This window comes from Schistocerca piceifrons, chromosome 1, assembly GCF_021461385.2.
Source record: "Schistocerca piceifrons isolate TAMUIC-IGC-003096 chromosome 1, iqSchPice1.1, whole genome shotgun sequence".
NCBI lineage: Eukaryota > Metazoa > Arthropoda > Insecta > Orthoptera > Acrididae > Schistocerca > Schistocerca piceifrons.
In genome coordinates this window covers 580,995,479-581,139,657 of record NC_060138.1, presented here as the reverse complement: position 1 = coordinate 581,139,657, position 144,179 = coordinate 580,995,479, and the positions used below count along the sequence as shown (strand labels likewise).

The following is a 144,179-nucleotide window of genomic DNA, read 5'->3' as shown; positions in this document are numbered from 1 at the left end:
GGGCAAGTGCTCTACCATCTGAGCTACCGAAGCACGACTCACGCCCGGTACTCACAGCTTTACTTCTGCTAGTATCTCGTCTCCTACCTTCCAAACTTTACAGAAGCTCTCCTGCGAACCTTGCAGAACTAGCACTCCTGAAAGAAAGGATATTGCGGAGACATGGCTTAGCCACAGCCTGGGGGATGTTTCCAGAATGAGATTTTCACTCTGCAGCGGAGTGTGCGCTGATATGAAACTTCCTGGCAGATTAAAACTGTGCGCCCGACCGAGACTCGAACTCGGGACCTTCGCCTTTCACGGGCAAGTGCTCTACCATCTGAGCTACCGAAGCACGACTCACGCCCGGTACTCACAGCTTTACTTCTGCCAGTATCTCGTCTCCTACCTTCCAAACTTTACAGAAGCTCTCCTGCGAACCTTGCAGAACTAGCACTCCTGAAAGAAAAGATATAGCGGAGACATGGCTTAGCCACAGCCTGGGGGATGTTTCCAGAATGAGATTTTCACTCTGCAGCGGAGTGTGCGCTGATATGAAACTTCCTGGCGGATTAAAACTGTGTGCCCGACCGGATTCGAACCTGCGACAGTAGCGGTCGCGCGGTTCCAGACTGAAGCGCCTAGAACGACTCGTCCACCGCGGCTGGTAAGGATGACTCAACAATATATATATATACATGAAATATCAGAAAAACTTGGTGACTAGCACTGCTCAAATATATATATATATATATATATATATATATATATGTGTGTGTGTGTGTGTTGAACATAAGTGAAAAAAAGTTCAAATGTGTGTGAAATCTTATGGGACTTAACTGCTAAGGTCACCAGTCCCTAAGCTTACACACTACTTAACCTAAATTATCCTAAGGAGAAACACACACACCCATGCCCGAGGGAGGACTCGAACCTCCGCCGGGACCAGCCGCACAGTCCATGATTGCAGCGCCTCAGACCGCTCGGCTAATCCCGCGCGACGACATAAGTGATCAGGAAGAAATAAATGAGATGTAAAATAATATATAGTTATGAATAAAAGTACTGTAACCAGTACTCACCAAGGGATTTCACCGACTTTAAAACCAAAAGAAATGACATCCATGCAATTAAAATTTTCAAAACAAGAATATCAGTCATACGAATCGTGTAGATGTCAAGCCGCATTATTAATTGACCAATGAGGAGGCCACACAACATGCTAGTAATTAAATCGTAAGTAATTGTAATATGTCTGTCTAATATAAAACTGTGGACTAGTTCCTGTTTATAAGTGATCTAATCTCTTTTGGTTCTTTATCAGCTAAAACACACACACACACACACACACACACACACACACACACACACACAGCAAATTCTGCTTTTTTCTGGCTCACTTTGCATTCTACACTCCTCGCATGTTCTTTGAAATGTTGCCTACTACTTCTTTTTTCTCTCTACTTTCTTCTCATTTAATTGGTGATTTGATAACATGCAATCAGAAAGAATAATTTCACTTATTAAAAAAACATACAGTGGAAGACAGTATTCGCCGAAGAACATATTTGATACATAGCCCCGGAAAACCATACAAGTGCTGAGCGTCAAGCCACTGAAAAATTTGAGAGTTCTGTTCTTTTGTCACCTTACTGATAACTTACCTGTTGTTCGTCTGGGAGCTCAAACTGAACAGATGTAAGTTACATAACCTCATAACTGTTTGCTAGATAAATATTACTTATATATATTGTCGAGTCCATCGTTAACCTGAGCCAACCAATGTCTCCTTAGCACTTATTCAATTTAGTTTGTTATTTATACGTATATGTTTCGCGGAAAACAGGTGAGGTTGGTGACGCATAGTACGGAGACGAACGGCCGGATACCGTTGCTGTTCTTTCGTTAACTGCTTTTCGATTAAGAGTCACAACCCCCTTAATATACTTTATCCGATCATTTTCCTTGCCGTATGCAACATTTTGGAGTGAGAATTACTTGTTGCTGATCGGTTTCCAGCCTACTCCTTGGCCTGATACATCACAAACTATTGCAAAAAATAAATAAATAAATAAAATAAAATAAAAAAACGGACGGATTACAATAAGGTAATCTTTTAATTAAAACCATAGAAACTTCTATGAGGTGCCCTGTGTCGTGCTAATTATTCACAAAATTATCCATCCTCGATGTGGGATGCCTCCCTGTCGCAGCGGTTGTGCTTTACAGAGTTACATAAATTGCAAATCGCTAAAGTAAATTCGCACCTCTGAGAAACCTGTACAGTTATCCCCACATTGCGAGACACGAGGTAGCGCCACATCGAGCTTCGTCATTGTTTCTTCCATCTGCGTAAAGTGTGGAGAGGCCCTTGGCTGCTCCCGCCTGTCACTGCTGCACGCAGTCCAGGTTGAGGTCTCGTCCAGACGGCCTTGAGCGACTGAGGCGGCTTTCCGAGTTCAGTGTCGCGCAGCTGTCCCAGAACCGCCATCGGGGAAAGAACAATCGAGGCCAATGGCAGCCGTCCCCAGAAAGGCAAGACATCCTGACAGCTTGCGGCGCGAGCAATGTCAAAGCGCCGACTCGTACGCTCACCGCAGTAAGCCGACCGCATCAAAACCTGCTCATTACGGCAACTGCTGGCTTGCGCTCCGTCTTATATGACTCATACTGCCAGGGAACTTATTCTACGTGTCTTAGACAACACTGTACTGCACGCTAAAAAACAATAAACGAGTGTACAAGTAAAATGAGTGGCTCATTTTCAATATACAGTATTAAACTGTTGTGCTTTTAGTATCCGATCTGACGTATCATAAATATGTTATAGATCTATGAAACAATATTTTTCGAATATGATGACTTCTTCAGGATGAACCTCCTCTCTAGGAATCAATTGAGTTCAGCAAGCGCCGATCGCGTGAAACCCCGTTCTCCCTGCACGTTCAAGAAATCTAGAAATCGGTAGATAGAGGACCTGATATAGATGCTGTGGTCTTCGTCTTTCAAAAAATCTTAGGAATATTCGAACACATAGGCCATTGGACTGAGGGTTTCCTATTAGACATAACTCAGTCCACGTTCTAAATGAGAAGTCGTCGCAAAAAGCGAAAGACATATTTGGCGTACTTCAACACAACTACCTACGATGTACAAGGTAAAATTTAGCGATTACCGACCGCTGTACATGCCTTTGTCCTTGCCATTTTGACGAGAGACAGCGTTGCGAATAGAACAACTGGTATTCCTCGTGAAACCTCCGCTACTTTACTTAATCCTTTCCCCAAGCCTGAATAGACAGTAGCGGTACATTTCAGCCGACAGTTCGTACCAAGATGCGACACCCCAACTGTTACTGTCCTGGAACCAAGCTTGGAGTGTACGCAGTACAACTTACAGAAATTTGGTATCTTATCGGATGCTTTAAGGTAAAACTGCGAACGCCAAACACATTGTAGTCTCAGTACAAATTTGGACACTACTGCGGACACTTTCCACTAGAAGGGTCTACTGGAGAAACAGGGCTCTTAGTGTCAAGAGGATGACGTAGATATACACATTGTAGTAAGACCTATGATCAGTTATGCGTTGCCTGCGAAGGAGCTCCAGAAGTTGCAGAGTTTGACCTACCTAGCCATAACGGGTGAAATTAGCAGCTGGGCTGAAGATCACACTCAACGCGCTTTCCTCGCATCTTTGGGTTACAATGGAGGCAGGGACATACAGATTAAAAACTGTAGATCTTTTGATTTTCCAGAATCCCACACTAATGTAATAATTGTGATAAATATAGAGATACCCAGGGAATTGCTGAATGACTATGCAATAAATTACAGCTACTTCAGCAAACTTTTCTACGTAACGATAGGAAGCAGTGAGCAGTGGGAGAATGCAGTTTTGCGACTGGGGTCAGCACGGCTCTTCCAGGCGTCACCATCGTCAACGGCCGAAGCCGTTCATATTTTAAATAAATGACTGCGCTGTCAGGTCTGTTTTTACCACTTTTAGTGGAAGAAAGAACCACAACACCTCTGACGTGACGCTGTCTGTTTTACGGACTGGTAGAAAGTGGATGGATTTGCTCAGGGCGGAGTGTACAGGGTACAGCCTAGGCTAAAGAGCACCATCTCTCTACGAAACTGGCCACGGTATTCCAGGCGGACAGATTCGCTATCAGACAATATGCGGGAGAGAATATATGTAGATGCTAGGATGTAGCATCTGAATTCATTCAGACTGCCGAGCGGCTCTGGAATCTCTATCAAACCCTGCAGAATGCCACGAAACCGTGGTGATGCTAGAGGAAAGCGACGGCCTAAACCTCCTGTGGGCCCTTGGTCACTCAGGTATTAATCCTTATGAACAAGCTATCAGACAATATGCGGGAGAGAATATACGTAGATGTTAGAAGGATCTAGCATCTGCATTCATTCAGACTGCCGAGCGGCTCTGGAATCTCTATCAAACCCTGCAGAATGCCACGAAACCGTGGTGATGCTAGAGGAAAGCAACGGCCTAAACCTCCTGTGGGCCCTTGGTCACTCAGGTATTAATCCTTATGAACAAGCTATGAGACAATATGCGGGAGAGAATATACGTAGATGTTAGAAGAATCTAGCATCTGCATTCATTCAGACTGCCGAGCGGCTCTGGAATCTCTATCAACCCCTGCAGAATGCCACGAAACCGTGGTGATGCTAGAGGAAAGTAACGGCCTCAACCTCCTGTGTGCCCTTGGTCACTCAGCTATTAATCCTAACGAACAAGCTGATAGGCTAGGCAGGGCGTGGGCCACAACTCCATTTGTGGGGACGCAACCTTTCATAACTACCATTCAGACCACGGTAAAATGTAGACCACGTAGCTGGATCCAGAGGTAGCACGTAGGACATTGGACAAAAACACAAAGAAAAACAAAAACATGGCAAGCTAATGTTGCTACAACGAATTTTAAAGACAAGTTTCAACATTGAATCGCCAAAGAAACTGGTGTAGGCATGCGAATTCAAATACAAAGATATGTAAACAGCAGAATACGGCGCTGCAGTTGGCAACGCTTGTAAAAGACAGCAAGTGTCTGGCGCAGTTGTTAGACCGGTTACTGCTGCTACAATGGCAGGTTATCAAGATTTAAGTGAGTTTGAACGGTGGTGTTATAGTAGGCGCAAGAGCGATGGGACACAGAGTCTCCCAGGTAGCGTTGAAGTGGGGATTTACCCGCACGACGATTTCACGAGTGCACCATGAGTATCAGAAATCCGGTAAAACATCATCGCTCCGGCCGGAAAAAGGTCCTACAAGAACGGTACCAACGACGACTGAAGAGAATCGTCCAACGTGGTAGAAGCGCAACCCTTCTGCAAATTGCTTCAGATTTCAATACTGCACCGTCAGCAAGAGTCAGTGTGCGAACCATCCAACGAAAGATCATCGATATCGACTTTCGGAGCCGAAGACACACTCGTGGACACTTGATGACAGCACGACACAAATCTTTAGGCATCGCTTGGGTCCGTCAACACAGACATTTGACTGTTGATGACTGGAACATATGTTGCCTGATCGGGCGAGTCTCGTTTCAAATTTTATCGAGTGGATGGACGTGTACGGTATGAAGACAATCTCAGGAATCCATGGACCCTCCATGTCAGCAGGGGACCGGTCATGCTGATGGATACTCTGTAATGGTGTGGGGCGTGTGCAATTGGAGTGATACGGGACCCCTGATACACTACGTGATCAAAAGTATCCGGAGACCGCCAAAAACATAATTTTCTCATATTAGGTGTGCATTGTGCTGTCACCTACAGCCAGTTACTCCATATCAGCGACCTCAGTAGTCATTAGACATTATGAGAGATCAGAATAGGGCACTACACAGAACTCATGGACTTCTAACGTGGTCATTTGACTGGGTGTCACTTGTGTCATACGTCAACACGCGAGATATCCACACTCCTAAACATCCCTAGGTCCACTGCTTCCGATGTGATAGTCAAGTGGAAACATGAAGGGACTCGTACAGCACTAAACCGTACAGGCCGACCTCGTCTGTTGACTGACAGAGACCGCCGACACTAAGAAGGGTCGTAATGTGTAATAGGCAGACATCTATCCAGACCATCACACAGGAATTCCTAACTGCATCAGGATCCACTGTAAGTACTATGACAGTTAGGCGGGAGATGAGAAAACTTGGATTTCATGGTCGAGCGGCTGCTCATAAGCCACACAACACGCTGGTAAATGCCAAACGACGCCTCGCATGGTGTGTAGAGCGTAAACGATTGAGCAGTGGAAAAACGTTGTGTGGAGTGATGAATCACGGTACACAATGTGGCGATCCGATGGTAGAGTGTGGGTATGGCGAATGAGCGCTGAACGTCATCTTCCAGCGTTTGTAGTGCCAACAGTAAAATTCGGAGGCGGTGGTGTTATGGTGTGGTCGTGTTTTACATGGGGGGGGGGGGGGGGGCTTGCAGCCCTTGTTGTTTTGCGTGGCACTATCACAGCACAGACCTACATTGATGTTTTACTTTCTTCCCACTGTTGTAGAGCAATTCGGGGATGGCGACTGCATCTTTTAACGCGATCGAGCACCTATTCATAATGCACGGCCTGTGGCGGAGTGGTTACACGACAATAACATCGCTGTAATGAACTGTCGTGCACAGCGTCCTGACCTGAATCCTACAGAACACCTTTGGGATGTTTTGAAACGCCGATTTCGCGCCAGGCCTTAGCGATCGACATCGATACCTCTCCTCATTGCAGCACTCCGTGAAGAATGGGCTGATATTCTCCAAGAAACTTTCCAGCACCTGATTGAACGTATGCTTGCGAGAGTAGAAGCTGTCATCAAGGCTTAGTGTTTGCCAACATCATACTGAATTCCAGCATTACCGATGGAGGGCGCCACGAACTTGTAAGTCATTTTCAGCCAGGTGTCCGGATACTTTTGATCACATAGTGTACGTCTAGATACGACGCTGACAGGTGACACGTACGTAAGCATACCGTCTGATCACCTGCATCCATTCATGCCCATTATGCCTTCCGACGGACTTAGCAATTCCAGCAGGACAATGCGACGCCCTACAAGTCCAGAATTGCTACAGAGTAGCTCCAGGAACACTTCCGCTGACCACCAAATTGCCCAGACATGAACTTTGTTGAGCATATCCAGGACATCTTGCTACGTGCTTTTCAGGAGAGGCCTCCATCCCTCGTAGTCTTACGGACTTATGGACAGCCATGAAAGATTCATAGTGTCATTTCCCTCCAAAAATACTTGAGATATCAGTCGAGTCCATGCCACGTCGTTTGCGACATTTTTGTGAGCTCGCGCAGGTCCTACAAGATACTAGAGTGATGTAGCAGTTTCTTTGGCTCTTCTGCGTATAATAATGGACTTGAAAAGCAGGTAGATTTTAAGTTTAATGAATGGCCGTGTGAATTCCGAGGAGGAGCTATACACGAAGAATGCAGAGAAAGAATCTCCCAAGTGCAGGTCACGTGATTCGGGGGACGAAACCGCACCGCATTCCATCTTCCAGTGCGAAGCATTTGAAGCGAAATGACACATATTTGGATCACTAATTTCTGAAGAAATTGTGGGTAACAGAGACCTACTAAAGGGAATTCTACTTCTCTTTTAGGGTACTGGTTGGGTTCAATATAAAGCACAGAATGATACCGGACAGTAAACTAAGTTTGGCCTCTTCTGTTAAATCAAATAAAATCAGCAGTGGACGAAGAGGTAACATTTCTATGTGGATGGTTTCTTATGAGTTACTGTGGTAAACTGTAGTTCCTTCGTGAGATCTGAAACGTTACAAATGGAAATAACTAATGGTATGCGAAAGCCGCACCACGCTCTTTAAATCCCAAAAATAGCAACAATCGCTTCACGTGCTCCGAAGGGGTGACTGGACTCATGTGCTGCCGAGGTCAGGAGTTACTTGTCCCCACTGACGGTAGCGTTCATATAAAAAGTAACGGGAAACGTCCGTAAAGGAAGGCGGGACGTGGGCGCTGGCCCAACCTGTGGCTCGGCAGCTCGTGTTAGCGGGACAGGCGTGGGAGCTGGCCGCGGTAGGCAGCGAGGAGAGAGAGCCAGGGGCAGCGCGGCCAGGCTGGGCTGGGCTCCCCTGCCCGCTCTCTCGCGGCTACCTGCCAATCGTCGCCGAGGCCGGGCACATCGCCGGCGGCCGTCATCTCATCAAAAAATGGCTCTGAGCACTATGGGACTTGACATCTGAGGCCATCAGTCCCTCTAGAACTTAGAACTACTTAAACCTAACTAACCTAAGGACATCACACACATCCTTGCCCGAGTCAGGATTCGGACCTGCGACCGTAACAGTCGCGCGATTCCGGACTGAAGCGCCTAGAACCGCTCGGCCACCGCGGCCGGCCGTTATCTCATCACTTCCTGATCCTCCACTGTTGCTAATAAATGTGGCTAAGCATGATAACGCGTCTCGTAAATTTAGGAGAATCGTAATGTTGCAGAGTGTTAAAAAAAGTGTATTTACAACAGTTTTAACCCTATTAAATAATTTGGAATTTCTTGCTTAAAATGGTGCAAAATTCATTATTGAAATACGTAACTGCTATTTGACTGTATGGTATGATTTTACTGCACGATGTAGAGTTCAGCCTTAACCATTTTCAAGTATTACAGCTGGAATAAATGAATACACAATAAAAGTACAAACAAGCAAATATATATATATATATATATATATATATATATATATATATATATATATACTTAAGATTTTCGTGATTTCTCCAAATCGCCCCAGGCAAATGCCGGGGTGGTTCCTGTTCCACTCACAAATGCAATGAGAGAGAAACGACTGTCTCTCTGCCTCTGTACAAGCCAAAATATCATTGTGGTTCTTACACGAAAATAGAGTCGTTCTGCGGTCAGTTTCAAACGCCGATTGTCAAGAACATGCCTCGTGAAGAACGTCGCCTTCTCTCCAGTGATTCCCATTTGAGTTCACGAAGCGTCTCCGTTAACACTTGCGTGTTGACCGAACCTGCCAGTAACAAATTTGGCAGCCGACCTCTGAACTCCTTCGATGTTTACCTTTAATCCGACGTGGTGGGGATCCCTAACATAGCCGCGCGGTTCTAGGCGCTTCAGTCTGGAACCGTGCGACTGCTACGGTTGCAGGTTCGAATCCTGCCTCGGGCATGGATGTGTGTGATGTCCTTAGTTAGGTTTAAGTAGTTCTAAGTTCTAGGGGACTGATGACCTCAGACGTTAAGTCCCATAGTGCTCAGAGCCATTTGAACCATTTTTTTTAGGATCCCTAACACTCGATTAGTATCCGAGAATGGGTCACACTAGTTTTCTATATGCAGCTTCCTTTGCAGATGAACCACACTTTCCTAAGATTCACGTCAGGACTCTGTGCAGGCCAGGCCATTGCAGGGACGTCATTGTCGTGTAACCACTCCGCCACAGGCCGTCCATTATCGACAGGTGCTCAATCGTGTTGAAAGATGCAATCGCCATCCCCGAATTGCTCTTTAACGGTGGGGAGCAAGAAGGTGCTTAAAACATCAATGTAGGCCTGTGCTGTGATACTGCCACGGAAAGCAACAATGGCTGCAAGACCCCTCTATGAAAAACACGACCACACCATAGCAACATCGCCTCCGAATTTTACTGTTGGCACTACACACGCTGGCAGATGACGTTCAGCGCTCATTCGCCATACCCACACCGTACCATACGATCGCCACATTGTTTACCGTGATTCGTAACTCCACACAACGTTCAATCGTCCAATGTTTACGCTCCTTACACCAAGCGAGGCGTCGTTTGGCATTTACCGGCGTGATGTGTGGCTAATGAGCATCCGCTCGACCATGAAATCCAAGTTTTCTCACCTCCCGCCTAACTGTCATAGTACTTGCAGTGGATCCTGGTGCAGTTTGGAATTCCTGTGTGATGGTCTGGATAGATGTCTGCCTATTACACGTTACGACCCTCTTCAACGGTCGGCGGTCTCTGTCAGTCAGCATACGAAGTCAGCCTGTACGCTTTTGTGCCGTACGTGTCCCTTCACGTTTCCACTTCACTATCACATCGGAAACAGTGGACCTAGGGATGTTTAGGAGTGTGGAAATCTCGCGTACAGACGTATGTCACAAGTGACACCCAATCATCTGATCACGTTCCAAGTTCACGGAGCGCCCCATTCTGCTATCTCACTACGTCTAATGACTACTGAGGTCGCTGATACGGAGTACCTGGCAGCAGGTGACAGCAATGTTCACCTAATATGAAAAACGCATGTTTCTGGGGGTGTCCTGATACTTTTGATCACATAGTGTATGTACCTAGATTTAACAAAGAACTTGCCCACAATTACGTATTTTCGTAGGTCGGCCAATATGTTGAAGACAGTTATTCCTTAATTTTTGTCAGATTCTACAGAGGCATGCGCAAATGATGCCGAGTACGGACCCCTCCACATAACGCAAGCAGAATCCAGGCCTCGTGAGGGAAACCGCAGTCGATTGTGATGCCTTGCCCCCTCAACCGATCCATCATGTCTCCGTCCCGAGTGCCTATCACTCACCTGCCTACGCAACGACAGCTTAATGGATAAAATGGGAACCATGGATTCTTATGTACCGAACGTAAAAATGATGAACGCCGTTACGAGATCGTGGAGCAAAAGTTGACACGTAAAAGCTCGCTATACGGTGAATTAGACATGAGGGTTCTAAAATTGCATAAACAGTTACAAATGAAGCACAGAATGTTCGAAAAATAGTTTTCTTTAATTGGTAATATATCATTATTCTTCTAGAAATGACATTTCTCTCACGGACTGCTATTAAACGCGTTTATTGATGTCCGCGTTTTCGGCATTTAATGCCATTCTTTGACAGCTCTAAACTGAGTCAACGTATAATCCTTCGTTTTAAGAGCACACTGTGTCCTGTTAACTGCGTTGCCAAAAACGCGATTGTGGATAAATAACAGTGCAGGGCTGTGGGTGCAAATACAGAAAATAATCATTATCTCAACTTTTTTTACATTTAACTAGATAATGTTACTAGACAAAGAAAGATTGCTGTAATCCTATAACTAAATTTTAAGAGAAAAATTGTCTTCATTTAGGTGCCTTTGATCTGAAATTGAAAAAATAATTCAGATATCTGTTCTACTTTCATCTAGGACTCTGAGTGTTGTGGTCACCATTCCAAAAACAGGTCTGAATCATCCCTCCACGCTAGAGTATCCCGTGTAAGGCTCTTCATCTCTGCACAGCTACTGAAACCCGAGCCTGTTTGAATCTGCTTGCCGTAGTGAAGTCTTGGTTACCCTCTACAATTTTTACCCACCACACTTTCCTTCGTTACCAAGTCGTTGATTTTTGGTGCCTCAGGATATATCAACCAATCACTTCTTTTTCTACAAATTTATGTTACCCCAAATTCAATTCATTACCTCCTGTTTGATTAACACCTCTGATCTCAAACATTCTTCTGCAGCACAACATTTCAAAAGCTTGTCTTCTTGTTTGAACTTTTTATCGCTCATCTCTCATTTACGTACAAAGCTAAACTCAACTTCAGGTGAGACAGTCTCGATGTTTGTGGCGGGGCTCTTCCACCTGGAATAGATGTTATATTTCGTGTTAACAGTAAAAGAAAATCTGCGGATCTTGCCTTTCCTATCTTTCTATTATTTTCTTCTAAATCACTAAAATTTATCATTCTAAACATTCCGTTTCCTCCAACTAATCTTATTTTCTTTGTAACTCATTGTTAATGCTCTGTCTTTTGCTGCTCATGTAAAATTACAAAATGTACGACAGCCATACCATATTACGTATACAGTGTTTAAATATATAGAGAAAAAATTTGCTGTGAACTACATAAAAAAGTGACAAAATAAGTAGCGCAAGTGCGTAATGTTATTCAACACCTACGTCAGTGTACCAGGGATGAAAAAAAGTGAGCAATTGTCATATTAAAAAAAAGTGCATCACCGATGCAAAAAAACAATTCACATCCCGTATAGTCTGTGGTGTCAATCATAATAAACAAGAAGGCACAGTGCCAGAATAGCAGAAGACAATACTGGACATTAATTTCTGGCCAACCAGCTCCACTTTCCTCCAAATACTCCAACAGCACCCCATAGTAAACAAAAAGTTCTATGTTAATTTAGTTTAAGACAATTTATTTTAAGTAATGATTTCCTGTCGACAGGCCATGCTGGAAACGTGATGCAATACACTACATTAAACATAAAACAAATAAAAGTGACTGGTAGGAGAAAATACAAGCAAATAAATATTCCACAAAGTCACGGTTCCCAATCAGAGGCAGCATGGCAACAATCAATTTTTTTCTTACTTTGTTCAGTACTACCTCCTCGTAAAATACGGAAAGCAAAGAGCTTGCAGCAGAAGAGATTTACTTTACAGTATCGAAGATGAAGAAGTACTCATAGATCTTAAGGTGTGGGTTAAAGCGCACGTTTGCTAGACGTTTTTGCTACGAATCATCGTTACTGTAATATCCCTGAATAATCAACCGGGACACCCTGTATACTGTAACTGTGACGTTGCTGCGAACGCTGCTTATTTTGTAGGCCATAGCCGTAAATCCAGGTTCCTTCACAGCTAACGACATTTGAAAGAAAGTACGGATGGTCTTGGAGCACTTAAGTTTCCCTGCAGACTTCCACACAATATTGTTTCTCATAGCATTGAAACAGTCATTTACAAACTTCGCGAAAATATTTCTCATGTACAATTCTACTGACAGAATACACTTACATATGTTTGAAAACTGCTACAGTGGTCTTGGAAGGCCTGTTTACAACCTTGCAGAATCAGATCATTCATTATCTAAGCATTTTCAGTTGGATGCCTGTCGGTGACCAACCGGGACGGTCATCATGCCAATGTTCGCTCGTTTTTGAAACCCTTACACCTGTTTCTGACCTAAAGCACTGCCTCCAAAAGTTTGCTTAGACTGTTCGTGCATTTCTGCAGTGGTTTTCCACATTAAAAGTACGGTAAGTAATGACGTCACGATTATCAAAACTTTCAAGGCCATCAATACTCTCAATACCTCCACAACGAGCAATAGCCACGGTAAGCCACTCAGAATCATGACTAAATTTATCATCCTTTGCAAGCGAAAAATTCGAAATATCATCTGCAAAAACGCCAGGTCCATCAAGTAGAGCATGCGAAGCAATGCCTTTGACCATCAATTAATTTTTGTGCTTGGTCTCATCAGTGATTTCAATATTATCAATAGCTTTATAAACAAATTAAAAAGAAACGTTATACAGATGCGCTGCTTTTTCAGGACTCAAATCGCAGAGCCGGCAAGTCAAGGAAACACGAAAATGCAAATATGCCCACCCACAACCAATCGAATCATTCGGCTAGCAGGTACAGGCCACACAGATTCAAGAAGGCTGCATCGGCGACTTCTAGCAGTTTTCTAGTATACTCGAAAGCATTTACTCGTAAAATTAAAATTTCGGTAACTTTTGGATACTATCTCGTAGCTCTCGAAAGGGAGGAAGGAAGGAAGGAAAGAAGAGTAGAGATTAACGTTCCGGCGACATCGAGGTCATTAGAGACGGACTCGGGAAAGGGGAAGTTAACCAGTGTATCGATAGCGGGGAAGAAACGCGTGACGTTAATCTCTTACAAGCCCCGTTGTGGGCCAGCAACAACAGAACGACGCGAGTGTCTGGCTGGGGTTAGTGTCGCCTTTTTACGTAGCCGTTAGCGGGTGACCGTGTGTGGCTGGACCCCGCACTCTGCTCGGTTATCGCCTGCCGGAGGATAAGCGGCCCACCCACCCTCCCACCTGCCTACCAGCTCTGCAGCCAGGGCAGTAAAGACCGGCGTAAGCCCGGGAGGAGCGGAGGTCACGTGACTGCGCCGCTTTACGGCTCTCGATATCTGAACAGCGTTCCACCGTGTCGCCCAATGGCGCGCTGGCTGCCCGTAATTACGAGGACACGCGCTTAAATCCATCTTTATTATCAATGAGGCGCGCCCTCTTGCGTGGGCGCCGTCGTAAAATCCGTGACGACACTCCCAGCCTTGACCCGATAGTGAAGGGTGTGACGTACAGACAGCAGAAACAATTTCTCACTTTGATGGCTAATTTTTAACATCTGTCATGATACAGATGCTCTGAATATGTACGCCCTTATCGCTATCGTCATTGTGTTGTAAAATTACGACACAAATACAAAATATTTGGATCACATTTTGTGAGTCTCCGCAACAGCGTGTGATGCCCTGGGAACTACAACAGACTTTATTACACTGTTACTGACTGATCTGCACGGATACGCATTCGGTGCACGCGCAACATATGACAGTTTGGGAAGCTGTATTCGAAATTTACGATGGCCATGTCGCCGTGGAACATTCACGCCCTGAAGACGAACATTGAAATCCGAAACACATGGTGGTCACCTTTAAATACCAGATGCACTCGTATTCCTTACCAGCTGTATAGATACAAAGGAATATCCAGGTGGGACTAATGTTTTCAACTTTTTTAAACATAAAATACACATAAAATAATTAGATGTGATTCGCCAGGTATTATGTGGTAATTAATCGTTTCTCAACGTAATATAGGAATAGGCCTGACTCTCCAGTGATTTATAGCTTACATAGCAAATCCTATAAACTCATAATTCACTTGCAGAATCTCAAATACGTTAATCAACTGTAAGCAAAATCTCAAATACGTTAATCAACTGTACGCAGAGACTCAAATACGTTAATCAACTGTAACCACAACTTCTCTATTCCACCTTCGCACACCTTTTCACTGTAAGTCATAGAATCGTTGAAATCCATACTTTCATATATTCTATGTTCAGAAAAACGTACGCCAGATCTTCCTCCCCCCCCTTTCTCTTTTTCTCTCTCTCTCTCTCTCTCTCTCTCTCTCTCTCACACACACACACACACACACACACACTCTATTTCTACTTCTTGACCTTCTTCAACTGACCGTTCATCTGGAGTCACGCAGATATTAATCTCTCTGAGCTGGCTACACGTACAACAGAAAATATTCATGTACAACGTTTACATAAGACAATTTTACATATTTTAAGTAGCCTAGATAATATTATCTACTGCGAGGCCACAATATAACTGCTTCGCGATGTTAGTACGCAGATTATGATGCGGATTTACTACATTGCATTAATGCAACGGTGAGACACATACTGTGCGAAAACAGGAAGCAAGAGAACTGAAGTGTTCAGTATGTGGTGCTGTAGAAGGATGTTGAAAAGTAGTTAGACTGATTCTTCGGAGAATTTTCGAAGAAAGGAACATATGTGAACTATTGACGAAAAGAAGGGAAAAGATATAAGGCATTAATAAGATAGCAGGGGATGACTTGATACTACAGGGAGTTGCAGAGTGTAAAAACTACAGGGGAAGACAGAAGATGGAATATATAGAGCAAATAACTGAGATGTAGGGTGCAATTGCTAATCTGAGATGAGGAGGATGGCACAAAAAAAGGATTCGTGGTGGGCCTCATCAAACGATTCAAAAGTTTGATTGGAAAAATAACATAACAAATGTTCAAATGTATGTGATTTCCTAAGGGACCAAACTGCTGAGGTCATCGGTCCCTGGACTTACACACTACTTAAACTAACTCATGCTAAGAACGACACACACACCCATGTCCGAGGGAGGACTCGAACCTCCGGCGGGAGGGGCCGTGCAATCCTTTCAAAATGGTTCAAATGGCTCTGAGCTCTATGGGAATTAACATCTGAGGTCATCAGTCCCCTAGAACTTAGAACTACTTAAACCTAACTAACCTAAGGACATCACACACATCTGTGCCCGAGGCAGGATTCGAACATGCGACCGTAGCAGTCGCGCAAACCGTGACATCCCGCCTTAAACCGCGCGGCCTCACCGCGCGGCAACGGATAACAAACTGGAGCAAGGTGCAAAGGTGAAAACTGGATGGTAAAAGCGGGTGTACACGAAGCAAAATGTCGATATTATGAGATTAAGAATGCCGGCCCGACAAGGAGAAACGTCAAATAAGGTTCAAACAACGTAATAGTGATGTAAAAGTTCGTCGGTGGTAGTAACGGACGCTACGAATGAGCAGCAATCGTTAGTAAGCATCGGACAACTCAAATGTATTACATTTAGAAGAAGAAGATTGGTTCCTGTCAAATTTAGAGGAAACCTGAAGGGTGCAATGGGGTTATCTTAGCCCACAGCAACGATATTCTTGTGAAAACTAGTCACCAGCCCAACCTTAGTAGTAATTAACTCCTAATATTGTTAGTTTTGTATCTTATAACATATGTAGCGTTCACATTTTAAATCGTGGATCAATCATTAGTAATGAGGATTGGACTGCTTCCCAAGGGTTGCCTGTGTGAGATAATGGTTCAAATGGCTCCAAGCACTATGGAACTTAACACCAGAGGTCATCAGTCCCCTAGATTTAGAACCACTTAAAACTAACTAACCTAAGGACATCAAGCACATCCATGCCCGAGACAGGATTCGAACCTGCGACCGTAGCGGTCACGCGGTTCCAGACTGAAGCACCTAGAACCGCTCGGCCACACCGGCCGGCGTGAGATAATGTATCAGTGAATATTATGTTATGGCTCACCGGCCATTTGACCATCTTCCTCTGTGCAGATGCACAAACAGTGCCCGAACTCCTACGGGAATCGGCAGTAAAGCCGCGCGTAATGAGTATAATGGGCAGAGGCACTATGAATACAGTGCGGGACAATAAATTGCGAATGTGGGTCTCACGGGAGCCGTGCCAGAGATAAGTCCCTGCAGTCGCACTATCCTCTGTGCCCTCGGTGGCTAAGATGGATGCCGGCATGGTAGCTCAGCGTGTTCGGTCAGAGAGGCTCTAGCCCTCTGTAATAAAAAAAACACAACGAACGATACAAAAAAAGAAGATGAATAGAGCGTCTGCCATGTAAGCAGAAGATCCCGGGTTCGAGTCCCAGCTGGGGCACACATTTTCAACTGTCCCCGTTAACTTATATCAACGCCTGGAAACTACTAACGTTATTCATTTCATTCTAATATTATGTTCTGTCAAATATCGTTATATACAAACTTTCTAACATTTATGCACGATAGCTTTTAGGTTTTGCTATGATAGGTGCTCGAATATTTGGTATCTACATTTGTGTCATTCGTGGCAAGACAGAACAGTATTTGGTAGGTCATGGGCAGTCGAGCTCTGAGAATGTGTTAAGCGCCAGGGTAATTACGAGCATTAAACAATTACAAGCATAATGGAGGGCCTTTGTGGTAGACAAGGAATAAACTGATGAGCCATAACGTTATGACCACTGCACACCGTAACGTTGGTTGCTTCCTGGTGGCGTTGCGGACGAAAGCATGTAAATGGAGCAGACACGGATGGCTGGCCACCCAGGGGTTTGAAATGGGGAAATCCATTGAAATAAATGACTTTCACAAAGGCAGATTATTATTACTCATAACCTGTGAACGAGTATTTCGAAAACGACGAAACTGTTCGAATATTCACGTCCTACTGTCGTGAGCATCTACCCGTGCTGATACACAATATTGCATGACCTAAAATCCCCCCATCGATGAACTCCACTATTATATCGTGGATGGTTGTCAATGCAATCGAAAATGGTCTGAGAGTTTGGAAGGTATACGGATATGGATGAAAATCCTAGAGAACCTATCGGGAGCGATAAAAGAGTCCGCAAATGGTGATCCATTATTTACAGGAATTACAAAAAAAAAAAAAAAATGTTTCAAATGGTTCTGAGCACTATGGGACTTAACATCTGAGGTCATCAGTCCCCTAGACTTAGAACTACTTAAGCCTAACTAACCTAAGGACATCCCACACATCCATGATTGAGGCAGGATTCGAACCTGCGACCGTAGCGGTCGCGCGGTTCCAGACTGAAGCGCCTAGGACCGCTCTGCCACACCGGCCGTTACCTGACATGTACAAGTTGTTTGACTACTATTAAATACACTCCTGGAAATGGAAAAAAGAACACATTGACACCGGTGTGTCAGACCCACCATACTTGCTCCGGACACTGCGAGAGGGCTGTACAAGCAATGATCACACGCACGGCACAGCGGACACACCAGGAACCGCGGTGTTGGCCGTCGAATGGCGCTAGCTGCACAGCATTTGTGCACCACCGCCGTCAGTGTCAGCCAGTTTGCCGTGGCATACGGAGCTCCATCGCAGTCTTTAACACTGGTAGCATGCCGCGACAGCGTGGACGTGAACCGTATGTGCAGTTGACGGACTTTGAGCGAGGGCGTATAGTGGGCATGCGGGAGGCCGGGTGGACGTACCGCCGAATTGCTCAACACGTGGGGCGTGAGGTCTCCACAGTACATCGATGTTGTCGCCAGTGGTCGGCGGAAGGTGCACGTGCCCGTCGACCTGGGACCGGACCGCAGCGACGCACGGATGCACGCCAAGACCGTAGGATCCTACGCAGTGCCGTAGGGGACCGCACCGCCACTTCCCAGCAAATTAGGGACACTGTTGCTCCTGGGGTATCGGCGAGGACCATTCGCAACCGTCTCCATGAAGCTGGGCTACGGTCCCGCACACCGTTAGGCCGTCTTCCGCTCACGCCCCAACATCGTGCAGCCCGCCTCCAGTGGTGTCGCGACAGGCGTGAATGGAGGGACGAATGGAGACGTGTCGTCTTCAGCGATGAGAGTCGCTTCTGCCTTGGTGCCAATGATGGTCATCTGCGTGTTTGGCGCCGTGCAGCTGAGCGCCACAATCAGGACTGCATACGACCGAGGCACACAGGGCCAACACCCGGCATCATGGTGTGGGGAGCGATCTCCTACACTGGCCGTACACCACTGGTGATCGTCGAGGGGACACTGAATAGTGCACGGTACATCCAAACCGTCATCGAACCCATCGTTCTACCATTCCTAGACCGGCAAGGGAACTTGCTGTTCCAACAGGACAATGCACGTCCGCATGTATCCCGTGCCACCCAACGTGCTCTAGAAGGTGTAAGTCAACTACCCTGGCCAGCAAGATCTCCGGATCTGTCCCCCATTGAGCATGTTTGGGACTGGATGAAGCGTCGTCTCACGCGGTCTGCATGTCCAGCACGAACGCTGGTCCAACTGAGGCGCCAGGTGGAAATGGCATGGCAAGCCGTTCCACAGGACTACATCCAGCATCTCTACGATCGTCTCCATGGGAGAATAGCAGCCTGCATTGCTGCGAAAGGTGGATATACACTGTACTAGTGCCGACATTGTGCATGCTCTGTTGCCTGTGTCTATGTGCCTGTGGTTCTGTCAGTGTGATCATGTGACATGTGATGTATCTGACCCCAGGAATGTGTCAATAAAGTTTCCCCTTCCTGGGACAATGAATTCACGGTGTTCTTATTTCAATTTCCAGGAGTGTACAAAGGAAAGGGCGAGTAGAACACCATGAAACAAGACAGTAATCCAAATAAATATAGGTCTGGAAACCAAAGGTTTCCTTAAAACGTCGTATTCGATCAGAGTACATGAACACGTTATAACAGAGGCCCTGAGGATCCAAACAGCTGATATGCAGTTGAGGACCAAACCATAACAAAAGTTCCACGTTGCCGCCGTTCATGTGAAATCACGCTTCAGTACCTCTTCTCATCTATGCCTGTATACGTTCCAAAGTCTCAGACCATTTTCGAATGCACTGACAACCATCCATGATGCGATCATGGAGTTCATCGACGGGTGGATTTTACGTCAAGCAATGCTGCGTATCAAATGTAGTTAAAACAAGGAAATTGTTTTTAAGTTTGGAAGTTTTCTCCGATGAGGCGACAACAGGCTATTGTCGTTTGTCATATCGCTCCAGTGGGAACACGAGTGTCGCACGATTAGCCGTTGGGACGTTCAACCATTAATACAACGTGTCATATCGTATATCACATCGCCTCGGTTAGAATCTCGCCTAATAATGAAACACATCTTTGTATGTGTAATAATGTGGAGTAATGACATGTTTTTCCTTGTTATATAGAACTTCACGATGGTATTATATTGCCTAGATACATGTTGTATTAAGTACACTGAAGCGCCAAAGAAACTGAAATAGGCATGCGTATTCAAATACAGAGATTTGTAAACAGGCAGAATACGGCGCTGCTGTCGGCAACGGCTATATAAGACAACATGTGTCTGGTGCAGTTATTAGATCGATTATTGCTGCTACAATGGCAGGTTATCAAGAGTTAAGCGAGTTTGAACGCGGTACTATAATCGGCGCACGAGCGATGGGACACAGCTTCTCCGAGGTAAAGATGAAGTGGGGATTTTCTCGTACACCATTTCACGAGTGTTCAAAAAATGGTTCACATAGCTCTGAGCGCTACGGGACTTAACTTCAGAGGTCATCAATCCCCTAGAACTTAGAACTACTTAAACCTAACTAACCTAAGGACATCACACACATCATTCCCGAGGCAGGATTCGAACCTGCGACCGTAGCGGTCGCGCGGTTCCAGACTATAGCGTCTAGAACCGATTGGCCACCGCGGCTGGTTCACGAGTGTACCGTGAATGTCAGGAAGCCGGTGAAACTTCAAATCTCCGACATCGCCGTGGCAGGAAAAGTATCCTGCAGGAACGGGACCAACGAGGACTGAAGAGAATCGTTCAACGTGACAGAAGTGCAACCCTTCCGAAAATTGCTGCAAATGATTCAAATGGCTCTAAGTACTATGGGACTTAACATCTGAGGTCATCAGTCACCTAGACTTAGAACTGCTTAAACCTAACTAAGCTAAGGACATCACACACATCCATGCCCGAGGCAGGATTCGAACCTGCGACCGTAGCAGCAGCGCGGTTCCGGACTGAAGCGCCTAGAACCGCTCGCCCACAGCGGCCGGTAAAATTGCTGCAGATTTCAATGTTGGACTTCCAGCAACTGTCAGCATGCAACCAATCAACGAAACATTATCGATATGGGCTTTTGGAGTTGAAGGGCTACTTGTGTACCCTTGATGACTGCACGACACGAAGCTTTATGCTTCGCCTGGGCCCGACAAATTTCAAATTGTATCGAGCGAATGGAGTGTACGAGCATGGAGACAACGTCATGCATCCATGGACACCGCATGTTAGCAAGGGACTGTTCAAACCTTTGGAGGCTCTATAATGGTGTGGGCGTTTGCAGTTGGAGTGATATGTGACCCCTGATACGGTTAGATACTACTCTGACAGGTGACACGCAAATGGTTTAAATGGCTCTGAGCACTATGGGACTCAATTGCTGAGGTCATTAGTCCCCTAGAACTTAGAACTAGTTAAACCTAACTAACCTAAGGACATCACAAACATCCATGCCCGAGGCAGGATTCGAACCTGCGACCGTAGCAGCAGCGCGGTTCCGGACTGAAGCGCCTAGAACCGCTCGCCCACAGCGGCCGGTAAAATTGCTGCAGATTTCAATGTTGGACTTCCAGCAACTGTCAGCATGCAACCAATCAACGAAACATTATCGATATGGGCTTTTGGAGTTGAAGGGCTACTTGTGTACCCTTGATGACTGCACGACACGAAGCTTTATGCTTCGCCTGGGCCCGACAAATTTCAAATTGTATCGAGCGAATGGAGTGTACGAGCATGGAGACAACGTCATGCATCCATGGACACCGCATGTTAGCAAGGGACTGTTCAAACCTTTGGAGGCTCTATAATGGTGTGGGCGTTTGCAGTTGGAGTGATATGTGACCCCTGATACGGTTAGATACTACTCTGACAGGTGACACGCAAATGGTTTAAATGGCTCTGAGCACTATGGGACTCAATTGCTGAGGTCATTAGTCCCCTAGAACTTAGAACTAGTTAAACCTAACTAACCTAAGGACATCACAAACATCCATGCCCGAGGCAGGATTCGAACCTGCGACCGTAGCAGCAGCGCGGTTCCGGACTGAAGCGCCTAGAACCGCTCGCCCACAGCGGCCGGTAAAATTGCTGCAGATTTCAATGTTGGACTTCCAGCAACTGTCAGCATGCAACCAATCAACGAAACATTATCGATATGGGCTTTTGGAGTTGAAGGGCTACTTGTGTACCCTTGATGACTGCACGACACGAAGCTTTATGCTTCGCCTGGGCCCGACAAATTTCAAATTGTATCGAGCGAATGGAGTGTACGAGCATGGAGACAACGTCATGCATCCATGGACACTGCATGTTAGCAAGGGACTGTTCAAACCTTTGGAGGCTCTATAATGGTGTGGGGCGTTTGCAGTTGGAGTGATATGTGACCCCTGATACGGTTAGATACTACTCTGACAGGTGACACGCAAATGGTTTAAATGGCTCTGAGCACTATGGGACTCAACTGCTGAGGTCATTAGTCCCCTAGAACTTAGAACTAGTTAAACCTAACTAACCTAAGGACATCACAAACATCCATGCCCGAGGCAGGATTCGAACCTGCGACCGTAGCGGTCTTGCGGTTCCAGACTGCAGCGCCTTTAACCGCACGGCCACTTCGGCCGGCGGTGACACGCATGTAAGCATCCAGTCTGATCACTTACATGCATTCATGTCCATTGTGTATTCCGACGGACTTGGGCAATTCCAGGAGGACAATGCGACGCCCCACATGTCCAGAATTGCTAAAGAGTGGCTCTAGGAACACTCTACTGATTTAAACACTTCCAATGACCAACAAACTCCCAGATATGAACATACTGAACATATCTGGGATGTCTTGCAACGTGCTCTTCAGAAGAGCTCGTATTCTTACGGATTTATGGATAGCCGTGCAGAATTCAAGGTGTCAATTCCCTCAGTATTACTTCGGCCATTAGTCGAATCCATGCAGTGTCGTGTTGCGGCACTTCTGAGTGCTCACCCGGGCTTACACGATATTAGGTAGGTGTACTAGATGCTTTGGCTCTTCAGTGTAAATCAGAGATTTGGACAACTGGTGCGTCATAATGATCGACGCGATAGCTAATATCAAGGACTAAAGGATTCAATACTTATAAATAAACACCGCTGGAAAGTTACTTCACTATCCGGACTACTTCACCGTCCGCCATGTGGTCACAGGTTCCAAATAATTTACCTCTGTCAGTGCCAACACGCACCACAATTAGACACATGCCAGTTTATGTATTAACAGATGTACTCCCGAGACTTTACGGTATAACCTGCCAGCGCCCAACGAGACTACCAGCTGGAGGACGCCAGAAGAGAGTGTTGTGGTGTGGTGTTTTAGAGGAAAGAGGTTGCGGTGAAAGTGAGCGACCCCAGTGGCAGCGCCACGGCCGGCCTGCTGAAGTGGCCCACGGGGCGGCATTGCGCCACGCAGCGTGGGCGGAGCGGCGACGCAGCTGAGAGCGCCACTCTGCTGTCTGCAGCCGGCCCAGCCTCAGCCTCGAGCCTCCAGCGTACGCCCGGCTGATGGCGCCGGGCTTAATAATGCAGGCCGCCTGCGGCCGCGCCGGCCGGCACCTGTTACCTGTTACCGCCAGCGCCACTCTCCGGAAGCGGCTCGCCTCCAATTAACTTACGGCTCGCCTTACATTACCCAACCTGCGGCGGTTCGCCGCATCGTCAGCTGCACGCTAGGTACCTAGCGACACGGAAGAAGTACCGGTACTCCTTGACGTCTCAGTACTTTCATCTCGTTTACCTATCTTTAATACTTCGTATTTTTCAACTGATATTTTTACTCACATCACTGCTTTATAGCGGGTATCGTATAGAGCGAACCTCGCAGCAGTTAAGCAGCAGAAAAATACTCCAATCGGAGCACAAAAATTAGAAAATGTTCCTGTTTATTTAAAATATTCTTACTTAAGAGTGGGGCACAGGTGCCTTATTCTACCTTCCTCAGCACCTTAAAAAATTTCCCAACAATTTTGGCATGCGAACATATTCACTTTTTTCTTTTTTTTTTAATATGCAACTCACCTCAAAACCCGTCATCGGGGTAGCCGTGCGGTCTAGGGCGCCTTGCACGGTTCGCGCGGCTTCCCACCTCGGAGGTTCGAGTCCTCCCTCGGGCCATGGGTGTTGTCGTCCTTGGGTAAGTTAATTTAAGTTAGTGTGTAAACCTAGGGACCGATGACCTCAGCAGTTTGGTCCCAAGGGAACTTAAAAAAAAAAAAAGCCCGCCGAAGTGGCCGAGCGGTTCTAGGCGCTACAGTCTGGAACTGCGCGACCGCTAAGGTCGCAGGTTCGAATCCTGCCTCGGGCTTGGATGTGTGTGATGTCCTTAAGTTAGTTAGGTAGAAGTAGTTCTAAGTTCTAGGGGACTGATGACCTCAGAAGTTAAGTCGCATAGTGCTCAGAGCCACCTGAACCATTAAAAAAAAAAAAAAGTACCTCGAACTTCCAAACGCTTCTCTGTCTGTAACTCACTCACACTCTGGCCCATCGCTGTAAGTCGCTCCTACCAATCCACTCCCAGTCGCCCTTGCTCATTCACTCATTCAGCCTAGTTCATTGTCGTCAGCTCTTTGTGTCTGTCTGTCACTGTCTCTTCTGTGTCGTAGCCACAGCACCCGTCGTTCTGTCCTTGTCATGTACTTTGTGTCTCATTATCACTGGCTCTCAACCCTACCACTTTCTCCTTTTCCTTATTCCTCTCCTACTGCCACTGTCTCCTTCACTCTCCTCCTAGCATTGTTCTGTCACTGTCACCCAACTGCGTCCACTTCTTTCTCTCACACAGCCATTATCTCTTTAGTTTTTGCTATAACAAAACCACTGCCTACTCTTTTCCAGTACATATTACTTTTCCGTCTCCTTGCCACTTCATTGTCTTCTTGTCTCTCAGCGCGAATAAGTTCCCAGGCCAAACTTCCTGGTAAAATTTTTAAAGGTGCTGAGGAAGCTAGTAACCCACTTCTCAGTCAGAATTTTTTAAATAGACAGCAACATATTTGCGTTTTTTGTGCTCCCATAGGAGAATTTTTCCTGTGGTTCCATTATTTTCCCTGTTGCATCAGAGCGTATAACTCATACGTAAAGAAATGTAGTGGTCAGTAAACTTTAGATATGTGAAACTGAAATAACGCAAAATGAATTTTACACGTCATTCCGGATATTATGTGCAGAAACGTTTTGCTTGTGTTTCAGTACTACAATATGGGGTTCCCAGATAATAACGAAGAGCCTTTACAGCCTGTCTCCGTTCTACGTCACTTTGTAAACCATGTTTTCGCCCCATACTGGATTTTACGTGAGTATTTTCTTCTCTTTAAATGATAATATGAGTTTAGAAGTCTACATTGGAGGACGTGCTAGAAGTAACGCCTCCGAATTGTTTGTCTAAAAACTCTTAAAAGATTTTACCTAAAACAAACGTTATCAACATTCTACATCTTTATTCTTCATTTCTACATATTTTCAACTCTGTGCCTCTAGAACGCTCCGAATTGTAACATGAAAAATGGAGGTTGGTGACTATACTATGTCGGTGCGTGAGAAACAGCGTACTGTAACTGAGTTTCTAATTCGAAGAGTTCGTCCACACCTGAAGAGCGTCTGTCCTTCAACATGACAATGCCGCAACACACACGAGCGCTGTAATCTCTGCCTCGGGCTCCCTGTCATCATCCATCCTCCACACAGTCCCGACCTGGCCCCATCAGATTTTCATCTGTTTGTTCACATTTCGTGCTAAGAACATACCGTTAATATTACACGTATGTGTACTATAATCACACATCGTTTTATTAGCATCAACAGTAGTCAATGATTGTTGCTGCCACTGATGCAAAACGTAGCTCATCAAGGGAGGTAAAGGTCTAAATATAGCTATTATATTAGTAAGAGGTACTTTAGGTGTTAGAAAACGTCGAGAGACAGTATAATATAGAGTTAATAGCGTAGGGCTCATCATGTAATTGAAAAAATGCTAGACAGATTGGATACTTTAGGAGTAGTCAGTCTTTTGAATGTATTCACATTGGGGAAAATGTTCATCTGCAGATATGATTTGTATACGACAGCCTCAGTAATTTCTTCCCCACTGTTCAAACTTACAAACCATTGAGCTTATTTTAAGGTCGCAACACAAAGCTATACTGCAAGGAGAACGAGTACGTGCGATTAATAGTCAGCATTTTATTTTTCAGGCGACTTCCAACATGTCTTTTAGAAAATGCATGACACAGAGCTGTATTAATCTTTCTGTATTATTATAAAAGTAAACAAAGACTTTCTAAATTAACATTGCAGTTTCCTGAAGGATGAATGGAGCTTAAAGACATAGAACCAGAAGGTAAAAGTGGAAGACATTTGACACTAAAATTATTTCAAAGTGTGCTCAAAACACTTAACTGTGTATAGCGAGAAAGTAGGAGGTGTGTGTGTGTGTGTGTGTGTGTGTGTGTGTGTGTGTGTGTGTGTTTGTGCGTGTGGGTGTGTGTGTTCGCGGATGTAGGAGTTAACGGGCTTTGTTGCACATATAGTCAGCTCTCTGAATTTTTTTGTATGATATTTATTTTGTACATGAAAAATGGCAAATAATAAGGTACGTTAAAATGTAAAATATTACTTTGAGTGTGTCTTTTTTAAAGAAACAAAGATGGTAAAAATCGATAAAAATAATGAGAGGTGTATATTGCTAATTTACAAAATCGCATAGTGCCAAATCCCATTTATTTCGTAATATTTTCACTTTGGCGTACTAGTAAACCATCTCGCAATACTGCCCCAGTAGATTTTATTAGAACAGAGAGCGAAGAAAGATGATCAAGTGCAAAAGAAAATCAAATAGCGGTGGCTATTCTTTCTTTTTCCATAAAATAGTGACTGCTGAGCTGTGAGACTTGTTGTAAACAGCCGAAATGTCTCAGTACAATAGTCATCTAAGCTGGAAGTCAGGTATATTCCACATAATGGGGCAAATTGTTAACAGGATGCGTATAAGATCCATACACAAAATCCATAGTACTTTTGAATTGGATCCGTCGATATCAGTGATGTAATGACATTCAAAAAATGCTCAGCCCTTACAGGCAAACCTCTAGCCGTATCAAGGTCACTTGCCCCGCGAGGTAAAGCATGGTGACGATAAAATTATCGTTTTGCGTGTCTAAACTCTCCATAGGTATTCGTACTGTATGTAATCCACATTCGTAAATGACTTCTTCTTATTTATTATTAGATTCTAGCACACGTACGTTTTACGCACAACAACTAAAAAGAATTTATCAGTATCTAAAAGCAACAATGACCACCTTCAGACACACATTTTTGGGCACACATTCTTAAATTTGTTGTCAGGTTGAGATTGTTATCGATATATGCTACGACGTTTTTAACATTGGATGCTTAGTCCCTGCAAAATTGTAGTGACCCCTTCCCCAGTAATCAGAGCTTACGTCGCAATCAGCGATGCCAATAGTTATCATTATTTCTGACAGTATAATTGTATTTCTGCAGTAACTTCAAACAGATGCCAATTTTAAGAAAGTGTGGCCTAGAATATATGTATGGCGATGATCACAAGTCACTTTGCTACATTTATAAAAGTTTTTAAAATGAGGTGGTTAAAAATTGTGCATGCAGAAGTCAATAACTTGGAATAATACTTCATATTAACCGTAATATGAAGCATAATTATGAAAATATGAGTCTGCCTTGAGAAAATGTAGATTATGTTTGTTTAACACCCAAACATGTTTAGGGAAGTTTCACAATCATATACTAAACGGTCGCGTCAAAACTATCCATTTCAAACATCCTGTAAATGCCAACAAATATACTTTTTCCGTAAATGTATTGCTATGTTTGGTTTATGGTGAGTCATCGGTGTTGTATTTTGATAAGTTGTATTAAATTCGGCACATAATGATTGCGGTTATTCTTTTGGCGATTTTTTCTGTTGTTTGGATCGGCATTCCGAAGACAATTGGAGCAATTCTCGACGCTTGTCTATCTTGTACAAGGCTATTTCTCTCTGCATAACTACTGCAGCCTACATCACTTGTAGCTGCTGACTGTAATCAGCCCACTACAATTTTTATCCCCCATGTTTCAATTAACAAAGTGAAGATTCCTTGACGACTAGGAAAGTGTCTTGTCAAATAATTCCTTCTTTTACTCAGGTAGTGGCTCATAATTACTTATTCGAACTACCCATATAATATTCAGCGTACTTCTTTAACACCACATTCCAAAGGCTATTTTCTTTCTGTCTGAACTGCTTATCGTCCAAGTGTCACTTCTGTAGAAAAGATTTGCTAACACTTATGTTTATTTTCAGTGTTAACAAATTCCTCTTTTTCTGAAAACCTTTTCTTGTTATTGCCAGCCTGAATTTTCCTTAATTTGCGAAAATCAGAGAACTTGCGAAATGTCAAAATCGGTATGCTGAGTACAATTAAACCAATCACAAAAGATGTAATTGATGTTAAAAATAACTCGTATAGGATGACGTTCCACGAAATAGGTACAAGCAAATTTCTCGGGGATTTGCCGCTTGATCGGTCGCTACGAATCGTTCGCTCTGTTTTCTGCTCCCAGCGTGTGCTAAAAAAAATCCTCTATGTAAATGCACCGTGCGGAAAGCGACGAAACCATCTCACGTTTACATGCAAACAACTTCGTTGTCAGAGCATTTAGGATTTTTTCCCGTATACCTGAAAATAACAGACATTGGCCGGCGTAGAGTTCCTTTCAGAAGAGCTAACTTTTGTGCAGCGCTCAGCTCGGCTTTCGAAAACATGGCCGCGTCAAGTACAGACCCGCCTCCCCTAGCTCGCAGTTTCGCAGCCTGCAGACAGCGGCCCACCCCAAACATTTCGTGTTTGTCAGTTATCTGCATGCTCCACGTTGGATACACTGCAAATGCCCAATAGCGTAACCAAACGAAACATTGTGTTGGAAAACAATTGAGTATTGTTTTTATAGTACGTTTCTTGGGAAAGAATCCTGCATTACACCTGCAATAACAGTGAGAACTAGCAAATGGAGTCCAGCTTAGTAGCTATGATTCTATTTACTGTTGTCTTTTGCTGTGGCTTCGTGCAAATGTGAAATTCTTGAAGTTCATTTTATGTTTTTATAGCAGTATTGTCTGAAATGGTAAGAAACCAAACTGCTGTCATCTGTCCCTAGACTTACACACTACTTAAGCTAACGTAAACTAACTTACGCTAAGACCGACACACACACACACACACACACACACACACACACATGTCCGAGGGAGGACTCGAACCGCCGGCGGGAGGGACAGCGCAATCCGTTACATGGTGCCGTGAAAATAGCTGACGGTCGATGTTTTGTGTCATATTCGTATAAATGCGGCAGCTAATAAAATAATTGAATGATAAATTATCAAACAAAGTGACTTTGTTTGAAGAAATGTATTTTCACCCTAACGAGGAAGAATAAATAAATGTGAATACTGTAGTTTTAATGGCTTGGGTCCTCATGGTCGTAAACTGTTGATTAAACTAATCAAAAGAATTGAAAGAAACGTTGAAGAGCTACTAGACCAAGGTCAGCGTGTCTACGGGAAAGATAAAGGTACCAAGGAAACAACTATAACGTTGCACTTGCTAATGAAAGGAGAATTAAAGAAAAGTCAGAGGTTTAGAACAAGTCTTCGATTGTTTAAGGTGGAAAATGGTGTTAGAAATGACGCTGAAGCTGATAGACAGACGAGTAATTGGTAATATCTACGGAAATCAAGTCAAAATAAGAAAAAAGAGCAAGGAAGTCGCATTCTTGTTCGATAGGGTAAGCAGCTTGTTACAAAAGCATGCCGAAAAGGAAAGAATGTCACAGCGGCGGTTAACATTACAAGGCACAATGTGCGAAATAAAGAGAGAAGAAAGTAAATATGTTCTTTGCCTCATCTATAAATGCACTCTGTCGAAATTTTAACAACAAACAAACGGTGTGATGCGTAATGCCTCTCTTGTAGCGTCTGCCTTTGGAGTTTGCTGTGCATCCCCGGGATGCTTTCACGCCTATTAAAGAAACCTGTGACGAAACGCGCCGCTTCTCTTTGGATCTTCCCTACTTCCTCTATCAATCCTATCTGGTGAGGCTCCCAGGCTGATGAGTAACGCTACATGGGCAGCTGTACCTGTACACGCCATCCAAGCTCTGTTTGACTCAATGCCCAGGCGTATCAAGGCCCTTATTACGGCCAGAGGTTGTTATTCTAGGTATTGATTTCTCAGGATTTATGCACCCAAATTCCGTGAAAATGTAATCACATGTCAGTTCTAGTATAATATATTTGTCCATTGAATACCCGTTTATCATCTGCATTTTTTTCTTGGTGTAGCAATTTTAATGGCCAGTAGTGTATCTCCTCCGAATTCGACTATATTTTGTTGACTCCTACTACAGTGGGAGAAACGAGCATCGTAACACAATAAGAGAAATCAGAACTCACACGGCAGGGGTTAGGTGCTCTTTGTTTCCACACGCTATTCGAGAGACGAACGGTTGAGGCCCCAAAGTGTTTTTGTGAACCTTGTGCCAAGCACTCGGATGAATTGCAGAGTAGTGACTGGGGTTTATACTACGGTTGAACAAAAATATGGTAACATCGAGGGAATTTCAAGCTTGAATATCAAAGCAGATGTTAGCCAAGCCTCTATGAGGCGCTGTTGTATTTTACCACGAACGGAATCCTGAGCAACGTTCTCAGTGCCTTGGAAAGCGTCAGTCGTGTCCAGGGCAACGTTCTGTAGTTTTGAGTGCTTGATGTGGGAGCTAAGAGATTCGATCGTGGGGCAGTTGTTGGTGCTTACATTGCGAGTGCTTTCGTAACCAAGGTAGACGAAGTCTTTACAGGAGGCACCGCATCGAAGATGTACACCGCGTACAGGCAAAGCGAGAAGACATCATCCGCTAAGTCACAAAGCGGGCGACTGTGTATGTTCAATGATTGTGACGGACGGTCACTGAAGACGGCTTTGACGAAAAATAGGATGACGATAGCTCCAAAAGTCACTCCAGAACCGAATGTCGCTCTCTCGAACCCTGTCAGCGCCAAAACAGCACCAAGCCAGCTCCAGAAGAGAATTGCAGGGGGAGCTGGAATTTCAGAACCACTCATCAGTGATACAAATGCCCGTTAACAGGAAAAAGGTGAGCCGAAGCCATGAAACTTGGACTGTGGAGCAATAGGAGAAAGTCGTTTGGTCGCATGAGTGTTATTGCACACTGTTCCCAACTTCTGGTCAAGTTTACGACCAAGAGTGAAACATGGCAGGGTTTCGGTGATCATTTGGGCAGCCACGTCGTGGTATTCCATAAGCCTCAGTGTTACTCTGCCAGGTCGCATTTCTGCAAGGATCATATGACTATTTTGCCCTATAAGGTTCGTTTCATGCTATAATATTTGTTCCCCAATGGTGATGCTTTGTTCCGATACGACAGTGCCCCTGTCCACACAGCTCGCATCGTACAGGACTGGTTTTAAGAGCAAAAGGATGAACTGTCGCATCGCCTATGACCACCACAATCACCAGACGTCAATATTATTGAGATTTTTGGTCTACTTTGGAGGGAAGTGTGCTTGATCACTAGCCACCTCCATCTCTGTTACCTGAACTTGCCGCTATTTTTCAGTGCATATGGGTAAGATCCCCTTCAGAGCCATACAGGACCTGTATACAGCGTGGTCCATTGATAGTGACCGGGCCAAATATCTCACGAAATAATCATCAAACGAAAAAATTACAAAGAACGAAACTCGTCTAGCTTGAAGGCGGAAACCACATGGCTTACGATTTTAGACGAACAGTTGGTAACAGGTAGGTATTTTAAATTAAAATATAGAACGTAGGTACGTTTGATATTTTATTTCGGTTGTTCCAATGTGACACAGAGTGTTTCAAAAATGACCGGTATATTTGAAACGGCAATAAAAACTAAACGAGCAGCGATAGAAATACACCGTTTGTTGCAATATGCTTGGGACAACAGTACATTTTCAGGCGGACAAACTTTCGAAATTACAGTAGTTACAATTTTCAACAGCAGATGGCGCTGCAAGTGATGTGAAAGATATAGAAGACAACGCAGTCTGTGGGTGCGCCATTCTGTACGTCGTCTTTCTGCTGTAAGCGTGTGCTGTTCACAACGTGCAAGTGTGCTGTAGACAACATGGTTTATTCCTTAGAACAGAGGATTTTTCTGGTGTTGGAATTCCACCGCCTAGAACACAGTGTTGTTGCAACAAGACGAAGTTTTCAATGGAGGTTTAATGTAACCAAAGGACCGAAAAGCGATACAATAAAGGATCTGTTTGAAAAATTTCAACGGACTGGGAACGTGACGGATGAACGTGCTGGAAAGGTAGGGCGACCGCTTACGGCAACCACAGAGGGCAACGCGCAGCTAGTGCAGCAGGTGATCCAACAGCGGCCTCAGGTTTCCGTTCGCCGTGTTGCAGCTGCGGTCCAAATGACGCCAACGTCCACGTATCGTCTCATGCGCCAGAGTTTACACCTCTATCCATACAAAATTCAAACGCGGCAACCCCTCAGCGCCGCTACCAATGCTGCACGAGAGACATTCGCTAAGAATATAGTGCACAGGATTTATGACGGCGATATGCATGTGGGCAGCATTTGGTTTACTGACGAAGCTTATTTTTACCTGGACGGCTTCGTCAATAAACAGAACTGGCGCATATGGGGAACCGAAAAGCCCCATGTTGCAGTCCCATCGTCCCTGCATCCTCAAAAAGTACTGGTCTGGGCCGCCATTTCTTCCAAAGGAATCATTGGCCCATTTTTCAGATCCGAAACGATTACTGCATCACGCTATCTGGACATTCTTCGGGAATTTGTGGCGGTACAAACTGCCTTAGACGACACTGCGAACACCTCGTGGTTTATGCAAGATGATGCCTGGCCACATCGCACGGGCGACCTCTTTAATTTCTTGAATGAATATTTCGATGATCGTGTGATTGCTTTGGGCTATCCGAAACATACAGGAGGCGGCGTGGATTGGCCTCCCTATTCGCCAGACATGAACCCCTGTGACTTCTTTCTGTGGGGACACTTGAAAGACCAGGTGTACCGCCAGAATCCAGAAACAATTGAACAGCTGAAGCAGTACATCTCATCTGCATGTGAAGCCATTCCGCCAGACACGTTGTCAAAGGTTTCGGGTAGTTTCATTCAGAGACTACGCCATATTATTGCTACGCATGGTGGATATGTGGAAAATATCGTACTATAGAGTTTCGCAGACCGCAGTGCCATCTGTTGTTGAAAATTGTAACTACTGTAATTTCGAAAGTTTGTCTGCCTGAAAATGTACTGTTGTCCCAAGCATATTGCAACAAACGGTGTATTTCTATCGCTGCTCGTTTAGTTTTTATTGCCGTTTCAAATATACCGGTCATTTTTGAAACACCCTGTACATGTCCCTTTGTGAACTTATCATTTCTGGGAAAGCGTGCTGTTACAGTGTGATTACCTGTAAATACCATATTAATGCAATAAATGCTCAAAATGATGTCCGTCAACCTCAATGCATTTGGCAATACGTGTAACGACATTCCTCTCAACAGCGAGTAGTTTGCCTTACGTAATGTTCGCACATGCATTGACAATGCACTGACGCATGTTGTCAGGCGTTGTCGGTGGATCACGATGGCAAATATCCTTCAACTTTCCCCACAGAAAGAAATCCGGGGACGTCAGATCCGGTGAACGTGCGGGTCGTGGTATGGTGCTTCGACGATCAATCCACCTCTTATGAAATATGCTATTCAATACCGCTTCAACCGCACGCGAGCTATGTGCCGGACATCCATCATGTTCGAAGTACATCGCGATTCTGTCATGCAGTGAAACATCTTGTGGTAACATCGGTAGAACATTAAGTAGGAAATCAGCATACCTTGCACCATTTAGATTGCCATCGATAAAATGGGGCCAATTATCCTTCCTCCCATAATGCCGCACCATACATTAACCCGCCAAGGTCGCTGATGTTCCACTTGTCACAGCCGTCGTGGATTTTCCGTTGCCCAATAGTGCATATAATGGCGGTTTACTTTACCACTGTTGGTGAATGACGCTTCGTCGCTAAATAGAACGCGTGCAAAAATCTGTCATCGTCCCGTAACTTTTCTTGTGGCCAGTGGCAGAACTGTACACGACGTTCAAAGTAGTCGCCATGCAATTCCTGGTTCATAGAAATATGGCACGGGTGCAATCGGTGTTGATGTAGCATTCTCAACACCGGCGTTTTTGAGATTCACGACTCTCGCGAAATTTGTCTGCTACTGATGTGCGAATTAGCCGCGACAGCAGCTAAAACACCTACTTGGGCATCATCATTTGTTGCAGGTCGTGGTTGACGTTTCACATGTGGCTGAACACTTCCTGTTTCCTTAAATAACGTAACTATACGGCGAACGGTCCGGACACTTGGATGATGTCCAGGATACCGAGCAGCATACGTAGCACACGCCCGTTGGACATTTTGATCACAATAGCCATACATCAAGACGATATCGACCTTTTCCGCAATTGATAAACGGTCCATTTTAACACGGGTAAAGTAGGGCCTATCACGAAGCAAATACCGTCCGCACTGACTGAATGTTACGTGATACCACGTACTTATACGTTTCTGACTATTACAGCGCCATCTATCACAAAGCGGAAAAAGTGGTCCAACTAAAACATTCATATTTCTTTACGTACTACAAGAATATGTAATAAAAATAAGGGTTCCTATTTAAAAAAAAAACACATTTGATATCCGTTTGACCTGTGGCAGCGCCATCTAGCGGACCAACCATAGCGCCATCTGTTTCCCCCTTCAAGCTAGACAAGTTTCGTTCTTTGTAGTTTTTTCGTTTGACGCTTATCTCTTGAGATATTTGGCCCGGTCACGATCAATGGACCACTCTGTATATCCATTTCGAGACGACTATAAGCTGCTTTGAATGCCAACTGCAACGTATCAGTCACAATAATGTGTTGTGTTTCCATATTTTTGTCCGCCCCTGTCGATAAGCTAAGGCAAAGTGAGAATTCTGAGTTAGTCCTTTCTTCGTGTTGGTTCAGTTGCGCTGGTGTTCTGCCCGTAAGAGGGGGTGATGTCCTGTTAGATTCTCTTTAGATCCGTAAGTACTGAAATTATCGACAGGGAAAAGACGAGAAACTGCAACACGTGAAGTTGGAGCACTGAAGTGGAATGAGTGTGACGGCGCTAGCACAGGAGCGGCAGAGGCGGCAGCGGTGTGCAGAGGGCATCGGCGTGGGAGCAGGAAGGACGCCGTGCAGCCAGCTCCGGCGGACACGCCCACACACCCGGTGCGCCAAGGACGGCCGCACACCTGCCGTCACACGACACCTCTGCCGCGGCCTCCAGGCGGGCCGGCTTCTCTCGCGATTCCTGCTCTTCTCAGTGAGCGGAATAGCCTGAGACTACACACAGAGCGTGCCCGTCATAGTGCTTAATACGCCGCAGGAGTAGCCGAGCGGTTCTAGGCGCTACAGTCTGGAACCGCGCGACCGCTACGGTCGCAGGTTCGAATCCTGCCTCGGGCATGGATGTGTGTGATGTCCTTAGGTTACTTAGGTTTAAGTAGTTCTAAGTTCTAGGGGACTGATCACCTAAGAAGTTAAGTCCTATAGCGCTCAGAGCCATTTGAAAATAGTGCTTAATACACTGCTCTGCACCATATGTCACGTAGCTCCTTTCGGAGTATGCTGATGCATTAGGTCCATACTTAACAATCATATACAACCGTTCGCTCGACGAAAGATCCGTACCCAAAGACTGGAAAGTTGCACAGGTCACACCAATTTTCAAGAAAGGTAGTATGATTAATCCACTAAATTACAGGGCCATATCGTTAACGTCGATATGTAGCAGGATTTTGGAACATATATTGTGTTCGAACATTATGAATTACCTCGAAGAAATCTGTCTATTGACACACAGTCAGCATGGGTTTAGAAAACATCATTCCTGTGAAACACAACTAGCTCTTTATTCACGTGAAGTGTTGAGTGCTATTGACAAGGAATTTCAGATCGATTCCGTATTTCTGGATTTCCGGAAGGCTTTTGACACTGTACCACACAAGTGGCTCGTATTGATATTGCGTGCTTATGGAATATCGTCTCAGTTATGTGACTGGATTTGTGATTTTCTGTCAGAGAGGTCGCAGTTCGTAGTAACTGACGGAAAGTCATCGTCAAAACAGAAGTGATTTCTGGCGTTCCCCAAGGTAGTGTTATAAGCCTTTTGCTGTTCCTTATCTATATAAACGATTTGGGAGACAATCTGAGCAGCCGTCTTCGGTTGTTTGCAGATGACAGTGTCGTTTATCGACTAATAAAGTCATCAGAAGAGCGAAACAAACTGCAAAACCATAAAAAAATATCGGACTGGTGCGAAAAGTGTCAGTTGACCCTGAATAACGAAATGTGTCGGGTCATCCACATGAGTGCTCAAAGGAACTCATTAAACCTCGGTTACATGATAAATCAGTCTAATCTTCTTCTTCTCCTTCTTCAGTAGCTCTACAGCCCTTGGTGAGCCTTGGCTTCTTCAACAATCTTCCTCCACACTTCTCGGTTATTTGCTGCTCTTTTCCACCCCCGGACTCCCATATTGGTGATATCCATTATTACCTCATCGACCCATCTTCTTCTAGGTCTCCCTTTTCGCCTAACTGAATGGATCATACCTTTCATCATTTTCTTTGGAATTCTATCCTCTGCCATTCTCTCCAAGTGTCCTAGCCATCGTATTCGCTGTGATTTCACAAATTTTACTATGTCCCTGCCTTGTATTAACTCTTGTAATTCGGCATTGTAGCGTATTCTCCAGCCTTCTTCCTCCCTTATTGGCCCATAGATTTTGCGTAGTATTTTCCGCTCAGTGCTTCTTAGAGCATTTTTATCGTGTTCTGTCAATGTCCATACCTCTGAGCCGTATGTGATAACTGGGCGGACTAGGGAATTATATATTAGCAGTTTAGTTTTTCTTGTAACAAGGCTATTTTTGAAAAGCTGCATATTTGCAAAGTAAGCTCTGTTTCCTGCCTGTATTCTTTCTCTTATAGCCTTTCCAATACTGTTATCATTTGTTATTAGGGCTCCCAAGTAATTAAAAGAGGACACTCCATTGAAGCATTTCCCATTGATGTTTAGGTTTTTAGGGGTTCTTCTGGCCTCAGATTGTGACATTACCATATATTTTGTTTTGTTTTCATTTACTATGAGGCCAATTTTTAAGGCTTCTGTTTCCATTGCCCGGTATGTTTCTAGGAGTGTATTGGTATTTCTTCCTACTATAGCAATGTCATCAGCGTATGCACATATCTGGCTAGTTTTCATAAATATGGTGCCTCTTTTGTTGATTTTATTTACTGCACTATGCAGGGCTATGTTGAATAGGACAGTGGAGATAAATCAGTCTAATCTGAAAGCATTAAATTCAACTAAATACCTAGGTATTACAATTACAAACAACTTAAACTGGAAGGAACACATAGAAAATGTTATGGGGAAGGCTAACCAAAGACTGCGTTTCATTTGCAGGACACTTAGAAAATGTAACAGATCTACTAAGAAGACTGCCTACACTACGCTTGTCCGTCCTCTTTTAGAATACTACTGCGCCGTGTGGTATCCTTATCAGATAGGACTGACGGAGTACATCGAAAAAGTTCAAAGAAGGGCAACACGTTTTGTATTATCGCGAAATATGGGAGAAAGTGTCACAGAAATGATACAGGATTTGGGCCGGAAATCATTAAAAGAAAGGCGTTTTTCGTTGCGACGGAATCTTCTCACGAAATTCGTATCACCAACTTTCTCCTCCGAATGCGGAAATATTTTGTTGACACCGACCTACATAGGGAGGAACGATCACCACGAAAAAGTAAGGGAAATAAGAGCTCGTACGGAAAGATATAGGTGTTCATTCTTTCCGCGCGCTATACGAGATTGGAATAATAGAGAATTGTGAAGGTGCTTCGATGAACCCTCTGCCAGGCACTTAAATGTGATTTGCAGAGTATGCATGTAGATATAGATGTAGAAACTTGGACAATGAAAGAACTGCTTCAGTGTAGTACAGTAGCCAACAGAAACAAACGCGCAGTGAGAAGAACAAAAATTAGACTTTTATTCAAAGACGATAATGACACTGAAGTCACCCGCAATTCGCGATGGTCCCCTCCACATTAAAAAAAAAGGGCAGGACATGGTTCTTGCTAGGGTACGTGATCACCATCGATGGCAGTACATACTATGCAGCGTGTCCTCATGCTGGACACAAGGTCGGTAACGAGGTCTTGTAGTAGGCCGTTGTATTCTTCCAGCAGCGTGTTTGGCAACTGCTGGATGGTCGTTCGTGCATGTGGACGGGCTGCAGGGTACCTCTCTGTAGCATCCCACACGTGCTTGCTGGAATCTAAGTCGGAGAACCGGGGAGCCCTCTACATTTGCCGAACATTCTTTCGTTTCAAACGAAAATTCTCTAGTTTCAAGAGCTCTTCCAGCTGCTCTCTTAAATGAAATAAAATGTAAATGTCGTGTGACCAGGGCCTCCCGTCGGGTAGTCCATTCGCCGGGTACAAGTCTTTCGATTTGACGCCACTTCGGCGACTTGCGCGTCGATGGGGATGAAATGATGATGATAGGACAACAGAACACCCAGTCCCTAAGCGGAGAAAATCTCCGACCCCGTCGGGAATCGAACCCGGGCCCTTAGGACTGACATTCTGTCGTGCTGACCACTCAGCTACCGGTGGCGGACTCTTAGATGAGGTCATTCATAAAAATGAAGTCAGGGCTGAATATAATCCTGAAGAGACGGACTTGGGGAAGTGGTACAGTGTCACAATGACGTCGGGCGGTGAAAGTACGTACCCTCATATGGTCGGAGGTGGAAAGACTCAATGTACCCAGGAACGTAGTCGGACATGATCGTTTTCATGGTCCAAATGTTATGTTATGACGAGGCAATATGTTGCCTGGGCTTAATGACTTCCAAATCTTTGAATACGATACACTTACGGGCCAACTTTACTATAGCATTGTACTCAGTCTTCATGTGCGACTTTGCAGGGGCCCATTAGACCCTTAACATTTTAAGAATGACACTGTGCGACCGCATCGAACAGCGTAGCCGGAGGTGCTCTTGGAAAGAGAGGATGTTCGGCGAATGGATTGGCCTGCCTGTTCTCCCCGACTTCAATCCCATCGTCAGTGTCAATGAAATTCTCCAACAGCCGTATAACTTAAGATTTCATTTTACTTTATTTTGAAGGCTACCAGTTTCAGCATTTCACTGTACTCAACGACGAACCTGGGTGCACGAAGGGCAAAACGTCATTTTTTCGGATGAATACAGGTTCTGTTTACAGCATCATGATGGTCGCATCCGTGTTTGGCGACATCGCGGTGAATGCACATTGGAAGCGTGTATTCGTCATCGCCATACTGGCGTATCACCCGGCGTGATGGTATCCGGTGCCATTGGTTACACGTCTCGGTCACCCCTTGTTCGCATTGACGGCACTTTGAACAGTGGACGTTACATTTCAGATGTGTTACGACCCGTGGCTCTACCCTTCATTCGATCCCTGCGAAAACCTACATTTCAGCAGGATAATGCACGACCTCATGTTGCAGGTCCTGTATGGGCCTTTCTGAATACAGAAAATGTTAGACTGCTGCCCTGGCCAGCACATTCTCCAGATCTCTCACCAACTGAAAACGTCTGGTCAATGGTGGCCGAGCAACTGGCTCGTCACAATACGCCAGTCACTACTCTTGATAAATTGTGATATCGTGTTGAAGCTGCATAGGCAGATGTACCTGTACACGCCATCCAAGCTCTGTTATGCCCAGGCGTATCAAGGCCGTTATTACGGCCAGAGGTGATTGTTCCGGGTACTGATTTCTCAGCATCTATGCACCCAAATTGGGTGAAAATGTAATCACATGTCAGTTCTCGTATAATATATTTGTCGAATGAATACCCGTTTATCATCTGTATTTCTTCTTGATCTAGCAATTTTAATGGTCAGTAGTGTAATGGCACGAAATTACTGCTCCAATTTAAAGCCTATTCGAACAATTGCTTCTCTGAACACTCGTCCATGCAAACCTAGAAATTATCTGTCACAACGTCGATTCTGTATCAGGACAAATGTTTCACCACCTACACCGGGAAACGTAGAGGGCGAAATAGGACACCGTTATCTTGTAGTATTTTGCTGAGACAGAAAGATGAGGTTATCGTTCTACTGATAGCAGCTGGAGAAACTGCTCGCTCGTGCAGAACGTAGGACGGTCGTAAACCTCGGCCGGTAACGACCGGACGAGTGTGTGGTCTGACAACGCAGCGGCCGCCGTGGGGCACACAGCCTTGGGCGGGAATTACGATCCATTGACGCCTGCCAGCGATATCGGTGTGACGCGGCCGTCACAGCGCCTCCTCAAGTACAGTACAAACACCGTGCACTGCACTGCACGGCGCTGCGCTAGCTGTCGTAGCGAGAGGGGAGCAACTGCGCACTAGACGCTTCTGAGCTCCTGTCGGCCCACCACGACTTCGGGGGGCTTCATTAGGTTTACAATTCTGGACCCGCACAATTACTAAATTCACGTTTTAGAGAAGGAATTAAACAGAGTGGCCATAAATCACGGGAATTCACTGTGGTACGTGCCGGTCGTTGATTACTAAAGCTTTTGCCGTGTACTTGTCTCCATAAAGTACCAGCAGATCAACGGCAGTGTGGCTCACAAAGCAAACGTCACCAATTTGACCTCATATTTTAAAAGAGAGAGAAGCATACTTCCAAGTTATAAGCCCCAACAATAAATCCCGAGCACGCAGGATGACCTTTTGAAAACACAGCTTTAAAACGTTGATGCAAATCGATTTTTCGTAACTCGCTTCGCCCCACTCCAGCCGCCTAGTGACCGTGCGTGAAGTGCTACACAGAGGTGTGCCAGCCAGTGCCTTCCTATTCGCGGGATGTTGAGTCGAGGAACTAGGAGCGGGCGAAGTGGACGTATGTGCCCAACGTTTTTTCAAATCGAAAAATAGTAAAACGAGTGCGTAATATGTCAATCTCAAGCACATACATAGTCCAGTCACATTAACGTGGTCCCCATCTATATCCTATCCGATGTCAGTGCGCAATAACCACCCACAGACGGTAGGTGGCAGCACTAGCAGTGGAGGGTATATACAGCATATACATACGAAGATGCTATCTGTTCTTTCGGACATGTCCGAAAGAACATATACCATCAGTTAAGGCTCACCGGCCATCTGACCATCTTCTACTTCTGTGCAGATGCACAAACAGTGCACGAACTCTTGCGGGAATCGGCAACGCGCCGCGAGTAATGAGTATAATGGGCGGGGGCACTACAAATGTAGTGCGGGACAATACGTTGAGAATGTGGGTCTCGCGGGAGGCGTGCCAGAGATAAGTCCCTGCAGTCGCACTATCCTCTGTATCCTCTGTGTGCTCGGTGACTCAGATGGATAGAGCATCTGGCATGTATCCAGGAGATCCCGTGTTCGAGTCTCGGTCGGGGCACACATTTTCATCTGTCCCCGTTGACGTATGTGAACGCCTGTAACTAGCTAAGGGGTTTCATTTCATTGTAATTTATACAAAGCATGTCGGGCGAACGCGGACAACAGTGCAGTCATTGTCGTAATCCAAAAACTGAGCGATTTATCTAACGTCCAAAAGGTCACAACCATCGGCCTTCGGGCCAAGAGTGGAAGCATTTCCGAGCCGGCCAAATTTGTTAACTGTTCATACCCCAACATGACTGAAGTATACTGTGCATGGCTAAGCAGCATTATACAAAACTGGCGCTGAGGCATCTGTGATGCGCAGTTGTTGAGTAGCTGAGCGACCAGATGAACCGAGGGGCTACCAACATTATCTCCACGAAGACCGTTCAGCTAACGTTTCTACGAATAGGTCTACGCAGCTCATTCGTGCACCCTGTTGACGGCTGTTCATTGGCAATGAAGGCTGGAAACTGCACGCCATTACCGCAACTAAACGTCCACCGAGGTGGCCTTTTCAGGTGAATCACGTTTTATGCTCCATCGTGTTGGCGTGCACGCCGTGAAACAAATGAAAGCAAACACCCTGCGACCAACAGGGAGCGTTAAGCTCTGGGGAATCTTTTCGTGGCATTCCCTGCATGAATTCTTCATTTTACGCAAGGAATCAGTACAAGTATGCATCTGTGCTAGGGGACAATGTCCACTCCCCATGCAGTTTATTTTTCCTCGGTACGATGGTATTTGCCAGCAGGACAATGCAACGTGTCACACAGCTCACAGTGTACACCCGTGGTTCGAAAGACACCAGAATGAGTTTCCCGTACTCCCCTGGTCCGCATTTAAACCCAATCGAGGATCTGTCGGGCCACCTGGATCGGTCTTTTAGAGCCATGGATCCTCAACCGAGGAAGCTAGCGGAGTTGTCCAAGGCACTAGAGCCGGCATGGCTCCACATCCCTGTCGGCACCTTCCAGAACCTCACTGACTCTCTTCCTGTGCGCCTTGCAGCGGTCCGCGCTGCAAAAGGTGGTTATTCAGGCATTTGGCACATGGTCACATTAATGTGATTGGACGTTGTATACGTTCAGTATTCCAGACTAAGATTTTCACTCTGCAGCGGAGTGTGCGCTGATATGAAACTTCCTGGCAGATTAAAACTGTGACCGAGCCTCGAACTCGGGAACTTTCGTGGGCAAGTGCTCTATCATCTGAGCTATCCAAACACGACTCAGGCCCCGTCCCTACAGATTTCGTTCTGCCAGTATCTCGTCTCCTATCTTCCAAACTTTACAGAAGCTCTCCTGCGAGCCTCGAAAGCTTCTGTTAAGTTTGGAAGGTAGGTGACGACGTACTGGCAGGAGTAAAGCTGTGAGGACGGGGTGTACGTCGTACTTTGGTAGCTCAGATGGTAGAGCACTTGCCCGCGAAAGGCAAAGGTCCCGAGTTCGAGTCTCGGTCCGGCACACAGTTTTAATCTGCCCGGAAGTTTCACGTTCAATATTGATTTAACAGTATTGTAGCACAGTTGTTTGCAGCTTTATATACGCCTCAAAATCAAAATTGATAAACCTAAGAAACTGAAAAACTGTTTTAAAATGAAATTCATGGCTTTCGATTTGCAATTTAATCATTCCAATCAGGACGAAGAATAGCGCATCACCTGCAAATATAATTCACCTTAATAGTCCCAGCTTTAAATCCAAAGAAAACAGCGCACAACAGCGATGTTAGTAATTAAACAGCACCATGCTACTTCTTTAACGATACATTCATTCATTTCACTCGTTTACCCGGCATTTGAGAGGCGCAATATAAAAATTTTCAAAGCAAAGAAATTTCTGGCACCAGCTACAAGTTAGAAATGGCGCGCTCCGACACACTGAACAAAGCATATTGCCAAAGTCAAAATAGTATTTCTCAAACATCTTACTCACTCTAGTGTACAGTATTCCCGCTCGGTCATTAACTGGCTGGAGGGGACGTACGGAGTGACAACCGGTACACGTGTAACAGGCTGTTTAGGTTTTCACGTTGGTAACACTACGTAGCGGTCTGTATTAAAATCGCTGACTGCGCTGTGAGCAGTCTGTGGCAGGTTGGACTCAGTGCTGGAAGTGTAGTGTAGTGCTGGCAGTTGGATTTGAACAGTCCGTAGGGTTGGGAAATTGGAGGTGAGCCGCCAGCAGTGGTGGATGTGGGGAGAGAGATGCCAGAGTTGTGAGATGTTAATATGAGCGGACGATCTGGACGTGTGTCCGTCAGAAAAAGGAAATCTGTTAAACTGGATGTCAAGTTAACTATGCCTATCAGTAGTTAGTGCCTTCAGTAGTTAGAATCTTTTATTTAGCTGCAGCATTGGCGCTCGCTGTATTGCAGTACTTCAAGTAACGAAGATTTTTTGAAGTTATTCATGAAGGGCATAGATTATTGTTAGTCAGGGCTATTCTTTTGTAGGGATTATTGAAAGTCAGATTGCGCTGCGCTAAAATATTGTGTCAGTTCAGAAATGATCAGAATAAGTAACGAGGAAACAGTCTCAGTACGTTCAGTTTTACTCTGGAGTTTAAAAGTCAAGTAACATAGAAGTTTTACCAGCACAGTCATTCTGTACATTCAAAGGGGAAGTTTCACACGAGCACGTTGAAAAGCTGTACGTTCAGTAGGTCATAACTGCGTACTGTCAGCTTTATGGGCCGAATTCTCGCGCGAGGTCGATTGCTGGGGTTCATATCTAGCAAGAGTGCTTTTTCTGCTTAAAATATGTGGTCAAGTTCGCAATGTTCTCTTGTCAGTAGACTGTCGATTGACCCATATGGCTCATTGGAGGAGACACGACGTACCTTCGGCAAATATGAGTGGTCATCCAGTGCAGCATTTTACGGATGTGGAACTTCGTCTCTGTGATGCCAAAGATTCACCCCAGAAACTACTGATCTATGAAACTCAAATTCTTGTGTAATCGTGGATATGTTATGAGGTACATTCCTCGCACTTTTCTTACTCCGAAAACATGAACTTCATTGTCCATCGTCGGTAAGTTCTGGTCGCTCTTTAGACAGAGCAAAAATGCACTGAGAAACGGGTGAGTTGCACAACGGAAAAGAAACTGCCGTTTCATTCTGAAACGAATTTGTTCTGCCCCCAGTACGACAACCTGGTGTAAAATTTCCGTGCTGTCCTTGAAACAGTTTTCGAGGATTGTAGCACTGTCCCTCTAATTTTGTCACTACGAATGTATTCGTCATGTTTCAATGTATTCGTCATGTTTCCGATCACTGCTGTCGCTTCGTCTGTAATTATTTGCTAGTCAGCTCGAAGTTAAACACGGACGGTCACAGTTGAAACATCACTCGATTTTGTTTACAGTTACTAATTTTCTGTTGGCACAGATACTATGCAGGATGGAAGCCATAGCAACGTGTCGTAACGCCTAGAGGAAAGACAGTTCTAATGTGAGAGACTACTGCAGACACCTGCAGTGCATTTAAATCTTGATTGATAAAGATGAAAGACTACTTCGAGTACGTAATAAATTGAAACATACCACTATCTTAAATGTTCGGTGGTACAAGTGTTATCACCAATAGGACGGCATTAAAAATGCCTAAGTTTTACATAACAATTAATGAATAGTGGCCGGTCGCCATTAGTTACACGAAGAGATTGTGCCATCTTAAATTAATACCGGGAACCAAGAGCCGAAAGTACGAGCCAGCAGGCCGAGAACACGAGTCATTGAGCAGCGCCTGAATTAATCAGAGCGAGAAGGGGCGACACAGCACCAGTCACGGCTCACTGCCACACAGCGGCCTCATTATCACTGAAATATGGCACAGTGCACACTAACAAAAAAATACTCCACTCGAGGAGATGAAAGCAAATGAAAAAAAAACCGACGTCTGAATAGACAGGGCGAGGTCACGATGCGACAGATGACGCAGTATTCCGAGAGGATATATGGCCACTATTTATCCAAACACGAGTGGGAAATTATTCTGGTAACAAAGAACACAGTGGAGCTCAGCTCACGGAACAATAGTCAGTGACCTCCCCTAGTAATAACGGATGTTTACAACTAGAAGCTAGACCAGGACTCGATGCCGAGACCCAGCAGTTGGTGAGCAGTGCTCTTACCGACCGAGCTATCAAGCCACAATCCGCGACCTGCTCTCACAGACTTACTTCTCTTTGCTTTCCAGACTTCACTCACACCTGCTAAGGAAAGGCACCGGGTTCGAGTCCTTGTCCTGCGGTTTAATCTGCCGGGAAGTTTCAAAACTGCAGCAAATTCTGCTTCAGAATGAAAAACTCACTATGGGAATTACTAACAATAATAAATGTCGTATTACAATTCGACGCCGTCTTCCAACACGACACAGCGTCAGTGATACGAGTGTTATCACGCGTTTCTGTACTCCTTTCAGAGAAGAGTGCTTGCTTTTGTGACCGTTGTAATTGATGGTGAAATTTTTCGAGTTACTACGCCACGTCACATTCTTTCGATTTCTGCGATGCTGCGATGCTGCTATTCCCCCACCCCACACTAGGAACGTCGCAGAGACCGATCACTGTACTCAAAACGTAGAGGCCGTTATATCTAGGAACGGACAGCACTAATGAAATGGTAATGGGCTGGGCATGTGGTCAGAAGCCAGGTCTAGCGATGGATAAGAAACCGCTGAAGACACAGGAGAAGACCACGAGACTGATGGGACAAAGATATACAGAAACAAGCAGGAATCAACTGTCAGAGATCACCGAAAGATCGGGCTTGCTGAAGACAACGGCCGAAAGTGTGCCCCGATGTCTGACTTGACGAGAACTTACAGTATAGCTACAGAAATGGCTGATAATGATAAGCTAAAAGAATTTTAAAAGTTGTTCACAGTCGTTCTGAAATTAGGTGTCATAAATACTATTTTTCAGAACAACATAAATAAAAAATAATGTAACCTAGGACTTTATTAATTACACACATCAAAAAAAGTTTTGCATCAACCCGATTCCGAGAACTGAAGATAGACGTTGACTGTCGATATGTGCCACAGACACAATTCCACACTGATAAGAGACGTCACTAAACCCGCAATATGTAAACAACCATGCATGAACAACCATGCATGAGCAGCGCCTATTAAACGGAGGGGGGGAGGGGGGGGCGGTCCGACAGTCGATCAGTTATTCCACCAGGAAGGAGGTACACGGCTCGTGTTGTCTGTAGTTCAATCATGCCTAGACGGTCATACAGCGGTTCGATCGCGTCCGCATTGTTACTTTGTGCCAGAAGGGCTCTCAACAAGGGAAGTGTCCAAGCGTCTCGGAGTGAACCAAAGCAATGTTGTTAGGACATGGAGGAGATACAGAGAGACAGGAACTATCTATGGCATGCCTCGCTCAGGTCGCTCTACAGGTACTACTGCAGTGGATGACGGCTACCTACGGATTATGGCTCGGAAGAAACCTGACAGCAACGCCACCATGTTGAATAATACTTTTCGTGCAGCCACAGGACGTCGTGTCACGACTCAGACTGTGCACAATAGGCTGCATGATGTGCAACTTCAGTCCCGACGTCCATGGCGAGGTCCATCTTTGCAACCACAACACCATGCAGCGCGGTACTGATGGGCCCAACAACATGCCGAATGGACAGCTCAGGATTGGCATCACGTTCTCTTCACTGATGAGCATCGCATATGCCTTCAACCAGTCTATCGTCGGAAACGTGTTTGGAGGCAATCCGGTCAGGCTGAACGCCTTAGACACACGGTTCAGCGAGTGCAACAAGATGGAGTTTCCCTGCCGTTTTGGGGTGGCATTATGTGGGGCCGACGTACGCCGCTGGTGGTCATGGATCGCGCCGTAACGGCTGTACGATACGCCAATGTCGTCCTCTGACCTACAGTGCAACCATATCGGTGGCATATTGGCGAGGCATTCGTCTTCATGGACGGCAATTTGCACCACCATCGTGCACATCTTGTGAATGACTTCCTCCAGGATAAATGGTTCAAATGGCTCTGAGCACTATGGGACTTAACATCTGTGGTCATCAGTCCCTTAGAACTTAGAACTACTTAAATCTAACTAACCTAAGGACATCACACACATCCATGCCCGAGGCAGGATTCGAACCTGCGACTATAGCAGTCGCGCGACTCCGGACTGAGCGCCTAGAACCGCTAGACCACCGCGGCCGGCCCTCCAGGATAACGACAGCGCTCGACTAGAGTGGCCAGCATGTTCTCCAGATATGCACCCTATCGAACATGCCTGGGATAGATTGAAAAGAGCTGTTTATGGATCACGTGACCCACCAACCACTCTGAGGGATCTACGCCGAATCGCCGTTAAGGAGTGGGACAATCTGGACCAACAGTGCCTTGATGAACTTGTGGATAGTATGCCACGATGAATACATTCATGCATGAATGCAAGAGGACCTGCTACTGGTTATTAGATGTACTGATGTGTACAGCAATCTCGACCACCACATCTGAAGGTCTTGCTGTCTGGCGGTACAACATGCAATGAGTGGTTTCCGCGAACAATAAAAAGGGCGGAAATGATGTTTATGTTGATCTGTATTCCAATTTTCTGTACATGTTCCGGAACTCTCGGAACCGAGGTGATAGAGAACTTTTTTGATGTGTTTAAATCTGACATCGATCGTGGATCAAGCTTTATTTTGAAGTATGTACATTTTAAATACGGATCGCTAGGCGTTTCGAGCTTCATCGCATCTTCAGGTGATCATTCGGAGTAAATGTAACGTTAAGGTGCTAACCTTAACTCAAGACAGGATGTTGAAGTATTGACGGAGATTTAGAAGAAGTTTATTTAACTGCCCGAACAGCGGATCTGTTTCTCTCCGTTTCAGACGTAGCTTTTACTGTCGTTCGTCGCCACAGTGACGACGGACGACTGTCAGTAAGTAAACTTCAAGGCGTGAAGATGAACTGCATTGCAAACTCCTAAGGCTGAATAAATGTATGTATTTAGTAACATGCTGACTTTTACATCATTGAAAGATTCAAATAAATGTTAAAAGTCTGCTTTCTTATCGCGATAACATAAATGCCGTTCCGTTAATAGCCTTTCAGTGGAACCCGTACTTTACACGCTTTTCCTTCGTAAAGAGTTGAAATTTTCCTGTGGAAGTCTACTAAGACCTGAGCGCTTGTAAAACGAAATATCTTAGTAGTGGCATCCAGCGCATTAAAGTGACGATATGGTGCGGATATTGTTGGAGTTTGCTTTACTCAAAATTCCTGAAACGTAAAAGTATGTTACTGCCACCGAATAGAATGAGCTACAGTGCTATCAATAACATCTTTATCTCTTGATTATCAGAGGTTTAAAAACGGAAAAATCTATAATTCTATTAGTCGCGACCTCGAAGAAAATCTGTATGGTGTTCCTATCTTCAACAAAATTACTACATGTTCGTATTCATAACGATATTTCCGAATACTGTAATATCTTTGAGAATTGTAAATATCGTTGCAGCTCCTGTATAATTCAAACGGAAATCAACATGGGTGGACTTTAAATCAAATACACGCGCTTCCTTTACGACATCGGTCATGGACGTTTTGAAAGGTAAGAAGGTCTTGCAGGAGAACAGCAAACATCCCCAGACACGGTGATGTATGGTAAACTACAACCTTGAAATCGCCGTCTGTTCTAGTATATTGCCCTAAACGTAGCAGTATAGACTTGCACAATTCACATTTTTTTTTTAAAAAAAAAGGACCCTACCTCACGCCACATTCGAATACAAAATAACTGCGAACAGAAAAAAGAAAGGAAAAAAAAAATGATTTTTAGAGGTAGAATATTGGGCGCAGCTTTGTTGATAAAACCATATGACATTGTGCAAAATGCCTGCCAAATTCAAAAAGAGGTATCCTGATAGGAATTTCATCCTCAAATACGACCAGAGCGTTTCGTTCAAAATACGTGCTTCGGATGCAATGTTATGCTATACGCTAAATAAGTTAGTCCAAATTTTGGAGCAACGCATGGTCATACTGTCTCCAGTAGGACAATGCCTATTGAAGCAATGTGTTAGTCAGATCTTCTGACTAAAGCTTTATCCTTCTCGAAAATTCAGAATATGTTTCGGACGTAAATTGTAGACTTGGTATGCGAATAAATAGTGCGACGACCCTGTCAACCTCTGCGAAAAACTTCCACTACTGTTCATGTGTAGGTGATGCAGAACGACAAGCAAGAAGTGACAGTACGTGCTGCCCAGAAGTCTACGATTAGAAGAATAAATACGAGACCACCGCGTTGTTCACAGAAGCCTATCACTGATCTGTGACGCATTTAAAGGATCTGTTGTAGACTGATGACCCATAGTATGCGGTACACGTATCGGAAGAACGTGAGATGATCCACTGAATGATTAGCCACCGTAGTTTACCTGAGACTGTTGAGGTGGTAGTGGAATTTTCTGGATTTTGCTCCGACCACGAGTTTCGGTTGATCACAAGTCAGTTTGTAATCAGTTCTTCTCTCTGTCGGTACAGTAATGCGTCTGACGTCAAAATTTAATCTGAAGAACATCAGCTAGATTTGCTAAACCCGTCAAAGCCCTCATCGATATCCCAGCAATTTTTTTTTTTTTTTTCGGATGAAATAGTGCTTCATTTGTGTGTAGTGGTCATCATATAGAATTCACGAAAAATATTAATCATACTCCAGGCTTAATGTAAACAATATTACCTACAGTACACCAGAACACAGCGGACATTACTCGTGACTATTAGCCACTGCGGTAACAGCAAAACGAAGCTTGTCACTATATTACTTGCATAGATGGAGTCTTTGGAACAAACCGCAGTGGACTTCTAGAGAATACTGGGTACGCAGCACATTACTAAGCACAGTACTCTACGTCATTTCTACAGACAAATCTCTTGTCAAGTTAAGAGAAATGATCGCTTGTGCCCCATAAACAAACAGTGGTGAATGAGTCTATAATCCTTGACTTGTTTGTCTATAGAGCGTTGCTACTGTACACTCGAGCAGTGTAGTTAATTATACAGCTAGAAGCAGGAAGGCTGATGCAAGCAAATTGCAGCTAAAAAGTAATGCTAGACGCTGACGCAAACTGCTCGCCAGAGCGGCGCGCGACGTTGCCAAATGTACTACAGGTAGCCGCGATTGTTCGGCGCGGTGCCAGCCGATATGCAAATACGATTGTGCACATACACACCGCCAGGGGAGTTCGCTTGGACATAACATATTCAGTCTATAAGGATGGGGACGTAAAACTGGAATTTCGGAAGAATATGATCCACTCAACTCAAAGACAGTAAGGGCAGATAAATTCCAGAACTATCGCACACTGAGCTCGACAAATCGTGCGTCGGGTTGTCAGGTGCACGGCTTTAGGCTGCGGTCACAGTGGCTCCGATATTTCTGGATTCCGCCGACGCCCGACATCGGCCGGAGAAGGACGATCTTTTCAGATCACTACGGCACTACGTGCGCGGTCACTCTATACCCGATCTTGTCTCCCGAACGTACAGATTCGGACGATAATCGGTGAAATTCAGATCAGTTTGTTTTCTTCGGTCAAATAGACCGACGTTCTCGGACACGAAATATGGGTCGCGAAAAACTGATAAGTTTAATCCAAGAAACAGTGAGTTTGTGGCATCCTGAGGATGAAAACACCGTAATCGGGATATGGTTCGGAATATACGGACTGAAATCAGAGGTTTATTCGAAACCTCAAATAGGAAAAATCTTTATTGGAATTTTTAGGCGTAGATCATAACAATATGGCATTTCAGTCTTTGATCGCAATTTTTTATATTCAATGACCGGTTTCAGGCTAGCCCCCATTAACAGGAGAGATATAGTTACTGATAGAACTATCTTAGTTTACAAAAAGAAATTTTGAAATGTATTAAATGCCAACATACTTTATATTGCAGTTGCAGAATAACCTGTCAGTACAGAACTATTGATTCCCTGTCTAACTAAAGTAATTTTAAATCTGTTAAAATTTTATATCACAGTTTGGAGAAACCTGACTGGTAAAAGTAAAAAGTGCCCTCTATCTGTAAGAACTGTGCATATGTACTGAGATGTTATAGACAGAGAACACTTTTTACTTTTACCAATCAGGTTTCTCCAAACTTTGATGTAAGGTTTTAACAGATAAAAAATTATCTAGTTATGACAGCGAACCAATAGTTTTGTACTGACAGATTACTCTGTAACTGCAATATATGGTATGCTGGCATTTAATACATTTCAAAATTTCTTTTTGTAAACTAAGGTAGTTCTATCAGTAACTATATCTCTCTTGTTAATTATATTTTTAACTTTATCTAACGGATCTGAAGATGGACAGCTAGCCTGAAACCGGTCATTGAAAATAAAAAATAGCGATCAAAGACTGAAATGCCATATTTTTATTCAAAGAACGTTCGCGGCAATCCCAATAATACAATCATGTCTAGTTTTGATATAACATCAAAATTAATTTGTTCAAGTGAAAAGGATGGCGTATCTTGACATGGTTATAACTACTGTACTGGATCTTTTTTTTGCTAGGTTGTTATTAGTTCTCTACAAATTATTATTACTACTTACTGACGTTTTATGCCACTAGGGTAGTGATTCTGTTAATATGAAGTGGTTTGCAAATATGGTGTACGGTATGTATTTCCACTTTTAAGGAACTTAGGTTACCAGAGTATCTCGTGCCACACTTTATAACTATCTTTTCCTCGTGTACTAAATGACAGACATTGAAGGTTAATTGATGTACGTCTACACAACTTTAAATAAATGCAGCAAAACAGAGTGTCTATGTAACTTGATTTTCAAGGTCACCACGAATTATCTCAAGTATATAACAGAACTTTTCTCCCGTCATCTCATGTATTCGTAAAACTTTTCTGGGTATTCCAATAACCGAGAACAGAGCGTATACTGGCTGCACTCTTTGCGAGACAGGAAAGCTAAATTACATGCATTCGGCCTCTCTTTAATAGCAGAGCCCGCATGCAGTACTCGTATCTAAGCACAGAGGCGTCGTGGTATCCACCCCATCCCAAGAGGTTAATTCAGGACGTAGGGTGCAAATGTTGCTCTGAAATGATTAGGTTGGCAGGAGAGGAATCCGCATAAACTCTGATCTACTTCATACATAGTACAGATTCTAACCTAACCTACCCTCCTTGACTCGGCTGATGTTATCGGGCGACCTCTGGGGACGGTGTCTGACGACCGTTGTCGCTGCCACTGTGAACACAGAACCGGACAAGTTCACCTTTTTACAGTCATGTCCGCTCAAGTATAAACAAGGCCGGCTGTACGGCTTCTTTAGACTTTTTAGCAACGAAGTAGAGAACACACAATAAGGGCCGTTCGAGGCTAATGACGTCAATGCGAGAAAGAAGTACAAAGCGGGATAAGGAGAGAGACCACAACGGTATACAGATATACCAACGAATACTATTATTATGTCTGTGTCGTTACGTTTTTCTTTTTAGGCCAAACGAACCTAATCCACAATATCTCAAAGAGCGAACGAGTCAAAGAAGAATTTACTGATCAAATGTGGTGTAAGAATTGTGGCTGAACATCAACAATACGCTCATAATTGCCAAAGACAAAACTCTGGACATATGAATTTAGCACCCAATTAAAGCACTTTTAGTGGGTGATAGTAACTAGTGTTCCATGCTGGGAACAAGAAGCAGAAGCTACAGATATTTTGCAAATACTCTTCTCGGGTTTCCCGCTGGATCGTATAGTGTGGATCGCACAATACGCGACTTGCAGCAGTAACAGCAGCAACTACCACCATCTGAAGATGTCGAGCAGCTACATCGGTGAAATATTGTGCGATTTACACAATACGAATCCGGCGTAAACCCGAGAAGTGTATCTGAAGCAGATCCGTCGGGAAAGCCTGAAACAAAAAAATTGAAGTTGGATGACAGTAAATTCTTTGATCAGCGGCAAAATTTCACCAATTTCAACTCACAGTATAATGAAGAATTTTACTCCGAATTAACGAAATCGGCAGAAGATTGATTTTGCAATTCCAGGTTATAATGCCAAAGTCGAAAGGATGCTGTCTTTCATAAACGCCTAAGGGATAATTCAACGCAATAAACTGCAAGCCGACACAAACACTAAGATTATGTTATTGTAGTTCTACAATTTAAAATTATCTTGTCAAGAATTCCACGAAAAGGTTTCCAAGGAAAATAACGTTCTCAATAAAGTGGATTTAAATGAGAAAGATTAATACGAAAACTTAACTACAGATTGTCATTTCATCATAGATCTGTTGGAATGACCAAAGTTACTGAATATCTTTTCGATTTCGTCCCAGAAGAATAGATATTCGTGTATTTTGTTTAGTGAATTAGTTTATTTTGACATAAAATTAACTTAGGAAGAAGACTAAGTATTTAAGAAGACTGTGCACTTGGTCGCTGCCACAATTGCCAATTTATAAGACCCTTCACTGGTTGTATTTTTAGTTTAAGCACGTTTAAGTTTCATACTTAACAGGCTCTATTTCTCTTTAACATAGGCAATCCAGCTATTAGATCAAAATGGCTGGCAAAATAGATCACCGAGTCCGGCTTTCCTGTTTGGGACCTAGCATCCCTATTTATGCATCCATGTTGCTGACCAGAAGAGTAATAGGTACACAGAATTTTGGAAAATAAATTCAGGATCTTTGAGATGACGAGTCGTTAATGTATATGAAAGGTAAAGGCCACAGAGTGGCAGGTCAATCAAAAATGTAAAGTTGTGCAAAATGTTTTAAAAATCCCCACAAAATGAGAATACGCTGTATCAAAAGACATACAGTACATACAAGAACGAAGAAGGAAGAATAAAAATGGAAGACCAAGACAGAAGCCCTCACACTAAAACAGCGTAGGGCAAGATGCAATTTCTCTTGTATAATGTGTTCAACCTGTATATGGAAGAGGGAGTGGGACTAATATTCGAAGTGAAAGAATGTCAATGGTAAGTTTCGCTTTTGACACCTGTATCCCCAGCGGAAATGAGGAATTACAGGAAGTGTCAACTGAGCACAGAATAAGGATTAACAGTAAACGAAAGAAACACGAAAGTAGTGAGGAGCAACGAGATTAACGACAGACAATATCTAAATTGGTGACCCCGTCATAAACGAAATGGAAAAAAAATCTGCTACGTTGGAAGTTTAAAAAAAAACCATGGCGGACTACCCAAGGAGTACATAATAGGAAGATCGCTAATAGCAAAAAGAGTATTCCTACGCCAAAAGAAGTCTCGTAGTCTTAGGCGTTCTCTGAAAAAGAAATGTATGGGAGTTTAAATTTGGAACACACTATGCCACGGAAGTGTACCAAGGCGCGTAGGAAAATCGGAAAAGAAGAAAACTGGAGCAATCAAGATGTGGTGTTACACAAGGAAGTTGAAAATTAAGGGGACTGATAAGAAACTAAAGAGGTTCTCCGCAGAGTCGACGACAAAAGGGATGTGTGGCGAGCTAAAAAGAGTGCAGGGCGAAAGGACATGAGGTAAAACATCAAGTCTAATGGTCTAGCCGATATTAGGTGTAGCCCCTAAAGGGTAAGAGAGACTGCAATACGCGCAACAAACAACTGAGGACGTTCAGTGTTAGAGCAACTCTGAGATAGACAGATCGGCGCAAGAGAGGTAATGACGGTGGTATATATTAAACCATTAGAAGATCGATGACACAAAAACAAAGAAGGATAGTTTGGACGCACTTCAAGAGGATCGGCAAGGTTTGCGCGTCACTTACTCGGAATTAAACAACAACACTGTTGACTCGGAGACTCTTTGCGTTGTCACAGTCCAGAAGAAGGGATGACCAATACCTCACTAACGGAAACGCTAGTGGCAGCTTACCTGCAACAATAGAAAAAAATAGTAAAATTTCACGTCTGATTTATTTTTATTCCATATACATGAAACACTTTTAGAATTTAACTATTGGTGTATGCTCTCAGAATAAGACCAGAAGAGGATATCTACGAGGGTAATCGCAAAAGTAAGGTCTCCAATTTTTTTAAGTACATAGACCTGTTTATTTCTACAATAGTTTACATCAGTTTACAGCTTGAACATTTAGCTATTTTTCGACATAATCACCATTTCTGTCGATGCATTTTTGTAGACGCTGTGGCACTTTTTGTATGTCCATGTCATACCAACTCAACGCCATGCTGTTCAGAAAGCTATGAACCTCTTCTTTCACCTCGTCATCGGAGCAGGAATGGTGATTATGTTGAAAAATAGCTAAATGTTCAGGCTCTGACGAAAACCATTGTAGAAATAAACAGGTCTATGTAGTTACAAGATAATAGGAGACCTTACTTTTGGGATTACCCTCGTATTACTGAGCTCTTTCGTGGTACATTTTGAACCATAGGAAAGTACGAAGGGCTACACCGTACTCTTTATAACACAACTGTATTTCCGAACATCATTTTTCGCAAATTTCTAGTGTCGTTCCCACTCAACTGTACAGGGGTCAGCATAGCAAGCCTTGTAATATACTCTTCACGTTTGCTATCGTTTACCATTGTTCACCGTGAAAGGTTTCGAAAATTTGTCCAATTACATTCAGATGAACTCTCCGTACTTCGTTTTCGTCTCACATTTTCGGAATAATCAAAATGAGTTAAACATCGCTATATCCAAATTCCCGTACCATTTAGAAGACCACCCTCTCCTTTCCACTGTTTTAGTGAGTATATCACTTCGGTTGGTTAGTGTCGTTGATTTTCTGTAACCAATTACCGCACTCTGTTTTCCGATGCTGAATTGTTTGTTATACCGTAGGCAATGCAGTATTACATTTCGTGAAGAGTAAGAGTTAGCATGCTTAGACAATAAATCATTCGCAAAACGATCTTATTCTTTCAAATCTGTCTCTTTTGGTGGACAACGTGATTCTTCAGAATAACTCTCTATCATCAAATGGTGGAGACAGGTTAACATTCAAAGAAGTGAAGGAGAAACCGATGAAAGGAGAAACTAAACTCAGATCGTAAAAATTGGGAAAATTAATAACGCGATAAAGAGAATGCCGCCAGCATTACACGTAGGAAAAGTGCTTGTGATATGTCAGATGCTTTTTAAGCTCCACCCACGATGATCAGTTTGGGTTCTGCTAAATGTAGGAACATGTGAGGCAATACTGACCCTAAGACATGAAAGGCATACCTATGTCTATAGCATTTGTAGATGCTACTGTACTTTGGACCTTTGAGGGTAGCAAGGATAAAATATAGAAAGCGAAAGATTATTTGCAATTTGTACAGAAACCAGAAAGTTGCCTATAGTTATAAGAAGAAAAGGACACGAAAGGGAAGCGGTAGTTCAGAAGTGACTGAGACAAAGTTGTAGCCCATCAACAATCTTACTCAGTCTGTGCACTGAACAAGCAACAATGGGAACTAAGAAGAAATTTGTAACAAAAAATAAATTACAGGGAGAAGAAATGAAAAAGTTAAGGTTTATCGAAGACATTACGGACGTAGAAAAGTAGTTGAACGTAATGGATAGCGTCTTGAAGAGAGATTATAAGGTCAACATCAACAAAAATATATAAAGTGTAATGGACCGTAAGCGAATTAAATCAGGCGATGCTGAGATGATTGGATTAACAAATGAGACACTAAAAGTCATAGAAGAGTATTTGCTACTTGGACAGCAAAATAATGGATGGTTGCTGAAGTAGAGGGGATACGAAATGCAGACTGGCAATAGCAAAAAAAGTAGTTTTGAAAAAGAGGAATTCATTAAAGTCCGAAGAGAATAAAAGCTTTAGAAATATGGTGATACAGAAAAATGCTGAAAATTAGGCAGCTAGATCGAAAAGCTGACTAGGAGGTACCGAATCGAACTGGCGAAAAAGAAATTTATGGTACAATCTGACTAAAAGAAGGGATCGGTTGATTGGATGCATGCTGATGTATCCATAAATATTCCCGACAAGCGACCGTGCCGATGTGAAGTATTTACACAGAGTTTCCGTTAACCCCCTCTAGTTGCGGAATGCCAGGCTCAGTTTGACGTTCTGCGCCGCATCACATTGAAAACAGAAAGTCCTGAATTACAAGCAGCGAGGAATAAAAGAGGTTGGCTGAGTCATGGAAAGCTGCATTCACTGAGGCTCTAGCAAAGCAGAATGAGTCTGTTTTAGACATTCCGACATGGCATTGTAGGAGATAAAGAACGCCGGTAGCGGTGGGCAATAAAAATCCAGCTGCATCATGCATCATATCTTGAAGAAAGATTCTTTTAGCGGAAGTTGCGCAAGCAATATACAAATGTTAGTTTGTTCATCCTTCGAGTTCTTTTTTTGAAACATTATGTTTTATAGGACTTCCATCTGTACACATTTAACAATTATAATCAAACAAAAAATAATTATAGAACCATGGATCCTATCGCCTTAGAAATTTTTTTGTGAATAATTAGATGCAGTGCCCGAAGAGGAATAATTCAGGTTTTTATGGCACTTACAAGTTTCCTTTCATACAAGGTCGCAAGTTCGTTGTGGCTCCTCGCGTTCTTAATGTTTTAAAGGAAATGGAGCATTTTACTTCAGTGGTAACGCACTTACTTGCGGATTTGCGATGGTGTCATTCTGTAATACCACTAATGTCCGACGACGAGAGCGTGAAACTACTATATAAACCAGATGAGTACACTATGCAATAGGCGATTCCACGTGTAAAAGGCACATCACTGTCTCAGCAACGCCTTAACAATTCTTATAGCATTTGTTTGTTGTTCATCTCTATCATCATTGTTATAATAATACCAATGATCGCTTTTCCTATTTTCTACAAGAACGCAAAATTTCAAAGCAGTGGTAATCTTAAGATTAAAAATTACTCTTTTTTTAAGTGTTGTTTAAAAACAAAAAATCTTACCATTTTCTGCTATGGCTAACTTTATTTCGGTTTCTCTACTCGGTTATTAGCAGAAAGAAAAAATACACCTATTATAACCGAGACCAAACACACGCCAAAAATACCGGTTATTCAGAACTAAAACACCGGTATCGTTTTTAATCGGTCGGTTTCTGCCATCCCTGCTTCGGTGCCTCTCAGCCACTCATGCCGTTCTACTTTACGTAAGGTACAGTCAATTTTATAATGGAGACAAGTGTTAGGGGGCCGGGAGGAGGCGGAATTTTAAAGGAGGGTCGAGACATGAATACAATTAGCAGGTTCAAATGAGTATAGGTTCCTATAGTTTATTCAGAAACAAAGAGTCTTGCTGAGTAAAGTGTCGAGGGCTGCTGAAACCAGTCTTCGGGCTGAAGGCAGGAACTACAACACAACGATAGCAATCTTACGAACTTGTTATTTTATACCACAGCTAAGCAATCAACATGCCTACGTCTCAAAACGTCTACAGACGTTTACTGCAAATTTTATATCAATATATTGCGCCAAAGTGCGATCCCAAGAACGGCACAATATTACTGCGCAGTATTTGTGCTCGGGATGCCCCAGTAAGTATTTTGCCTTCCTAGCGAAGACATCGGCAATCGCCACGGGCTGAGAAAAGAACACAGGAGGAAGTGGTGATATGTGAAAAGTGACTTGGAAGGCGTTCCACACACGATTAAACGCACATTCTGAAAAACCGTGCAGCAGAACCAGATGACTATCGGAATTTTGTTAATGATGAACGAGGAATCTTTAAGTTAATTTAGGAACCTCGTTACATTATACGTTTCATATATGTGCTGTCCATATACATGTCGGATTTCCGTTTTCAAAATGCTAAACCTGAAAAGAGTCAGATACATTGCTGTACATGATCGGTAGATAGTGTCGTTATGTATTTCTGCAATAAATAATTCAGGCTTCTGAGATGAACAAATAACTGTTGCGGCGTTATTGTCCTACACTTGAACACTTTTGTCGAATCTTCCTATAGTTGATTACTGGATAAATATTAAATCTGTTCTCAAAATACTCCACCGGCCGCTGTGGCCGAGCGGTTCTAGGCGCTTTAGTCCGGAACCACGCTGCTGCTACGGTCGCAGGTTCGAATCCTGCCTCGGGCATGGATGTGTATGATGTCCTTAGGTTAGTTAGGTTTAAGAAGTTCTAAGTATAGGGGACTTATGACCTCAGATGTTAAGTCCCATAGTGTTTAGAGCCATTTGAACGATTTTTTTTTTCAGTATACTCCTCTGAATGCACTTGCCCAGATGATTTGTTTTCATTCTGTTCAAAAATGGTTCAAATGGCTCTGAGCACTATGGGACTCAACTTCTCAGGTCATTAGTCCCCTAGAACTTAGAACTAGTTAAACCTAAGTAACCTAAGGACATCACAAACATCCATGCCCGAGGCAGGATTCGAACCTGCGACCGTAAGGAATGTAGAAACATTTATCTCATTGTTGGCAACCGTTAGTGAGTTGTTTCAGTCGTTTTCTAATCTTGAAAAGAGTTAGTTTTCTGTATTGTTCAGTGAAAGAACATAATAGCAGCAGTGTATTTAAGTGGCCGGCCGGTGTGGCCGTGCGGTTATAGGCGCGTCAGTCTGGAACAGCGTGACCGCTACGGTCGCAGGTTCGAATCCTGCCTCGGGCATGGATGTGTGTGATGTCCTTAGGTTAGTTAGGTTTAAGTAGTTCTAAGTTCTAGGGGACTGATGACCACAGATGTTGAGTCCCATAGTGCTCAGAGCCATGTATTTAAGTGAAACCACATAGTAACTGTTGAAGTTTGTAGATTATTTATGAAATAGGGATGCCTTTCTAATTTACGACAGAGGAATACGCCGATATGGTGTTTATTTATGGCAAATGTGATGGTAATGCAACGCCTGCAGTTAACGAATATCGCGTACGTCATCCATCTCGGAGGATTCCGAATACACGAACCATTACCGGAGTACTTCGAAAGTTACGGCAGACGGTTCTCATACACCTGCAGCTAAATGCATTGAGCTCGGTGGAGACATTTTTGAAAATTTATTGTGAATGTATTATGAAAAGATATGTACACTGTACAACATCCTTAACACTGACCTTTTTTTTGTTTTTTGTTTTTTATTTTTTTTGTTTAACATGAATTCACGTGTGCTATGGTACTAATAAAAGCAGATTATCTGACACATTCATACAGTTTCAGTTAATGTTATTACCATCATTTTTCCAAAATTAAATTCTGTTGAAAACTTGGTGTAACTGTCTAGAATTTAAAAAACAAATTGGGGCAAGTAGTTAATAAATTAAAAATTTTACGAATGATGTCTTTGCTTCTCTGGATGTTCTAGACAACTACAGCACATACACGTCTGAGACATGTTTTATTACATTCACCAGATCAGTAACAACAAAATGAATGGAAACCGTGCTTTAATTTAACTCGTAACGTTTTGCGATGTCTTCATATTAGCGAGGTTGATAAATTTAACGCAAAATCTTTTATTAGCCGTAACTCCGTTGGGGAGCAAAATAACTGATGATGGACGAAGCAGAGAAACTATAAAATGTAGAGTGGAAATGGCAAGGAAAGCATATCTGAAGGAGAGAAATTTGTTGGCATCGAGTATAGATTTAACTGTCGGGAAGTCGTTTCTGAAAGTTTTTGTGTGGAGTGTAGCCATGTATGGAAGTGAAACGTGGACGATAAATAGTTTAGACCAGAAGAGAATAGAAGCTTTCGCAATGCGGTGCTACAGAAGAATGCTGAAGATTAGATGGTTCAAATGGCTCTGAGCACTATGGGACTTAACATCTATGGTCATCAGTCCCCTAGAACGTAGAACTACTTAAACCTAACTAACCTAAGGACATCACACAACACCCAGTCATCACGAGGCAGAGAAAATCTCTGACCCCACCGGGAATCGAGCCCGGGAACCCGGGCGTGGGAAGCGAGAACGCTACCGCACGACCACGAGCTGCGGACCGAAGATTAGATGGGTAGATCACATAACTACAGAGGAGGTATTGAACAGAATTGGGGAGAAGAGAAATTTGTGGCAAATCTTGACTAGAAGAAGGGATTGCTTGGTAGGACATATTCTGAGGCATCAAGGGATCACCAATTTAGTATTGGAGGGCAACGTGGAGGGTAAAAATCGTAGAGGGAGACCAAGAGATGAATAGACTAAACAGATTCGGAAGGATGTAGGTTGCAGTAGGTATTGGGAGATGAAGAAGCTTGCACAGGATAGAGTAGCATGGAGAGCTGCATCAAACCAGTCTTCAGACTGAAGACCAGAACAACAACAACTCCGCAACTAAACATTTCCGGACGTATGTTTATATGAACTTTTTTCTATAGTCTTACTTGTTGAATAACATATTAAAATATTTGCATATCTTGGTGAATCCCCTTGTATTGAGGAACCGTAAATAATTTTAAAGTTCCGCAGTTCCCTTCAATACACTGCGTATATGGTCAACATCGCTCTCAGGTGATCAATATTATTGCGCAATACTCAGTACTGCGCAGCACTCAGTATTACGCCATGAATAATGACCGTGTGAGGGTGACCCGCCAGGTTAGCCGAGAGCGCTAATGCGCTGCTTCCTGGACTCGGGTAGGCGCGCCGGCCCCGAATCGAATCCGCCCGGCGGCTTAACGACGGAGGCCGGTGTTCTGGCCAGCCTGGATGTGGCTTTTAGGCGGTTTTCCACATCGCTCTAAGGTGAATACCGGGCTGGTCCCCACGTTCCGCCTCTGTTCCACGGCTCGCAGACATCTGACCACATTCGCACTATTCCGTGGATTACACAAGACACAGTTGGAGTACACTAATTCCGTCCCGGGGGGGGGGGGGGGGGGGGGGGGCTACGGGGTGTCGGCAGGAAGGGCATCCGGCCACCCCTTAAGGGGACCCGGAACGTCCTATACTTCCAATGTTAAATGTAAGGAACATTTTCTTATGAACTATTAACACCAGAATGATGAAACTTTTGCAGTATAATATTACATATATTTAATATCATGTTTTTTGGGAAGATATTAACTATTTTGTTACTGAAAATAACTGACACATTTTTAGCATAGTATCTTTGAAATAAAATCTGTTATCAATTATGTATCACAAAAAGGCTACGATACAAGGTGTATATTGGCACTGTTCACATTCCTTGAAAATTTTAAGTCTTTATCTCTAATAGTTTAGCAGAAAATGTTCCCTATATGGCAAAAAAGTGAACTTTTGGAAAACGAGTTTCAAAGTTTCACTAATATTTTAGTGGCGTCCAGCACCATAAGAGGGGTTTTCACTGTCACTAGACATCTCCCCATCTAGCCTTATTTTCACACCTTTCATTCTTTGTCTGGCTTGCCTCTCACACTCCTTTTCTTTCCTTTCTTCATCCCGTTTCCTCTCATTGTCTATCGACATCATTGCACTCATCATGTACTTTCTGGGCATCACATCCAACTTCTGCAGCACATTGCACTTTATAATGTTACCTTTGTTGTACGTAGCAATGGCATCATATACTCCAAAATGAAGAGTATGAGTTTCCACAAACACATTTTTTGGGATTCTGGTCCAAATTACATTATTCACACTCTCATTTTGATTTTGTGTACCTCAATGGACACATTTCTTCAAAAGTTCAGTTGCAGAAAGATCTCTGAAAATTGGTTTTATAGCCTTCATGGCAGTTTCTGGTAGACTGTGATGATGCTTGTATACACGTTCAGATCCCTGATATTTGTTGTACTTGCACCAGGAATTGGGTCGCTGTGGGCATAGTCCATGTAGTGGTTCCTCGTCAGTCGATAAGGTGTGGTAGTAAAGTGCCATTACAGATTTTTCCATTGCATCAACACTGTGAGTATTTTGTCTTATTGCCAGTTCATAGTCTCTCTGCAAACTGTTGATTACCTCATCTGTCAATCTTTTAGCTCCACCCAAAGGTTTTCCATCACTGAGTACTTGGCCTTTCATTGTGGTCTTCAGTCGACGCAGCCTTGTTCCCATACGTTTCTGAACGTGACCTATGCACTCCTGTTTAATAATGGTAACATCATTTCCACAAGGTTTCAGCTCAGATACAGCAGCAAAAGACTTCGAATCACCATCACCCAGGAACTGCAGGTATCTGACCTTGTACCACAGAAGAGAGCGACTGAAAATGTCTTTCACACCGGAAACTTCCATGGCCCCACTAGACCCACTGTAATTCCTTCGACAGTTTTCTGCATGCTCATCCTTCACCCTTTTAGGACACCTACAGTGCTTGGATTTAATTACAACATCTATAACTTTTGTAGTATCAGCACTTGTTGCCGTTATTACCCCATTATGTGAAGTGTGCCCGCGCTTCTGCCACGTACCATCTAGTGCGACAGTCAGGTCCCGAGGATTCTGAACATCTGGAATTTCTTCATTCACCGCCACAGCCTTCTCCACTGCTTCTTTCATGGATTCTTGGGCAATATCTTCAACACAGGATCCAGCAACCGAGTTATATTTTAGAATTTCGTTGGTGGTGGTGGTAGATTCATTACACCACAAAACATTTGACCAGCAGAGTATCCCTTAGCGATTGACTTTAGAGCATAAACACATCTAATATTTACACCATAGTACTTGCTTTTCTCACTATCAGTTTCACGTTGGCCTATTTCGACATATTATGCGTTCCAAAATGAAACACTGTAATGACAACTAGTACAATGGAGACAGATTTCTGCTGCAAGTCCTATGTGTCGCTTGACATTTACTGACATACTCAATTTGCAACATTCGTTACACAGTACTGAACTCTCAATCACCTTTGAGAGCTATGAAATGTTAATTATTTCGTTCACATTATCCTCACTACACTTCTTAAAAAACTGCAGTATTTTTCAGTTGATCCATGCAACTTCTTGCTTGTGCTAGAGACAGGAGTAGATTTCACTTCATGAGTAACCTCACTATTTTCAGAATAATTTCCCAAGGTCGGAGAAATTCTCACAGTTCCAATAGTGTACCTCGGAGAAGGCTTCTTTCTCTTGTAAACTCTGTTACTAAATCGAGGCATATTTGATAAGTTCCAGTTACGCAACAGAAATACAACACAAATCGTGCAATAACCACCAAATGCTCAATGTAAACAACAGTATCCAAAGACTACAATACGCAGACAAAACAATTGCCTATCAAATCGTGTTGCCAACATAATATAAAGTCTTTGGAAAGACCGGAAGTTTTGAAAAACGATGTTTTCAATGAACATGTATCCATGGATATTCAATGTCGCGACATGCCCTCTACAGCACATTATTGAAAATAATATTTTCAATACTTGGAGTTGAGCTACAGGTAAGATTAATATGTCATTTTAAAGAGGAAGATCTGTAGTATTTTATTTCACAATAAACTGAAAACCCAAAATTTTAGCTTCCGGGTTCCCTTAAATTAACGTTGCCAATTCCGATTAACCATGCCGACCCTGCGTCATTGCGGGAAAAAGGCACAAGCACAAGAATGAGCGTGTGAGGGCCCCTTTACGACCACGTCGGCGCTGAACTGTTATGGCAGTCAGCCGAACTCGAGGCATGGCACGTTTCGACCACTGTGCCAGTCCACAGAAAAACGGAGAGGGGCTGGCTTGGGAAGTGTGTGGCAGACGGTACCTAATAGCGTTTTTTAAGGAAACAATACGGACAGAAATATCTGTGGCGGAAGAGCTGAGTGTTTCTGTAAATGGGAGTGAAAGGGACGTGCGGTGAGGCGTCCCCTGCAGCTGGCAGTAATTAGGCGGCTCGGCTCTGCACTGCACGGCACGGCACGGCACGGCACTCTGTCCCGGACAGAAACAACAGCCGGGACAGCGACAGCACGCAGCCGCCATTGTCCGCGCGTGTCCCGCGCCGCACGCGACTGACCGACCGTGGCCTGCGCGGCAGCGGCAGCGGCCGCTCCACGTCACGTCACGTCATGCCACGCGCTCATTTCCGGCGTCCGCCGTGCGCTCCACTCCATCACGGCGCCGCGCCGGTTTCCTCGTCCCTGCAAGATTTGCATTGAAATAGAAACGCCGTCATCTGTTCCCGACAGCCGGGCCGGCCCCGGTCTCTCTTCCGCTCCTTCTTTTCCGCCAGACTCGTCAGAATCACGCACACTCCACTGCCACGTGGCGTCCTGTTATTTCGTTTCAGTTCCTCGGCGTGTAATTGCGCTCTGTTTAATTAACCAAATCACGCACCTTCACACGTAGGGGAGTGTGCAGTGCTCGATTAGCTAGTGGACAGGCAGAATTCTGATGGCGGAAGAAATGTCCACCGCCGGAATTTCACAAGAACCAGAGAAAGATACCGACTGGTTCGCTTGTTATGTTTCATTTGAATGAAACTTTCCAACCCGTAACCCTGGTCATTTTCAGATCCACGTAACCACTACTGCGAAGGCAGCTTGTCATCACCAGCCGTCTTACGTTGTTTGCAGATGATACTGTCCGCTATCTCTAGTAAGGTCATCAAAACCAATTACATAATGAATTAGGTAAGATATCTGTATGATGTGATAATTGACAATTGACCCTAAATAATGAAAACTTGAGGTCATCGGCATCGCCGGCCGGAGTGGACGAGCGGTTCTAGGCGCTACGGTCTGGAACCGCGCGACCGATACGGTCCCAGGTTCGAATCCTGCCTCGGGCATGGGTGTGTGTGATGTCCTTAGGTTGGTTAGGTTTAAGTAGTTCTAAGTTCTAGGAGACTGATGACCTTAGAAGTTAAGTCCTGTAGCGCTCAGAGCCATTTGTCATCGGCATGAGGGCTAAAAGGAATCCCTTAAACTTAGGTTACACGTTAAATCAATCGAATCTAAAGACCGTCAGTTCCACCAATACCTAGCATTTACGAGGGTGAGTCAAATGAAAATCTTAAAATTTTTTTTGAATATTATTTACTGTGCAGAAGTGGTACAAAGCTGTATCACTTTTCAACATAATCTCCCCCACGCTCAATGCAATTACTCCAGCGCTTACAAAGTGCATAAATTCCATTAGAAAAAGTACTTTTGGTAGTCCGCGCAACCACTCATGCACCGCGTGGCGTACCTCTTCATCAGAACGTAACTTCTTTCCTCCTATTGCGTCTTTGAGTAGTCCAAACATATGGAAATAACTTGGGGCAAGGTCTGGTGAGTATGGTGGATGAGGAAGACACTCAAAATGCAGGTCTGTGATTGTTGCAACTGTTGCGGGGCCTTGCATTGTCATGTTGCAAAAGGACACCTGCTGACAGCAATCCACGTCGCTTTGATTTGTTTGCAAGTTGCAGATGATTTTTTAGGAGACCTGTGTATGATGCACTGGTGACAGTGGTCCCTCTAGGCATGTTATGCTCCAAAATGACGCATTTTTCGTCCCAAAAGAGAGTCAGCATAACCTTCCCTGCTGATGGTACTGCTCTAAACTTCTTTGGTTTTGGTGATGAGGAATGGCGCCATTCCTTACTCGCTCTCTTCGTTTCCGGTTGGTGGAAGTGGATCCACGTTTCGTCCCCAGTAAAGATTCTTGCATGGAAGCCATCACCTTCTCGTTCAAAGCGCCGAAGAAGTTCTTCACAAGCATCAACACGTCGTTCTCTCATTTCAGGAGTCAGCTGGCGTGGCACCCATCTTGCAGACACTTTGTGGAACTGCAGCACATCATGCACAATGTGGTGTGCTGACCCATGACTAATCTGTAAACATGCTGCAATGTCATTCAGTGTCACTCGGCGGTTTTCCTTCACTATGGCTTCAATAGCTGCAATGTTCTGTGGAGTCAAACTCGCTGTGCCTGACCTGGACGAGGAGCATCTTCCACTGAAGTCACACCATTTGCGAACTTCCTACTCCATTCGTAGTCTTGCAGCTGTGAAAAATATGCATCACCGTACTGAACCTTCATTCGTCGATGAATGTAAATAGGTTTCACACCTTCACTACGCAAAAACCGAATAACAAATCGCTGTTCTTCCCTGGTGCAAGTAGCGAGTGGGGCGGTCATCTTTATACTGATACTGCGACGGTATGTGTGCATCTGCACTACGCTGCCACCTACAGGCCATTCTGTACGGTGTTTGTAGCACGCTTACCAACTTACAGGATAATGGCGTGAAATTTCGATTTGTTATTACAAATTTAAGGTTTTTCATTTGACTCACCCTCGTACAATTACGAAATATTGTGGGGAAGGCGAACCAAAAGCTACGTTTTATTGGCAGAACACTTTTACGAGATACAACATATCTATTAAAGGCTCTGCCTACACTACGCTTGTCCGTCCTCTTTTAGAGTACTGCCACGCGGTGCGGGATCCTTACAGGACAGGATTAACGGAGTACATCGAGAAAGTTAAAAAAGGGTAACACTTTCGCATTATCTACAAATACGGGATTGTGTCACGGACATGATAAAGAATTTGGGGAGGACATCATTAAAGCAAAGGCGTTTCTCGCCGTGACGGAATCTTCTCACGAAATTTCAATCCACTACTTTCTCCTCCAAATGCGAAAATATTTTGGTGATCCCAACTACAAAGGGAGAAACGATCGTTAAAATAAGGGAAATCAGAGCTCACACCGAAAGGTATGGTGTTCGTTTATTGGATGCGCTGTTCGAGAGTGGGATAATAGGGAATTACTGTGCATGGTTCGATGAGCCCTCAGCCAGGCACTTAAGTGTGGTTTGCAGAGTAGTCATGTAGATTCAGATGCAGATGTACGACTAATATTTCTCTGAACATTGACAATCTTTACTTAGCAGTGATAGTTACGTGGATCTGAATACACCATGTATTCCGTTGTCCAAATAAGACGTAGCAAGTAACTCACACAGTATAGTGATTGGACAAAAATATGGGAACACCAAAAATCACAACACACTTCCGTGCCCAGTAAGGTATAGGAAACGCGTTTATATTCAAACCAGATTCCCGTCGGAACAGGTAAGTACAGGTTCTGTATGACTTTCAAGAGAATCTTACACCATTCGTCCTGCAAAATAGTGACAAGTTAACGTAGCGATGATGAGGGTGTATAGTGATCAAGCACACTTTTCTGCAATGGCTCAGTAATACGGGGATCTGGAGACTATGGTGACCAGAGGAGCTGCGACAGTTTATCCTCGTGCCCACTAACTAGGCTTGGATGATGGGAATTCCTTGAACTGGGGCTCTTGTCGTCTTGAAATACGTCATCGTGATTGGGGGACAAACGCTGTACCACGGGATGGGTCTGATCAGCCAAAATCGTCACATAGTCTGCGGCAGTAACGTAACCTTGCTCAGTAATCATGGGGCAAACGGAACATGTCTGCCCAAGTCAACAACGAAACACCCCCGCCCCTGCCATGTGTCACTCTTGGGATGTAAACTCAGTGAAAAGTTGGAAATAGTGTGAAAGAAGATTCATTCGATCAACTGAATTTCTTCCATTGTTCCATAGTCCAAGTGTTATGCCTTCGGTTCCAAGTTTTCCTGTTAAGGGCACTTGCATCACTGATGAGAGATTTCGGGTTTCCGGTCCTCCCTACAATTCTCTGCTTCCGGAGCTGCCTTCGTGTTGTTTTGGTGGTGCTAGGGATCGTGAAAGCAAAGTTCAGTTCTGCAGTGACTTTTGCAGCTGCCGTCCTCGTATTTCTAGCCAGAATCCGCTCCTATGACAGTCTGTCACATTCACTCAACACACATTTTCGCCAGTGTTGTGACTTAATAGATCATGTTTGTCCACTTTCCGTGAAAGTGGTATAAAACTTCTGTATGACGCCTCGTGAAACAGTAAATATTAGGCTATGGAAGCATCCACCATACGAGCACCAACAATTTGCCCAGGTTCTAATTCACATAGCTCCGACATAATACACTCACAACTATGCAGAACATGGGCGTAACATTTTTTAAATTAATAATATAGTCAAGATCGCCATAACCAATTTAAAGATGACCGGTTTTGGCCTTTATGCAGGCCATCTTCAGTTCTAAGGTACTGTAAAGATAAAAAAAGTGCCAAGTTACTCAAGGAAGTCAGAAAACGTCATAATATGCGAAAACGGAGGGATCAACAAGAGTTAAAATAACGGAGAATTTAATAAATAAAATAAATGTGTGTGAAATCTTATGGAACTTAACTACTAAAGTTATCAGTCCCTAAGCTTACACATTACTTAACCTAAATTATCCTAAGGACAAACACACACACCCATGCCCGAGGGAGGACTGGAACCTCCGCCGGGATCAGCTGCACAGTCCATGACTGCAGTGCCTTCAGACCACTCGGCTAATCCCGCGCAGCACGGAGCATTTACTCATATGGCTGCAGCCGGCGGCGCACTAAGAGTTGCGTGAAATCACGGTCGTTTACTGCTGCTGATTGCTAATGGCTCTGAGCACTATGGGACTTAACATCTATGGACATCAGTCCCCTAGAACTTAGAACTACTTAAACCTAACTAACCTAAGGACATCACACAATACCCAGCCATCACGAGGCAGAGAAAATCCCTGACCCCGCCGGGAATCGAACCCGGGAAGATTGCTAATCTGCCACGCCTTAAACAGATCGGAAAACGCTCGCCTATGCCACACGACGTCAGCCTCACTTATGTGCGATGCGTTCAAATAAAAGAAAATATAAAAGCACCCGTACAATGTCATACGAAAAGTAGCTTACAAATAACTATATCAGTTCGTTGATAATAATCATATAAGCTAAAAACATTTCAAATTGAAAGAGCCAATGTGATAAGCTATACACTAATCGACCACCGCGTGGTTGCATTGGTTGGTACTTACAAAACCGCTTTTTCCAAAAAAGCAGATTAAAAATATCATGGCATATGAAATACTTGAGCTTAAACACAAACAGAATCATTAACAATTTATAATATATAATACCGAAAAAATTTAAAGTTAAGATTATTGACCGTGGTAAAAGGTATATAATTTTTTTTCTAAGATGCAGATGAAAGTAAAAATTCGATAAAATATAACAGACGAAGTTAAGGTCGACAACAGTGAGAAGAATTAGCTATCACGTCAATATCATTGGTAAAGATATCATTGTAAAATAGCTTAAGTATAGAAATACCATTAAATGAGTTACAATAGAGTAAACAGGGATAATAAATTAGATGAAACACACAATTCTTTTTTTTTTTAAACACCACACTCGAAAAGATAAAAACAAAGTTTTTCTACGAAATCTAACTGTTCATATGGTAAGGCCGAAGTATTATCGTAACACTCCTAAAATGTCTGTTTATTTTGTCTACACTGTTCAGTTCTTGCCATCGAGATTTTAACGCTAATCTGCCATTCTCCTTCGTTTCTTACACAAACGGCGTTTCAAAAGGTTTGGTGAATGGACCGATTTCTGTATAGCATTGTGTGCAAAAAATTTAAAAACAGTTAAACACGTGTGCCCGGATAGTGCGAGACAGAAAGGGAGAGGGGGAGAGGGAGGGGAAGAGGCAGAGGGAGGGAGAGGGAGGGAGGGAGAGAGAGAGAGAGAGAGAGAGAGACAGGGAGGGAGGGGGAGAGGGGGGAAAGAGAGAGGGGGGCGGGGAGAGAGAGAGAGAGAGAGAGAGAGAGAGAGAGAGAGAGAGAGAGGGAGAGGAATGGGGGGAGATATGTCGAGAATTGTCAGGTAGTGTAAAGGATACGTAGCTACACAGAATCGTCTGGTGCGGTCAGTCCGACATTGTTAAAGACCATATCATTTTAATTTTAGATTTTTTTTTGGATTTTGATATTTCACAGTTGTATGTTTTGTCTACGTTATATAGATGGATTGTCTGCTGTAAGAAGATAACAGCCTCATTATCAACAATGGATGAACGCCAGAAGCATGAAGGCCAGACTCTAATCACAATAATATTCAGAAACTTGTAAGAACATGGATTAGACCAGCAAACAATTGAATCTTTACAAGGCGAATGTGAAGAAATCGAAAACTGTTTTCTTGATTGTTAAGAAAGATAATAAAACAGTCCTTGATGTTGCGGAGAAGAAAGATATATGGGAAGACTATGTTGAGAACTCTTCTCAGATGATAGACCAAACATTGAGGATTATAGGAACGATGATAGGACCTCCATTTATGAAAGAAGAAATCGTGTAAGACATACGAAGCTCACAAACCAATACAGCAACAGGACCTGATTCAATTCCGGTGGAACACATTAAACTTTTTGACGAAGAAGGTATCGGGTTATTTCACAAATGTTTTAACACACAAGAAAATCTGAAGATCATGGAATCAGTAGTATTATGTGCTATTTCTTGAAAATATTTCTGAAAGTCATCCATCAAAGGTTATATGAAAAAGGGAGAAATTCATTGATGAGTGTAGATTTAGGTACAAGAGAAGCAGTAGTTGCACTACAATTTTTAGTGTAAAATTGCTGTTATCAGGATAAAAATGTAGGCCTTTGTTCTGTTGATAATGAAAAAGCCTTCGATGCAGTACAACCTCACAAACTTACGGAAGTTCTCAAAAGAATGGATATAGATTAGAAACACATCGAGAATTTATATTGGAATCTGACAACAGAGGTTAAATTTGATAATGAGGTCACCGACTAGGATGTGTTTTGTCACCACCGTTATTCATTTTGTACTCAATATCTTTCAGGAAACGCTCGGTGGTACAGAGACAGGCGTCGAGGTTAATGCAGCCTTCATCAACAACACTGGCTTCACTCATGATACAGCACTGACTGTTGATAATTAAGTGATCTTCAACAACTCGTCAACGTACTAGGAGGTTACAGCAGTACTCTAGTTCTGAATATCAACATTAGAAAGACGCACGTCAGCCCGACTACTTTACAAAAGCGAATCTACGATTCAAAGGCTGCTTAATACGTAGAATATACAACGTGGCTATGTGAAGGTTGGAGATCAGACATAGAGATAAAATATCGTAGAGAGATCGCCCGTGACGCTTTCAAAAAATTCAGGAAAATTCTCACAAGTTCAGATCTCGACCTTAACCTTTTCCATTTGTAAGATTCTGCATCTGCCCTATATGGAGGATGGACACTAAATGTGCCAACAGCAAGGATGATCGAGGCCTTTGAAATGCGGATTTATCGCAGTGTGCTTAAAATACCATGGACAACAAGAAGAACTAACACCGAAGTTTTGCGAAGAATACACGAACATCTAGCAATGTTAACAATACCTAAAAGAAGAGTAACTGCATAACTGGTACATATCTTACGGAACATCAAATATATACTTCTGCAGTTGATAATAGCTGGGAATATCGAGGGTAAAAGAAGCAAAGGGTAAAGAAGAATAACTTGGTTAGGCAACATAAAACTGTGGACTGCATTACAAAGAACAACTACTGTTAGGTCTTCAACTTTGCTTTCGTCGTTTTTTCTCGAAGTTCGAAGCTTAGTAAAAACGTAGGAAGAATTTACTATTCAAAGTGCTGACCATCGCCAGCCACTACATTCTTCCATCTTCCGGGCAGCATAGGAATTCCGCGCTGGAAGAACTCTGCGTCTTTTGAGGAGATCCATGTCACGTTCGAATTTTGAACTTGTCCGTATGACCAGAAATGCTGGCCAGCCAGGTCGTGTGCCACTGATCGAGAATGGTGAAAGAGGGAACAATGTACGGAGATGCGACGGGTGAGGTAGGGCTTCCGATTTCAACGTTTCCAGGTATGTTTTTACGGGTTTTGCGACTTGGGGTCGAGCAATGTCACTCGGCAAGGTCACCTTCGTATGTCTATCGATGCATTGTGGCCGTTTGTGTTTCATCGCCCAGACCTGCCAGCTGATTTCGATAACGATCTCCTGCGGTTGTATCTGTCGGTTTCAGTTGGTTCGAAAACCTTCTATCTTCCCGTGGCACGCCGTAATTCGATGTCAGAATCGCCGTTGTTGAAGCTTTGAAGTAACTCCTAACAGGTGTCTTAACATAGGTCTTACCCAGCGTTTTGTGAGTCTCAGCAGCAGATTTTTTTCAAGTTAAAGCAGAAAATAAAAGATTCCCGCAAATGACGAGAATTGGTCTCGTAAGTTAACATTTTTCAGTAGAGAATAAATTTATGGTGCAATCACAAATTGACTAATATTTAGATGGCTTTAGGTTTACAAATGTCTATGCTTATTGTATGACATTTATGAAGTTCCACCTACGCCACCTCTTGGTGCTGCTAACATCTATTGCAAAACGGCGGAAGCACAGCTGTAGACCTAATATGCATTGCCGTTCATAGAATAAAGCTGCATCGTGTGATCGCCAACATACACTAATGGATAAGCGTAAGAAAAACCTAAAAGGGCACTACTTGAGGAGGTAATTGAGGAGAGAAGAGATTAGTATTAAAAAGGAAAAGGATCGCAACAAACTAGTCTAAAGGTTGATAAGTAATGATTTCACAGTAAAAGCAGAAAATCTGTTACTGGCCTTAAACCAATGGAAACAGTAAGAACTGCATAATACCAAATAACAACGGTGCGGAGTGATCTAAAGTGGATTGACAACACAAAAGTAATTGCAGGAAAAACAGATGCCAGGCAGAGACTCATTGGAAGAATGTTAAGGAAACGAGATCCATTCACGAAAGACATGGCTTACATATATTTGTTGGATCTATTGTTGAGGCTGCTATTCAGATTAGCTATCTTTCCAGGTAGGCTGAACAGAGAAGCTCTAACGAACAGCGGTACATTTTTGTAACGGGATCTTTTAATAAGCACGAAACAGTTATGGGATGTTGAACGAACTTCAGTGGCATCACGGAGAAGTTTCCGGTTGGAATCCCGGACGAGGCATTACTTCGTCCCACGACACAAAATGACGACAACGAAAAATGTTAGAGAAATTCTTCCCGTGCGAGATCAGGAATGAAACAGTACGGGAAGGTGTAACAGTGATATCGGAAGAACCCCCCACCACACACCGTGATGTGAACTGTGAAAGTCCTAGGTGTAGATGTCGACTTCCTAAGCACGTAAGTTATCTACCGTACTTTGTGGTTAAATGGTGTGTTCCTTGCGTATATCGATGGCAATGTTGTTTCAGCTGTATTTCAGTTTCCGGCCGAGGTGTCCGAGCGGTTCTAGGCGCTACAGTCTGAAGCCGCGCGACTGCTACGTTCGCAGGTTCGAATCCTGCCTCGGGCATGGATGTGTGTGATGTCCTTAGGTTAGTTAGGTTTAAGTAGTTCTAACTTCTAGGAGACTGATGACCTTAGAAGTTAAGTCCCATAGTGCTCAGAGCCATTTGAACCATTTGCATTTCAGTTACACTATTTTCTTGTGGAACAGCAGAAGATGTAAAGCTTCCAGCCTTCGCACTGGTTGCCACGCGCTTTAGACGATAACTGATTAACAGTGACCGAAAAACAAGGATAAAGCGCCAAGACCGAAATACGTATTGATTCGGTAATACCGGCCCTCAGCAGTGTAAAAATGTTACCTCAAACAACGGAAGACCCGAAAGTGAAAAGAAACGGGCGCGTGTTTTATTGGCTAGCGCGCCGGAGAACAAAATTTCACACCGCGCGTGTGAGATCACTCGCGTACTGCGGCGCGTTGCTCTTCGGCAGCGGCGGCAGAAAGAGAAGATGAGATAGAAAGGGAGACACAGAGGCGAGGAACGGCAAAAAGCAGGTTACGCAACGGCCGCTTCCGGCGAGCGCCTTATTTGCATGTGCAATTTATCCGGTTTGCTCTCGTATCGGCCGCGCCTTGACGTGCAGGCCAAAAAAACGGCGCTACGCCACACCCGTGGCGATCATATCGGCGGTGGAGGTTAGCGGGCTCGCCGCCCTGACATCGTAATCAAGTCTTTTATTTAAATCACTGGCCGTTCCGGCTGGAAAAAGGAAGAGTGCGGTGAGGGTAGAAAGAAACAGAGCGATCGAGAGGCTGGGACGCTGTTTATGGAGCAGTCGTCAATAACCGCCCACCGCGACACCCGCAAACGCTACCACACGATTCATCAGCACGCCGCACCCACATGTGGACTGGGGGCAAAGGCCTTCCATGAATAAACTGTGGCGAGCCGGTAGCGGGAGAACAGCGACACACACACACACACACACACACACACACACACACAGAGAGAGAGAGAGAGAGAGAGAGAGAGAGAGAGAGAGTGGGAGGGAGAGAGGGGGAGAGAGAGGGAGACAGGGACAGAAGGTGAGAGGGAGATAGGAGGAGAGGGGGAGAGGGAGAGAGGGAGAGAGAGGGAGACAGGGAGAGAGAGAGGGAGAGGGAGAGACAGGGAGGGAGAGAGGGAGGGAGGGAGAGAGGGGGAGAGAAGAGGGAGACAGGGAGAGAAGGTGAGAGGGGGAGAGGGAGAGAAGGGGAGAGGGAGAGAGGGGGAGAGAGATGGAGACAGGGAGAGAAGGTGAGAGGGAGAGAGGGGGAGAGGGAGAGAGGGGGAGAGGGAGAGAGGGGGAGTGAGAGGAGAGAGGGAGAGAGAGAGGGAGACAGGGAGAGAGGGAGGGAGGGAGGGAGGGAGAGACAGAGGGAGACAGGGAGAGAAGGTGAGAGAGGGGGGGAAGAGGGAGAGAGGGGGAGAGGGAGAGAGGGGGAGGGAGGGAGAGAGTGGGAGAGAGAGGGGGAGAGAGTGGGGGAGAGAGGGAGAGAGGGGGAGAGGGAGGGAGAGAGGGGGAGACAGGGAGAGAAGGTGAGAGGGAGATTGGGTTAGAGGGAGAGAGGGGGAGAAGGAGCGAGTGGGAGAGGGAGAGAGGGGCGAGGGAGAGAGGGAGAGAGGGGGATAGGGCAAGGGGGAGGGAGAGAGGGAGAGAGAGAGGGAGAGAGAGAGACAGGGAGAGAGGGAGGGAGGGAGGGAGAGAGGGAGGGAGGGTGGGAGGGAGGGGGAGAGAGAGGGAGACAGGGATTGAAGGTGAGAGGGGGAGAGGGAGTGAGGGGGGAGGGAGGGAGAGGGGGGAGAGAGGGGGGTGGGAGGGAGAGAGGAGGGAGGGGGGAACGGGACGGACGGAGAGAGAAATTGTGAAGATTAGAAGGTGAAGCTACCATCAATCCCTAAATCTCGGCTCACACGGTGCGAGATTTGGCCCTAGCTTACTGGGTAAGACGGTTGACAGTTGGCTAGGAGGGAGTAGGGCGGCTAGTTCACTTGCTGCGCCCAGAAAAGGTCGAGGGAAGAGCCACTAATCCCCCCCCCCTGTCTTCTCAATGCAAGTAGCCCGGAGTGAAGAGCTTACGTTGTGATGCTCGAATAAGAACTGTAACACCGAAACTTTTACATCGGAGGTGATCATAGTTTATGTTTTCTGTCTTATATAATCAAAAAATTTGTATTAATGACCGTATCTACAGAAAACATAAAAAACAGATTACAAACACGGCATCTTAAAATCGTATCTCTTCCACATGACAGTATATCATAAAATAAACATAAAATAAAACTTTGTCCACACCTGCACATAAGGGTGTACACGTAAAGTATCTAAGATACAGTATACTAACAAAAAAAGCAGAAATACACACGTATATAGATGACATAAGCTGCACATGTGCATGTCCTTGCATCTGGCTTCAAAGCATGAAAACAAGTTTCTTTATAATTATAATTCTGTATATCATTATTACTAACGCCAAGTGGAAGAGTCTGACAAGTGTGCTTCCTGTCACCCCTATTACTAAATTTTCCCTCTGCGAGTATCTTTCAGGAAGAACTTGGTGATACAGAAAATGGAGTAAAGGGAAGTCTTTACCAACAACATTCAATAGCTGGTGGTACACTACTGACCAATCATAACTTAAACGTGCTTCATCAAATCGTCAGCATAGTAGGATATTTCAGCAGTAATCTAGGTCTGAATGTCAATCCCAAAAGACGAATTAAATGATTTTAAAACGACAGGCTGACTCCATTACAAATGCAAATCGACAAGTCAATGGCTGTTTAATACAAAGAGTAGACAAGTTTTAGAACTTCGTGAAGTGGCTATGTGAAGACTGAAGGGGTCACACACAGATAAATTGTCGTATAGAGAATGCCTGTAACGCTTTCGTGAAACTTAAGAAAATTCTCACAAGTACAAGTCCAGGCCTAAGGCTTAGAGTTCCATTTGTACGATGTACATCTGGTCTGAAGGGTGTACAGCAAAGAAGAGCTAGGGCTTTGGAATGCTTAAAATACCATCGACAACAAGCATAACTTACGTAACAACAAACAAATTTAATGCGACAATTCAGAATCCTCTAAACGAGCGTAATCCAGTGCTCAACATTAATGCTTGTTTGAACTACGCATTTCAAAGTCTTTGGTCTGAAGCATTCCCATGCAATGTGCTGATTTTTGTATTGAACAGTGCAAAGTCGCAGTGCCTTCGTAATACTTTGGTTGTCTTTATGTGCATACGAGTAACATCCATAGTGGCCGTTACAGCGGATGGTCAGTGACACTTCCACATCCAACCAATAAGCACGTAAACACACAAAGCGCAAGAACTGAACACTAGGGAAATTACAGTCGTACTACAGATGACTGCTCAAGTTGCCATCCACTAGGGTGGACGAGGACTCTGGAAGCCCAGGTAGAACGTGACTAAGTGAGCAGGTGGTTTCAAGGATTGCATATTTTTGTATGGGTGCAAATTTGACCATAATTTTCACCGTGCCAAACTGTTCGCTTCAAGTACAGATGGCTGTTAGAATAACAAGGAGTTTTCTCAGTATGTAAGAACGACTCTTCCCTATATGCATCAGTTAAGCATGAATGCTTTCTTTGCTCCATAGTGGACACATCAACAGTAACTAAATTACACTTCCAGGTTCCAGCTGAGCTCCTCCATAGCGCGGCCCCTTCGGGATCTCTGACGTCAGACACGGACAGGACACCTGAATGGCCAGCGCAGATGTGAGACGGGCTTAAGTTTACATTGAACACTGCGGTGCTTCCCTAGACATGGTTTTGTTTCCTTCTTCTGGCCTCTGAAGCGAGTTATCTAGCAAGTTAATGAACAGTTCACCGGCGACTCTGAACCACTTTTCAGCTCGGCATTTCTTACATACATGAATCATTGTCCAGACGCGAAAGAACAGAGAAAACCTGACTAAAGATTTTCCAATAGATCTTTGGATCTGTTGTTTCACAATTAACTGCTTAGTCAACAAGCCGCGGAAAAGCTTGCTACAATGTGCGTTAATGTAACATTCGACTGCTCTACATCTTAAGTACAGTAATACGCACTTACGATGGATACACTGGAACATATGCATCTTGGTGTGGCAAAGCTCGAGTGCAATAGTGTGATTCGTTGGAAGTTCACAAAATGATGGCCACATTATAACTTTAGAATAATACCTACTTTTAACTTCTAGCAGACGGCACATACAGAGAGTCGAATGATAACTGAAGGATAGTACTCCTGCATGGTACTTGCCTCCACAGAAAGTTCCGAACTCTTAGACATTATGAGTGTGATTATGTCCATGCCCTGCAAGGAAGGAAATGAAAGCTGGGCCGATGAGGCCACAGTCGGGCCTTTCGGACCCGACCGACAGACGTGTCATCCGTCAGCCAATGGAATCGCGTGGACACAGTAGGGAGGAGCTCTTTCGGCCGTTGTCGGTTTATCAGACATTCAGCGCTGTTTTTCTTTCAATTAGCTCTTCAATTGGCATCACGAGGCTGAGTTGATCCCGTTTGTCTTCCCAAAATGGAAAAATCCCTAACAGTACCGGGAATCGAACCTATATCCTCCGCGAAGCAGCCATCTACACTGACCACTCGGCTACCAAGGCGGACATCCCTCACATATTGCGGTGAATTTTCTCCTATGAGTAGACCAGAAAAGTTAATTTCATTACAACAAATAACATTAGCTTTTATGAATATTATGATTACTGTCAGAATGTTCAAAAATTGTATACTTATTGTATTTCGTGGGGAATTACTTTTTAAGGCGCAAAAAGCGCATGTTTCAAGAGAACCTGACACATGTTGCTTATGCAGTCCCGAAATGCAGCCATCACGCAACTAAAGTGCTTAGATAGCAGCATAGACTTCAAAAACCATTAATTGACACACCAAGTGGCAGAGTACCGGAGATTATTGGTTCATCTCATAGACAACGTGAATTTGAGCCCGGGAAAATTGAAATTTTCTGTTTACGTGAATACTGCGTAGCCATTAAAGTGGATCATGGACTGTGGGAAAACCGGAACAGAAGACAATCGCAGCGTTTGAGATGCGATGCTATAGAAGAATAATGAAACAGGTGGTCTGAGAAGCTGAGAAGAAATGAGGAGGTTTCCCACGGAATCCATGAGGAGAGAGGTACACGCGGGAAACACTGAACACGAACTAGGGGCAGGATGACAGGACATGTGCTAATATAACAAGAAATATCTCTCGCGATACTTGAGGGATATGTACAACGTAAAAACTGTAGGGGAAAAACCGTGTGGAATTAGAAACTGCACATGGCTTGAAGCAGTGCAAAAACCCACACTATCCACATGTACTTCTACATCATACTGCGCAAGTTAAAATGGTTCAAATGGCTCTAAGCACTATGGGACTTAACATCTGAGGTCATCGGTAACTAGCCTAAGGACATCACAGACATCCATGCCCGAGACAGGATTCGAACCTGCGACCGTAGCAGCAGCGCGGTCCCAGACTGAAGCGCCTAGAACCCGCTCGGCCACAGAGGCCAGTTAATGCGCAAGTCACCGAATGATGTGTGGGGGAGAGTGTTTCTGGTACCACTAACTGATTCCACTCGCGAATGGCGCGCGGGAAGATCTATTCTCGGTAAGCCTTTGTACTGGCTCTAATTTCTCGAATTTTCTCGACGTGTTCATTACGCAAGATACATGTGGGAGAAAGCAATGTACTGTCCGATTCTTCCTGGAAAGCGCTCTCTCGAAATTTCAACAGTAAACCTCTTCGTGATGCACAATCCTCTCTTGTAACGCCTGCCAATGGAGCTCCTTGAGTATCTCGGTAACGCATCCGCGCCGACGACTCCGTCACGATACGTGCCGCTCTTCTTTGGATCTTCTGTATCTCTTCCATCAGTCCTAGTTGGTAATGAGGCACATTGATGAACAATGCTCGAGACTCGGTCGAAGAAGCGCCATATAAGCCACTTCCCTTCTTGATGTGTTACAGTTCCTTAAGGTTCCTCCAATGAATCTCAGTTTGGCATCTGCTTTTCCTACTGTTTGTTTTATGTGATCATTCCACTTCAGAGTGCTCTGAATAATTAATCCTACACATTTTACGGTACATACCATTTCCAGAAGTTTCGCATCAGTAGTGTAGTTTTCATCCATAGTTAGGTAGTGAGAGCACTTAGAGCCCAAAATATTTTCATTGTAATTTCAATTATTTACCGAAGTTAAGCGCCGGCACTTGGATGGGTGACCGTCCAGGCCGCCATGCACTGTTGCCGTTTTTCGGGGTGCACTCAGCCTCGTGATGCCAATTGAGGAGCTACTAGACCGAATAGTAGCGGCTCCGGTCAAAGAAAACCATCATAACGACCGGGAGAGCGGTGTGCTGAGCACACGCCTCTTCTATCCGCATCCTCAATGAGGATGACACGGCGGTCGGATGGTCCCGATGGGCCACTTGTGGCCTGAAGGAGTGTTTTTTTCTTTTTTTTCTTTTTAATTTCAATCCTTTCCCAAACTACTTCTCGTTTAGGGGCCAACAAAATAATGAAAGGAAAACAGGTTATCGCTGACTATATGTTTCAATTCATTATTTCTTTACAGCTAGTTCTATTACCGATGAATTTTGCAGAAGGTGTCCACGCATACCAGTTAAGATACAAAATTAAACCATTGAATGGGGCATAGTTTAGGAGCTGTTTTATACATGTGAGTTTGAGTCTTTAAGGAATCAGGGTTGGGAGGCTATTGGTATTTGCTAAGCCACCCATGTGATCAGAGTAAAAGAAACATTGCTTTACATGTCCCAGTGTTGACTGGCCTGCATGAGGACGAAGCGAAGGTAATAATTGTGCGAGTCGGCTATCGCATACAGCTGTACCCTTTTAACGGGAGTGGCGCTGTGACCAATTGAAACGGCCCAGAAGCCAATTGTTTCCTGTGACCTTTTGCACCGAAGTTTGAACGCAGAGTCAATTTTCCCGATGCTACAGTGAGCTGCATCGTAACTTCTGGAGGCTGCGGAACATCGATTCCATGGAACTAAAACACACACAACTTAATACCACTTTTATTTCCACGCAGTTAACTGCCTTCGTGAACGCGCACCCTACGTAACGGGTTCTCTCATTTCCTTTATTTCAAGTACTCCTGCAGTCCTCGATTTATAGGAACATAAAAACCTTCAATGGGTATAGTAAGTACGCTCTGAGAAGTACGTTGCACAAGACGTTTCTCAAGCAGTCCAGAATTTTACTGAAGGAAAATAACATTGCATGGAAACAGGTTAGGTAAATAGGATGTACATACACGGACGAAATGTGAGATAAGTATTTTGCCAGCTTTGAAATCCTGCTAATCAACTAAACAAAAAGATGCATTCAGCTAAGCCCATCGAATAAAAAGTGTGTTACGCCAAACAGTAACAGTAAAATTATCAGGCTTAAGTCCCCTAGAAATTAACATACAAATACGGAAGAGATGGATGGCATTGTTGGTCCGGAAGCTCCGGGAGTTGATTAATTAGTCAATCCTTCTCACACAGTTACGTCCTTCGATCATGACGTATGTATATTAAGTATAAGTACTTGTGCGGACTGCAATGATTACGAGTAAAGAGTGTGAATCGAATGCTTTCCTGGGTAGTAACTGATGCTGGTATGCAAAATACCCAAGTGGCACCTCACGCGAAGTTAAAAAGTACTTCAGTGCCAGGAGCTGTGTTCGCAGGCATCTGAAGTCAAACTGTGTGCGAAGCGTTGAGCAGCCGTTAAAGAATGCGAGATGGCAACTTCCCACAGTGAAAATGGTGTTTGCGGTGACTCCTTACATGTTCCATGCGATTACAGTCGGAGACATTCAGGAGCCGTGCACGTATTTGAAAATCGTGGCCAACCTCTACCAATCATTTTCAAGACACCTCTAATCCTGTAGTAAGCTGCATCATCTTAACTGAAAGCTGATTTAGCAGCTTCCGTAACTTTAACCAGACAATTATGCTGTATCGCCAAGTTGTGTTTCGCCAACAGTTATTATGCAGGGTTTTTTCCCAACATATTTCTGGCCATACATGCCACACGTACGTATTAAGCAACAGAAATTGTGATTTTTCTGTTTCGCCCGGCATATTAGTTGATCGAAGAGCCCGCCGCCATCGGCGCGGAATCTGATGTACGGGCGGGGTGTACCGGATTCCGTGTCAAAGTGGCAAGATATAAGAGATATGTGAGAAAACTGACGAGCCTGACGACGGTGCGAGCAATCTGGCAAGGATGTACTGTTGTGCTTGTCTAGACCGCTGTGTTCATCCTTTCAAGATACTCAGACCGAGTTTCAACTAGGTGATTCTTGAGGGAGGCCGTCAGTGAAGCTGTTTTTTTTGTTGTGAACAGCGGAATTTAGAGCAAAGATATGTAATCGAATTTTGTGTTAAACTTGGGGAGGCAGCGAGTGTGACAGGTGTTATTAACCGAGACTTTGGCTATACTCTCAGCAAGGCTTGGGAACGAGCAGTGTGCCTAATTAAGAAGAAACACAGCAAATACGGCGAGCTAGCGGCCAGGGCAGACGAAGCGCATACATTGACACTGCAGTAGGGACAGCGGGCTACAGACGACGACGCAATCGCCTCTTCGGCCACCAAAGAGCGACCTCCGCAGCACATCTCGAGTGCAGGAGACCAGAGCGGGAGGGGATATAAAGTTGGCCTTGCCACTCCAGAGGGTCAGTTCGCCAGCGAACCTGACGTTGGCGATATCTCTGATCGCCGAAATATTGTGTCCGTTGGACATTATGCATCGGCAGTGCACCTGCGGACCGTTGATCAACGGAAACAGTAGTCCATCGGAAAAGGCTACCCGGTTACCATATCGACATTTGTACATGTTTTCCTACTTTCGCAAGTGTTTCCTTGAGAATGGTACAAAGAATGAACAGGCAAAACTGATCAATCTAAAATACGAAATTTCATAAACTTGTGTGTCGAAAGTTATAAGCGAAAATCCGAAATTCTGAAACTTTGTTGGGTTGCTGCAGATTAAAGTTTTTGTTGAGGCATGTTTCTAATAATTTTATTTATCAGCACAGCTTACAGAGCGTTTCTCCACAGTGCCGTTTCCATTGCCTACATATGTATGACACAGTCACACGAAATTCTGTCGTAACTTCTTTATTGCTGATACCAAGATCACCAAACTAGAAGTCGGTTGTCGTAGGTCGGATAGGCTGCCACAACCTCGCTCTATTCAGCGCGACTCTAAACTCAAGGACGAATCCACATCCCTGTTACGTTCGAAATAACAGCGGCTATAGCGTCGCTCTTTCATTTCTTCCAGCGGACCCACACACGAGGTGCACATTTGCCTAATCTTCATCAATAAAGCTAACCATACTGCTGTATGTCAGCGATAACATACAACTAACTCAGTCGAGTAGCACTCAATGTAAGCTTCAGAAGGAAGAATAAATTAGGCATTGAAGTTGCCAACAGCAAGTACCGTGAGTAAATGATAGAAGTTCGTTTCCAAATAAAACACAAATTGCATTACGTCCGCTTTTGTACTGTTGTGCAGATATTTTGCAGTACATGTACAAAGTTAAATGGTGTTTACTAAATGAACGAAACAGAATTACCCTGTAATGAGCCGCTGAAAGCGAAAGTATTAAAAAATTTTCCCTAGATATCATCAAAAATTCTGTCAGTGGAGTGGGAGTTCACCTTATATTTTATTAAATTAAATTGAGTGTAATCGGCTGTTCGCATTAGTTGCGCACCTGTTCTTTCCTTTGTTTATTAATTGCAAATGCCTTCGTCAAATGCAGCTATTTGGTATTTATAAATGTATTTTAAACAAACTGTTTTCTCATCCTGGGTCCAAGGAAGTCCATCACCTGGGCATCAACTTCCGTAAATGCATGTCATGAGCTAAGCGGTGCAGACATTAAATCAGCTAGGCGATCATAATGCAGCTTTTCACTCGAGAGAGCGACTTTTTCATCGGAATGGTTTTCTTTTGCGGTCTGCCAAGAATCCCACTCGTGCGCCACCCTGCGCATTTCAGAGTAGCATATACACCCACTGTCCTCACTTAGTTGTGGGACGAACTCCAATCCTGTAAAGGTTTTACGCTCTGCAGCTCCTTCTAGGTCTAAGGATGTTATACCTTACTACCTTAACATATATCCGATCGCCGGCCAGTGTGGCCGAGCGGTTCTAGGCGCTTCAGTTCTGAAACCGCACCACCGCTACTGTCGCAGGTTCGAATCCTGCCTCGGGAATGAATGTGTGTGATATCCCTAGGTTAGTTAGGTTTAAGTAGTTCTAAGTTCTAGGGGACTGATGACCTCAGATGTTAAATCCCATAGTGCTAAGAGCCATTTGATTTGCACATATTCGATCATCCCATGCCTTCTTCTTGTCTGTGTTCATAACACATATCTTTCCTACCTGATTCTGCGGGGAACCTCATTTCTTAATTTATCAGTCCACATAATTTTTAACATTCTTCTTCAGCAGCACATCTCAAACGTTTCGACTGTCTTCCTCTCCGATTTCCCCGCAGTCTATAATTCACATTTAAACAGTGCTGTGTATATTCTCAGAAATATTTTCCCCGAATGAGGACGAATGGTTCAAATAGCTCCACGCACTATGGGAGTTAGCGTCTGATGTCATCAGTCCCCTAGACTTACAACTACTTAAACCTAACTAACCTAACGACAGCACACACACACCCATGCCCGAGGCAGGATTGGAACCTGAGACCGTAGCAGCAGCGCGGTTCCGGGCTGAAGCGCCCAGAACCGCTCGGCCACAGCGGCCGGCTAGAACGAATGTTCGACATTAGTAGTAGATTTCTTTTGGTCAGGAATGACCTCTTTTCATCTGCTAGTCTGGTTTTGTGGTTGTTCTTGGTTGGTCAAAGGGTTATAACCAAGAGGTCAGTTCTTGTGCAAAATCCTGCACCGGAAACACTTTCCCAATTATGAACGCTGTAGAGACAGCATGGCTCAATATTTCAGCAGGGCACTTCCAACAACTTTTTTGTTGAGTCCGTGACAGGTCGAGCTCCTGCAGGACACGATACTCGGAGGTATCCCACGACTTTCGTCATCTCGGTGTATTCTATTCAACACGGCTGTAATTCAACACAATGTGCAAAAAATCACATAAATATTTTCTTTAAACTGGTGACCTATTTCGGTATACTGTACTTAAATAATCTTCAGACCTCGTACTCCCTGATGGTGATAGGCGCTGGGTTGTCTAGACAGACTGCCCTAGTGAGGTGTAATCGATTACATCTCTAGAGGATCATCCTCAGTGTCTGCCCAGTGCCTCTTGCCATCATGGAGAACAAGGTCCGAAGATGATCCAACTAAAATAGATCGAAACCGGTAACCAGTTTAAATAAAATATTTATGCGATCAAGAATTATTTTAGCAAATTTTATTGATTTGCCTGAGATCGCCGTTTCACTAGAACAATGGTCCAGAAAATGCGACCTGTAGTTCTTCTTCACTTTTACTGAGGATAACAATGTCTTCAGTTAATCTTGTGATTGATATTCTTTCGCCCTGAATTTGAATCCGCACTTCTCCAGCGACTTTTTACTCCCGCCATATCTTCTTCGATGTACAGACTGTATTGAGAGGAAGAGTGCATCCTCGTCTTGCATTACTTTTAATCCGAGCTCTTCGTTATTGGTCTTCTATTCTTATCGCTCCTCCTTGGCTCTTATATACACTGAAGCGCCGGAGAAACTGGTATAGGCATGCGTATTCAAATACATATACATGTAAACAGACAGAATATGGCGCTGCGGTCGCCATCGCCTATAAAAGACTGCTACTACATTGACAAGTTATGAAGATTTAAGTGAGTCTGAACCGTGGTATTACAGTAGGCGCACGAGTGATAGGAGACAGCATCTTCGAGGTAGGGCTGAAGTGGGGATTTTCCCGCACAACAATATCACGACTGTACCGTGAATATCAGGAAATGCGGTAAAACATCAAATCTCCGACATCATTGCTGTGGCCGGAAAAAGATAATGCAAGAACGGGAGCAACGACGACTTAAGAGAATCGTTGAACGTGTCAAAAGTGCAACCTTTCAACAAATTACTGCAAATTACTGGGCCATCAATAAGAGTCAGCGTGGAAACCATTTAACGAAACATCGTCGATATGGCCTTTCGGAGCCGAAGGTTCACTTGTGTACCCTTGATGATTACAAAAATTAGTTCAAATGGCTTTGAGCACTATGGGACTTAAGTTCTGAGGTCATCAATCCCCTAGAACTTAGAACTACTTAAACCTAACTAACCTAAGGACATCACACACATCCATGCCCGAGGCAGGATTGGAACCTGCGACCGTAGCCGTCGCGCGGTTCCAGACTGTAGCGCCTACAACCGCTCGGCCACTCCGGCCGGCTGATGATTTCACGACGCAAAGCTTTCCCTCGTCTGGGCCCTTCCACACCGACATTGGACTATTGATGACTGGAAAGATGTTGTCTGGTAGGACGAGCCTCGTTTCAAATTGTATCGAGCGGATGGACGTGTACGGGTTTGGAGACAACCTCATGAACCCATGGGCCCTGCATGTCAAGAGGGGGCTGGTCAAGCTGGTGGAAGCTCTTTAATGGCGTTGGGCGTGTGCAGTTGGAGGGATAAGGGACTCCTGATACGTCTAGATAGGACTGTGAGAGGTGACACGTACGTAAGCATCCTGTCTGGTCACCTGCATCCATTCATACCCATTGAGGATTCCGACGGACTTGGGCAATTCCAGCAGGACAATGCGACAACACCCCACACGTCCAGAACTGCTACAGAGTGACTCCAACAACACTTCTGAGTTTAAACACTTCCGCTGGTCACCAAACTCCGCAGACGTGAACCTTATTGAGCATATCTGAGACGCCTTGCAACGTGCTGCTCAGAAGAGATCTCCACCCCCTGGTACTCTTATGGATTTGTGGACAGCCGCGCAGGATTCACTGTGTCACTTCCCTCCAGAAATACTTCAGATATTAGTGGAGTCAATGCCACGTCGTGTTGCGACACTCCTGCATGCTTTTGGGGGCCGCTCACGATGTTATGGAGGTGTGCTAGCTTACTTGGCTCTTCAGCGAACATCGTATACTACAAGTCTTTCATTATAGTTCCACCTATTCTTCTGGGAACCTTGAACGTTTTGAAACTGTGGATAGTGTTTTTCTGACAACCGCGACTGTCAGTACAATGAGTCATGAATCAATGAGACAGAAGCGTAAAACAGCTAGCGACGTGCAGACAGTATCCGGGCGATTCCCGCTGCAGTACAGAGGGCGCGCGGCTGCGGACGTCACGGCTTGTGTCCGCCGGCGGTGCAGCGCGCCGTAGCCGGGTCAACGGACCGCCGGGAGTCTCCGCGTGGGCTGCCGCCGCGCCCCGAGCTCCCCGGCCCCGTGCAGCCAGGCAGCCAAGGCACCAACCACTCTCACTGTTCACACCTGTTAGTGGACGTTAATATGGTGTGTGTGCAAGCTTCCCCTTTATGACGGACTGAACTCTACAACGGTGAGGTGTCTGAATGATTGTGGAGGGGAGTGGTGATGTTGGATCCTGGTGTCTGGAGCGAAGGCGACGTTCCATTAGATTCGTGTCGGCACTCTGCGCATGCTTGTCTATTTCAGCAATGGTATTGTCCATTCACCATTACGCCCAAACATGATTTTCTTCGACAGGGTGCATTGTCAAGCTGATACGAACAACCACCGCCTTCGAACTGATCCTCCACTGTACGCAGTACACAATGCTGTAAAATGTGTTATATCTTTGCGTACGTAGCGTTTTTGTAAGAGCAATAAGGCAACCAAACGACAACCACGAAAAACACCCCGATACCGTAGCACAGTGGCCTTGTACTTCACTTTCGGACTTTTGGCGCACACATGACGACAGGAAACTTTCTCCTGGCATTCGCCTGTCCAAAACCATTCTATCAGATTGCTACGGGATACAGCGTGATGCATCACTCCAGATCACTCGTTTGCAGTTATCCACTATCCAGTGGCGTCGCTCTTTACATCACCTCAAGCGTTGCTTCCCATCGACTACAGAGATGTGTGGTTTACGAGGAGCTATTTGATATTGTATCCCACTCCTTTTAACTCCCTGCTCACAACCACTGCGCTAGCTCCACTGCACGTTTCTGAACTCAGGAGTGACTCTTTCCGCTCACGACGGAGAGGCTCCGTCTCCGCCGCAGCCGAAGTGGTCCACAACCCCACGACGACTACCGCAATGCCGGCCGCTGTGGCCGAGCAGTTCAAGGCGCTTCAGCCTGGAACCGCACAACCGCTACGGTCGCAGGTTCGAATCCTGCCTCGGGAATGGATGTGTGTGACGTCCTCAGGTTAGTTAGGTTTAGGTAGTTCTAAGTTCTAGGGGACTGATGACTTCAGATGTCAAGTCCCATAGTGCTCAGAGCGATTTGAACCATTTTGAACTACCGCAGTCCACTTCACCCCTCCGCCGGCCCACACCGAACCCAGGCTTTTTGTGCAGTTCGGCCCCCGGTGGACCCCCCCAGAGAATGTCTCACACCAGGCGAGTGTAACCCCTATGTTTGCGTGGTAGAGTGATGGTGGTGTACGCGTACGTGGAGAACTTGTTTGCACTGCAATCGCCGACATAGTGTAACTGAGGTGGAATAAGGGGAACCAGCCCGCATTCGCCGAGGCAGATGGAAAACCGCCTAAAAACCATCCACAGACTGGCCGGTTTACCGGACCTCGACACAAATCCGCCGGGCGGATTCGTGCCGGGGACCAGGCGCTCATTCCCGCCAGGAAAGCCGTGCGTTAGACCGCACGGCCAACGGGCGGGATGCCTGGTCTTGGTTTAACTTTGGTTCTTCTTTCGCATTCCCGTTTCACAATCGCATTATCAACAGTGGATGACAGGTTTAGAAAGGTTGAAATATCGCTGATGGATTTGCTAGATGATATGCAATGACTAGTTCATTTTCAAAGTAGTTGAGCCCCAACTGACCGACTCATTCTGCTGTTGATACTTCTCTGCTGACAACACCATACTTCCCACCCCCTTTTATAACAGCACGTCTGCCTCTCATGACAATTACTTGTCCACCTGCAACACACAAAGCCTTCCGGAGAATTTTGATCAGATACTGTACATCTATACTTCCGTAAGATACCTTACGGTATGTGGCATAGTTGTCCTATGAACTGCACCAAGCCACATCTGCGCCCAGTGAAATTTGCGCCCAGAAAACGACGAGGAAGGGTCCACTAGTCCTCCCATCCTAGCTCTGCCACTTGTCCGGCGGGCAGAAAAGGGTTGTTACGTTGTGTGCCCATGATGAGGAACATGTTGGAGCAAGGACTACAATGCCTGCGTTTTTACAATCGGGACTGACTATAATATTTTTTTTCTTTTTGGCGCAATAATAAATTGTCCCCTCTACGAATAGATCTTCAGAAAATACTACGAAAACATTAGAAATGAATCACAATCATGACTTTTTTTTAAATCTTCTCGTCTAGTGCAAAAAGCAAACTAGAAAAATATACACCCGTATACACGTAATGTACGTAAAATGTGTTGTACTAACTAAAAGGTCGTCATGCATTTACAAAGGTGGCATGAGAGGCTAACTCAGCCCCAAGTTTGGCACAGAATTTGTTAGCGATTCCTGCGAGCCTTGAAGTTTTCTTCACTCTTAGCGCTTTCAGCTGCTTGTCAACACGACTGACATTAACATCTACTGGGTGATCAGAAATAGTGTGCAAAGCTTGTGAGGGCGTTGAAGAGTAGGTTGTGTTGAGAAATCGGTCTTAACAAAAAATTTGATTCGTTGCGTCGTTTCAGAGTTAATTAGCAATGATGTTAGACAATAAGGCCGATGCGCGACCAGATTCAAGCGGCCCGCCAGAGACGGTGTTGCGAAACGTGTCCCTCATTTCGTTTCCTAAAACCGAACAAGAGACCGACACAAAATTTAGGCATGGGGTGGTAGTAAGGTTCGAATCTCATGCGCCAGCGTCTTCGCTGTGAGGACAACTGACACTAATTGTATCTGGCGAGCTGATTGAATTTGAGCGTGCAACGACCTGATTGGCTATCTTCACTGCTGATTAACTCGGAAACGACACAGCGTATCGAATTTTTTTACTTAACAATTGTTTCTCAACACAGCCTACCGTGCAACACCCCTACCAAGCTTTCTAGACTGTTTCCGGTGCTGCGTTAATTCCGTATATCATTGTCGTTATTGACAGCTGAAGAAATTCGAGCAGTATGAAATTTTGTGTCAAGATATACTCTAATAAGGGTGAAGTAAGTGACAAAAAGAAGAGAAAAATTAAGGTGACAATGCACAAAAAAATTTCACATTAGGGCAGAGTATTGTGACGCCTCCTACTACTGCCTGCTGTCACTTCCACGATCAGCGAAAGTGTAATGTCCTTTCTCTACGCCCAGTCAGTATTCTTCACCTCGTCGAGAAAGTTGAAAGCGAGGGGACACAACTGTTACTGCAGTCAGGATTTGTTGATTATGTCCGTCCTTTGCACTAATCTGAGTCAGACTCTTTCGTTAATACGTTTAGACTCAAGTTATTACTATCGGCTAGCTGCGTTGTTTAGGGTTGCCGTCAAAGACGCTTATTAACAGTTACTAGGCAGCCGATTTGCGTTATAAAATGAGTTGATATCTTTGATTTGCGTAGCACATGTACACCGAATTAATTCCTTCAGAAGGTTCAGAATTCATTTAACACAGAAAGATATTTTATCTGTTGAAAATGTTTTATCTCTATACTATTAATGTGGAATAAACTATTATTATTATTATCCAGAAATTATCGAATACATTGTTCATTTCTCATGTTACTCAGCTCGAAATCGTATGACACTACAGTTTTTCCTTAACTCGGTTTTTATTAACACAGTTTCTTTGACGTGATTCACTACTAGCTATGAATAGTCACACTTTAGTCCGATAATAAATGTCCAAAACCGATCTACCATGGAAAGTTAACGTGCGACGTGATGTTTGAATAGTAGCTTCGGCAACAAATGTTTTTAAATTGGAATTAATGATAACGATCTTTTATCGATTGAAATGTTCGCTGGATGTCATCTCAGTTCTGCCAGTTTTCGCTCTTTTGACAATAAACTGAATGAACAAAAGTTTACTTTTAATTAGCGCGGCTTCCAATGAAATTAAGTATTTCGCACAGTGCAGTATGAACTTAAGAGGTGCTAATACTCAGGACTCAAACGGTAAAAGGTCGGACACTAAAACGTCGAACACAAAGACTCCCAGATGCTAGAAAATCCCAGACGCTAAAGACTCCAGAGACGCTAAAGACGCTAACAACACGTGCGTTGGTTTTATGTAATAGCTGTGAAGCAAAAGGGACTTTCTTTAGAAACTCGTTGAATAAAGCCCCTTGCTACTTTACGTATAATACTCTATTCCATTGGCTCTTATTATTCTTGTATTTAATTTTGTCTACTTTAAAACGGGAATTCGTGATTTTATATGCGATATGGGCATTGTTCATGGGCACTTCGAATATATTTTAGTTTCAGAAAAGACCAGATATCTAACCAGGTGTTACAGTGCCCACCAGAAAAGAAGGAAAAGCGAGATTTAAATGTAAAAATAACTAGAGTGACTGTCATATGCGAATGTAAGAAGGCATATCGTAGAATGTTACGTCGACAGTTGTTCGCACTCTGGTTCTTCTTCTGGCAGCAGAATGTTTTGTTAATGTCATTTCTATGGCAACGTCGACGCAACTTGGACATAGCGGGAAAACGTCTCCTTGCGGACGTGCGAGGTTGTTCGGTGGACGAGGTCTCACACTGCAGGAAGGCCGTGACGTGGTGAGCAGGTATTTTACGCGAATATTGGGTGCGAATTTCACTGGGTGTAGTTTTCCTACATCCGTGCAGTGGCGAAAGTTACATCTAGCCTCACGACTAGCGATAAACCTCCGTATGAGCCCGAATTTCACACATTTTTCGTCGTCATCATTTCGTTAGCCATGGTGAAACCTGGTGCGCAACATGTCTGAGACGGGCAAAACACCATAAGACTTCAAGAACAATGTAATAATTCCGACTCCAAGCAACTCTGGTGGTGACAGGTATGAATATTACAGAACCATCGGTTTAATAAATCATAGTCGTAAAAACCTCGCCGGCCACGGTAGACGAGCGGTTCTGGCGCTTCAGTCCGGAACCGCGCGACTGCCACGGTCACAGGTTCGAATCCTGCCTCGGGCATGGATTTGTCTGATGTTCTTAGGTTAGTAAGGTTTAAGTAGTTCTAAGTTCTAGTAGACTGATGACCTCATATGTTAAGTCCCATAGTGCTCAGAGCCAATTGAACCACAAAAACCTCGCAAGGATTATTTATAGAAGGGCAGGATTCCTATAGAAGCTGATCCCAGGGAAGATCAGTTTGGGTCCCGGAGAAATGTAGGATCTATCGATGAACACTGAATCTGCGACTAATATTAGAAGATAGGTTAAAGAAAGGCAAACTTACGTTTACAGCACTTGCAAATTTAGAGAATGCTTTTGACATACTCTTTGAAATTATGAAGATTGGAGGGATAAAATACAGGCACGGAAAGGTTATTTGCAATTTGTGTAGCCACCGGATTGCAGTTGTAAGAGCCGAAGGACATGACAGGGAAGCCACAGTTGAGAAGACAACGAGTAGGGGTTATAACCAGTCCCCAGTGTTATTCAGTTTTTACAGTCAGCTGGCAGTAATGGAAACGAAGGAGAAATTTGGAAAGAGAAAGTTCATGGACAAGAAATAAAGTCTTTTGAGGCTTTCCGAGGAGCCTTAATTTTGGTAGAGACCGTAGACGATTGCATTGTGTCCTGAGAAAGACATTAATATGAATGAAACAAGAATAATAGTAGACAGTCGAATTAAATCAGATGATGCTGAGGGGATTAATGACAAAAGACACTGAGAATAGTAGATAAGTTTTACTATTTGCACAGCAAAATAACGTATAATGTCTGAAACAGATAGGACATAAAATAAAAACTGGTGGTAGGAAGAAAGCCTTTCTGAAACAGACGAATTTGTAATATCGAATATAAATTTAACTAATAGGAAAACTTTGTGGTAGTATTTGCCTCGAGGGTAACCTTGGACGAAAGTGAAACGTGTACGATAAATAGTTCAGATAAGAACGGTATAGAAATATAAAGAAGAAGTTTATGAATAATTATACGGTGTTCTATGTGTTTGCCTTTGTCACCAATAGCAGCTAACATTTCTATGAAACTTTTGTAACTACACGCTATAAGCAATTCGCTACTAATGCCTTCTTGTTGGCTCCGGTATGTGGATGACACGTTTCTTCTTTGGTCACACAGATAAGAAAAGCTTTATAGATTGCATACGTTTGTAAATGATATTCATCGCAAAATCAACTTCACTTTGAAGGCAGAGAGTGAGACAGATCTCCCGTTTATGAGTACAGACATGCTAGTCTAAAGAATATGTGATAACATTCTAGGACACAGAGTGAATAGAAAGGTTACAAACACAAACATGTAATTAGATGTCATTTCGCACCACCACCCAGCCCAGAATCATACATTGTTCAACACGCTGTCCCATGTTTCTTGCGTATCATTGAGAATAAGTGCTTCGAATCGGGGTTGGATTTCTTAAAGAAGACAATGATCTTTCAAATGAAATACTTTTAATTCTGCTAATAAGAAGGACAAGGTACCGCCTTCTTTTTCTGTTAGGTTACCATTCGTTTCTAGAGATAATGCCCGCATCAAACAGAAGAAAATAAAAGAATTTTCCTACGCGAACCGGACGCTCTGGTTACCTCCACACTGCGGGAGTCTACGTAGTGACGTGTGACTGTGGCAAAGTGAATGCAGAGGATATCTGCACTAGCAGAATGTCAGGAGAAATAAAGCCAAGAGATTGGTTTCAACAACGTACGTGTGCTAACCAACGAAAGCAATATTTGTAGAACGAAAGTGTGAGAAATTGTAGAAATTTCCAAGGGAAAATGGCAGTTCAAAAGAGAAGAGATTATATAGGCTTTCAACTTCCTGGCTTTCCCCCGTGAAGGAGGTAAACACGCAGCCAAGGTGGGCGAGCAATGCAAGCAGGTACGAGGGAGCCATCACTGTGGCACGACAGTAATATTTTGACAAACATTTCCCCTGTCTTGCTCTGTTTGTCTTCCTTTCTATCAAATGACGATCGATGGCCCACCAATAGCAGCCGGAACATTTTCGCCCAATAATCCCACTTCTTCACAACAAGCGCGGAGAAACTCCCCTTTTATAAGAGAACATGACGCTGGCCTTCGGCAGTACTCAGTTAACAGAGACCACCGGAAGATCCTAAAGAAAATCCCAGCAGAGTGGTCGGAACGTCAATTGTGTAAGAAGAAACAAAAAAGGAACATGACTCGCCCTAACAACCCAGATTTTTCCTTCAGAAAATGGAAGAATGCTCAAGATTTTGTGTGTAGGTCAGTTAGTTAATGAGGAGGTGCTGAGTAGAATTAGGGAAAGAAGAAATTTATGGCACAAAAAGGTATGAACACAATAATCAGTTTAAAACAGACGAAGAACGCGGTAGTTGCCCGGAGATGAAGAGACTGGCACAGGATAGACTACAGTGGAGAACTGTGTCGGCAGTTTTCGAAGATCACAATGACGTCAGCAACAACAGTCTATATCGGAGGAAGTAAAGTGTCGCCGACTCTTCTTGGAACTTAAGCGCTCGGAATTCAACACTAATCCTCTCCGTGATACACAACGCCTCTCTCGTAGCGTCTGTCACTCGATTTTTTTGGGCATCTCCGTAATGCCCTCGCACTTACTCAACGATCCCGTGATAAGACGTGCCACTCTTCGATGGATCTTCCCTGTTCGTTCTATTAATCCAGCTTTATGAAGGTCCTTTGCTGATGAGAAATGCTGAAGACTTGGCCTTACAAGTGATTTATAAGCCATCCCTCCGAGGAAAAATGATGTAGGCATGGTTTCAGCGAGGCGCGAGGATATGAGGCAAATCCTTTAAGCAGAAAGAAATACGAAGTTTTACACTTGACAGGATCCAAAACCGTTTGAAATAATTCCGAATATCGAGCTAAATAAATAAGGGGTGAATGAATAATCAAAAATTTCGTGAACTGTGGTACAATTGTCTTGTTGAAAGAAGTAATCCCTTTCTATTTTTTTAATTATCGAATTTCATTCACTAGTTTATTTTTACGCTTACCAGATTCAGCTTGATGTACAGCCTCTTTCAGAAGAAATAACGCAAAACTAACAAGTAAAACAACATTACAGAAGGATGTGGTTAAAAACGTTATGCCACTGTTGCAAATAAATGTAACGTATGTTGAATCTCATTGTTTTACCGATACTGCAAGCACGTTATATTGGTAAGTAGTTACTTACTGTTTGCCTGTTGTAGATTAAGTTACAAAGCCGGGCTACGTTCTTCTCTTTGCCTTTCATCGCTAGAAGACTGATAACATATTTTAGGGAAATTTGTCTCATTTTATCAGAGATTAAGCTCATATGTAGTGAAGTTCCCCCTATTACTTTTTATTTATGTACACTTTTATGTAAGAACACCATCAATATATAACGATCTTCGGGTTTTATAGCCGCATGGCGCCGATTGCCATGAACTATTCTCGTGTACGTTTCTAAAAATGTCGTCTACATATTACATTACGCAGTAACATTGTTATGTCATTCTCCAATTTCTCCTACAATTTTACGGTACGTATTTAGCTTTTTGTTTTTTATTGTATATATTAAGCTGACTGCGCGTTACAGCTTATAGCGGTGATTGTAGAACAAAATAAATAAAACAATAAAGCAGTTAATAATGTAATGTTTGACTCGCGGTAGATTTATATATATAGTAAAAAAACACTTTCACTTGCTGAATCTTCAAACGACCCTCTTACGTACCACTTCCACAGGAATAGTGAAGATAACATCAAAATGGTTCAAATTGCTCTAAGCACTATGGGACTTAACATCTGAGGCCATCAGTCCCATAGAACTTAGAGCTACTTAAACCTAACTAACCTAAGGACATCACACACATCCATGCCCGAGGCAGGATTTGAACCTGCGACCGTAGCGGTCGCGCGTTTCCATACTGAAGCGTCTAGAACAGCTCGGTCACTGGCGAAAATAACATCAGACTAATATCATCTCGCACAGAGGCATCTAGACTGTCACCACCCTGTGTAATATCAGTAAATGGAACAGAAAGAATCATAAAAAATTATCATGTGGCATTATTGCCGTTTCTAGAGAACATATCGAGAGGATTCAAATGGATCTATTTTGCCAACATACAAACTACGGTACTGCATATCGACAATTCCCTACATACCACTTCCCAAGGCAGATCTGGCTGGTCACTACTCGAGTTTCAACACCATTGTCCTCCCCTTCTTCATCCATTTATTCAGCGATGCTACTCAGATTCATAACACGATAACAACTTTGACGGTGGCTCTTATAATTTTACAGTAAACAGGCCGCGAAAACCACCTTGACGCGAGGCGGCTGTTGTGAAGTGCGAGTAGAGAGAAGACTCAGCAGAGGAGAACAACCGACAAGTAAAATACACAGGAAGCGAACCAACTCTGTCGACAAACTTCCGCCGGCCGAAGTGGCCGTGCGGTTAAAGGCGCTGCAGTCTGGGACCGCAAGACCGCTACGGTCGCAGGTTCGAATCCTGCCTCGGGCATGGATGTTTGTGATGTCCTTAGGTTAGTTAGGTTTAACTAGTTCTAAGTTCTAGGGGACTAATGACCTCAGCAGTTGAGTCCCATAGTGCTCAGAGCCATTTGAACCATTTTTTTGACAAACTTCCTGCTGTTGTTCCATGACGTAGTCACAGCTTTTCGATACGAGGAACAATCCGCTTCGGTATCTTTTTGCTACGTAATAAGGAGCTGGTGTGAGGTTACACGCCACTTTCTGACGCACGAACTGCATTGAACAACGGAAAATGGCACCGAATAATCTCGAGTTTAGACTCAAAGAACATGAGCTGTAGCATTTATGGAGAGTTTAATTTGGTCTCTATCGGCATAATTTCAATTCTTTTCTGTCTTTTTCGCCAATGTACTTCAGTCACCGCCAGCTTCACGTAAATGAAGGATATAATAGTAGAGATCGATTTCCGAATTATCAACAGAAAGATTGTGACGAAATGGGTGTCACACTGCAAACCAAAGGCGCAGGGCCCAGCCCATAGTCAGTCGTAAGACTTTTTCCTATTATTCATCGGTTCTTTCATTTTTGGCAATCATAAGTACTTGTTGCGTGGTTCTTAGTCCATGTCAAATTGTTACGCCCCCTATAACTGAATGCTTAAGCCAGTGTAAAGGTCGGAAGAAGGAAAGAGCGTATCACGTCCAAAACATGTGTTAAGCATTATGATATTCTTATCAGCCTATCGAATAACGTCCGTTTTATATTAAAAAAACATGGTTTCCTCTCACTTAATTTTTTTTTCTTACACTCGAACTGAGCCACAGTGGACTACGAGTTAACAATCATTACCGTTTTCTATTTTTAGGGCTTATCCCTCTGCCAGCTTTGATGCCCTGCAGTATCTTTTGATGCCACCAGAGTGGATTCTTCTTGTCTTCTGTCAGAGGCCCTCCTCTTCTTTTGAGTTTTCTCCAAGCTTAAAATGCCGGTAATTGTTCCCTAAGCATTTAGGCGCAGGCTACACAGAATCCAAAGACCTTGTTGCACTCCCAAACCGATAGATTCCTGTGAACCTGGGGTTGTGTCTTCTTTTTGACGACTTTCCATGATAGTTTACTGTTCAGAGAAACTGAGGTTGGATCGCCCGTTCCCGATAGTAGAACCGAGGTTGTAAGCGCCGGAGCTTGAAGATACTGTCTCTGTTTTGTCCACTACTGGAACGCATGTTCCTCTTCCGACTTCAAAACCCTTGACCATCTTCACCTGTAATTCTGGCAAGAGATCCTTACATGGTACTGCCAGCCGGCCAACTGGAACAAGGTCTTTCTTTCTTTGTCTGACAGGATAAATATGTTTGTTACCAGCAGCTACTTTTATTATTATTAATTTAGCTACGCACAGCGTTTTCTCCTTTATATAGTAAGTCGACTGTCTGGCATTCCATGAGCATGATCTTTTTATGACGATTGTTTTTTTTTTGTGAAGATGTTGTAAGTCTCTGCAGTTTAATGTAACTGAAACTAAAATTCACCATTAATTGCAGAACTTTCTTGGTAGTGGCACGGAAAAAAAGTCGCCACTCCTCTCTGCCGAGCACTTGCATCGCGATATTGATACCTTGCTACTCGGTACTTTTCAACTGACACTTTTTCTCGTATCAGTATTTTATTGCAGGTATCGCATCGAATGATCCTAGTAATAATGTATTAACATTATTATTATTTACATAAAATTTTGGCCATGTGACTTATTTCCAACACTGTTAGCAACTGAATGAGCCCTGTGTGATAGTGTACAAAAACATTTGCGAAGCTTCGCCAACCTTGGCCAAGTTTCGTTCGTGATTCGTTCACTTGGAATACCGTCGTATTCACAAACCGAGCTACTTTTTTGTTTTTTAGAACACTTTAAGTGCTTGAATTACTGAATCAGCCGACAGAATGGCGCCTACCAAAAATGAAACTTGGCAGCATTTTCATAAACTGGATAACAACGAAGTGAGTTGCAAACTCTGTTTCAGAACTTTTAAGTCTACAAGAGTTACTTCAAACGTGAAGAATCATTCAAGAAAACACCCCACCACAACAGCAAAGTAAAATTATTGACTAAATAAGAGAGGACACTGAGCGTTACATAGCTATTAGCTTAAATGCAGACTTGGATGGGGCAGTCGCCTCTTTCGGACTTGCCATGACTGATCGAAAGTTAGAATGAAATTTTATTTGGTGCCACTTGTGTCACCATCGTGTTCGAGGAATGGGAGGATATGGAATTTTAATTCCCACAGTTGCATAATCCATTCGACAGGTATCTGACAATTCCAACCACACCAGTGCCCTCCGAGCGTTTACTGTAAAGGGCGGGCAGCACGTTGTCAGCGCCACGTAACACATTATCGGCGAAACGACTGGATAAAATACTGTTTTTGATTGGGTGCACGGAGGAATAGAGGGACATTTAGCTAACATTCAATCTATTTACTTTTTGGTACTGTTCAGCTGTTTTTCTGATATTTTGTTCTGCAGTTTCAAACGTAAAGTTCCAAATTTTTAAAAATTGTGATCTGTGACGAAAATAAATGCATTGTTTGATTTAAACTTTGCATTATCTCATTTAAAACTTTTGAAACTCGACTCTTTATACTTATGATACATTCAGAAACAGAGATTGAGTAACTGGAGCCGATAGTGTGTAACAAATCCTTTTATCAAAGATACTTACCGATCCTGACGGTATCGACATTTTTCTCGATACTTTAAAAGAGTGTGATATTTTCCTAGCGATATTACTCACTACCAAGATATCGATAATTTTCGTTCGATACGTCGTCCGGGTTTTGCCTTTGCTAACAGCGCGGCATCGCCTGCAGTGCCACCACTGGGCTCGTGACCATGTCGGTTGGACATATTCTCGACCTACCCTCATTTTCCGGTGTTCGTGAACTCTAACACTCCCCTGGCAAGAAGAAACACAGACAAGCAAGTTAATATATGTTTTCCACAGCGTGGAAAGACATAAACATTCCACTAGGCAGACCACAGCACAGTGCACTCGGTACGTCGACAAAGCAAAACTTGGTTGCTCAGGTCACTTCATCACTTGAAAATGAGGCGCACAGTAGATTATAGATCAGTGCAGTTGCTGATCATCTTGAACCAATACTTTTCCAGGGCAGTTTATTTTCCATTTACTTTTTAAAGTCCTTCCCATTTACTGCTCTCTTTTTTTTTGCCACAATATGTCAATCTCGTTATCTTCATGCTGCGAATAACTTTAAATGAAGAGGGGAGTAATCTTGAAAACTTATTAGCACAATTTCATAGCTTGTAAGTGCGGATATTAATACATTCTTCTGGCAGACTTGGCCCTCAGGTGTAACACATTTCTCGGTTGCTTTCTGCTGAAAGCTTAGTTACACTCATTAGGAAGTGTCATGCCACTATATTCGTTTCTTCGAGAGATATTGAATGTGCCAGAATGAGATTTTCACTCTGCAGTGGAGTGTGCGCTGATATGAAACTTTCTGGCAGATTAAAACTGTGTGCCCGACCGAGACTCGAACTCGGGACCTTTGCCTTTCGCGGGCAAGTGCTCTACCATCTGAGCTACCGAAGCACGACTCACGCCCAGTCTCACAGCTTTACTTCTGCCAGTATCTCGTCTCCTACCTTCCAAACTTTACAGAAGCTTCTGTTTCCACCTTGAGATCAACTGTTTAACTGTTTTGTGACATAATGAACGCAACCTTGCAAAGTTCCCGTTTGTTGCTTTAATTTTGGACACCAGTGTATATGTAAAATTCTTGTGTTTCATTCCGCGTTTCTTGGTTTGATATTCCTAAGAATATAATTTCTTGGTTGGGGATCACAGTTTAAGGAGGATTACTTACGTAGTCAATTAATATCAGGCAAGTCTGAATGACATGTGGTCGCCGAAAACTTTTGTGGACGTATCAGTCGTCTCATCATGAGATGCGAAAGCGATAGAAAAATAGGTATTGCAGCTAACATTATGCACGACAGACTCGTTTCAACGTACAGTGCCGTGATAACGCTGATCAACACATTGCTGTGGTAGCACGAAACTGTATGAGCCACATAATCTCTGGAGTGGCTTGTTTGTCCCGACTGGCGTTCGGCATAAATTCATAACCGTCCAGCATCACACAGAACTGAACTAATAAAATCCATGCACTTTAGCTGCGATATAAAATCGCGCAGGATGTCTGCGGCTATAACGTAAACTTGACAGGACTTTATATCATGTCGCTAGAAGTGAACTCGTCTCTTGTTGCTCAAAATATTTTTATATATCGTCTCGTTCCCGGAGCAGCCCATCTTCAGATCGTAGATAGTATAGAGCCGCAATGTCCATCCTCACTATCACTGCTTTTTAAAAAATCTTGCAGTGCGGTATCAGGTTGAGCCTGATGGCGAGGACGGATGCATATGGCTCCAAACTTCGTAACCGAGGTGAAAAAAGTCATGGGATCGTCCTAATATCATGTCGGATCTCCTTTTACCTGTCGTAATGCAGCAACTCGACGTGACATGAACTCAACAAGTCGTTGGAAGTCACCATCAGGAATGTTGAGCCATGCTGCTCTACTGCTTCCCACAACTGCGAAAATGCTGGTGCTGGATTTTGTGCACGAAGTGACCTCTAGATCCTGTGCCATAAATTTACGAGAGATGGCCAAATTGTTCCTCAAACCAATCGCGTAAAACTGTGATCCGGTGTCGGTGCGTTGTTATCCATAAATATCCCATCGTTATTTGGAAACGTGAAGTCCATGAATGGCTGCAGATACTCTCCAAGTAGCCGAACATAAACTTTACCAATCAGTGATCGATTCATCTGGATCAGAGGAACCTGTCCATTCCATGTAAGGACAGCCGACACCATTCTGGAGCCACCACCAGATTGCACATTGCCTTGCTGAAAACTCGGGCCGATGGCTTCATGGGTCTGCACCACACCCCAGCCATACCGTCAGGTCTTACCAACTGAAATATGGACTCATATGACCAGGCTACGGTTTTTCCATTCGTCTAGGGTCAACCGATATGGTCAAGAGCCTGGGGGAGACGCTGCAGGCGATGCCGTGCTGCGAGCAAAGGCACTCGCGTCAGGCATCTGCTGCCATTGCCCATTGACACTGAATTTCGACGCACTGTCCTAACGGATATGTTCTTCGTATGCCCTACATTGATTTCTGTGGTTATTTCAAGCACTGCTGTTTGTTGGTAGCACTGACAACTCTACGCAAACGCCGCAGCTCTCTGCCGTTAACTGAAGGTCATCGGCCCCTGCGTTGTCCGTTATGAGAAGTAATGCCTGAAATTTGATATTCTCGGCACACTCTTGACACTGTAGATCTCGGAATATAGAATTCCTTATCAATTTCCGAAATGGAATGTTCCATGCGTCTAGCTCCAACTACCATTACGCGAAGTGGCCGCGTGGTTAGAGGCGCCATATCACGGATTGCTCGGCCCCTCCCGCCGGAGGTCCGAGTTCTCCCTCGGGCATGAATGTGTGTGTGTGTGTGTGTGTGTGTGTGTGTGTGTGTGTTTTGTTCTTAGCATGGGTTAGTTTAAGCTAGTTTAAGTAGTGCGTAAGTCTAGGGATGACCTCAGCAGTTTAGTCCCTTAGGAACTCACACACATTCAAACATTTTTCTGTTAATTACCGTCGGGCTGCCATAAACACGTCGAAAACCTTTTCACATGAATCACGTGAGTACAAATCCAGCTCCGCCAATACACAGCCCTTTTATACCTTGTGTACGCGATACTACCGCCATATGTATATGTGCATACCGCTACACCTTGATTTTGTCACCTCAGTGTAAGAAGACTATTCTGTTTGACGTTCTGTAGATGGGTTGCGCCCGAAACAGTCATTTTTTTTTGTCATCAGTTTTCTTCCTGGTTTGATGCGGCCCGCCACGAAATCCTCTCCTGTGCTGACCTCTTCCATCTCAGAGTAGCACTTGCAATCTACGTCCTCTATTATTCACTGGATGTACTCCAGTCTCTGTCTTCCTCTACAGTTTTTGCCCTCTACAGTTCTACGGAAGTCATTCACTCATGTCTTGGCTGGCTTTGAGCACAATGCGACTTAACTTCTGAGGTCATCAGTCCCTCATGTCTTAACAGATGTCCTATCATACTGTCCCTTCTCCTTATCAGTGTTTTCCACATATTCCTTTCCTCTCCGATTCTGCGCAGAACCTCCTCATTCCTTCCCGTATCAGTCCACTAATTACCACACTCGTCTGTAGCACCACATCTCAAGTGCTTCAATTCTCTTCAGTTCCGGTTTTCCCATAGTCCATGTTTCACTACCATACAATGCTGTACTCCAGACGTACATTCTCAGAAATTTCTTCCTTAAATTAAGGCCGATATTTAATATTAGTAGACTTCTCTCGCCAGGAATGCCCTTGGTTGTTGTTTATGGGGAAGGAGACCAGACAGCGTGGTCATCGGTCTCATCGGATTAGGGAAGGATGGGGAAGGGAGTCGGCCGTGCCCTTTCAGAGGAACCATCCCGGCATTTGCCTGGAGTGATTTAGGGAAATCACGGAAAACCTAAATCAGGATGGCCGGACGCGGGATTGAACCATCGTCCTCCCGAATGCGAGTCCAGTGTCTAACCAGGAATGCCCTTGTTGCCATTGCTAGTCTGCTTTTGATGTCCTCTTTGCTCGCCGGCCGGGGTGGCCGAGCGGTTCTAGGCGCTACAGTCTGGAACTACGCGACCGCTACGGTCGCAGGTTCGAATCCTTCCTCGGGCATGGATGTGTGTGATGTCTTTAGGTTATTTAGGTTTAAGTAGTTCTAAGTTCTAGGGGACTGATGATCTCCGAAGTTAAGTCCCATAGTGCTCAGAGCCATTGGAACCATTTGAACCTCCTTGCTCCGTCCGTCATTGGTTATTTTACTGTCTAGTTAGCAGAATTCCTTAACTTCATCTACTTCGTGGCCATCAATCCTGATGTTGAGTTTATCACAGTTCTCATTACTAATACTTCTCATTCCCTTCGTCATTTTTCGATTTACTCTCAATCCATACTGTGTACTCATTAAACTGTTCATTCTGTTCAGCAGATAGTGTAATTCTTCTTCACTTTCACTCAGGATAGCAATGTCGTGAGCGAATGTTATCATTAATATCCTTTCAACTTGAGTTTTAATTCCAGTCTTGAACCTCTCTTTTATTTTAATCATTGCTTCCTCGATGTTCAGATTGAACAGTAGGGGCGAAAGGCTACTTCCTTGTCTTACACCCTTTTTAATACGAGCACTTCGTTCTTGGTCGTCCACTCTTATTATTCCCTCTTGGCTGTTGTACATATTGTATATGACCCGTCTCTCCCTATAGCTTACCCCTACTGTTCTCAGAATAATGCCCCACAAAAATTTAAGAAAATTAAGAACAAGTGACCACTTCATTTCTAGCGATCTATTTAGAACTGAGATCTCTAAAAAAACATATGTTTTCGCAAATCGTCGGACACCAGAAAATCTTACCGGATAAGCGGATAATCGATGCTATACTGTGCAATGGCGCTAGAGAAACGGCCAGCCGTGAGATGGTGGGCGAGTGTACGGCGAGCCCGGAACGGCCGTCAGGTGGGCGTGAAGTGCGAGTTGCAAGAGCGGCCAAGCAAGCGGCGAGGCAGCCGGCGCGCTCAAGCGGACGTGCCTGCCTCGCCGGCCCGAGGTATCTGATTGCAGGCGGCTTACCCGACGCGGAGCCGGCGCGGCGCGACCCGCAGAATTATCGCCCCTTGCGCGCAATACGGACTGACAGCAATACTCGGAATTTATACAGCCTTCCTCTCGCGGGCCCCAGGGAGCTGACGCGCCGCAATTTATTTCGGCCTCTCCGCTGCTCTCCGCCGCCACCGCTGCTCGAAATATAAATCGGCGGACTGCCGGCCTGGCGTGCCAACGAGGACCGCAGCTGCACGTCTCTTGGCCCTGCTTCCCGTACCCCCCCTCCCCCCCAAGTACCACCCTTTCCTGAGTACGTTACGACGCTCTTCACTACCTTCCCTCCATCTGTCTCTTAACGTCGGTACAATTTAATTTGTATTCATTATTTTCGAGATTTTCACAGTTATTCTCGTCCACGTCTCCACAAACCTGATATAATCCTTCACGTTTTCATTCATATTGTTCAACTGATACCAAATATTGGAAACCACGTTTGAATTAAGGTGAATCACCCTATAATCTCCATATCACACACACACAATCAAATGCTCTGCTTGCTAAACGTTTTATTTAGACAGTGTCCCATAGTCATTGCGACAAGCGTCTAACAGTAATACGAGGGTCACTCCAAAAGAAAAAAATGGTTCAAATGGCTCTGAGCACTATGGGACTCAACTGCTGAGATCGTAAGTCCCCTAGAACTTAGAACTACTTAAACCTAACTAACCTAAGGACAACACATACATCCATGCCCGAGGCAGGATTCGAACCTGCGACCGTAGCGGTCACGCGGTTCCAGACTGTAGCGCCTATAACCGTACGGCCACTACGGCCGGCTCACTCCAAAAGAAATGGACACTATTTTTTTAAAAATACATCTTTTATTCTACATGTTTGAAAGTTTTAAGTGTTTAGATACATCCTTTAGGAACAATATTTTCATTTCTCCACATAATTTCCATCCCTCTCAAGTGCCTTACGCCATCTTGGTACCAGCGCCTGTATACCAGCACGGTAAAATTCTGGACCAACCTGTTGGAGCCACTGTTTGGCAGCGTGCACAAGGGAGTCATCATCTTCAAACCTTGTTATATGGCCGGCCAGAGTGGCCTAGCGGTTCTAGGCGCTACAGTCTGGAAACGCGCGACCGCTACGGTCGCAGGTTCGAATCTTGCCTCGGGCATGGATGTGTGTGATGTCCTTAGGTAAGTTGGGTTTAAGTAGTTGTAAGTTCTAGGGGACTGATGACATCAGCAGTTAAGTCCCATAGTGCTCAGAGCCATTTGAACCATTTGAACCTTGTTCTACGAAGAGACTCTTTCAGTTTCCCAAAGAGATGATAGTCACATGGAGCCAGGTCAGGACTGTAAGGCGGGTGTTTCAGTGTTGCCCATCCGAGTTTTGTGATCGCTTCCATGGTTGTTTGACTGACATGTAGCCGTGCATTGTCGTGCAACAGCAAAACATCCTGCTTTTGCCGATGTGGTCGAACACGACTCAGTCGAGCTTGAAGTTTCTTCAGTATCGTCACATATGCTTCAGAATTTATAGTGGTTCCACTTGGCATGATGTCCACAAGCAAGAGTCCTTCGGAATCGAAAAACACCGTAGCCAGCAGGGAAGGTGTGGTTTTGAAATTTTTTTTTCTTGGGTGAATTTGCATGATGCCACTCCATTGATTGCCTCTTCGTCTCTGGTGAAAAATGATGGAGCCATGTTTCATCACCTGTCACAATTCTTCCAAGAAATTCATCTCCACCATTCTCGTACTGCTCCAAAAGTTCGCTGCATACCGTTTTCCTTGTTTCTTTGTGAGCCACTGTCGACATCTTGGGAACCCACCTGGCACAAACCCTTTTTAACGCCAAGATGGCAGGACGTAGGCACTCTGTGGCGTTCTTATGCAATGTATGTTGCTATCACCCACTGATCTGCTGCTCCAAGTGAAAGGCGGTAGGCATAGAAAATTGAAGTTCCTGATTTGTCTCTAAAACACAGGGTGACTATTATTGAACTATATGGAAAAAACGTAAATTAATAACCAAATAAGGTGCACAACTTTATTCAGTATGTAAACCTCACTACAGATATTTGGATTTACGTTACGAGATGTTCGATACGCCTGCCATCATTGGCAATGATGTGGTGTAGACGAATAGTGAAATTCTGCACGGCCAGCTAAAGTGTCGGAACACTGATGCTGTCGATGACCTCCCGATTGGCTGTTTTCAGCTCAGCAGTGATTTTGGGGTTATTGCTGTACACCTTGTCTTTAATATAGCCCCACAAAAGGGTGTCGCGTGTGTTCAGATCTGGAGAATGTGGGGGCTAATCGAGGCCCATGCCGGGTACCTGGCTACCCGAGAGCCACAATGGGTCCCCCAAGTGCCTCTCCAGGACATGAAAAACTCTCCTGCTTCGATGGGGTCGAGATCCGTCTCGCATGAATCACATCTTGTCGAAATCAGGGTCTTTTGAGATAATGGGGATGAAATCATCTTCCAAAACCTTTACGTACTGTTCGGTATTAACTCGCATTCTTATCTGCTGTGCAGTGGAGAGTAGGTACTGGATGTAAGAACTGGTTGATACTGGAACATTAACTCACTTTCGAGTGCGATGTTTGACGGAGGGTAATTTGTTTCTCGGTCTGTCTGCTTGTCCGTTCGGTACAACCACCAACATTGCACGTGCACATGCACATACTAATTCCCATCATCCTCTACAGCCAACTATGCAGTTTAAACGTCCTAACTCAAACCGTTCAAAAGTTATGATGATTTTATTTGATACTGTTTAATAACTGTCACCCTGTATCATTCTCCACTTAGAGACATTCGTTCTTATATGTTTATTGGAGTAACTAGTGTGTTAGTTAATTAGCAGACCCTACTAGTTTGGTGAAATCTCACCATCCCATGGCAGAAGAATACTGGAGAACTCCTGGCTTTATTTAGAAATGTCAGCAAAAGTTTTGTTAATGTGAGTAGTTCCCTATGACATTATCTATTACTTGTGACATCTATCACAAGGTCTTCAAAATACCTAGGTATACAAAGCACAGTATGTGAGTGTCTGGGATCTCTTCCCAAACCTGTAGACTGATTTTAAACCTTTTTGGCATATATAAAGCAGTCCTCAGAACTATCCGCACTATGGGGCTTATAATCCCTTAGCTCCAATAGGAGAGTTTATACAGGCAAAAACATGTTTTGGAGCTCCTGGGGTATAGGTTTCCCTGCATGATAGTATGTTGTGTGGGAACAGTATTGGCCTGCCAAATCAAATGCTTTGCAGGGTAACTTACATATCAGTGGCAAACAGCAGTGTTATAGGCCCCAATATATAGGCTGCCCTGCATGACAGGTATATTGTGGTGGAGTAGTTTTGGCCTGCTTTGCATGGCTGCCTGTACATCAGGTGCAAATAAATGATTTCAATCCCCTGACGTGTAGCCAGTCCCGTAACACAGGTATGCTGTGAGAGTATTTGTCACCTGCTTTACTGAACTCTATTGCAGGGGCTCCATGTACCCATGAGATGGATAGAGGAGGGGGTGGACACAGTGAGAGGGAGGTGGACTGGTGGAAAAGAAAGAGGGGGTGGAGATGGAACAAGCGAAGGGAAGGAGGATATGGTAAGAGGGAGGGGGAAGGAAGATTTAGTCACAGTCGTAGATGAAATGGACAAACATGGGGAGACGAGGCGAGGAAGAGACACAGAGAGTGGGCAGGAAGAGACAGATGTGGGTGAGATGGATTGAGGGAGGGAGGAAGAGGTGGACATAAGAAAGAGGGGGAGGAGCTGGACACAGATAAGAGGGAGGAGAATGTGTGTTCATCACAAGAGTCAAATGCATATGCAGGCGAAGCTGTAAGGAAGAAGCTAGTATATATTACTGAATCGATTTCAGCCACACTTGGGGCACATACACTTGCTGTCTGTAAAGAAGCACTGTGGGTGTAAAAATCACCTATGTCAGTAAGTGGTGGGGGCGAAAAAGAATGTAGCAATCGCTTGCAAATTCCAAGATTTAATTTGTCTGATATTTGAGAATAAGAATACTTGACAACTTCGAACAAACTTTACACAGAAATTCAAACCATTAAGTAACTCTTTTTCGATTACCCCACCACAGAACGAAGAAAGGAAAAAAAGTTGGTCGCTTACTACTTTTTGACTGTTCTCGCAATAGAACTGCCGCTTTACTAGTACCTCTTTATTACTATACCTATTCGTAACGTAGTTTGCAGGCAGTATCTACATACACCACTAAATGTGCCTGCCATATTACATCATGGTACAGTATGTAGCTCAAGAGATATGACGTCATAAAAACGGAGCGAAAATTACCCGGACTGTACTCATCCAGTATTTGATAATGAAAGCACTTAGCGACTTCAATCAACTTTGCACATGATTTGAAATTTTCTATGAACTTTTTCTCGTTTACGTGCTTGTTGTTGTTATTGGCTTCAGTCCAGAGACTGGTTTGACGCAGCTCTCCATGCTGCTCTATCCTGTGGAGGCTGCTTCATGTCTGAGTAACTACTGCAACCTACATCCTTCTGAATCTGCTTGGTGTATTCATCCCTTGGTCTCTCTCTACGGTTTTTACCGTCCACGCTTCCCTCCAATACTAAATTCGTGATCCCTTGATGCCTCAGAATGCGCCCTACCAACTGAATCCTTCTTCTAGTCAAGTTGGGCCACAAATTCCTCTTCTCCTCAATTCTTTTCACTATCTCCTCATTAGTTACGTGATCTACCGATCTAATCTTTAGCATTTTTGTGTAGCACCACATTTCGAAAGCTTCTATTCTGCTCTTGTCTAAACTATTTATCGTCCACGTTTCACTTCCATAAATGACTACACTCCATACAAATACTTTCAGAAGAGACTTCATGGCACTTAAATCTTTACTCTATTTTAACAAATTTCTCTTCTTCAGAAACGATTTCCTTGCCATTTCCAGTCTACATTTTATATCCTCTCCACTTCGACCATCATCAGTTACTATGCTCCCCAAATAGCAAAACACATCTACTACTTTAAGTGTCTCATTTCCTAATCTAATTCCCTCAGCGTCACCTGGTTTAATGCGACTACATTCCATTATCCTCGTTTTGTTTTTATTGATGTTCATCTTATACCCTTCTTTCAAGACACTGTCCATTCCGTTCATCTGCTCTTCCAGGTCCTTTGCTGTCTCTGACAGAATTACAATGTCATCGGAAAACCTCAAACTTTTTATTTCTTATCCTTCACTGCTTGCTCAATATACAGATCGAATAACATCAGGGATAGGCTGCATAATCTGTCTCACTCACTTCCCAACCACTGTTTCCCTTTCATGCCCCTCGACTCTAGTAACGCCCATCTGGTTTCTGTACAAAGTATAAATAGCCTTTCGCTCCCTGTATTTTACCCCTGCCACCTTCAGAATTTGAATGAGAGTATTCCAGTCAACATTGTCAAAAGCTTTCTCTAAGTCTACAAATGCTAGAAACGTAGGTTGGCTTTTCTTAATCTAGCATCTAAGGTGAGCCGTAGGGTCAGTATAGCCGTGCGTGTTCCAACATTCCCTACGGAATCCAAACTGATCTTCTCCAAGGTCGGCTTATACCAGTTTTTCCATTTTGCTGTACAGATTTCGTGTCAGTATTACGCAGCCGTGACTTATTAAACTGATAGTTCGGTAATTTTCACACCTGTCAACACCTGTTGTCTTTGGGATTGGAATTATTATATTATTATAGAAGTCTGAGGGTATTTCGCCTGTCTCATACATCTTGCTCACCAGGCTATCAGTAGTTCAAATGGAATGTTGTCTACTCCCAAGGCCTTGTTTGGACTTAGTCTTTCAGTGCTCTTCACGCAGTATCATATCTCCCATTTCATCTTCATTTACGTCCTCTTCCATTTCCATAATATCGTCGTCAAGTACATGTACCTTGCGTAGTCCCTCTATATGCTCCTTCCATCTTTCTGTTTTCCCTTCTTTGCTATGAACTGTATTTCCATCCGAACTCTTGATATTCATACAGGTAATTCTCTTTTCTCCAAAGGTCTCCATAATTTTCCTGTAGACAGACTCTATCTTTCCCCTAGTGATACATGCTTCTACGTCCTTACATTTGTCGTCTAGCCATCCCTGCTTAGCCATTTTGCACTTTCATTCGATCGCATTTTTGAGACGTTTGTATTCCCTTTCGCCTGCTTCATTTACAGTATTTTTGTATTTTCTCCTTTCAGCAATTAAATTTATTATCTCTTCCAATGATTTCTACTAGCCCTCGTCTTTTTACTTACTTAATCCGCTGCTGCCTTCACTATTTCATCTCTCAAAGCTATGCATTCATCTTCTACTGTATGTCTTTCCTCCGTTTTTGTCAATCGTTCCCTAACACTCTCTCTGAAATTCTCTAGAGCCTCTGGTTCTTTCAGTTTATCTACGTACCATCTCCTTCAAATGCCACCTTTTTGCAGTTTATTCAGTTTTAATCTACAGTTCATAACCAATAAATTGTGGTCAGAGTCCACATCTGCCCCTGGATATGTCTTACAATTTAAAACCTGGTTCCTAAATCTCTGTCTGACCATTATATGACCTATCGGAAATCTTCCAGTGCCTCCAGGCCTCTTCCACGTATACAACCTTTTGTCATGCTTTTTAAACCAACGATCTACCTGGGGGGCGGCTTCCTCTTTCATTCCTTACCCCCCCCCCCCCCTCCCCTTCCATATTCACCTACTACTTTTGCTTCTCTTGCTTCTCTTCCTTTTCTTGCTATCGAATTCCAGTCCCCCATGACTATTAAAGTTTCGTCTCCCTTCACTATCTGAATATTTTCTTTTATCGCATCATACATTTCTTCTCTCTCTTCGTCATCTGCGGAGCTAGTTGGTATATAAACTTGTAGTACTGTGGTAGGCGTGGCATTCGTATCTATCTTGGCTACAATAATGTGTTCACTATGCTGTTCGTAGCAGCTTACGCGCGCTCCTACTTTTTTATTCATTATTAAACCTACTCCTGCATTACCCCTACTCGATTTTGTATTTATAACACTGTATTCACCTGACCTGAAGTCTTGTTCTTCCTGCCACCGAACTTCACTAATTCCCACTATATCTAACTTTAACCTAACCATTTCCCTTTTTAAATTATTTAACCTACCTGCCCGATTAAGGGATCTGACATTCCACGCTCCGATCCGTAGAACGCCAGTTTTCTTTCTCCTCATAACGACGTCCTTCTGAGTAGTCCCCGCCTGGAGATCCGAATGGGGGACTATTTTACCTACGGAATATTTTACCTACGCAATATTTTACCCAAGAGGACGCCATCATTTAACCGTACAGAAAAGCTGCATGCCCCCGGGAAAAATTACGGCTGTGGTTTCCCCTTTCTTTCAGCCGTTCGCAGAACCAGCACAGCAAGGCGGTTTTGGTTAATGTTACAAGGTCAGATCAGCCAATCATCCAGACTGTTGCCCCTGCAACTACTGAAAAGGCTGCTGCCCCTCTTCAGGAACCACACGTTTGTCTGGCCCCTCAACAGATACCGTTGTGGTTGCACCTATGGTACGGCTATCTGTATCGCTGAGGCACGCAAGCCTCCCCACTAACGCCAAGGTCCATGGTTCATGGGGTTTGACGTGCTTAACGTCAAATAATTAATACATTAACTCATTTTTAAAGTAGTCAGAAGTCTGAAGCTGTTTTATATAGCGGAGTTCGATTATTTGATGAATCGAGGATTTACTGATTATTTACTAACCTCTAAAGAAGCACTGTGCGGTTAAGAGCCATCTACATCCCATAGGAGTGGGAAGAATAAGGGGTACACCGATGCATAACTCAGGAATAACCGGAGCAGATTCCGCCTGTGTGTTAGATACATGACTTAAAAATATCATAGGAGATAGGTACCCCCCCTACAACTATCGGTGTTGGTGTGGATGTGAAGGGGTGACGAAAAAAATTCGGAATAAACCTGTATTTCTTATATTTAGTTCACTTGGAATACTTTTAAAAGTATGAAGTGCAATTTGTGTTTTATTTGTGCTGTTCAGTGTATCAGCCAGGTCGAGAGAATAAGCACTGCAGCGAGCCACTGATTTTGTGAACGTGTTACAAGCCACAAAGCTGGATACCACAGATAAATTTAATAACTTCTTTGGAGTTGTATCATGTAATTTAGCAAAGAATTATGCATTCTGGTTAACAATATTTGTCACGTAGGTATACATTCAACATCTCCTCCTAAGCCTCTAGACATATTACAACCGAACTTGATATACAGTATATGTATTACTTACTATCTGGAAAGAAGTACTGTGGGGGAAACGCCACCAGCCTCCCATTGGGGTGGGTGTGGGGATGGTAACGGGCTGAAGGAATAGAAAACTGGAGGAGGAGGTGGGCTGGGAGAGGAGCGATATAGACGTAGAGGACAGAAAGAGTGAAAAGAGAGAGAGAGAGAGAAAGAAAGAGAAATAGAGGGATAAGCGGATAGAGGGGGTAGGGAGATGATTAGAGAGAGGGATGAGGAAATGGAGACTGAATGGACTAAGACAGGGGGGAGGAAGAATTGACAGAGAAGTGAAGAAGGAGATAGATTGATAGCACATTGGAATAAATAACTACCTAGGCAAGCCCAGATCGCTCAGCATTTAACGAAATGAGAAAATTTCGGAGCACTGGGTAACTGTACTGATGCACCCATCATATCAGAAGGAAGACAGAAGTGTTGTTAGAAACTGCAGTAGTTTTCCTTCTTCCCAACTCATATAAAATTCCCTGTCCATATCTCCTTGATCGAGCTCAAGCAACTGAAGGCCAAACTGATGAATATTACGTGGGGTTCAGGCTGAATAGATTTTGCCCAGAACATTTTAATTCTGAAACTAATTGTCACAGAAAGAGGTCCACAAAGGGGTACCGTTGGCTTTTGGAAGTCACCTATACGGTGGTTTAGGTTAGTTTCCCAGGTATTCACCCTGAAGCCATTCACGCTCTTAGGCCCTAATTTGCGAGTAATAGGCAAAGAAAGAGCCTTCAAAATTGAATTGATTTCAGACCAAAGCGTTTCCATAACCTACATGTTAAGTTATTCGGCTGGTTTATTCTGAAGGTTGTGGGTTCGGATCCTGTCAGGTGATTAATTTTTACCGAAAAGACTGGAATCACCTTTTTAATTCATTTAACTAGTTTAAATATAATTATTTCATTTCTATTTCTTTGCCTCATCTTTTTAATTTTAGTATTGACGTTTCCTTTTTCTCTCTTCAATAATAGCCTACTTTAATTCACCACTTAAGAGCACAGGGGTTTCCATAAAACTCTTGCATCAAAAGACTGTAAAACGTGTCTTATCTCTCATAATAGAGGCAAAGTATTTCTAACACACAAACATTCTGCAAGGATTCATTCAGACTTTTCTGTAACAATAACTTCAGAAGATATGAACTTTAGTTTGAGAGAAACCGCTCACTCGACAGGCAGTAAGTCATTTATACTAAACTCCCTTCACAAACAGTTGCTGCAAAAATTCTGGAACACTGCTCTCTCGTTCATATAACGTGGCGCACACACAGCCAACTTGTTACAAGTACTCTATAGCTTTTGTGGAACTAGACAAGCGCTGAGATATGATATACGTGAGGTCCAAAGAAATAGACCTGGCGTTCTACCAAACTATGCTGACTGGATGCTACATACTCTTTCGCAGCACGAGTCTTTTGTGAAACATTAGTTACAGTTCTCATGTTAAGATCTTTGCTGGCGCCCGAACTGGTCAGAAAATAACTGAACTGTTACAATATGGGGGAGATATTTACATTATTTATGTAAATCATTTGCGTTGCTCGATGGTATTTAATGGGAAAAATATTCGGTGTGACAGTCTCGACTCCAATTTACTTGCAGTCACAACATTTTTCTTAAGGAAAACGTCTTGTAAGTATTTTGCAGAGTGTATACGATTTATTTTCTAGTAATATACCTGGAAGTATTGAGGCAACACGGTTCATTAATTATAATAATAGATATCTTTTAAATTGTTATTAATATATTGACATGGTGACCAGAAAAAGTACTTGCCATCAAACACGTGCAACGTTTCGACTGTTAGATACCCACTTTCAAAAAATGGCTCTGAGCACTATGGGACTCAACTGCTGAGGTCATTAGTCCCCTAGAACTTAGAACTAGTTAAACCTAACTAACCTAAGGACATCACAAACATCCATGCCCGAGGCAGGATTCGAACTTGCCATCGTAGCGGTCTTGCGGTTCCAGACTGCAGCGCCTTTAACCGCACGGCCACTTCGGCCGGCTAGATATCCACTTTAACTGTGTATTTCGCTAAGGAAGAATAGCTATGAGTCATCCAGAGAACTTAGTCTGTCGACTATATCGTGCTAAATGCACTATGAATTAATATCATCGGCTTGTTTCAGTGGTCCTGACAGGTTTGTGGGTGGGCATATTTATGAAGTCACTGAGTGCAATTTGTGAGTCACTGCTGTTCTCAGTGTTATAACGTTCGTGGTTGTTTCAAATAAATATATGTTTTTCTGTAAGGCTGGATGTAGTTAGTTCCTTGATTAATGTTTAGGAGGGTAGTTAATGCGCTCGATGAATTGTGTTTACAATTTGTATAGTGTCTCAAACCGTGTAATCGTCAGGTGTACGAAATTGTATTGTATGCATATACAGAGTAGTCACAAACTTACTGAAAAACTTATAGGTGTGGTGCATTGTAGGTTGTGCTGAGAAATGATTGTTAAGAAAAAATATCGATACGAGCCTCTGAGCGCTATGGGACTTAACATCTGAGGTCATCAGTCCCCTAGAACTTAGAACTACTTAAACCTAACTAACCTAAGGACATCACACACATCCATGCCCGAGACAGGATTCGAGCCTGCGACCGCAGCAGTCGCGCGGTTCCAGACTGAAGCGCCTAGAACCGCTTGGCCACACCGGCCGGCATAATTCGATACGTTCGAGATAATTAGCATTCACATTGGCCGGCGCTGTACATACAATCTGCAATATAATACCTAATCTGCAGTGATAGGAATAAGGTGCTATTATAGCACAAGCACTCGTCCGCACCGCCAACTGACTGAACAAGATATACGCGTTGCACAATAAATGACAAAGAGAGACCATAACACACTTCAGAAGATAGTTAACTGCATCATTCCTTTGAACGGGAAATAAACAGAAAGGAAATAAATCATCTTATGCGAAGGGACTAAATGAAATGGAAAGGAGAAAAGAAACAAAATAAGTAAGGAAAAATTACGAATACAAGAAGAAAAGACCACATGAAAAGAAAATAACAGTACAAAAGACAAAATTTGTGCGAAAAAAAGAAAAGCACAGGAACGAAAATATCCAAGGAGCCGGCGCACGAAGAGATGGAATGAAAGAAGGCAAAAGTGACAAGTTCATTGTCTAAGAGTTCTGCTAAGTTTTCTCTCCAGACTCTGTGACACTGGAACGCTGTTGTGTTTGTCCGCTATACGTAGACTCGCAATTCGCCGCGAATGAGGAGAAGAGGAATATCACGTACACTCGACTGTGAAATATGAACAAGTTTACCAGAGCTAAAGTACTGCAGCACTCATTAATTTACGGCCGCGATCTCGCTCGCGCACTGCGAGTCGCGAAAGCGGTAGACGAGGAAACGGAATGCCGTCAGTTTAGTGCCGCGAAGCCGGTAGCTGCTCTCACAAGTTCCTCCCGACCAAGTTCTCGCTTCAGCGCTTTTCTCGTGTTGCATCTTGCAATGCAACAAACTGGCGTTCTCTCTGTAGCAAAGTGCAGTCTATCTGCTGCACATCTGTCGCTTAACACACAACCAGCGTCTCGTGTATTAATTACTAGCATCTACGAGCTGACTGCTTTATTACACCGAAATATTTTCCAGAGATTTCCACATTTTTTCAGGTTGAAATTCGAAATTTCTGTAAAGCGTTTTTTGTTTGTTTATGAGAATAAGTTTTACTTTACTAGTTTTCATACCCGCAAATGTTTTTATTAATTCTTTTTTAGTTGCTACGTCGCTTATTAGTTTAAAAATTTTCATTTATGTAAGTTTCGCCACACCTGCAAATTCCTTCGTTACCACAGTTGAACAACGCTACTTGTCATGCACGTCATTGTGCGATAACCTCAATTATATGATAAGTCCTCGCAGCAACACGCTCCGAAATGTTGTCACTGGAAAGTAATATAAATACACCTTGATAGCAACGGTGCACCAGTTTTGAAACTGGACCCTCTTCACACAACGGTCGTTGTTGACTTCAAGCATGGCACTGCGAGAAAGTCGCCAGAGTACTTCTCTGCACCGAAATTACGTAGAGTAAAAGAACAGAACAGCCGATACTGAGCTACAAAATACGTGTGTTCAAATATGGATCGGTATTTATATTTGTTACAAAACAAAGAGCCATATTTGCTTTTGTGTGAACGACAAATTAACAGTCTGTGGCAAATTCTCGCACTTATGTTACACACTGTCGCACTCAAAATAGTGCAACGGTAAGCAGACCTGGAGCCCGAGAACCCACGGAAATTCACGAAGATTCCTCAGATCAGCGAGCGCTTCGAAGATGGCCGTGATACAGCAACAAGCGCTCTGCAACAATTCGCTGCCTTCCTCCTCCTTCTTTCCTTGCGCTACAGCCTAAACAGTTGCTTCTGAAGCAGAGTCTCAGAGTGATTTGTAACAAATCGACTCAAATCATTTATTTCCGTGACAGTTTTCCTACGTCCGTCAGAATTTCCTGAGCCCTCCAATATTCGCAGAGATTTTACTGACTTTTGCACTAAATTCATTTTCCCAATTTTTCAAGTTTTCCAAACAAGTCCCCACCCTGTTGTAACAGTAATTTGCTCGCATTTTTAAGTGTTTACTTTCGTGTTTTCAATAAACTTGCTTGACAATCCCAGTGCTTTTCGATTCAATAAACTGGAACACACGGGATTGTTTATGCGATGCGTTTTTCCTTGATTCGTGCAAATCTAACAAATAGAATTTGCAATCTGAAGAAATAAAAGCAGTTCTCCATATGTCGGTTTATTTCGCTGCGATGTGGAACATGGTCTTTGTTTTAATGCTGGCAGCTGAGTTGCTGAAAACATGTCTGGGATGAGGTGCTTGTTTGATTGAGTACAGACAAACGAGGTAGAATGTATGTTCTTGTGGATTATGAAAGAAGTGTCGATACAGTTAATACAATGAACATGCATTGTGGAGGATCAGATTTACATCGTTACACCGTCATTCCAATTTCCATTTCACATCATTTCCCTACATCGCTTCAAGAGAACGGGGGACATTCGCTTCAAAACTCCATGGCTGATTTCCGCTTCCTCCTGAACTCTAATAATACAGTGGTATTGTACCGGCCATAAAGACCTCGATGTCAGCGGGAACTAAACAACCATCCGTCTTCCTCTAATGAAGCCGTTTCTACATTTGTTGTTTGGTACGAAATGTACACTTTGGATTATACTGTAGAAAATATAACATAGACTGAACGTGCAAACTTTGTAGATATAGCAAATGTCGTTCATGTACAATTATTTTATTTCAGTAAACAAAGACCAGATTTCGAAAATGAGAAGCTAATAGAGAGCTGTAAGTTTTCAAAACTTAATGAAACTTATCAATAGGTTAGCAGGTGTGTGATGAAACTAACACGCACTGAATTTTCTGCCTAATTGTTATCGCGTCCTCGTAAGGTGGTATACTGTTCCGAGGTACAAGAGAACAGAGTACCTGTCATCAGTCTCCAATTAGAAAACATGTTGCTGTTTGTTGTTGTGGTCTCCAGTCCAGAGACTGGTTTGATGCAGCTCTCCATGCTACTGTATCCCATGCAAGCTTCTTCATCTCCCAGTACCTACTGAAATCTACATAAGATAAGAAAACACAAGAACATGCCGAGTATCATTCCCAGGTCCAGTGTTTTGGATAAAAAAAGGTCGATACCAGTAAGAAGAAAGACACAGGCGTTTCAGAGAGAAAATATCTTTTCTACCCCCATTCTTCGGACGTCGAATTGAATGGACAAGCTGAAAGGCACAGAACCGCTTGAGAAGTATTTTTAGCAAACCTAAAGAAATCGGGAAATCAGAAATGAAGAACATAAAAATATCTCCGCCGGAACAGGAAGGCCCAACGGTATAGACCGGCCGCCGTGTCATCCTCAGCCCACAGGCGTCACTGGGTGCGGATATAGAGGGGCATGTGGTTAGCACACCACTCTCCCGGCAGGATGTCACTTTACGAGACCGGAGCCGTTACTTCTCAATCAAGTAGCTCCTCAGTTTGCCTCACAAGGGCTGAGTGCACGCCGCTTGACAACAGCGCGCGGCAGACCGGATGGTCACCCATCCAAGCGCTAGCCCAGCCCGACAACGCTTAACTTCGGGGATCCGACGGAAATCGGTGTTACCATTGCTGAAAGGCTGCTGGCAAATAAAGAACTTAGGATTGTAAAATTAATAAACAGTCTCGACTGCACAGTCGTATATTAAAAAATATGACCAGTATCTGGCTGTAGTAGTAGTCCATCTTTAGATAGTTCGTCATTTGGCTGACGATGATGACGGTTGGAGCAGCTGTGGTGCAGTTTTGCGGCTGCGATCAGAAAATTTTAATAAATGACTCTACTATCGAGAGTCTTTTTTAATAACAGATCGCAATTCCCGATAATGTTACCTAAAACATAGGACTGTAATTCCTGAGGACAGCAAACTTGCCTGTATATGTTTCATTGCCAGCTCCAAGGTGTCCAGATGATATTTCTAGATTGGACAGAGAACTGCTGTTGTCCACCCTGGACAGATCTTCTGTGAGCTACATTTGGGATAAATCAATATGTTTCAGTGAATGAGTGTCAGATTAAAAATCGAAAGGTTCAGGGTTCAATCCCCAGTAGCTCCCACGAATGTTTTGTCACTGAGCGCTTCTTCCGCTTCTAGTGATGATTTTTGAATTTAAAAAATGCCACTTTCGGAAATGGTTCGGAATCTACCTAAAACTGCAGGTCCCACTATGATTGGCAGGAAAATTATGTTCAAAGGTTAGAGGAAGGCCAGAGCATATCACGGCCAGTACAGTCGTGACAAACGAAGCACTGTAGTTTTCAAACAAACCTTCGAGTTGATAGCATCTTGACTTTTTAACGAGTTTTTATCAGGCCGCTTTCTTGTCTGTCTGTCTGTTCGGTACTAATTTTGCAGTTCATTTTAAACTATCTTACCAAGAAGCTAGACGCTACAAATTATAAAATTATCTCAGGACTGGATGAAAATGCAATATGAACTCGCTTTCTTAAGGGTGTGTTCGGTAGGGGTTGGGGTGTGGGTGTGAAAGTTTGGCAACGCCTGACATCTCAGCTGTCGTCCGGGACCGGTGTGTAGTATCGGAATGCTTTCCAAGCAGCATGCGAGCACAGGCGAGCACGGCCGAGCAGAGGGAAGGGGGAAGAGAAGGTCGGTAGAAAGAAGTGGTACAGGAGACGTGTGCAATATGAGTGACATGCGCAAATAAGTAAAAACATATAATCTCATCTAAATGTTTGAAATCCACTGATAAATTTCACACACTAAGACTAATAAGCAAAAAATACTTGTTTAAATAAAACCAAATATTTAATATAGCACTTTTTTAAATCGGACTAAAAGGTAATATCACTTACTCCCATACGATTGTTCACCACGTACAGATAGTACTGCAAATTTGTGCTTGTCAATTTTTAGTACCTATGACAATACTAGTAAGATTTCTGTTCAAAATTTTGGGACGCATGCAATAAATAAGAGTTATGAGATTCACTGCTCATGCATCAGTACTATTCTTTCAAAAGCAAAAATTTTCAGGACTATCTGTATAGGTTAGGAATCTGTATGAGGCTAGGAGAAATTATTTTATACTTTGTAGTCCGACTGTACACGTGTTACATTAAAAATTTGCTTTCATTTAAAGAATTATTTATATGTGTTGTTTATAATGTTGAACACTTTGAAACGAAATAATAACAGTCATCCACCATCATGTAAATTTTCGCGTTAATACGTCTTTGGCTGTTCTGAAATTAAACAAATTAAAGATGATTGCGCCCTCTTCTTCGTAGTGGTACTATTCTTCTTCTAGCCTTGGGTCTGTAGTTATAGTTTTTTTCCTTGGTATCCGGCTTTGATCCACACGTAGGCTATGGTCATGTCGTTTCTTTCTATGCTATGATTCTAGAATCATGCCTGCCAAGTCACACCACTCCTTCGTGTTGCGATTTTTTTTCCGTCAGAGTAATTTAGTGATAAGTTGTCATGTAAACAGTTGCCATTATATCAACAGCACGTAAAAGTGACTGTGCCAATAATTAAGAGGGAGAAACGTAGTTACTGAACAGAAGACGTTTCAAATAAAAGTAGAGGGGAAACGAAAAATAATATTTTAGTCATAAACGCGTTGTGTAATACCGAACCCGGACAATACTTCAACCGCTACCTTGGCGTTCGATCTGAGATACGTATCAGTTATTGTAAAGTGAGGGAAACGGGAATGAAATAGCGGAATGCCGTTCCACTTGGTGGACTGTCACTGGCTGCTGCTGCTGGGCCGGCCTCAGCAGCAGGCCTGCGAGCGGGACGAGCGTGGGTGTCGGTGCGTGAGTCAGCGAGGGGCGTGAAGGGGCGGGCCGCGAGGGAAGGGGGAGCGGCCGGCCTGCAAATCCCTGCTCATTGTGTCGCCATTAGCGGCTAATAACGGACGCTTGTTGGCCGCCGATCGCTCTAAACGCGTTACGTAGCAGCTACGCACCGCACATCGGCGCGCCAGCCGCTGAAAAGGGAATTTTTTTTTAAAAAAAAAAGGGGGGAAAAAAAGAGAGAAAGAGGCCGGTTGGCTGCTGCGGCGGCCCCGCGTCTGACGTAGCCGGTAACACGATTTGAAAATTGCGGGAATTCTTCTTCCGGCGCCGCGGCCCAGAAACGCTCCTGCGTGGCACGCATTGGTATTCACGGCAGCGACAAGGCAGGCCTCGAGACTTGCGCTGTGGTAGTGGCTGGGCCGGGCCACGCACGAAAAGGTGTGTGTGTGTGTGTGTGTGTGTGTGTGTGTGTGTGTGTGTGGTGTGAAGAGGGTGAGGCGGGGGGGGGGGCGGAGGGGCGGGAGTGAAGCTCCTAACAAAGTAGCAAACACCTCGTCTCCTACAGAGGGGAAGCAACTTCACTGAGGTCCACAGGTAGTCAACGTCTCGTGCCGTGTTTGGAACTTGCTGCTGGTATTTTACCCTGAGAGCCAGATCACTGATCCTGTCCGTTACGGGAGTGGATATAGATATTTTTTTGTGCCTTTGAAGTACGAGGGTCACTCCAAAAGAAATGCACACTATTTTTGTAAAAATACAGTTTTCATTCTGCATGTGTGAAAGTTTTACAGTGTGTAGATACATCCTTCCCGTTTGTTTTCAAACATAGTTCAATCTGTTCCCGAGAGTGGCGCCATCACACCATGTCTTCAAGATGGCTGCTACACTTGACGTTCGTCAGAAGCAACGTGCTGTCATAGAATACCTGTGCTGTGAAAACGAGACAGTGGGAAACATCCACAAGAGGTTGAAAAAGGTGGATGGAGATGCTGCTGTCGATCGCAGTACAGTCAGTCGGTGGGCAAGCAGGTTACGTGATGAAAGCGGGCACGGCAATATTGAGGATTGTCCTCGCAGCGGCAGGCCTCGTACTGCACACACTCCAGACAATGTGCAGAGTTAACGAATTGGTGACTGCTGACAGACGCATCACAGTGAACGAATTGTCACGCTACGTTGGGATAGGGGAAGGAAGTGTTTGCAGAATACTGAAAGTGTTGGCGTTAAAAAAGGTTTCTGCCAGGTGGGTTCCCAGGATGTTGATAGTAGCTCACAAAGAAACAAGAAAAACGGTAAGCAGCGAACTTTTGGAACAGTACGAGAATGGTGGAGATGAATTTCTTGGATGAATTGTGACAGGTGATGAAACACGGCTCCATCATTTTTCGCCAGAGACGAAAATGCACGGCCACATGTCAGTCAAAAAACCATTAAAGCGATCACAAAACTCGGATGTTCAACACTGAAACACCCGCCTTACAATCCTGACTCGGCTCCATGTGACTTTCATCTCTTTGGGAAACTGAAAGGCTCTCTTTGTGGAACAAGGTTTGAACATCATGACTGCCTTGTGCACGCTGCCAAACAGTGGCTCCAACAGGTTGGTCCAGAATTTTACCGTGCGGGTATACAGGTGCTGCTTCCAAGATGGCGTAAGGCAATTGAGAGGGATGGAAATTGTGTGGAGAAATGAAAATATTGTTCCTAAAGGATGTATCTACACACTGTAACACTTTCAAACATGTAGAAAAAAAGATGGATTAAAAAAATAGTGTGCATTTCTTTTAGAGTGACCCTCGTATTTTGGGGTCCTCAACTAATGTACGGGATATTTATAAATTATCTATACAAAAGTAACTTTTAACTGTGGAAAGGGTAAATAACTTACAGAAATGTTTGATACAACACCGAATGTAGTATATCGTCACGGTTTATTTCCACCTAACACTCTTAGTTCCTGACGATCCCCTTAGGTGGCATGTGCGAATGAGTTATTCCAATAGCCACCTTGGGGTCATACAACGGTGCGGAGCGTGTGCAGTGTTCTTTATGGTTTCAAGAGTCCAATTCCGCTCCTACAGTTCAGAGAGAATTCAGGGCAAGCCATCACTTCAAAGACAAACTGGTACAGTTGTTTCATCAAAAGTGGGTGTGTACCGCACAGGACGCCGGGTCAGGGCAACACCGACTCAAAGGAACGCCTCGGCACTTGTTCGTGACGTCACGTCAGCTAGGCACGGCGAACGCCAGGTCTGTTGCAGGCATACTCATAATGGTGGTGGTGTCCGCATCTCGTGGTCGTGCGGTAGCATTCTCGCTTCCCACGGCCGGGTTCCGGGGTTCGATTCCCGGCGGGGTCAGGGATTTTCTCTGCCTCGTGATGACTGGGTGTTGTGTGATGTCCTTAGGTTAGTTAGGTTTAAGAAGTTCTAGTGGACTGATGACCATAGATGTTAAGTTCCATAGTGCTCAGAGCCATAATGGTGGTGTCTCCCCCCCCCCCCCCCCCTGACAAAGGAAAATGTGAAATTATTGGCGGTAGTTGACCAACACACATTGTTCTGAGAGATTTCTGCAATCAATTAATTGTGCAATTCATTACACTTCTTAACAAATAGTGTACTCCCGAACTTAAATGTCCACGTGTTTTAAGGATTGACATACAAAAACAACTTCATGGTCCAGCAGCAACAGAATTCGTGCTTCTTTACCTTATTTGTAAATCTGAGGAAGCTACTTTTGTACTGGGTTGCTTTTACAAGAAACTGTGAACATATTGGTGCTCTTCTTTAGGTATCTTGGTTGACTATGGGGTGAGGAGCCACTGAATGTTAATGAAATATCTTGCGATTGTACACGTTGGGGGAGGGGGTGGGGGACAGAAGAAGAGGCAAAAGAGAGATACTTGTTTTATCAAATAAAATTTTTTTATCTTATAAAGATTCTCCTTTCAGTTGCAAGAGGGGAATATTTATCTTTTCTAATGTGCATGTTTAAAAAAGTTTAAGCTCAGCAGTATTTTCGATGTATGAAGCTATTCTGTTTCCTGTTTAGAATTCCTTTCGTTGAAAACGACTGTAATCTAATGACTGGCAACAGTTGGACATTTACACATGTAAATTAGTTCACATTTCTAGTGACGATGTCAAACGAAAATAAATAAATAAAAGAAACGAGTTAATTGTAAGGTGGTTGGGGTAAGTTTCGATAACAAAATGGATCAAGTAAATACAGTTACTTGAACGTAAAATTTCCGAAGCTTGCAATGGAGCAATATTGATATACGTTTGTTTCGACAGGATTCAGTAATACAGAACTATGATCTTCATTTGTAGCTTTACGATAGTAAGAAAATCTTTCATCTAAATAAAACTGCAGAATCCGAAACAATACCAAACAATTTGTCCAAAAATGAGAGATTTATAGTGATAAGCACGCCCAGGCGTTTCTGCCTGCAACAGACCTGGCGTTCGCCGTGCTTAGCTGACGTGACGTCACCAACAAGCGCCGAGGACTTCCTTTGAGTCGGTGTTGGTCAGGGACGGCTAGCAGTCTCTGACGAAGCAACTGCACTGGTTCGACAATCTTACATTCACAGGCCGAGTAAATCAACGAGACGTGTCAGCAGTCTAGAATTGTCTCTCAAACTGTTGTAGCACAACTAAATTCACGAAACTATAAACGGCACTGTACCCACTGTGCACCATGACATGACTCCATGACTGTTCCAACGATTCATTCGTGCATGCCACCCACCAGGAACGTCTGGAACCAACAGTGTTAGGCGCGAATAAAACTTGAGTACCTACTGCATTCAGTGCTGTATCAAACATCTCTGCAAGTTGTTTACATTTTTCACAATTAAAGGTTACTTCTGTGTCAGCGTCCTATGCAGAGCATTTGACGACATATTGAAGTCTCACGATTAGTAATCAAACATACAATTACACAGTATATAAATGTACCACAAATGGCCGTGGTAGTAAGAACCAAAGGAAGATTACCGATTAATTTCCCGTCGACATTCAGGTCACTAGAGACGAAGGACTAGCTCTGAATGATGCACGGAACCATTTCAAAGAAACCATCCCGCCATTTGCCTGGAGTGATTTAGGAAAATCACGGAATACCTAAGGCAAAATCGTCAGAAGCGAATTTGTATCGTCATCCTCCAGAATGCGAATCTGTTATGCAAGCCCGTGAGTATAACACAGAGCAAGAAAGATGTACTGACCCATACAGCTGATCAGCCATTTTTAATTGTTTAATGCTGTCAATCCTTAGAGATTATGGCACCGGGATTGGGGGGCACGCGGCGAGGGAAGATCCTATTCAGGATTAATAGGATTCAGATTCCTTTCTGATAACATAAAAATAATTACTTAAGCAAATGCTTGGAGTCGTTCCTGCAACAACGCTACTACACCCCCTCCCCCTCCCAATTCTGCTAAAGGAATGCAAACATACCTCTTTGGCTCTGAGCACTATGGGACTCAACTGCTGTGGTCATCAGTCCCCTAGAACTTAGAACTACTTAAACCTAACTAACCTAAGGACAACACACACACCCATGCCCGAGGCAGGATTTGAACCTGCGACCGTAGCAGCAGCGCGGCTCCGGACTGGAGCGCCTTGAACCGCACGGCCACCGCGGCCGGCCATACCTCTTTGACTCGGATGTATTCCGGTTGAGGTAATTGTGCTGAAATAAATTTTCATCGGCATTGCACACAATTTGAGGAGTGAAGCTACTGAATACCAATCTTGTCCATAGTTCCAACATAAATTTCTCACGCTGTGTGTCGTTTTCAGCATTGTGGATCGGTTTCATAGCATGAGAAACGTAACTTTTGAATTCGCAGTATTTTTTTTTTCCTTCATGCTCAATGCCGTCTGGATTAATTACGTCGGGCTGTTTCAGTAGTCGCAACTGGTTTCGACTGTGCGTATTTGTGAAGTGGTGAGAAGTGACTGTTAAGAAAAATGTTGCACCGTTTCCTAGATAACTGGAATTGAAATTCTCCAGTCAGGCCGTTACCTCGCCAATTCAAGTGGCCCGCCGGAGGCGGTGTCGCCAAACGTGATATTCGTTTAAAATAAAAAAAGTCAAATCAAAACACCTTAGGCCGTCGAAAGTTCCAGGTTTTATTTTACTTGTGCTACCAGTTTCAGCGTTACACCATGCCATCTTTAGGCCCCTGATAGGCGTGCAGGATGAATCCCACCTCTTGCACAATCGAAATAGTGGCCAGCATACAGCCACAAGTATCCGTAGACTTTTTTTAACCAAGCGATTCCTTCGATCATCAGCCAAACCTACATTTCAACATGCTTACAAGCTTTTCAGGCTGTTTCTGACACTATGTACAAAACGTTATATAAAAAGTAATTATTTGTAAAACATGAAGCATAATAAATGACATTTAAATTTGTATTGTGAGTAGTATGCTGCCGTTTATAAATACGTACAGGTAATTTCCGTATACATACCGACCCCCGTGTCATCCTCCGCCAGTAGTGTCACTGGATGCGATGTGAAGGAGCGTAGGGTATTCAGACACCTCTTCTTGGTCGTTGTCGGTTTTCATGACCTGGAGCCGTTACTGCTCAGTCAAGTAGCTTCTCACTTGGCATCAAGATGCTAATGGCACCTCATTTCATTCCTCCCAACAAGGAAATATCGCTTTCAGTACCGGGAATCAGACACGGGCTCTCTGGAAGGCATTCAGCACCGCAGACAACATTTTTTATTTTATTTATTTTTATTTATATCTTCTTTTATTTGAGGAGAGGGTCTTTTTACTTTCGACCTAATGCCTGTCGTTATGTCGACAGTGGTTCTTTGCGGATGTCGCATGACGTTTATCGAATTCTATCCATGAGAATCTCACTCTGTGTTTTATTACAATGGGTGGCCAGTCTTCAGACTGAACATTGGGAAATACATTGCCGGCAGCCATTCAGCAACGGTGGCTGACTTAATATGCGTAATATGCAATATAATATTTTATGTGCTGTGATAGGAAGAAGGGAACATGCCATTATAGCACAAATACTCGTTCCCAGCGCCAGCGGACTGAACAGAACTTGTACGTCGTCCAAGAAATGAAAAAGGGATACCTTAATATACACTGCGGTGACAGAAGGAAATATGCGCATACATAGACGGCGTAAGTATCGCACACACAAGTTATAAGAGGGCAATGCGTTGGCAGAGCTGTCAGTCATTTGTATTGTGTGATTCATGTGAAGAGTTTTTCAACGTGATTGTGGCCGCACAACGGTAATTAACACATTTTCAACGCGGAATGGTAATTAGAGCTAGAGGCGTAGCACATTCCATTTCGCAAATCGTAACGGAGTTCAATATTTCGAGACCAGACCCGTAGTGTCAAGAGTGTGTCGAGAATACCATATTTTAGGGTTTACCTCTCACAACGGAAAATTCATTATCCCACGGCCTTCACTTAACGACCGAGAGCAGCGGCGTTTGCGTAGAGTTGTCAGTGCTAACAGAAGCAACACTACGTGAAATACCGCAGAAATCAATGTGTGACGTATGACAAACGTATGTGTTAGTACAGTGCGGTGAAACTTGGCGTTAATGGGCTGTGGCAGCAGACAACCGACGCGAGTGCCTCTGCCAACAGCAGCACGTCGCCTGCAGCACCTCTCCTGGGCTCATGAAGATGTTGGTCGGACCCTAGACGACTGGAAAACCGTGGCCTGGTCCTTCAGTTGGCAAGAGCTAATGGTAGGATTCGAGTGTGGTGCAGACACCACGAAGCCAAGGACCCAAGTTGTCAACAACGCACCGTGTAAGCTCGTAGTGGCTCCATAGCGATGTGGGGTGTGTTTACATGGAATGAACTGGGTCTTCTGGCCCAACTCAACCGATAATTAACTGGAAGTGGTTACATTCGGCTACTTGGAAACCATTTGTAGCCATCTGTGGACTTCGTGTTCCCAAACAACGATGGAATTTTTTGTGGAAAGCAGCGTAATTTCCATGTCACTTACGAGGCCCTGATATCAAAGATACCGTTTGTTAGATGTATCTGTTGTTTCACGCTTAGGCGATATCGTCAGATTGTGTGGATCTTGTTTTAGTTTAGATTGCTCCAGGAAATTCCTGTGCAATCGACAGTAAGCGCATCTGAACGCTTGCCCTTCGCCGTCAGAAAGGAAAAGACCATATATAATACTGCATTTATGTGTAATTTAACAAATAAATTACCTTCTGAAAGAAAATTTATCTTCCAAATATACTAAAGAAAGAGTACAAGTATTCATAAGTGTGAACGCTTTTTCTTCCAAGAACTTTAAACTGATGGTGGTGCGTATCTTCCTGCGTAACACATGTTTAGAGGAGGACTACAGGAAACGGGCATTACAGGAGAAATGGAGACCCACGATGTTTCTAAACAGTATATGTTGCTGATTCAGTAAGGAGGCGACTACGGTTGTAAAACCGAGAATATTACTCTCGTAATCACTAGCTACGCGTCATTATACTCCTCATTAAAATCAGTTTTTTTTTTAAATTGTTTACTCACTAAGATGATAGAAATTCGAGAAAAATCAGCATGTAATGTGATGTGTTGTGAGGTCTTATCGTCAGAATGATGCGCCACAGCAAACCTCTCTTTTTCTTTGTTTACGTCTCCCGAAGAACATTAATCACTGCCACAGGATTGCTTGGTACTGCAGATGACGATGCAAAATATAACCCGCATGAAAGGCTGAAAGAAAAGGCCGTGACTTTTCTTCTTGTCCCTGTTCCTTGCTCTATCTACAATTAAGTTCAATACTGGTCAAGTAATTCGTGGCTGCCATTCTCTGAAACGCCATTTGCGTAGCCATGGGTGTGAAACTTCAATTAGCGAGACAAGTACCCAAAAGAGGTGGCAAAAATCTAATCAACCTGCACAGCTAAATTGCGTTGCCATTAACAAAATCCCGACTGATTCCAATTACCGACGTGTCAACGATCGACCAAGCAGAGTAACGACGAATTCCGGCGGTCGCGGCTGAGTGTGACGCACAATTTATTTCCGGCAATTTAGAGACACTTCGAACACTCTACTTTGTGGACTAAATGGCCTGTCATACGAGAAACTGTGATGAATATGGGGCCGTCCGCGGTGGTCTCGCGGTTAAGGCGCTCAGTCCGGAACCGCACAACTGCTACGGTCCCAGGTCCGAATCCTGCCTCGGGCATGGATGTGTGTGATGTCCTTAGGTTAGTTAGGTTTAAGTAGTTCTAAGTTCTAGGAGACTGATGGCCACAGATGTTAAGCCCCATAGTGCTCAGAGCAATTTGAACCATTTTTTGAAGAATATGGGAAAATACAGAGCATGGCAGTTAATAGACTGATGATCAGGATGTCTTTACCTATCCTCGTTTTGTCGCCTAGATATTGGCGGCGATAATTCTTTTCTGCCACGTAGATGAATATCGATTACCTCCGGGTCGAATTGAAGTCACACTGACTTCAACGGCCTCCGAAACGAGATGTGTATTGTTAGATGAGAAAAGTACAGCAAAGAAAATGCATATAATATTAATTACTGGTTGCGTAACAAAGGAGATAAATACACCATGGATCTCCGTTTAATAACATATACCCAGTTTTAATTCACTACTGAAAAATCTGTATTGTTGTGTTGCCCTACGTAAATAGCAATAAAACAAAAATATACTTATTTAGGTACGCGATGGGTCACCACGTAAGTGTAGTCTTGAACTGCTAGTTCGACAGCCCACACGCAGTTACAAACAGGCCTGACCTTATTGGCGGCACCAGTATACAGTATCAATTACTATCAAGTTATCACAGCGAATTCGGTTACTTAAGTTAATAAATCAATGAAGAAGGTTAGGAGAGTATTTCTGAGAGAAAGAGCAGGTAGACAGTTGAAGTATCCCACTTAGACAATGAAATGACGTCATTTAGTTCCAGTATGATGGACGTAGAGGAGTTATGGGCTGAGTTTAAATGGATTGTAAATCGTGCTCTGAAGAAATATGTGTCGAGTAAGTGGATTAAGGGCGGAGAAAATCATTGTAGTTTAACAACGAAATTCGAAAAACGCTGAGGAAGCAAAGCCTGTTGGACTCTCGGTTCAGAAGAGAAAGCTCAAATGACGACTGGCAAAAATTAATAGAAATTCTGGCGCCTGTAAAAAGATCGATGCGCGAAGCTTAAACCACCACAGGCATACCTTAGCCGTAGATCTTGCCGAGAATCCGAGAAAACTCTGGTCCAACGTAAAATCACTAAGTGGGTCTTAGCCTCCCATCCAGTCACTGCTGACCAGTCTGGTGTGGTAGTAGAAGATACCAAAAGTAAAGCCCAAGTTCTAAATTGCGCATTGAAGAAATCATTCACGCAGAAGAATCGTACAAACATAACGTCCGCACAGATTCGCGAATGGAAGACATAGTAATAAGCTTAGCTTGCGTAGAGAAGCAACTAAAAGAACTGAAAACAAAGATGTCGCCAGGTCTGGATGGAATCCCAATTCGGCTATACGAAGATGTCGCTTCGGTGTAGATCCCATATTTAGCGCCGGCCAGTGTGGCCGAGAGGTTCTAGGCGCTACAGTCTGGAACCGCCAGACCACTACGGCCGCAGGTTCGAATCCTGCGTCGGGCATGGGTGTGTGTGATGTCCTTAGGTTGGTTAGGTTTAAGTACTTCTAAGTTCTAGGGGACTGATGACCTCAGAAGTTAAGTCCCATAGTGCTCAGAGCCACTTGAACCTTATTTAGCTTGTATTTATTGCGAATGTCTCTCTCAATTCTAATTGACTGGGATAAATAGCAGCTGACTCCTGTATATAAGAAGGGTTGAAGAAAGGACCTACAAAATTCTGCTGCAGAAGTCTTGAACACATACTTAGTTCTGGTATAATAAATTTCCTGTACGAACGAGCCTATGGAATAGCTTCCCAGATACGTACTAGAAGCCGGTACGTTGCCCTCGACGGCGGGTTTTCTTCAGAGACAAAAGTATCGTCAGGAGTGTCCCAAGGAAGTGTGATAGGACCACTCTTATTTTCTATACACATAATCTGGCGGAGAGGGTGGGCAGAAATCTGTGCCTATTTGTTGCTGTTGCTGTGATGTACGGGAAAATGTAGAAATTGAGTAGGTGTAGCAAAGTTGAGTGACTGTAGGAGGATACAAGATGACTTGGACAAAATTTCTGATTAGTGTGATGAGTAGTTGCTAGCTCTAAATGCAGAGAAATGTATGTAAATACAGATGAGTAGGAAAAACAAACCCGTAATGTTTGAATACAGCATGTTTGAACTGAGTAGTGCCCTGCTTGACACAGTCACATCAGTTAAATACCTAGGCGTAACGCTGCAAAGCGGTATGAAACGGAATGAGCATGTAAGGATTTGCAGCAGGGAATACGACTGGTCGACTTCGGCTTATTGGGAAAAATTTAGGAAAGTGTGGTTCATTTGTAAAGGTGACCGCATATATGACACTAGTGCGACCAATTGCTGCCGGCCGCTGTGGCCGAGCTGTTCTACGCGCTTCAGTCCGGAACCGCGCGCCTGCTACGGTCGCAGGTTCGAATCCTGCCTCGGGCATGGATATGTGTGATGTCCTTAGGTTAGTTAGGTTTAAGTAGTTCTCAGTTCTAGGGGATTGATGACCTCTGATGTTAAGTCCCATAGTGCTCAGAGCCATTTGAACCATTTTGAACCAATTGCTGAGTACTCTTCTAGGATTTTGGATACGCACAAGGTCGGATTAAAGGAAGACATCTAAGCACCTCAAAGATGAGTTGCTAGATTTGTTACCTGTAGGTTCGAACAACACCAAGTATTACAGAGATGCTTCGGGAGCTTTAATGGGAATTATTGGAGAGAGGCCACATTCTTTTCGAGGAACAATATTGAGTAAATTTAGAGGACCTGCTTTTGAGGGTGATTTCGTACATTGCGTACTTTGTCCACGAAGGTAAGAGTAGAGAGATTGGGGCTCGTACAGAGGTTTATAGACAGTCGTTCTTCCCTCACTCTATTTGCGAATGGAACAGAAAAGGAAATGACTAATAGTGGTACAGGGTACCCTCCGCCACGCACCATATGGTGGCTTGAGAAGTATGTACAGGGAAACAATTATTGATCTATATGAAGAAAACGTACATCAGTTACAAAATACGGCGTGCACATACTTTATTCAACATGTAACCGTCACTACATATTTTCGGATATAGTTTATAACATGTTCGATATGCCTGCCATCGTTGGCGAAGATGTGGCTCAGAGGAATAGCGAAATTCTGCAAGAACCGCTGAAGTGTCGGAACATCGGTGCCGTCGATGACCACCTGAATGGCTGTTTTCAGTTACGCAATGGTTTTGAGGTTATTGATGTACACTTTGTCTTCAATATAGCCCGACGAAAAGGAGTCGCAGGTATTCAGATCTGGAGAATATGGCGACTAATCGAGGCCAATGCCAGTTGCCTCTGGGTGCCCAGAACCAGAACGCGGTCCCCAAAATCTCAAAAACTCTCTTGCCTCGATGGGGTCGAGCTCCGTTTTGCATGAACCACATCTTGTCGAAATCAGGGTCACTTTGGATAATGGGGATGAATTGGTTACCGCCACCTGTTGCAAAATTGCATGCAACTCTCGAGTTTGCGAAGAGCAGTTCGGTTGTGTACAGTGCAAATACAGTTCAGGCTGAGGTACCAAGGAGATCCTCCGAATGGATGGAACATTTCCAGATGTTTCCTGCGATGTGCTCCTCATCTGTTTCGACCCATTCTTCGTTGATGGAAACACGGTTAACCGTCAGCAGTATCTTGCTACGTTAAAAAACTTTTTATTTCCGAGGCAGAACGAGGACAACTTCATTTTTCAACAAGACAGCGTACCTCTTCGCTAGAGTTGTCAAATGCGTGACTATCTTAATGAAACTCTACGGAGCTGTTGGAATGTTCTTTAAACAGCAGGCGACTTAGCACTTCTCATTTGGCCACCATGACCGGATTTGACGCCTTGTGACTTTTTCCTGTGAATCTTCATTAACGACAAAATTTATTTAACAGCTGGCCATCACGGTCACTAGATTTGACGCGCTGTGACTTCTTCCTGTGGGGTTTCATTGATGACAAAGTTTATTCCACAACACTAACATAGAATCTCGAAGAGTCGAAGAACCGTATCCGTACTGCCATTACACCAGCGACAACGGAAATGCTATCCCGAGTAAGGGATTCAAGTATCGATGTGTCGCTGGTGGAGGATATATGGAACATCTGTAATCTAAACTTGAGAGAGTCGTAAATACACTCCTGGAAATGGAAAAAAGAACACATTGACACCGGTGTGTCAGACCCACCATACTTGCTCCGGACACTGCGAGAGGGCTGTACAAGCAATGATCACACGCACGGCACAGCGGACACACCAGGAACCGCGGTGTTGGGCCGTCGAATGGCGCTAGCTGCGCAGCATTTGTGCACCGCCGCCGCCAGTGTCAGCCAGTTTGACGTGGCATACGGAGCTCCATCGCAGTCTTTAACACTGGTAGCATGCCGCGACAGCGTGGACGTGAACCGTATGTGCAGTTGACGGACTTTGAGCGAGGGCGTATAGTGGGCATGCGGGAGGCCGGGTGGACGTACCGCCGAATTGCTCAACACGTGGGGCGTGAGGTCTCCACAGTACATCGATGTTGTCGCCAGTGGTCGGCGGAAGGTGCACGTGCCCGTCGACCTGGGACCGGACCGCAGCGACGCACGGATGCACGCCAAGACCGTAGGATCCTACGCAGTGCCGTAGGGGACCGCACCGTCACTTCCCAGCAAATTAGGGACACTGTTGCTCCTGGGATATCGGCGAGGACCATTCGCAACCGTCTCCATGAAGCTGGGCTACGGTCCCGCACACCGTTAGGCCGTCTTCCGCTCACGCCCCAACATCGTGCAGCCCGCCTCCAGTGGTGTCGCGACAGGCGTGAATGGAGGGACGAATGGAGACGTGTCGTCTTCAGCGATGAGAGTCGCTTCTGCCTTGGTGCCAATGATGGTCGTATGCGTGTTTGGCGCCGTGCAGGTGAGCGCCACAATCAGGACTGCATACGACCGAGGCACACAGGGCCAACACCCGGCATCATGGTGTGGGGAGCGATCTCCTACACTGGCCGTACACCACTGGTGATCGTCGAGGGGACACTGAATAGTGCACGGTACATCCAAACCGTCATCGAACCCATCGTTCTACCATTCCTAGACCGGCAAGGGAACTTGCTGTTCCAACAGGACAATGCACGTCCGCATGTATCCCGTGCCACCCAACGTGCTCTAGAAGGTGTAAGTCAACTACCCTGGCCAGCAAGATCTCCGGATCTGTCCCCCATTGAGCATGTTTGGGACTGGATGAAGCGTCGTCTCACGCGGTCTGCACGTCCAGCACGAACCCTGTTCCAACTGAGGCGCCAGGTGGAAATGGCATGGCAAGCCGTTCCACAGGACTACATCCAGCATCTCTACGACCGTCTCCATGGGAGAATAGCAGCCTGCATTGCTGCGAAAGGTGGATATACACTGTACTAGTGCCGACATTGTGCATGCTCTGTTGCCTGTGTCTATGTGCCTGTGGTTCTGTCAATGTGATCATGTGATGTATCTGACCCCAGGAATGTGTCAATAAAGTTTTCCCTTCCTGGGACAATGAATTCATGGTGTTCTTATTTCAATTTCCAGGAGTGTATGTGTCGCAAGTTTCGTAGTTATACGCCTCACAGTTTAATAACTACATGCGTTAGAAATATGTATATTCTTTTTGAAGCGCCTTATACTATTACTATAATATCAAAGCGTCAAAAGTGGAATCACTCAACTCATAAAAATACCCGAGTAGAACAATTTCTAGGGATATGAAATGGAATGATGACATATGCTCAGTCGTAGGTAAAGCTGGCGGCAAAAATCGGTTCAATGATTGGATACTGGGAAAATGCACTCTACAAAGGATACGTACAAAACACATGTGCAGCCCATTTAGAATATTGCTGAAGTGTGTAGAACCTACACCAGACAGCACCAGAAGGGGATAATGAACGTTTACAGTTAAGGGCATCACGAATGGCCACATGTTTGTTTCACTCTGCCTAAATTGCCAGACACTTGAAGACAGACGCTAATTATCCGACGAAAGTGCCAAGTACCAGTATAAATGAAGAATACTTTTCACGCCCCTGAGTGACGCTCCCTTACTGACCGCGAGAACAAGAATAATTAACGCGCGTACTGCGGCGCTTAAGGAGTAATTCTTAAAGCGTCCATACCCTGTTTGAACGGCAAGAATCCTGTATTGTGCTACCCTCTGCCATGCACTTCACAGTGGTTTTGCAGCACTTGTATGTGTGCCGTAAGCAGACGTCACACGTACGCGGCGATGCGCTGGGCACGGCAGTGAAGAATGCCGTTGACAAGGAAAACTCCTCATCGCACGCCCCTCAGATTTAGTAGAAATATGGTCCAGTGAATAGGGGGTCAAAAACTGAACATAGATCAAGCTTGAAAATAGAAGAAGTATACTGAGCTGTGAAGAAAGAAGCAAAGTCGAAACAGTGAACGGTCAAAACCCAAGACGTGCAACATCGAGCCACTTTCAGCAGCCACGGCGTCGTGGCTGACTGGTCACGGTGTTGGACTGCAAAAGAGTATAGCCGTGTTCAAATCTCCCTTGTGCTCCGCTTTTTTTTCACAAAATTATGAACTGTCCGTCCAGTTATTGACGTGTCTGTTCGCTGTATTCATATCTGTGTCTGTGTCGTGCAACGTTCGTTTGCAACAGCGAGTACGTACCACCTATTAGTTCTCCATAGGTACAACATGTTTTGACTCTTGCACTCCGATTTGTAAGATTTGACTCTTGAATTCCTTTGTTGTAACATAGTTCACACCCGTTTCTTTGTTGTTTTCATTTCTATGAGGGTCTATGCTGAATCTACGTTTAGCTGCGACGGTAATATATTCTTAGCACATATATTATTTAACCGCCGTATGGTACGACAATTGCCAAGACCACAGAAGGAGGACAGACGCGTCAATTACCGGAAGGAACGTTCATAATGTTGGAAAAAAAGTGGGGGGAGGGCATGAGGGAGATTTGAACACGAACGATTTAGTGTTCCTATTTTGCTTCTTTCTTCACAGTTTAGTACATGTTCTTCCTGTTTTCATGCTTGATCCGCGTTTAGTTTTTGACGGGCCATCCACTGGCTCACTTTACCATTAAATCTGATTGAGGTGCGATAGGGAGTTTCCCTTTTGAGTCTGGCCGTGCGGCGGAGCCGTCAGATCTCGCATCTGGCAGTGTGCTCCGAAATGCGGGGCTTTTCTTTGTGCGAAGAGCATTGTGCACGCTGCGCGACTGCTACGGTCGCAGGTTCGAATCCTGCCTCGGGCATGGATGTGTGTGATGTCCTTAGGTTAGTTAGGTTTAAGTAGTTCTAAGTTATAGGGGACTGATGACCACAGATGTTAAGTCCCACAGTGCTCAGAGCCATTTGAACCATTTGAACCACTGTGCGCGGATCGTCAACTGCGCCGTGGGAGGGCGATGGTTTGACTAACACAGAGTTACGACGACGGTCTGTGGGAGGCTGATCTCTCAGACCTGCGATTTCTGAACTGTCTCGGTCTCTTTATGTGGTAAGTACGTTTACCTAAACGGCCGAATAACTGCGAAATCTGGTGGTTAATTTAAAGGTTATTATGTGTACCGGTAATGTTTAAGATTACCGCAAAGCGTGAGGACCTGGTGCGTGATTTTATCTCGTGTCAGCGCAGGTGCACTGGTGATGTTTTTACCTATTATCACTGTGGTGAATGTTTGTACAATTACTCCATATTGGTAAAGCTAAATCGATCTGATTATAATTTGAATGCTTCTGATCTGCAATTATGGCAAGGTGTTCACTTGTGCCTCCAGTGATACATTACTTACGATTTAAACTGTGGCCGGATGTGCCTATTTGAGTAAGCGAGCGAACGTTTGTTGGGGGCTTACTGCGATAAGAGGTACTTTCACGGTGTAATTTTTCTGGCATAAGTCTGAGGTGTAACTGCATTTTGTGGAATTGTGCAATTGGTAATGGAGCTTTTAAAACGGCCGGAGTACAGCTGTGTTATTGCCAACTATTGTCGGTAGTCTGTAGGCCTGTACATCTGAATGTGAAGCCGTGGTGAGGGCTTACAGTCTATTCATGTTGTTAAATAGAGCGTTTGGATAGCACGAGTTAAGCGAATGCTGACATTACAGTTTTGTTGCTCGCACTGGCGTTACGATTTTAATTGAACTTAATCGTTGTTAATGCACCTCGTATTTAACGAAACTTAAGTTCAATTTCTGGTCTCAGTGATTACTCAAGTCAATACAGAGTAAATTTTATAACGTCACTTCTAGCACTAATTACTCTATTTAATGAATCGCTTGTCAACTGATGACTACTAAGCTTAAATGCTTTTTACGTAAATTGTTATGGATATGTATGTATGCAGACTGAAGCGACAAATGAAAATTTGTACCAAGGCCTGGTTTCGAACCCGGGCCTCTTGCTAAGAAGACATACGTGCTAACCACTATGCCACCGTGGCACAGTGGCTTTGCGCAACTGCACAGACTACCCTAGAACACCTCCCTTCTCATTTCCAAATTACCATTGACGCCTCAGCCCATGTGCAGTTGTGCAAAGTCACGGTTGTGTATTGGTTAGCGCTTCTGCCTAATGAGCTGAAGGCCTGCATTCGAATCCTAGCCTCGGTACAAATTTTGATTGTCGCTTCAGTCTGCATATATACATCACAGACGTTTGAGACTTGAAAAGATCTCTGGAACCACATAGTTTCATTTTATGTTATGGTTACGTTCTGGTGACTCACTTTAAATCAGTTAATGTTCACATCATTTTAGGAGAAATAATGTTGTGATATAAATCCTTAGCACTCAAAGATGAAATTCCATGGAATGACCCACGGAGAATAAGTCAAATTGGTTATTGCGTTGCGTTTTTTATCATTGGTGTTCCTTTTTTTATCGATGAAATTACGTTCAACAACAATGTTCATTCATGGCTCGAGCCCGGCGCTACCAATTTCCTGTTCCACTACGGTAAGTAGGTTTAGATGCAGATGTAGATCAAAGCAAAATTTAAAGATCTGCAAAGGTAGTACTCCTACTGTCCGACAGGTCTACAAGAAATGCAAGATCCTCCTCGCTGCTATAGGATGGGCAGTTACGAATTACTATGGCGCCATTATCTATAATGAAGCGCCATTCGTGGTAATTGTAGTTTCAACCTGCCGGTTCTGTTGGGCGGTATCATTAGGAAAAGAGGGGTAACTCACTCGTTACTTCTTCCTCCTCGTAAGACAGATCAATTTACCACAGGTAGTTCTGCGGGCACGGCGCGTTCGCGACGCTGGGAAGATGTAATCTGTCTTCTGATAGCAAGCCGTTTTCAAAACTGCGAACCATAACTAGATTACACTAAATGCCACTCGACGTTTTACGAAAGCACTTGGCCATCAGCCACGGGAGAGGACCGGCGAGGGGTGGGGGCGGTAGGGGAGGGAAAACAGCAATTCCCAAAATGCCGGTGATCAAAGCGGCCAGCGCCGGAGCTCATTGCCATTACAAATTTAGGAGTGGAGCCAGCCGGGCGCCTCCGGCGGGCCTCGCTCGCGTCGATCGATAGCCGCTCGGCCGCCCGTAGATCAATGCTCCTTTTGAAGAGCGCCTCGACTTTTCACTGGTAAATTGGCCGGAGCCAAGTCTGCACAGAGATCAAACGAGGCCGATCGGGGGCAGCTGAGGACCCCCTGGTCGGCCCGCTCCTAATTTCTCGTCGCGTCTCGCGGGATGCGTAACGAACGAGCGGATTCACCGCGCCGAGCCTCGTCGCCCGACGATTCTCTGTAACGTGAGCTCTTCGCAGGTGCTCTCGGATCAGCGGTGTCCTCTCCGGAACCGTTTGTCGTCGCACCTCGCCCCGCTCCGCGCGTTCCAGACGCAGCAGTCCTCCAGTCTCGCGATGTCCTCCCGACAAACCGACAGACACAGATTCGGCATGGCATCGTGACTGTCCACGGTTGGTGCGCCCGCCAATCGTAAGTATATGAAAAACTACATATTTCCAACGTTAAGAGCTACTGGTAAATGATTCTTCATTCACAATCTTCAGATATCTTAATATTATTTAAAACCGTGTTACATGGTAATGTTAAATCTATGGCATCATGTAAGCTATTATAAAAATCTTTAAGGTACCTGAAGATGATCTGTACACCTAATTCGAGATGAATGAAGAACTATTTATCAGCAGCTCTTGATGCTCGAAATACGACGTTATCCAGTCAGGATTTTACTCAAATTTGTTGTTTAAGATTTTTTTCCCCTTGTTCCTCGTTAGGGCTCTGATTGGCTCTACCAATGGCACCACCAGATGCGGTTTCGAGCGGTAACCGGTCAGCACACTGCTCTCCAGATCGCCGTCATGTTTCTTCACGTTGGAACCGCAACTAATCCGTCGTCTAGCCCCTCAGTTGGTCTCACGAGGCTAAGTACATCCGTATCAGTTCTCCAAACAAGGAAAAACCCCTGACAGTACCGGTAATCGATCCCATGTTGCCGGCCGCAGTGGCTGTGCGGTTCTAGGCGCTGCAGTCCGGAACCGCGGGACTGCTACGGTCGCAGGTTCGAATCCTGCCTCGGCCATGGATGTGTGTGATCTTCTTAGGCTAGTTAGGTTTAAGTAGTTCTAAGTTCTAAGGGACTGATGACGTTAGATGTTAAGTCCCATAGTGCTCAGAGCCATTTGAACCATTTCTTTTTTATCCCATGTTCCCCGCCTGACAGTCAGCAGCGCTGACTAGTCAACTGTGGGGCAGGACCATCGTCTAAGACTTAATAAATTTTGTAAATGAAATAACTAAATGAAGCTGGTTTCGGCTCTGTGTCAGAGAAGCTGAGGCATCAATATAATTTGGATTGAGTACTGGCAGTGGGCCCATGGAAGTTAACTGTCATATGAATATGGAACTGATTAGATCAGGAGGCTCATACTCAACGGCAAGCGTGATCTCAACGGCAACACGCAACTAGCGCCCGAGAGGAAAGACATATTGTTCACTCGGACACGCAGGGTTGTACAGCCGCATCACGTACCTTCAGTCAGAAATCAGGCTTAAGAAAAGTATCAACAAGGACAGTGCTACGACTTCTGGAAGTCTGCACATAGTGACATGTTGCGCTTCCTCTTGGCAAGGCACCAGAGAGGGACGCGTCGACAGTGGTGCGCCTAAAGACAACGCTGCACACACGAGTGGCACCGCGTCGTCTTGACGATTCACAGCTCTAAATACATCACGCTGGACATATGGACGTCACGATGGACGTATATTCTATGTGGAGAACGAACACTGCTTAACTGCGTTCAGTACCGCAATACTGGCATCTTTTGTGATGTTATGAGATGTCATTGAGTAGACATTACTGTTACGTCTGGTTCACACAGCCGGTAATTTGGACAGCACACGTTACAGTTAAGTGTGTCTGCTGTTGCCTCATTCGATGTCTCCCTGTGGTATATTTGACGCAAGTTGTTATGATGCCCGTGGTGTGCTGATCTGCCATCACCGAGCGGGTGTTCGACTGTTGCCGTTCTCCAGAACTCTCACTCATTGAAAACAACTGGTGTAAAGGTTGCCGAGGGGCTGGCAAACCACCACTCGTCAGGCACTACGATTGATGATCTTTTGCACAAACGAGCATCATGTAATGATGTATCTGTCATCCAATTTCAGTTACACTCGATGGTCAGCCCAGTTAGAGCCGTCATTGCCGCTTGAGGTGGAATCTCTGTGTACTAAATCTCGTACGCTGTACACTCCAGAAGCACCTACAAATTTAATCATTTATTCTTCCTGCTATCTAGTAAAATCCTTGGTGATGTAGTAATTTTAATGGCCAGCTTTGTCATATTGGGGAGTGTAGAGTTTGTAGCTGACCGATCTCTGCAGTAGCCGATGTCTGGCCTCCATAGAGGGCAAATGTACTAGCATCTATAGCGGAAGCGAGGATTGAGACTGTAATTTGTTTATCATGCGCGCAGTTGGCCAATTTCAACCGAGGGTCATTTCCAAGCTTCTGCAACACGTTCAAAAATGGTGACAGTGGTGACCAATTTCACGATTTTTGAACGTACTACAGTGCTTGAAATGACCCATGGTTGGAAGTAGCCAATCGCACGATTAATAAACAGATTACATCGTTCTTGGACCACGTTTTCGTGCTCTGAAACTATGGGCCCCCATAAGAATAAAACTTTTTAAAAATATTCTGGGGGTTTTCCAAGACCATATGGAATGCAGTGGAATTGAGTCAGACGATTCTGAGGAAATTAGAAAATTACATACTGGAAGTTGTAGATGAGGTTCGCCATATGGGCAGTGAAACGATGGCTAAGTAAAGAGAAATTAAAATGGAGACTGGCAATAACAAGAAAACTCTCCTAAAAAAGATAAATTTCTTAACATTGAAATAAATTTAAGCGCTGGAGAGTCTTTTCTGAAAGTATTTGTCTGGAGTAATGCCTCATGTGGAAGTGAAACGTAGACGGTAATACAAACAAGAGGAAAATATAGGCTTTTGAAATGTATTGCTAGAATTGTTTAAACTACGATCCTCATAAAAGGCGACGGTGACGGCGTCGTTTAGCGCACAACAGTTATAAGTCCATCTGTCCGTCTTGTTGTTACAGTAGAGTGCTGAAAATTAGATGGGTTGATCGACTAAATGAAGGACTGAAGTGAATTTGAGAGCAAACAGCTTTGGACTATAACTTGACTGAAAGGAAGCATACGTTGATAGAACACATCCTGAGGCATCAAGGAATGGTAAATTTGGCAGTTGAAGGGAATGAGAGAAGCCAAAATGAAAGAGGGAGACCAAGGTTTGAATACAGTAAGCAGGATCAGATAGATATAGGTTGCAATAATTATACTTAGATAAAATGATTTGTATGTGGCAGATCAGCTTAGAGCTAGTACATGACGTGGAATACAGCAGCTAAACTGATTACGGAAACAGAGGAGACACAGATTCTCTCCAGTCACTGAAATGACTCTCTGCCTTGGCAGTTTTTCCTAGTCGTTTGTAAAAACGATTTACTAAAGAATGTCACGTTGCTGCAGCACTTGTTTTTAATCTGATTATGAACACTAGCTGGTCGAAAACGGTTACAAACTATGAAGTGCTTTTGTGATTACTAAACTCCGTCCGAACAGATCTTGGAAGACCCTAACGGTCCTGAACGACCGCCGCGTCATCTCAGCCTATAAGCGTCACTGGATGCGGATGAGGAGGGCCATGTGGTCAGCACAACGCTCTCCATGCCGTCGTCAGTTTTCGTGACCAGAGGCGCTACTTCTCAGTCAAGTAGCTCCTCAATTGGCCTCACAAGGGCCGAGTGCACCCCGCTTGCCAACAGCACTTGGCAGACCGGACGGTGACCCATCCAAGTGCTAGCCACGCCCGACAGCGCTTAACTTCGGTGAGCTGACGGGAACCGGTGTTGACACTACGGCAAGGCCGTTGGCCTTTGTGATTACGTCATAAAGAAATAAAAGAAGGCAATAAGATTGGCCACATCAACATCATCTTTAAACTCTCGGAATTAGTGAATTACGTGAAATGCAATCAGCTGATTGCGAATTGTCAGTAGGTATGGCCGAATCAAGTGATGAAGTAGCCTCAATAAAAGTCTGACAATGAAAGGGCGAATGACGAATGCAAAAGGTCAGTCTGACATTAGTTGGGGACTGGAGGCTATGAGTTAATATCCCTCCCAGCTGTACTGAAAATACGTGCCATAAGTCAGTCTGACGTATAACAATATTGCCAGAGCAGTGTAACGTACGCAGAATGAATTTTCACTCTGTGCTGGAGTATGGACCGATATGAAACTTCCTGGCAGATTAAAACTGTGTGCCGGACCAGGACTCGAATTTCTGCCCTTTGCCATTCGCGGGCAAGTGCACCGCCAACTGAGCTATCCAAGCACGACTCAGGACCATTCCTCACAGCTTGGATGGAGATAAGGTACTGGTGGAAGTAAACCTATGACCAAGGGTCATGACTCGAGCTTGGTTAGTTCTATTGTTAGAGAACTTGCACATGAAAGGCAAAGAGCCCAGGTTCGATCCTCGCT

At 44.1% G+C, this 144,179-nt stretch overlaps 1 pseudogene; it reads right to left on the bottom strand.

Annotated features, from left to right (window-relative positions):
• Positions 1 to 143,450: 143,450 nt before the first annotated feature.
• Positions 143,451 to 143,568, bottom strand: LOC124721866 (annotated as a pseudogene).
• Between the last annotated feature and the right edge of the window lie 611 nt (positions 143,569 to 144,179).